Raw genomic sequence first — 144,179 nt, 5'->3', positions numbered from 1 at the left:
TCTGAAATGGCCCAGCAAGTTGTCAAGGGCAACAAATGCTAATCATGCCAGCGGAGCTCACATCACATGAAGGAATACAAGAAAATCTTCTCTCCGCTCGCTCACTGCAGATATTTCCGCTTATTCTATCATGGTTAATAGCTCCAGTAAAATTGGATCTTTGCCATCTCCTGACTCCTTTACTGCAGTTCACTGCTGACCAGACCCCAAATTTCCACCTTCCCTCACTATCAACTTCTCCAAATCCCTGCTTCCATGTCCAACCCTCACCAAGTCCATCTCACCCAACATCTTCATCCTAACTGACCTGTATTGGCTCCCAGTCCTCTAAGTACTACAATTTATAATTCTTACCATTGGGTTAAAATTCTTTCATGTCCTCACTGCTCCTCATCTCCAGCCACTCCTCCAAACCTCCATCCGTGGTCTCCCCATACCTCTGACATTGGTATCTTTTAGTGGTACTGCCCCCGTCTACAGTGTGCACAGAATCCAGGGACAAAAACAATTCCATCTTAGTCTGTTCCTGTCTTTTCCCAGTTAAACTGTGAACTTTGAGATTCTGATTCGGGACCACCTTCAGGGTTACAGTCTATAAACTACTGTGGGTGATATTAGGGGGCAAACACTGTACACGTCCATTGGGAGACAGTCATGGCGTGATAATGTCACTGGGCTCGAAATATATCGAACAATTGACGTTTATTGTGAACTAACATTTAGCTTCCTTCAACCCCTTCGTTGCAGTATGGCAAAGTGGGAAAATTTAGGAAATAGGGCACAGTATAGGAAAAAACTAAGGGAGAGGGATTCTGGGAGATTATGCCAAGTTTTAACTTGCTTATTTGCAGAAAAAGAGTGAGACATTGAGAGCAGACAGTGAAAACAGCCTGCGTAGATTTGTCTCGTAATGAGATTTTAAAAAACCTCAAAATTTAAAGCATTGCAATAACGTGGTCAACACAAAGGGAAACTAATTGCACAAATTCAAAAGGTTAGCATCCATCACAAAATTATTCTTGGTTCGTTCAGAAAGGCATTCTTTAATACAAGACTAATCACTGATTGGGAGAGGGGAGGGTTAACTGGAAAGCTGCCAGGCTAAAAGGAGTCATGTCTTTGATATTGTATGGCAGAGAATTTTTGAACAACAATGATACAAGAGAGAGAGACCGACAAATAACCTGAATGGCAAAACCTAAAAGAGAAATAGTTTTGCGCTCTGCTGTCCAATCTCTAATATGGGGACGAGGAGTAGGGGTCACTGTTTAAAAATAAGGCAGAGACATTTTTTTTTCTCAGAGGGTCGTGAGTCTTTGGAATTCTCTTCCTCAAGTCGTAATCTGGTGGACGCAGAGTCTTTGAATATTTTTAAGGCAGAGATAGATAGATTCTTGATAAGCAAGGGGATCGAAGGTGATCGGGGGCAGGCGGAAATCTGGAGTAATCACTTTAGCCATGAACTTGTTGAATAGCAGAGCAGGCTCGAAGGGCCGAATGGCCTAATCTTGCCCCTAATTCGCATGTTTGTATGTCGTATCTGTGTTAGACTGTTAATTACTGCCTGAGCTTGTGAATGTGGTTAATCTAAAAACTGAACAAACTTGTCTTTCCCTTTATCTCTCAATAAAGTCGATTTACAACATGCTTTGTGCTGTCAAGTCTGTTACCACCTTAGATGCGGGTAAAACCACCCCTATCTTATTGATTGTTAGATTATAACACCCCAGATGGGACTTGGCACATTGTGAATGCTTTCTGAGAGGAAAGAAGGATCTCGTGTTCGTGAGACAGGCCAAGTCGCATCTTGGGAGGAAAACCCTTTTGGCGAATGTAGAGAAATTAATGGACCCACCAGTGATCAAAGGAACGAAAATATGTAAAGAGAATAAATGAAGTCATGTTGTTAAAAATGTTAAAGGAGTCTTCGAGGAGAAATACAAGGAAGTTATAAACGTCATTTAAGATATGGTAGGGCAGAAGAAATCTTTCAATTGAGATTTTTTTCAACAAAGTTATATAATGTGATGCATCTGAGAATGTTTTGCTCCGCCCCCTTTGGAGTCAAGCAAATAAATTAATCCGACTGCAGCTGTATTATTCATTTAATTCACCACACCATATTTGCATCGCTGAGAGTACAATTTATATATTGGACATTAGTAGACTTTCAATTTCTAAATTGACAAATAAAATTGGACAAATTAATTCATTGGGTTTTGGGGCAGAGCTGCAAGCGCTCTTTGTGTTTTTTTAAACAGGTGACAACAGTTTCCAGGGTCACATGAGAACTGATACCACAGCAAGGGATCCAGCAGCTTTAAAAATTACAGAACCTATTTGTCGACATCAAATGTCACAGAATTGTCACAATTTAGCTTAAAGGCTTTGCCTTCTCAAAAACTTTGGCTTTTTTTTATCTTCTGTGACAAAGTGATTGAGAAGGAGAGATAGTTTCAAGCATTTCTGCCTTTAATGTAAAACTCCACGCAATAACACCCAGCCTGCGCATAAGAAATAGGAATCCGTCAGCAAAATTAAATTGATATGAGAACTTATTTCAAGCAATCAAAGGAGAATTCATTTGAAGGACAAGGAGATCCACAAAAACCTGGTAATTTATGGGCCTGTATTCTCTGGAGTAGGGTCGGAACAGTGGCTCAGTGGTTAGCACCGCAGCTTCAGAGCTCCGGCGACCCCGGTTCAGTTCTGGTTACTGCCTGTGCGGAGGTTGCAAGTACTCCCTGTGACCACATGGGTATCCGTTGGGTGGTCTGGTTTCCTCCCACTGCCAAAGACCTGTAGGCTGACAGGTAAATTGGCCATTGTAAATTACCCCTAGTGCAGGTAAGTGGTAGGAGAATGGTGGGGATGTAGTAGGGAACATGGGGTTAATGGAGGATTAGTATAAATGGGTGGTTGCTGTCTCGCACATACTCGGTGGGCCGAAGGGTCTGTTTCAGTGCTGTATCTCTAAATAAATTCATTTGAAATACAAAGAGATCCACAAAAACCTGGTGATTTGCAGATAAGCAGTGGGAGAGGAGTGCATTTAAAATGCATCAACACCTAGTGAATAAGAGAGGAGCAGCGGGAGAGGAGTGGATTTAAAATGCCCCAAAACCTGGTGAATAAGAGATGAGCAGCAGGAGAGGAGTGGATTTAAAATGCATCAACACCTAGAGAATAAGAGAGGAGCAGCGGGAGAGGAGTGGATTTAAAATGCCCCAAAACCTGGTGAATAAGAGATGAGCAGCAGGAGAGGAGTGGATTTAAAATGCATCAACACCTAGAGAATAAGAGAGGAGCAGCGGGAGAGGAGTGGATTTAAAAAGCACCGAAACCTGGTGAATCAGAGAGGAGCAGCGGGAGAGGAGTGGATTTAAAATGACCCAAAACCTGGTGAATAAGAGTTGAGCAAAGGGAGAGGAGTGGATTGAAAAAGCACAAAAACCTGGCAACTAAGAGAGGAGCAGCGGGCGAGGAGTGGATTTAAAAAGCACCAACAGCTGCCAAATAAGAGAGGGGCAGTGGGAGAGGAGTGGATTTAACAAGAACAAAAACTGGTGAGTGAGAGAGGAGTAGTGGGAGAGGAGTGGATTTAAAAAGCACAAAAGATTTTGAACAAGAGAGGAGCAGTGGGAGAGGAGTGGATTTAAAAAGGATTAAAACCTGGTGAATAAGAGAGGGGCAGTGGGAGAGGAGAGGATTTAAAAATAACTAAAACCTCGTTTATAAGAGAGGAGCAGCGGGAGAGGAGTGGATTTAGAAAGCACGAAAACCTGGTGAATAAGAGAGGAGCAGCGGGAGAGGAGAGGATTTAAAAATAACTAAAACCTCGTTTATAAGAGAGGAGCAGCGGGAGAGGAGTGGATTTAAAAAGCACCAAAACCTGGTGAATAAGAGAGGAGCAGTGGGAGAGGAGTTTTTCTTTAGTTCATTCATGGATGTGGGCATCGCTGGCCAGGCCAGCATTTATTGCCCATCCCTATTTGCCCTTGAGAAGGTGGTGGTGAGCTGCCTTCTTGAACTGCTGCAGTCCATGTCAGGTAGGAAGACCAACAGTGCTGTTAGGAAGGGAGTTCCAGGATTTTGACCCAGCGACAGTGAAGGATATGCGATATAGTTCCAAGTCAGGGTGGTTTGTGACTTGGAGTGGAACTTGCAGGTGGTGGTGTTCCCAAATATTTGCTGCCCTTGTCCTTCTAGTTGGTAGAGGTCGTGGGTTTGGAAGGTCCTGTCGAAGGAGCCTTGGTGCATTGCTACAGTGCATCTTGTAGATGGCACACACTGCTGCCACTGTGCATCTGTGGTGGAGGGAATGAAAGTTTGTAGATGCGGTGCCAATCAAACAGGCCGTTTTGTCCTGGATGGTGTTGAGCTTCTTGAGTGTTGTTGGAGCTGCACCCATCCAGGCAAATGAAGAGTATTCCATCACAATCCCGACTTGTGCCTTGTAGATTGTGGACAGGCTTTGGGGAGTCAGGAGGTGAGTTACCCACCTCACGATTCCTAGCCTCTGAACTGCTCTTGTAGCCACGGTATTTATATGGCTACTCCAGTTCAGTTTTCGGTCAATGGTAGCCCCAAGGATGTTGATAGTGGGGGATTCAGCGATGGTAATGCCGTTGAATGTCAAGGGGAGATGGTTAAATTCTCTTTTGTTGGAGATGGTCATTGCCTGGCCCTTGTGTGGCGCGAATGTTACTTGCCACTTACCAGCCCAAGCCTGGATGTTGTCCAGGTCTTGCTGCATTTCTACACGGACTGCTTCAGTATCTGAGGAGTTGCGAATGGTGCTGAACATTGTGCAATCATCAGCGAACATCCCCACTTCTGACCTTATGATTGAAGGAAGGTCATTGATGAAGCAGCTGAAGATGGTTGGGCCTAGGACACTACCCTGAGGTACACTTGCAGTGATGTCCTGGAGCTCAGATGACTGAAAAGAGATTAAAAGGAACCAAAACCTGGTGAATAAGAGAGGAGCAGTGGGAAAAGTGTGGAATTAAAAAGAACTAAATACTGGTGAATAAGAGAGCAGCAGCGGGCGTGGGGAGGATTTAAAAAGCATCAAAACCTGGTGAATAAGAGAGGAGCAGTGGGAGAGGAGTGGATTTAAAAAGCACCAGAACCTGGTGAGTAAGAGAGTAGCGGTGGGAGAGGAGTGGATTTAAAAAACACCAAAACCTGGTGAATAAGAGAGGGGCAGTGGGAGAGGAGTGGAATTAAAAAACACCAAAACCTGGTGAATAAGAGAGGAGCAGTGGGTGAGCAGTGGATTTAAAAAGCACCAAAACCTGGTGAATAAGAGAGGAGCAGTGGGAGAGGAGTGGATTTAAAAAGCACCAAAACCTGGTGAATAGGAGAGGAGCAGTGGGAGAGGACAGGATTTAAAAAGCAACAAAACCTGGTGAATAGGAGAGGAGCAGTGGGAGAGGAGTGGATTGAAAAAGCACCAGAACATGGTGAATAAGAGAGTAGCAGTGGGAGTGGAGTGGATTTAAAAAAACACCAAAACCTGGTGAATAAGAGAGGAGCGGTGGGAGAGGAGTGGATTTAAAAACACCAAAACCTGGTGAATAAGAGAGGAGCTGTGGGAGAGGAGTGGATTTAAAAAGCACCAAAACCTGGTGAATAGGAGAGGAGCAGTGGGAGAAGAGTGGATTTAAAAAGCACCAAAACCTGCTGAATGAGAGAGGAGCAGCGGGAGAGGAGTGCATTTAAAAAGCACCAAAACCTGGTGAATAAGAGAGGAACAGTGGGAGAGGAGTGGATTTAAAAAGCACCAAAGCCTGGTGAATAAGAGAGGAGCAGTGGGAGAGGAGTGAGTTTAAAAAGCACCAAAACCTGGTGAATAGGAGAGGAGCAGTGGGAGAAGAGTGGATTTAAAAAGCACCAAAACCTGCTGAATGAGAGAGGAGCAGCGGGAGAGGAGTGCATTTAAAAAGCACCAAAACCTGGTGAATAAGAGAGGAACAGTGGGAGAGGAGTGGATTTAAAAAGCACCAAAGCCTGGTGAATAAGAGAGGAGCAGTGGGAGAGGAGTGAGTTTTATGAGCACCAAAAACTTTTGATTAAGACAGGAACAGCGGGAGATAAATGGATTTAAAAAGAATTAAAACCTGGTGAATAAGAGAGGAGCAGTGGGAGAGGAGTGAATTTATAAAGCACCAACAACTTTTGTGTAAGAGAGGAGCAGTGGGAGTGGAGTGGATTTAAAAAGAACTAAAACCCTGTGAATAAGAGAGCAGCAGCGGGAGAGGAGTGGAATTAAGAAACACCAAAACCTGGTGAATAAGAGAGGAGCAGTGGGAGAGGAGTGAATTTATAATGCACCAAAACCTTTTGAATAAGAAAGTTGCAGTGGGAGAGGAGTGGATTTAAAAGGAATTAAAACCTGGTGAATAAGAGAGGATCAGTGGAAGAGGAGTGGATTTAAAAAGCACCAAAACCTTTTGAATAAGAAAGGAGCAGCGATGAAGTAAACAGGAAAGGGACTAGTAGCAGACTTCAGGAGGAGAAAGGCAGTCTGGTCAAATGGAACACACAAGAACAAATGAATTATTAGCAGGAGTAGGCCATTCGGCCCATCGAGCCTGCTCCGCCATTCGATGGCTGACCTGATTGTGAACTCAACTCCACTTTCCTGTCTGCCCCCCATAATCCTGGACTCCATTGCTGATCATAAATGTATCTAACTCAGAATAGAATATATTCAATGATCCAGCCTCCGCTGCTCTCTGGGGAAGAGAATTCCACCAACTAACCAGCCTCCGAGAGAAAAACATTTCTCCTCATCTCAGTCTTAAATGGGAGAGCCCTCATTTTAAGCTGTGTCTCCTCGTTCTAGACTCCCCAACAAGGGAAACACCCTCTCAGCATCCACCCTGTCCAGTCCCCTCAGGGCCTGAGATGTTTCAGTAAGATCAACTCTCATTCTTCTAAGTTCCAGTGGGTAGTGGCCCAACCTGTTCAACCTTTTCTCAAAAGATAAACCCTTCATCCCAGGTATCAGTCGAGTGAACCTTCTCTGAACTTCTTCCAATGCAGTTCTATCCTTGATTAAGTAAGGAGACTAAAACAGTCCACATTACTCCAGATGTTCAGAGATACAGCACTGAAACAGGCCCTTCGGCCCACCGAGTCTGTTACGACCATCAACCACCCATTTATACTAATCCTACACTAATCCCATATTCCTATCACATCCCCACTTGTTCCTATATATTTCCCTACCACCTACCTACACTCGGGGTAATTTATAATGGCCAATTAACCTATCAACCTGCAAGTCTTTGGCATGTGGGAGGAAACCGGAGCACCCAGAGGAAACCCACGCAGACACAGGGAGAACTTGCAAACTCTGCACAGGCAGTACCCAGAATCGAACCCGTGTCCCTGGAGCTGTGAGGCTGCGGTGCTAACCACTGCGCCACTGTGCCACTGCCTAACAAAGGTCCTGTACAGCTGTAGCAACACTTCCCTACTTTTATATTCTATTCCCCTTGTAATAAATAACACTGTTCCATTTACCTTCTGATCACTCGCTGAACCTGCATAGTAAAATTTAATGATTCATGTACCATGACCCCCAGATCCCTCTGTCCCGTAGAGTTCTGCAGTCTCTCTGCATTTCAATAATATACTGCTGTTTATTCTTCCTGACACAATCTACTCCATCTGCCAAATGTTTGTCCACTCACTTAACCTATGGAAATCTCTTTGCAGATTCTTTTTGTCCTCCTGCCAGTTTACTTTCCAACCTGTCATTGGATAGACACAGCGCAGGTTAACTTCAATGCTGAAAAATGTGAAGTGATGGATTTTGGAAGGAAGACTGTGGAAGAGGCAATCTAAACTAAATGGTACAATGTTAAAATGGGTGCAGGAACAGAGAGGCCTTACACATCCAGGAGCTGACAGTCTCTCTCTCTCTCTCTCTCTCTCTCCCCATTTCACTCCCTCTCTTTCTCTTTCAATACTGATCCTGACTTTTCTCGGAATCCTTCTTGGTTGAATAGTACCCTGAAATATTTCAGTCTTATTGTTACACGCACTTTGTGGGATTTACTTCTCCCTGCTGCTTTCACATGCGTTCAAGTCCTCCGAAGAAGGAAATTTCCTCCACACAAGATCAGGGGGCAGGTTGTTCAACCTTGCCCGTCTAAGTGCGAAGTCCAAAGTACGGAAAGTCCTCATCAGGGAGCTCCTCTTTGCTGACGATGCTGCTTTAACATCTCACACTGAAGAGTGCCTGCAGAGTCTCATCGACAGTTTTGCGGCTGCCTGCAATGAATTTGGCCTAACCATCAGCCTCAAGAAAACGAACATCATGGGGCAGGACGTCAGAAATGCTCCATCCATCAATATTGGCGACCACGCTCTGGAAGTGGTTCAAGAGTTCACCTACCTAGGCTCAACTATCACCAGTAACCTGTCTCTAGATGCAGAAATCAACAAGCGCATGGGAAAGGCTTCCACTGCTATGTCCAGACTGGCCAAGAGAGTGTGGGAAAATGGCACACTGACACGGAACACAAAAGTCCGAGTGTATCAGGCCTGTGTCCTCAGTACCTTGCTCCATGGCAGCGAGGCCTGGACAATGTATGTCAGCCAAGAGCGACGTCTCAATTCATTCCATCTTCGCTGCCTTCGGAGAATACTTGGCATCAGGTGGCAGGACCGTATCTCCAACACAGAAGTCCTTGAGGCGGCCAACATCCCCAGCTTATACACACTACTGAGTCAGCGGTGCTTAAGATAGTTTGGCCATTTGAGCCGCATGGAAGATGGCAGGATCCCCAAAGACCCATTGTGCAGCGAGCTCGCCACTGGTATCAGACCCACCAGCCGTCCATGTCTCCGCTTTAAAGACGTCTGCAAACGCGACATGAAATCCTGTGACATTGATCACAAGTCGTGGGAGTCAGTTGCCAGCGTTCGCCACAGCTGGCAGGCAGCCATAAATACGGGGCTAAAGTGTGGCGAATCGAAGAGACTTAGTAGTTGGCAGGAAAAAAGACAGAGGCGCAAGGGGAGACCCAACTGTGTAACAGCCCCGACAAACAAATTTCTCTGCAGCACCTGTGGAAGAGCCTGTCACTCCAGAATTGGCCTTTATAGTCACTCCAGGCGCTGCTTCACAAACCACTGACCACCTCCAGGCGCTTATCCATTGTCTCTCGAGATAAGGAGGCCAAAGAAGAAGAAGACTGTTAGTAGGAACAAGTCACATTTCTGTGATATTTTCGATATTTTATTGATTCAGTTTGGAGCTTGGATTGTGTCAGGTAAATGTGGTTTCTCATTCAGACATTCCTACTTTGTGGAACGGTCAGTTATCTGTGCAGGGACAGGATATCGGGGTGTTTGAATGGAGTTGAAATGTTTGGTTGCTTGAATAGGGTATGAATTAGATTGTGGATTGTGTCCCTGATCGTCTTTCAGCCGATGTCCTGCGAGAATGAAGTGGTTTACCATTGTCTGAATAACAGCAAAGTCTTTAGACACATGAAAGAACAAGATTGGGGACAATATATAAAAGCTGAGACAGTCAGGCAACAACAGGAGGAAGATGAATGTCTTTTACAGTTTGTAATCTGAAAACCTGAGCTAATGACTGAAAAAGCAGGAGTTCAAATCCCACATTGGGCTCTTGTGAATTTGAATTTCTCTGAAAATAAAAAATAACTCTGGAATAATAAATCCTCCGAGATGAATTGATTTCCTCTCACTGTTCTGACACTGATTTACCTTCAAGTAGTTTTTTCCAGTCCGCTTTCTCTAAATCGCCTTCCACTGGTTCAAATTCATTCCCTAAAACTATGTGTCAAACTGACCCATCTCTTGTTGACCTTGCTACGTACTGGTCTAAAAAAGTTCCCCTGAATGTATATTTAGAATTACACTAGTCTCAGTTATCAATGCACTAGTTAGGTCTGCACTGGACCCTGTCTCTGTTTATATTACACATGGCCCAGTCTCTGCTATAAAAATGGCTTAACAAGTGGAGAGAAAACCCTCCATTTTGTACACTAGATCATAAGAAATAGGAGCAGGAGTGGGCCATTCAGCCCATCGACCTTGCTCCGCCATTCAATACTATCATGACTGATCTGATAGTGACCATAACACCACTTTCCTGTCTGCCCCCCCATAACCCTTGACTACCTTGTCGATCATAAATCTGTCTAACTCAGCCTTGAATATATTCATTGACCCAACCTCCACTGCTGTCTGGGGAAGATAATTCCAAAGTCTGGCCAAGTCTAGCTTCTCATCCTGAAAAGTGTTAGCAAACGTGTTTTTCAAATCAATTCAGCAACAACCTCAACAGGAGAACTAACACCAACAAATGTAACAACAACCTCAACAGGAGAAAAAACACCAACAAATGTAACAACAACCTCAACAGGAGAAAATCACCAACAAATGCAACAACAACCTCAACAGGACAAAAACACCAACAAATGGAACAACAACCTCAACAGGAGAAAAACACCAACAAGTGCAACAATAATCTCAACAGGAGAAAAAACACCAACAAATGTAACAACAACCTCAACAGGAGAAAAACCAACAACAAATGCAACTATTTCAACAGGAAAAGAACAGCTTTCAGCGGACAAAAAAAACCAAATACAACAACAGCCTCTGTAGGAGAAAAGCCACGAACAAATTCATCATCATCAGAAGGGAAAACGCACCGATAAATAGGGCAGTGGCACAAGCTGTTGGAGAGACAGAAAATCGCTTACGAAGGGACAGAGTATCTGATCACACCCGGGATGGTGTAATTGTTACCAACAAAGCCCATTTCTGCCTGCAATCTGAAAAGGAGGGACAGAGAGGTGAGAGGGAATGAGTTGATTTTGACTGAGTTATTTAGGGGGCAATGGCGTTATGTGGCTCCCACAATGCCCCGCGACTGGGAAAGTCCCCTATCTGTGGGACAGACCGCGCTGCACTCTGGGAGGAGGCTCCGCACATGCGCACCACCACAACCGCGTTAACAACCGCTTTTTTTAATCCTCTGGCGGCTCAGCCATTCAAGTTTCCTCCTTTGAGATCGACAACTGAAGCCGCATCTTTTTTCTTTCAGCTGCTTTTTTACGGAAATAAACGGCCGGCGTGTGACGTCACGCAAACATGGCGGCTGATGACGCCTCCCTCCCGCCAGGGCGTCAGTGAGCTCTGATCGGCTGCCTCGTCCCACGTGTCTGCAGGTCAAGGGGTCAAAAGCTGCTGCCAGCTCCCGCGCAGCCGCGGTTTGGGAGACATGTGACCAACCCGGAGTGGGGGTGGGGCCTGCACCAGACTCCAAAAGAGACCCAACATGGACAGACAGAGCAAGAGAGTTAGAGAGCAAGTAATAGAGAGGGAAATAGAAAAGAGAGAGTGATGGAGAGAGAGAGATGAGATTGAAGGAATAATAGAGAGATGGAGAGACTGAAAGAAAATAGGTGAGAGGGAGAGAATGAGAGAGCAAGAGATGGTGAGAAATGGAGGGAGAATTTCCTCAATTGGACAGAGATGGAGAGAGAGAGATGGAGAGACTGAGAGAAAATAGGTGAGAGGGAGAGAGCATGAGATGGTGAGAAATGTAGGGAGAATTTCCTCAATTGGACAGAGATGGAGAGAGAGTGACAGAGAGACTGAGAGAATATAGGTGAGAGGGAGAGAGCATGAGATGGTGAGAAATGTAGGGAGAATTTCCTCAATTGGACAGAGATGGAGAGAGAGTGACAGAGAGATGGAGAGACTGAGAGAATATAGGTGAGAGGGAGAGAGTAAGAGATGGTGAGAAACGGAGGGAGAATTTCCTCAATTGGACAGAGATGGAGAGAGAGTGACAGAGAGATGAAGAGACTGAAATTAAATAGGTGAGAGGGAGAGAGTAAGAGAGCAAAAGATGGTGAGAAATGGAGGAAGAATTTCCTCAATTGGACAGAGATCTAGAGAGAGTGATAGAGAGATGGTGAGACTGAGAGAAAATAGGTGATAGGGAGAGAGTAAGAGAGCAAGAGATGGTGGGAAATGTAGGGAGAATTTCCTCAATTGGACAGAGATGGAGAGAGAGTGATAGAGAGATGGAGAGACTGAGAGAAAATAGGTGAGAGCGAGAGAGTAATAGATGGTGAGAAATGGAGGGAGAATTTCCTCAATTGGACAGAGATGGAGAGAGAGTGATAGAGAGATGTGAAGAGAGATCAAAGAGAAAGGAAGGTGTAGCGTGAGGGAGAGGTAGAGTTTGAGAGTGAGGAACAGACAAATGGAGAGATAAAGGTGAGGAGAGAGTAACAGAGCGAAACAGAGAGAGAGAGAGAGATGGAGAGAGAGTGGGAAGGAAAATGAGAAAGTGGAGTTGAATCCTAAGATCAACCACGCTGGTATTGAATGGTGGAGCAGGCTCGATGGGCCATCTGGTCTCATCCTGTTCCTATTTCTTCTCATCTTGTTTTCAACGATTCTAATCTAAGAGCCAGTTTGTTCAATGAAGACACCTCTGTGAATATTTTATTGTATTTACAGATTACCAAGTCTCCACCTGCTCATCTATATTCTTCACTTCATCTACAATGCATCAAATAAACAGAATCGAAAGCTTCTTCCAGACAAACCTCACAAACCTTCTCCTGGAATTATAAAGTACAGCGTTTGAATGTGAGATTGTTTAATTAATTAAACAACAACATCAGCGCTGCAACTGATACTCTGCAGATAAATGGAAAGCTTTCGATTCCAAGTGATAGAGTGTAAACCATAAAACATCACATCACATTCTATTTAACAATGTAGTCCAGTGACAATGAAGGCTCCACAGTGAAGCAGAGAAGGAGATGTGAAAGAGTCAGCAGCAAACTCAGTTCAGTAGCCAGACCTCTGAAGCAGTGTCAGACACACACAGAATGAAATAACATTTTATAACAGTGATAATCAACAAATGCATTGCAATCCCTGTTAAACTGAACCATGTCATTGGGGAGGGAGGACATTGTCCTGAGCCCTTGTGGCACAAAGTCCATGAGTTGTCTCATTATCAGTCACTGGAAACACATTCATAAAAACATTGCAGGATAGGTTAGATCCAGAACATGAAACTGTTAAAAGCTCCTGATAATCTGATTCCTTCTCTGAGCCGAGACACCTGATTCAAATGCATTCATTACACAGAATAATCTCGTAATAATACCAGATTTGGATAAACAAAGGTCATTACTGAAATCATGTCGCTCCTACAAGACTGAACGTGCTGAAAATTAGGAGATACCATCAGTGAACTGCTGGAACAGGCAGCTGTGTAAAACGCACAGTGAGAAATAATACCAAGTACAGCAGCACAGTTAACATGAATTTACATCATTAACAGTTAATATATAGGCTTACCAGGAACACCAATTGCAGCAAGTACAGGATAATAAATGGATAGGATCTGAAGGATTACTGGATATCCCATTTCTGTGACAAGCAGAGACTTCTGTTCGCCTGGAACCCACAGCTCCAGCAGACACTCTGAGCTGGTCCATTCCAGTGGGTGCTAATTTATACAGGGGATAAGTCTCCACTGACACAGTTATACCCCTGATCATTACTATTAGTTACACTCACCTGAACAAATACGTTACATCAGCAGCTTTGAATGTATTAGAGGCGGTTCAAAGGAGGTTAACTTGATTAATACCTGGAATGGGCAGGTTGTCTTATGAGGAAGGTTGGACAGACTGGTCTTGTTTTCAGTGGAGTATAGAAGAGAGAGGGGAGACTTGATTAAAGTATATAGAATACTGAACAGTCTTGACAAGGTGGATGTGGAAAGGATGTTTCCTCTTGTGGGGGAGTCCTGAATTCGGGGGCACAGTTTTAAAATTAGGGACATCCATTTTAGGACAGTGATGAGGAGAATTTCTTTCTCTCAGAGGATTGTACGACATTGGAATTCATTGCTTTCGAAGGTGGTGGTGGCGGGGTCATTGAATTTTTTTAAGGTGCAGGTGAATAGATTCATGTTAGGCAAGGGAATCAATGGTTGTCGGGGCAGATGGGAGTGTGGAATTCAAGACATGAACAGATCAGCCATGATCTTATTGAATGGTGGAGGAGGCTCTATGGGCCGAATGGCTTACTTCTGCTCCTAATTCATATGTCTTTATGCTCGTATTTACCTGTTTATTCGACATTGGTCAATGTCGCCAATAAAATTAGAAGGGTGCCACCTCCTGACCCCATTCCTCCAGTTCAATTCTGATCGGCATCACATCAATATCAACTGGTCCAAAACTCTGCTGCTGATGTCCAGTCCTGACCAAGTCCCACTCGTCCATCACCCTCACCTTCACTACCCTCATTGGCTCCCATTTCCCTAACCCCTTACAATTAATATTGTTTTCATTGAGTTAAATCACTCCATGTCCTCACCGCTCCCCATCTCTAGCCTTTTCCCAAACCTGCAGCAAACTTATCCGTGATCTCTCCATACCTCTGACATTGGCCTCTTTCACTGCAACTGATATCACTTGGTTCCATTAGAACCATAGAACCATCAAAAAATTATGGCACAGAAGGAAGCCAGTCAGCGTTTCATCTACGTGCTGGCCGAAAAAACTGGTTGCGCAATCTAATCCCACTTTCCAGCACCTGGTCCATAGTCATGCCGGTGACAGCAGTTCAGGTGCATGTCCAGGTACCTCTAAAGAATTGAGGGTTTCTGTCTCCACCACCATTCCTGGCAGTGAATTCCAGACACCCATCACCCTTTGGGTGAAAAAGAATTCCCTCATGTCTCCTCTAACCACCTTAAATCTGTGCCCCCGGTAATGGATTTCTCCACGAGGGGAAACAGATCCTGCCTGACGACCCGATCTTGGCGCCTCATAATTTTGTATACCTCAATTAATTCACCTCTCAGCCTGCTCTGCTGGAAGGAAAACGACTATATCCAATCTTTCCTCATAACTGCAACTTTCGTGCCCTGCAGCATTCTTGTAAATCTTTTCTGTACCCTCTCTATAACAATTATGTCCTTTCTGTAATGTGGCGACCAGATCTGAACACAATACTCCAACTGTGGCCTATCCAGTGTTTCATACAGTTCTAGCATTACAATCCTGCTCTAGATTCTATATCTCGGCCATTAAAGGAAAGCATTCCATATGCCTTCTACATATCTACCTGTCTTGCCACCTTCAGGGACCTGTGGACATGCACTCCAAGGTCTCTCACTTCTTCTACCCCTCTCAATATCCTCCCGTTTGTTGTGTATTCCCCTGCTTTGATTGCCCTCCCCAATTGCAGTGCCTCAGATTAATCCAGAATGTAATACCATTGACCATTTTACTGCCACTCAACAAAACCATTGATATAATTCTGGAGTCTACAGCTATCCTCTCACTATCAACTGCACGGCCAATTTTTGTGTCATCTGAAAATTTCCCAATCTTGCCTCCCACATTTACGTCTCAAATCATTAAGTTTTACCACAAACAGCAAGGAACCCAACACTGAGCCCTGTGGAGCGTCCACTGGAAACTGCTTTCAATAAGCAAAATCATACATCGCCCTTTGTTTCCTGTCACTGAGCCAATTGTGGAACCAACTCAATCTTTTTTGACCAGTTGCCATGTGGGAACTTGTCAAATACCTTCGTAAAATCCATGGAGACAACATCCACTGAACGAGCCTGATCAATCGTCCTTGTTACTTACTCAAAAAAAAATCAGTTAAGTTAGGAAGACACGACCTTCCCTTAAACATTGCATACTGACCATCCCTGAGTAATCCGAGCCTTTATAAACAACAGTTTATCCTATCTTTGAGAATTGACTCTGATTATTTGCCCACCACTGAGGTCTGACTGACTGGCCTGTAATTATTTGGACTATCTATTGCAGCCCTGTTAAAGAATGGGACAACCTTTGCAGACCCACGATCCTCTGGTACCTCACATGCATGTCGTGAGGATTTGCAGATGATCCTCAGAGCACCCGTTATTTCCTCACTGACTTCCTTTAATAGTCTGGGATATATTCCATCCAGCCCTGGTGATTTATCCATTTTCAAGGATGTCAGACACTCGAGCACTTCCTCCCTCCTTAAGCTTATTGTAACTACGCCAATCTATCTTCATGATTGAAGTTCCTCATCCCTGCAGCCACTCTCGTGAATCTTTTCAGGACCCTCGTCAATGCCCTCACAAAATTCATGCAATGACCTGTCAAGAACCTTCCTGTCTAATTCCCCCTGTGAACACCATCCTGTCTAATTCCCCTGTGAACACCTTCCTGTCTAATTCCCCCTGTGAACACCCTCCTGTCTAATTCCTCCTGTGGTAACCCTCCTGTCTAATTCCCGCTGTGAACAACCTCCTGACTAATTCCCCCTGTGAACACCCTCCTGTCTAATTCCCCCTGTGAACACCTTCCTGTCAAATTCCCCCTGTGAACACCCTCCTGGTAATTCCTCCTGTGAAAATCCTCTTGTCAAATTCCCCGTGTGAACGCCCTCTTTGGAATTCTCCCTGTGAAAACCCTCCTGTCTAATTCCCCCTATGAACACCTTCCTGTCTCATTCTCCCCGTGAAAACCCTCGAGTCAAATTCCCCCTACCAACACCCTCCTGTCCATTTCTCACTCTGAACTCCCTTCTATCTAATTCCCCCTGTGAACACCCTCCTGCTAATTCCTCCTGTGAAAATCCTCTTGTCAAATTGCCCGTGTGAACGCACTCCTTTGTAATTCTCCCTGTGAAAACCCTCGAGTCAAATTCCCCCTGCCAACACCCTCCTGTCCATTTCTCCCTCTGAAGTCCCTCCTGTCTAATTCCCCCTGTGAACACCCTCCTGCTAATTCCTCCTGTGAAAATCATCTTGTCAAATTGCCCGTGTGAACGCCCTCCTTTGTAATTCTCCCTGTGAAAACCCTCGAGTCAAATTCCCCCTGCCAACACCCTCTTGTTCATTTCTCCCTCTGAATTCCCTCCTGTCTAATTCCCCCTGTGAACACCCTCCTGCTAATTCCTCCTGTGAAAATACTCTTGTCAAATTGCCCTTGTGAACGCCCTCCTTTGTAATTCTCCCTGTGAAAACCCTCGAGTCAAATACCCCCTGCCAACACCCTCCTGTCCATTTATCCCTCTGAAATCTCTCCTGTTCCAATTCCCCCTGTGAACACCCTCCTGCTAATTCCTCCTGTGAAAATCCTCTTGTGAAATTGCCCGTGTGAATACCCTCCTTTGTAAATCTCCCTGTGAAAACCCTCGAGTCAAATTCACCATGCCAACACCCTCCTGTCCATTTCTCCCTCTGAACTGCCTTCTGTCTAATTCTCCCTGTGAACACCCTCCTGCTAATTCCTCCTGTGAAAATCCTCTTGTCAAATTGCCCGTGTGAACGCCCTCCTTTGTAATTCTCCCTGTGAAAACCCTCGAGTCAAATTCCACCTGCCAACACCCTCCTGTCCATTTCTCCCTCTGAACTGCCTTCTGTCTAATTCTCCCTGTGAACACCCTCCTGCTAATTCCTCCTGTGAAAATCCTCTTGTCAAATTGCCCGTGTGAACACCCTCCTTTGTAATTCTCCCTGTGAAAACCCTCGAGTCAAATTCCCCCTGCCAACACCCTCCTGTCCATTTCTCCCTCTGAACTCCCTCCTTTCTAATTCCCCCTGTGAACACCCTCCTGCTAATTCCTCCTGTGAAAATCCTCTTGTCAAATTGCCCGTGTGAACGCCCTCCTTGGTAATTCTCCCTGTGAAAACCCTCGAGTCAAATTCCCCCTGCCAACACCCTCCTGTCCATTTCTCCCTCTGAACTCCTTCCTGTCTAATTCCCACTGTGAACACCCTCCTGCTAATTCCTCCTGTGAAAATCCGCTTGTCAAATTGCCCGTGTGAACGCCATCCTTTGTAATTCTCCCTGTGAAAACCCTCCTGTCTAATTCCCCCTGTGAACACCTTCCTGTCTAATTCCCCCTGTGACCACCCTCCTGTCTAATTCCCCCTATGATCACCCTGCTGACTATTTCCCCCTGTGAAAATCCTCTTGTCAAATTCCCCGTGTGAACACCCTGCTTTGTAATTTCCGCTGTGATCACCCTCCTGTCAAATTCCCAGTGCGAACACTCTGCTTTGTAATTCTCCCTGTGAAAACCCTCGAGTCAAATTCACCCTGCCAACACCCTCCTGTCCATTTCTCCCTCTGAAATCCCTCCTGTCTAATTCCCCCTGTGAACACCCTCCTGTCTAATTCCCACTGTGTTCACCCTCGTGTCTAATTCCCCCTGTGATGACCCTCCTGTCTAATCTCCCCTGTGAGCACCCTCCTCTCTACTCCGCTGTGAACATTCTCCTGTCTAATTTCCCCTTTGAACACCCTCCTGACTAATTCCCCCTGTGAAAATCAAACTGTCAACTACCCCCTGTGAACACTCTGCTTTGTAGTTCTGCATGTGAGAACCCTCCTGTCAAATTCCACCTGCCAACACCCTCCTGTCCATTTCTCCCATTGAACACCCTCCTGTCTAATTCCCCCTGTGACCACACTCCTGTCTAATTCCCCCTATGATCACCCTGCTGTCTAATTCCCCCTGTGAACCCCCTCCTGTCTAATTCCCCCTGTGATCAGCCTCCTCTCTAATTCCCACTGTGTTCACCCTCGTGTCTAATTCCCCCTGTGATTACCCTCCTGTCTAATTCACCCTGAGAACACCCTCCTCTCTACTCCCCTGTGAACACTCTCCTGTCTAATTTCCCCTGTGAACACCCTCCTGTCTTATTCACCCTGTGAACACCATCCTGTCAAATTCCCCGTGATCATTCTCTTATCTAATTCCCGCTGTGAACACCCTCCTGTCTATTTCCCCCTGTGCACACCCTCTTGTCTAATTCCACCTGTGAACACCCTCCTGTCTAATTCCCCCTGTGAACACTCTCCTGTCTAATTTCCCCTGGGATGACCCTTCCATCTAATTCCCCCTGTGAACACCCTGCTGTCTAATTCTCCCTGTGAACATCCTCCTGTCTAATTCTCGCTGTGAACATCCTCCTGTCTAATTCTGCCTGTGAAAACCCGACTGTCAAATTCCCCCTGTGAATATCCTCCTGTCTAATTCTCCCTTTGAATATCCTCCTGTCTAATTCTCCCTGTGAACATCCCCCTGTCTAATTACCCCTGTGAACACCCTCCTGTCTTATTCCTGCTGTGATCACCCTCCTGACTACTTTCTCCTGTGAACTTCCACCTGTCTAATTTCCGCTGTGATCACCCTGCTGTCTAATTCCCCCTGTGAACACCCTCCTGTCTAATTCCCCCTGTGAACACACGCCTGTGTATTCCCCCTGTGATCACCCTCCTGTCTAATTTACTCTCGGAAAGCCCTCCAGTCGAATTCCCCCTGTGAACGCCCTCCTTTCTAATTCCCCCATTGGACACCTTCCTGTCTAATTCCCGCTGTGAACGCCCTCCTGCCTAATTCCACCTGTGAACATGCTCCTGTTTGATTCCCCCTGTGAACACACTCCTGCCGAATTCCCACTGTGAACACCTTCCTGTCTAATTCCTCCTGTGAACACCCTCCTGCCAAATTTCCACTGTGACCACCCTCCTGTCAAATTCCCCCTGTGAACACACTCCTTACTAATTTCCCCTGTGAACACCCTCCTGTCTCATTTCCCCTGTGAGCACCCTCCTGTCAAATTCCCCCTGTGAACACACTCCTGTCTAATTCCCCCTGTGATCACCCTCCTGACTAATTCCCCCTGTGAAACTCCACCTGTCAAATTCCCACTGTGACCACCCTCCTGTCAAATTCCCCCTGTGAACACCATCTTGTCTAATTCCACTTGTGATCACCCTCATGTCTAATTCACCCTTTGAACACCCTCCTGTCTAATTCCCCATGTGAACACCCTCCTGTCTAATTCCACCTGTGAGCACTCTCCTGTCAATTTCCCCTTGTGAACACGATCCTGTCAAATTCCCACTGTGAACACCCTCCTGCAAATTCCCCCTGTGATCACCATCCTGTCTAATCCCGCTTGTGAACACCCTCATGTCAAATTCACCCTGTGAACACCTTCCTGTCAAATTCCTCCTGTGAACACCCTCATGTCAAATTCCCACTGTGAACACCCTCCTGCAAATTCCCCCTGTGATCACCATCCTGTCTAATCCCGCTTGTGAACACCCTCATGTCAAATTCACCCTGTGAACACCTTCCTGTCAAATTCCTCCTGTGAACACCCTCATGTCTAATTCACCCTGTGAACGCCCTCCTGTGTAATTCCCTCTGTGATCACCCTCCTGTCTAATTTCCCATATGAACAACCTCCAGTCAAATTCTCCCTGTGATCACACTCCTGACTAATTTTCCCTGCGAAAACCCAACTGTCTAATTCCCCCTGTGAACACCCTCCTGTCTAATTCCCGCTGTGCACTCCCTCCTGTCGAATTCCACCTGTGACCACCCTCCTGGCTAATTCCCCCTGTGAAAATCTTCTTGTCTAATTCCCCTGTGAACTCCCTCCTGTCTATTTCCCCCTGTGAATAACCTACTGTCTAATTCCACCTCTGAACATCCTCCTGTCTAATTCCCCCTTTGAACTCCCCCCTGCCTAATTTCCCTGTGATCTTCCTCCTGTCGAATTCTCCCTGTGAACATCCTCCTGTCAAATTCCCCCTGTGAACACATCTTCTGTCTAATTCCCCCTATGAAAACTCTCCTGTCCAATTCTCCATGTGAACACCCTCCTGTCCAACTCCCCCTGTGCACACCCTCCTATCTAATCCCGACTGTGTGCACCCTCCTGTCTAATTCCTCCTGTGATGATCCTCCTGCCGAATTTCCCCTGTAAGCACCCTCCTCTCTAATCCCCTGTGAAAACCCTCCTGTCTAATTCAACCTGTGAACACCTCCCTGTCTAATTCCCCCTGTGAACACCCCCCAGTCTAATTCCACCTTTGAACACCATCCTATCCAATTTTCACTGTGAACACCCTCCTGTCAAATTCCGCTGTGAAAACTCTCCTGTCTAATTCCCGCTGTAAACACCTTCCTGTCTATTTCCACTGTGAACACCCTCCTGTCTGTTGCCCCCTGTGAAAACCCTCCTGACCTATTCCACCTCTGAACACCCTCCTGTCTAATTCCCCCTATGAACACTCTCCTGTCTAATTCCCCCTTGAACACCCTCCTGTCTAAATCCCCTGTAAACACCGTCCTGACTAATTCCCCCTGTAAACACCCAGTCAGTTTAATATCATTGGCAGGATCTTTCTTTTAGGTACCATATTATGGGACAAAATTAATGGTTGCCTGGATAAATGGGGGTTAATTAAGAATTAAAACTGAACATGGATTTGGTAAGGGCAAATCGTGTTTAACTAATTTTATGAGTTCACGGAGAATATTGATGCGGATAATTCAGTTGATGTGGTGGAAACGGACGTCCAAAACTGGTTTGATAAAGTGTCGCATAACAGCCTTGTCAGCAAATTTGAAGCTTCGGGAACAAAACGGATATTGGCAGCAAGGGTGTGGAGCTGGCTAAGAGTCATACAGTCACCGAGTTAAACAGCACAGAAACAGGCCCTTCGCCCCTTCGTGTCCGTGCCAACCATCAAGCACCTATTTATCCTAATCCCATTTTCCAGGACTTGGCCCGTAGCCTTGTATGCTACGGCGTTTCAAATGCTCATCTAAATATTTCCTATTGCGTGCAGTTCTGGTCACCGCATTATAGGAAGGATGTCGAAGCTTTGGAAAGGATGCAGAGGAGATTTACTAGGATGTTGCCTGGTATGGAAGGAAGGTCTTACGAGGAAAGGCTGAGGGACTTGGGGTTGTTTTCGTTAGAGAGAAGGAGGAGGAGAGGTGACTTAATAGAGACATACAAGATAATCAGAGGGTTAGATAGGGTGGATAGTGAGAGTCTTTTTCCTCGGATGAGGATGGCAAACACGAGGGGACATAGCTTTAAGTTGAGGGGTGAAAGATATAGGACAGATGTCAGAGGTAGTTTCTTTACGCAGAGAGTAGTAGGGGCGTGGAACGCCCTACCTGCAACAGTAGTAGACTCGCCAACTTTAAGGGCATTTAAGTGGTCATTGGATAGACATATGGATGTAAATGGAATAGTGTAGGTCAGATGATCGGCGCAACATCGAGGGCCGAAGGGCCTGTACTGCGCTGTAATATTCTAATTCTAATTCTAATTATAATTAAATGTTGTGAGGGCTCCTCCCTCTACCACCCCTTCAGGTCATGTATTCCAGATTCCAACTACCCTCTGGGTGACTTTTTTTCCTCAAATCCCCTCTAAACCTCCTGCCCCTAACCTTAATACTATGTCCCCTGGTTATCGATCCCGCTGCTAAAGGAAAAGGTTGCTTCCTCTCTATCCTACCAATGCCCTGCATAATTTTCTATGCCTCAATCAGGTCCATCCTCAGCCTTCTCTTCTCTAAGGAAAACAACCCCAGCCTAACCAGTCTCTCTTCATAGCTGAAATGCTCAAGCCCAGGTAATATCCTGGTGGATCTCCTCTGCACCCTCTCCAGTGCAATCACGTCCTTCCTATAATGTGGTGAACAGAACTGTACACAGTACTCCAGCTGTGGCCTAACCTGCGTTTTATACAGCTCCATCATAACATCCCTGCTCTTATATTCTATGCCTCGGCTAATAAAGGCAAGTATCCCATAAGCCTTCCTAGCAACCTTATCTACTTGTGCTGCTGCCTTCAGTGATCTATGGACCAAGGTCCCACTGACCTTCTGTACTTCCTGGGGTCCTATCATCCATTGTACGTTCCCATGCCTTGTTAGTACTCCCAAAATGCATCACCTGGCACTTCTCAGGTTTAAATTCCAATTACTACTGCTCTGCACATCATACCAGCCCATCTATATCGTCCAGTAATCTGAGGCTTTCCTCCTCACTATTAACGAGTCCACCAATGTTTTCGTCATTTGTGAACTTACTGAACATACCTCCTATATTCATGTCTAAATTATTAATTTACACTACAAACAGCAAGGGTCCCAGACCTAATCCCTGCGGTACACCAGTGGTCACAGGTTGCCACTCACAAAAACAACAATCGACCGTCACCCTCTGCCTCCTGCCACTAAGCCCATTTTGGATCCAATTTGCCAAATTGCCCTGAATCCCATGGGCTCCTACCTTCTTAACGAATGTCCCATGCGGGCCCTTATCAAAAGCCTTACTGAAATTCATGTAGACGACATCAGCTGCCTTACTCTCATTTACACATCAAGTCACCTCCTCGAAAAATTCAATCAAGCTGAATGACAGGAAATGGAAAGTAGTGGTGAAGAAGAGTTTTTTTAACTGGAAGGACTTATATAGAGGGGTTTACCAGGGGTCAATACAAGGACTGCTGATTTCCTGGTCTATATTACTGCTCTAAACTTGTGAAGCGCACAATTTTACCATTTGAAAATGATGCACCATTGTAATGAGGATAGTGATAGACTTCGATCGGACATTGACAGATTGATGGAATAGGGAGACACGTAGCAGATGAAATTTAGTGCAATCGAATGTTTAGTGATGCAGTTTAGTGGGAAGAAGGAGGAAACATAACATAAAATAAAGGATTCAATTCTAAAGGTGATGCAGGAGTCGGGTAACTTTGTGTATGTGTACTCAAATCGTTGAAGGTGACAGGGCAGATTCAGAAAGCAGTTAATAAGCTATCCAGGCTTTATGGATGGGAGGCATAGAGTAAAAAAGAGACACATAATGATGAACCTTTCTCTGTCTCACGTTCTCTTCATTTATTTCTCACTCTCTGTCTCTCTGTCCCGTTGGCTGTTTCTCTCTCTTCTCGGGTTCTCTCATTGACGCCCTTTCTCTCTCTCTCTTTTTCTGGCTTTCTTTCTTTCTTTTGCTTTCTCGCTTTCTCTGGCTCTTCCTCTTTAACTTTCTCTCTCTATATATATATATCTTGGCTCTATCTCTTTGGCTCTCACTCTGTGAATCTGTTTATCGATTACTCTCCAGCTTTCTCTTTCTTGCTGTCTCTTGTTTCCTCTTTCTCTCTCTCTGGCTCTTTCTCTTTTTCTTTTCCCTCTCTTTCTTTGGTTCTTTCTGCTTGACTCTCTCTCTCTCTGGCTTTGTCTTTTTTCTCTCTCTCTGGCTTTGCTTTCTCTCTCTCTCTCTTTCTGGCTATCACTCTTGTTCGATCTCTCTCGCTCTCTGTCTTTTTTCTCTCAGTCTGGATTTCTTTCGCCCCCACCAATAAATTGTGGCGCCCCTGGGCAAACTCTCCCCTTCAGGTTTCACTGCTGCAAATGTCCATGTACACACCCCACCCCCGCCACCAATTCTGCCCCCTCACCAAACTTTCCGACGCAAAGCTCCCCCTCCGCTAATTCTACCCATGCAAATTTCCCTCCCAACAATAGCCCCCTCCCCATCTATTACCCCTGTCTCCTGAACAACTCCCAGTAAATTCCTTTTCCCACTTTCTCTGTCTCCTTCTCCTTCTCTTTGTCCTCTCTCCCCCTTACCCTCTCTCGCTCCCCGAGCCTTTGCATAAATCCGCACTCATCCACATCCCCTCCCATTGTAAACTTGGAGAAATGACACCCCCTCATTTTAAACTTGGAGAACGCTCCTCCCATTTTAAACCTGGAGAATTCCCCCTCCCATTTTAAACCTGGAGAATTCCCCCTCGCATTTTTACCTGGAGAATCCCACCACCCATTTTAAACCTGGAGAATTCCCGTCCCATTTTAAGTCTGGAGAACGCTCCTCCCATTTTACACCAGGAGAACGCTCCTCCTATTTTAAACCTGGAGAATTCCCCCTCCCATTTTCAACTAGGAGAATTCCCCCTCCCATTTTAAACCTGGAGAATTCATCCTCCCATTTTAAATTTGAAGTACACGCCTCCCATTTTAAATCTGGTGAATTCCCCTTCCCATTTTAAACCTGGAGAATTCCCCCTTCCATTTTAAACCTGGAGAACGATCCTCCCATTTTACAACTGGAGAATTTTCTCTCCCATTTTAAACCTGGAAAATCCCAGCTCCCATTTTAAACCTGGAGAATCCCCCACCCATTTTAAACCTGGAGAATTCCCCCTCCCATTTTAAACGTGTAGAATTCCCCCTCCCATTTTAAAGCTGAAGAATTCCTCCTCCCATTTTAAAACTGGAGAATTTTCTCTCCCATTTTAAACCTGGAGAATTCCAGCTCCCATTTTAAACCTGGACAATCCTACCTCCCATTTTAAACCTGGAGAATCCTACCTCCCATTGTAAACCTGGAGAATCCTACCTCCCATTTTAAACCTGGAGAATTCCCCCTCCCATTTTAAACCTGGAGAATCCTACCTCCCATTTTAAACCTGGAGAAATCCCCCTCCCATTTTAAACCTGGAGAATCCTACCTCCCATTTTAAACCTGGAGAATTCCCGTCCCATTTTAAATCTGGAGCACGCTCCTCCCATTTTAAACCTGGAGAATTGCCCCTGCCATTTTAAACCTGGAGAATGTGCCTCCTATTTTAAACCTGGAGAATACCCCCTCCCATTTTCAACGAGGAGAATTCCCCCTCCCATTTTAAACCTGGAGAATTCATCCTCCCATTTTAAACCTGGAGAATTCACCCTCCCATTTTAAACCTGCAGAATTCCCACTCCCATTTTAACCCTGGAGAACGCTCCTCCCATTTTCAACCTGGAGCACGCTCCTCCCATTTTAAACCTGGAGAATTCCCCCTTCCATTTTAAACCTGGAGAATTCCCCCTCCCATTTTAAACCAGGAGATTTCACCCTCCAATTTTAAACTTGGAGAACGATCCTCCCATTTTAAAACTGGAGGATTTTCTCTCCCATTTTAAACCTGGAGAATCCCACCTCCCATTTTAAACCTGGAGAATCCTACCTCCCATCTTAAACCTGGAGAATCCTACCTCCCATTGTAAACCTGGAGAATCCTACCTCCCATTTTAAACCTGGAGAATTCCCCCTCCCATTTTAAACCTGGAGAATCCTACCTCCCATTTTAAACCTGGAGAAATCCCCCTCCCATTTTAAACCTGGAGAATCCTACCTCCCATTTTAAACCTGGAGAATTCCCGTCCCATTTTAAATCTGGAGCACGCTCCTCCCATTTTAAACCTGGAGAATTGCCCCTGCCATTTTAAACCTGGAGAATGTGCCTCCTATTTTAAACCTGGAGAATACCCCCTCCCATTTTCAACGAGGAGAATTCCCCCTCCCATTTTAAACCTGGAGAATTCATCCTCCCATTTTAAACCTGGAGAATTCACCCTCCCATTTTAAACCTGCAGAATTCCCACTCCCATTTTAACCCTGGAGAACGCTCCTCCCATTTTCAACCTGGAGCACGCTCCTCCCATTTTAAACCTGGAGAATTCCCGCTTCCATTTTAAACCTGGAGAATTCCCCCTCCCATTTTAAACCAGGAGATTTCACCCTCCAATTTTAAACTTGGAGAACGATCCTCCCATTTTAAAACTGGAGGATTTTCTCTCCCATTTTAAACCTGGAGAATCCCACCTCCCATTTTAAACCTGGAGAATCCTACCTCCCATCTTAAACCTGGAGAATCCCCCCTCCCATTTTAAACCTCGAGAATTCCCCCTTCCATTTTAAGCCTGGAGAATGCTCCTCCCATTTTAAACATGGATTAGACCGCCTTGCCCCCACGATTGTATGCCCCGACATAACCACCCCCTGCAATTTTCGTCCCCGACCCGGCGAATTCCCCCCAACAATTCTTCCCCTAAAATTTGCCGGCAAAATCCACCTCCCCCCCAAATCTTTGCTTCCCTGTGAACAGATCCCTCCATCTAATATCCATCATCTACAGACCCCGCTCTGATATGACCATTTGAACTGACCCACATCTAATATCCTCACTATGACCAGGCACCCCTCTAATACCCCCTATGAACTGACACCATCCAATATCCTCACTATGAACAGACACCCCTCTAATACCCCCATACATAGACCCCCATCCAATATCCTCAATATGACCAGACAGCCCTCTAATACCCCCATGAAAAGATGCCCCTCTAATATCCGCACTCTGACCAGACACCCCTTTAATACCCCCCATGAACTGACCACCATCTAATATCCTCATTCTGACCAGAAACCCCTCTAATTCCTCCCATGCATAGACCCCCATTTAATATCTTCACTATGACCAGACACACCTCTAATACCCCCATGAATAGACCCCCATCTAATATCCTCACCATGACCAGACACCCCTCTAATACCCCCCATGAAAAGATCCCCATCTAATATCCGCACTATGAGTGGACACTCCTCTAATACCCCACATGCACTGATCCTCATTTAATATTCTCACTATGACCAAACACCCTTCTAATACCACCCATGGAAAGACCCCCATCTAACATGCTAAATATGACCAGACACCCCTGTAATACCCCAAGAATAGACCGCCATCTAATATCCTCACCATGACCAGACTCCCCTCTCATACCCCCCATGCACTGATCCCCATATGATATCCTCACTACGACCAGACACTCCTCTAATACCCCCCATGAATAGACCCCCATCTAATATCCTCACTGTGACCAGACACCCCTCTAATACCCCCCATGAACTGATTCCCGTCGAAATTCATCACTATGACCACAACCCCTCATTTCCCCCCATGAATACACCCCCATCATATTAACACGCACACTGGAACAGGTTTCCATCTAATTCAACGACCCCCCACCCCGGAATAGACACCCATCTTATTATCTCCTGTTAGCAGACCTTATCCCATCTCACACCATCTGGGAACAGGCCCCAATCTAACTATTCTCCCCCCAAACACGCCCCCATCCAATTACACCCTTGTAAATAGGCCCCCGTGTAATTACCACAATCCCCCCACCCTCCCCGTGAACAGTCCCACATCTACCTCCCCATGAACAAACCGGAGAATTCCCCCACCCACCGAATATATTATACTTGGAGGATCCTCCCTCTCCCATTTTAAGTTGGACATTCCTCCCTCCTCCCATTTTGAACATAACTAATTCCCTCACTGGTTATCGCCCTCTGATTCTCCCCCTGACCCCACGTTAAACACCCCTCTTCAAAATACCCCTCTGCCCTGTAAAAGCCCACTCTGCTATTTCCCACTCCTTATCATCTCACCTGTGAACGGACCCCCTCCCTGTGTAAATCTCATCCCAGTGAACACCACACCCGCCCCACCCGCCTGTGTAATTCCAACCTTGAGCACTTTCCCGTGTGTTGCTCCATCTCCCAAGAAAGAGAGGCAGGGATTCAGAAACCAGTGAGAAAATCTAAGAGAAGAGAGCAGGAAAACCAAGAAGGGCAGAAAAAGAGAGAGAGAAAGATCGTGAAATACACAGAGCGAGCTGGAGTGGTAGAGAGAGAATGCAGCAGCGATGCAGATAGTGAGAAAGATCCCAGACAAAGAGAGATGCGAGAGACAGAAAGATGTCGAGGGGCAGAGATTCAAAGTAAGATGCACATTCAGAATAGAGTTGGGTGACTCACGGAGGGGGGTGGGAGCTGCAGAGATAATCTTGCAATAAAGGAGTTGTGGAAATGAGAGCGAGGAATGGAGAGAGAGACAGATAAAGATGCAGAGAATCGCAGAAAGAGAATGAAAAGGGAAACGTGTGAGACTCTGGAGAGAGGCAGAGATGGAAAGGATGTTCAGAGATACAGAGATAGGGAATTAAAGATGTGAAGAAACAGAGCGAGGAACAAGGAGGGAAGAGGGAGAGAACAAGTTGTAGCAAGAGATGGAGAGAGGGAAATCTACAGGATTACATTGACAGTTCTGGAGCAGCTCTTTCCAAACAATTATCTTCAGAGCACCCTCAAGCCCCGTCCCTTGTGGTAAAAAGCCCCTTCCACCCCACGCTAAACTACTATAAATGCTGGAAATATGAAATAAAAACTCTGCTGGAAATACTGACCATTTCCAGCACTTTCTTTTTCTATCAGCCCTGAAAACACATCGTCTTCTTTCCAGTGTATAGAAATGAATTTGACAATAACACATATATATTTATTATTATTTTCCTCTCTGGTTAAACCTCTTGTCTGAGAATTCCACGTGGCCAAATGATTCTCCCTCTGTTTCATCAAAGCTGCAGCTTCTGAAAAGATTCTCCTTGGGAATAAGAGAAATAAAATTGATTCAAACAAAGCAAAGCATTTTTGAACATAAAACAAGCTCTCAATGACTCCCCATCTTACAAAGGCATCCCCGATACAGAGCAAGAGAATGGGAAGTGATTGGAGACACGGTTTTGGGAGCTGAGTACCTGCCCATTGTCCTGTTAATCCAAGTAACAAATCCAGGTCTGAGCAGAGACATGACAAGGAGCTGCTTCCTGATGACCTGCAACTTTTCACTCCAAACCCCATTGTGAAGAACATTGCTGCAATTTACATACAGACATTTGCAGCAATCAGCTCCATTCTGTTCCCAGAAACTGTGAAATTTTCTCTTTAAACTGAGAAGACTGTGCCAACACATTATCACTGCCCCAGCATTTAATTTAACTCAAAATCAAGAAACCCTCGAGTGGGAGATGTGCTTTGAGGGCGGGGGGCTGGGGGGAATGTGGGGAGGAGGAGAGAGCTTCTCCACAGGGGCTGGGAGCTGGGCTGTGACTAAACACTGCAAATCCCCCGGAGCCTCTGTGTCTCATTCTGTGTTTACCCGTTTCTTTCCATCTCTCACTCTCTTTCTCTCTCCTTCCCTTTCTCTGTGTGTCTCGCTACATCTGTTTCTGCCTCATTACAAAAACACACAAACAACCCCATTCCATCTCCTGCAGAAGGATAGAGAGAGAAATACACATTACCATCCCTGAAAATCTGAGTTCAAATGGCCCCCTGGCATTTCATTTCACTGTCAAATTCAGCCCACAGCCTCAAACACCAGCATTGTTCGGGAATGATAACAAGCCTTTACAAACCTTCTCATTTCAGTTATTTAATTGCGGATTCACTGAAGCATTTGACAATCAATGATTTAATTTTTAAAGTGGTCACCACTGTAGCAATGTTGGAAATGATGCAGGCCATTTATGCACAGCATGATCCAACAGGCAGCTGTTTGATAACAGCCGGCTACCTCTCCTCTTCTGCTCTGAATCCCTCCATGTTTCGCTCACTCTTTGCGACTCTTTCCCACCTGTTCCTCGAATTCAGACAGAAAGATGGAGAGTGAGAGACAGGGAAATCCACTTTCAGAACACCACTCTCAAATTCAAATGGCTGCTGCACATTTCATTAAACCCTCAAATTCACGGCACTGCCCAAAACACCAGCATTGTTCGGGAATGATAACGGCTTCAAGCTCAGGACTTTAATTCCAGACCTTTGGGAGAGCTTTACACACAAAGAATTCACTTCTAAAATGCAATCACAGGAACAATGCAGGGAACTCTGTAGGCATGGTGCGCACAGCAAGATCCCACGGGGAGCTTTGATAGTCTGTATATAATCTATTTTTGGTGATGTTATTAAAATATAACAGTGTTGACCCCACTCACAGACTCTGCATTAAACCACGGCGGCAAGAACAGCCCCCAGTCAAGCTGATTAATAGGCAAGAACAAAATGGCACAGCAAGAGCCCAGGATTTTCCCTAAGTTACACAGACAATCTCTCAGCAACATCCAAATGCAGACAAATCACAGTTATAAACCAGAGGCTAAAAGGATTGAGACAGCAACCTCCACCTTTGTATGTGTGTGTGTGTGTGTCTGTGTGTGTGTCTGCATCTCTCTCCCCGTCTCTGACTATCTCTCTCCCTTTCTCTGAATCTCTCTCTGTTTCTATCTCATTCGGCCCCCTCTCTCGTTCTCTCAGTCCAGATCTCTGTTTTCTTCCCTCTTTCTCATATGTAACCTTGATTGAAATGAGCTATGAAATATTTACGTCTCACCATTTAAAACAACAACAATTCACATTGTTGTGCATGTTTTTAGCGACTAAAGATTTAAATCGAGAGACAGAGGGAAAGAAAGCTGGATAGAGACAGAAAGAAAAATAGAACATCAGTAAAATGAATTGAATTGAATCAGGAGCATTTGACACTATATTAATTGAGTGTTAAAGTGCTTGTCACTATTGCAAAGTTGGAAACAGTGCAGGCCATTTGTGCACAGCAGATCCCACAGGAGCAGTGTGATAGTGTACAGATAATCTGTTTATTGATATTTGCTGAGGGATCCCAGAGAGAAGAAAATTCCTACAGTTTGAAAATCTCAAACGCCCCTCTCCCTGTCTTTCTCCTGCTCCCCCCACACCATCCACATCCGTTCCTGTTTCTGTCGATCTCCAATTTAATCTGGATTGAAACGTCCTCTGAAGTGTTTCTGTCACCGTTTAAAATAACCACACGTCAAATTGTGGCACCTATTGATTAATGGTTAAAATAGAGAAAGTGCGGGGGAGAGAAAAGCAGAGGAAGATGGAGAGAAAACACAGAGAAATCCGTACTCAGACCCTCAGGAAGCTTGAATTTCAAAGTGTCCTTATTCTTGTCATGTAGGAAATGCTGCAGGGCTTTTTATGCACATCAAGATCCCACAAGTAGCAATGCGATAACGGACAAAAATCCCCTCCGTCAGAAAGGGCAAAACTCCCTCTTTAAATTCCTTCCGGGAACCTTTTATTTTTCAAAATTACGGTCCCAGGAATGATTTATGGAAATCAGACCTTTGTGGAAGGGTGTGACTGAGAAGATTGACTCCAGAGGCTGAGAGCTGGGCAGTAACTACATCCTGGAGAGCTCCAGATCCTGCATCTCTTAAACCCTAAAGGCCCCCAGACTCCACCACAATCCCCGACACCCCCCCAAACCTTCCCCTCAGCCCATCAGAGAGGAACATTACTGCAGTTTGATACCAGAATAATGCAGCAGATGGCGATGGTGAGAGGGGGACAGTAACAGCAGTGAGAAAGGGACACCAACAGCTGGAGATGGTGAGAGGGGGACAGTAACTGCAGTGAGACAGGGACACCAGAAGATGGAGATGGTGAGAGGGGGCATTAACTGAAGTGAGGCAGGGACACCATCAGATGGAGATGGTTAGAGTTGGGACAGTAGCTGCAGTGAGACAGGGACATCAGCAGATGGAGATAGTTAGAGTTGGGACAGGAGCTGCAGTGAGGCAGGGACACCAGCAGATGGAGATGGTGAGGGGTCAGTAACTGCAGTGAGACAGGGAAACCAGCAGATGGAGATGGTGAGCGGGGGACTGTAACTGCAGTGAGACAGGGACACCAGCGGCTGGAGATAGTGAGAGGGGGACAGTAACTGCAGTGAGACAGGGACACCAGCAGCCGGAGATGATGAGAGGGGGACAGTAACTGCTGTGAGAAAGGGACAAAAACAGCTGGAGATGGTGAGAGGGGGACAGTAACTGCAGAGAGACAGGGACACCAGAAGATGGACACGGTGAGAGGGGTCATCAACTGAAGTGAGACAGAGACACCAGCAGATGGAGATGGTTCGAGTTGGGACAGTAGCTGCAGTGAGACAGGGACACCAGCAGATGGAGATGGTGAGAGGGGGCTGTAAATGCAGTGAGACAGGGACACCAGTAGATGGAAATGGTGAAAACGGGCAGGAACTGAAGTGATTCAGGACACCACCTGATGGGTATTGTGAGAGGAGGGACAGTAACTGCAGTGAGACAGGGACACCAGCAGATGGATATGGTGAGAGGGGGCAGTAACTGAAGTGAGACAGGGACAGCAGCACATGGAGATGCTGAGCGGGGGACAGTAACTGCAGTGAGACAGGGACACCAGCAGATGGAGATGTTGAGGGGAACAGAAACTGCAGTGAGACAGACACACCAGCAGATGGAGATGGTGAGATTGCGGCAGTAATAGCAGTGAGACATGGACACCAGCAGAAGGAGATGGTGAGATCGGGGCAGCAACTGCAGTGGAACAGCGACACCAGCAGATAGCGATGGTGAGAGGGAGGCAGTAACTGCAGTGATGCAGAGAAACCAGCAGATGGAGATGGTGAGATCGGGGCAGTAACTGAAGTGAGACAGGAACACCTGCAGATGATAAGGGTGAGAGGGGGCAGTAACTGCCGTGATGCAGGGGCACCAGAAGTTGGAGATGCTCAGAGTGGTCAGTAATTGCACTGAGGCAGGGAACCAGCATATGGGGAGGGCGAGAGTGGGCAGTAACTGCAGCGAGGCAGCGAGATCAGCAGATGGCGATGATGAGAGGAGGCAGGATCTGCAGTGAGACACTGCACTCCTGTGGGGAGTGTAGTGAATGGAATATGAAAAGGGATTTAGTTCCAGTGTTTATCTCTTTCTATGATTACACTAATTTAACAATGAGATTGAAAGGGTGTTTCACCCCCTTCTTCAGCTCCTCTCTGAATTTACTCTGTGTCACAGTGTAAATACATGTGTTGGCGCAGGAACAGAGAATCTGCAGCATCTCTGATGTCTTATCTGTGATGTAGGCAGAGTCAGTGTAGGAGGAATAATAATGAATGTGTGCAATTCGCCTCTTAATGATACACACAATCTGGGTCACCCATAACAATATAAAACTGCCGGATATACTGAAGAGTAAAATAATTGATTTTCTCCGATTCTCCATCTCTGGGTCTTTGTGATGCTCTCCATTGGTGTGACCCCAGAATCTGCTGCGGACTTTACTGGAGAATAAAATCCGTCTGACCGTCAGAACATTGAGCAGCAAAATCAGAAAGCTGGGACACAAGGGGTTAAAATATAATAAAACAATTCAAATGTGACCCATGTGGGGGAAGTGAAGAAGCTCGGTTTATAATCAATACCCATGGGAACATTATCAATAAAGTACTTTGGTTTATATACAAAGTAAACTGGGGCATTCAGTAAACAGCCCAGCACACTCACTGTTCCGACAACCACTGCCGCTGTTTTCTCGGTGCTGTATTGTGTTTTCAGCTTCTCACAGCAAATGGCCACAAATCGATCGAAGGTGAAAGTGACTGTGAGCCAGACAGAAATAACTGTGGCTGCAGAAGACAGAACAACAATCAGAGAACAGACAGGAGTAATGTCCAGGAATGAATCTGGGAAATAAATTAAAACAATCCAAAACAATATGGGATAAGTGATAACGACCAGGAGATCAGACACTGCCATTCCCACCAGGTAGACAGTGATACATTTGGAGAGACCGCACTTTCCTCGGGACAGGATCACAATCGCCACCAAGTTAACTGGAAGAGAGAGAAAAGGAAGCAGAGAAATGACTGATCAGACCTGGAGACAAAGCAGCAGTTTGACAGGATCTGGGCTGAAATTTCCAGCTTTGTTGCTGCATCTCACAGTGAAAACTGATTCATTGACCTGGGCAGTGCTTTGTCACAGTGAAATGTTTGAAACACAATTATTAATAATGAATTAGGAAATTGATACAAAAAGTGAATAAAGTCAACACCAGATCTACCGGAAGTAATGAGTGAGGATGCAGTGCCAGTGGGGAAATGAGAAGAGGTTTTACAGAGATGGAATCCAATGGATTAAATGGGGATTTGTCTCCAGACTGTTGATCCAGAAGGTTTGGAGACAGCGGAATGTGCCGATTGTTTGTTGCTGTGGGTTCAGAGAACCGACAGAGGCTGGTACAACATGGGAAAAGACTGAGAGTTGCTGCAGTGAGTTTGAGGGTTAGGATTTATTTGGAAGAGGAAGCTGGAGGATGAGACAGTGAGCGAGATTGGGAGTGGGAGAAGGAAAAGGACATGTTGGAGCTGGAGGGGAGACAGGAGCAGATGGTTTGTGCAGGCACTTAAATTTCAATTTAAATATATGTCTGATATCAACCTCACACTTTATTGCATGCAGCAGTCACAGAGATTTTAAAGTGAAGTATTTAAATAATGATTTACCAATCGTCAACACCTGATTGTATAATGGTTGTTGAGTCAGGAAATTTCTGCAAAACATGATAATTACCAGACAGAAATAAACACAGAGGATCAATTCCAACAGTATAATGAACACATTACAAATGTGTACAAGATGGCTCCTGGGCTGGAAGCTCCCTAGGAAGCTCCCTTGCTGTTCAACTCTATCCATGGCCATCTGCTCCCATCCCTAACGTTTTCTCCCCCAATCTGCCCTCTTAAACTGTTTAAATTCCCCTGGCTCTTTAAATCAGTTCATTTTAGCCCTATCTAAAAGTTAACAGTTAGTTTAGTGTATGTTACCTGGGCCCACTGCCCTCCCCCAGCCACACCTGCTCGTTGTTTTCTCAATGAAATAGATCCGGATGTAACTGACGAGCACAGCTGCCAATACTTTAATCTCCGATCCTGCTGTCTTCACAGTCCAGAGTGTCTGCAGCCACGGCATGCGGTAATTCCATTGAGGTGAAGAAGGAGCTGCGGGACCCGAGAGAAGTCCTGTGAAAAGGTGCCCCGAACACCCAAAACATCCACGAACGGCCCCCCCGGCCGCAACGTCAAAGCGCCCGCGGGAGATGGCTCGGAGAGCATCTGCAGCGCACTGTCGGCAATGCTGCATGCCTTTATTTAAACCACTGCAAAAAAAAAAACCCTTAGCAAATGTAATCACCTCTAAGTCTGCCAAATGATGCTTCACCTCCCGAAGGACGTGGATGAGCTTTCCGGACGTCGATGGTGGGCATTAAGGAAATGGCTTATTACCTGCACCAGATTCCACCCCCCCCTCCCCCCCCTTTCACCTCCCCCACACCCGTCCCCTTCCCTGCTCCACCCTCTCAGCTCACCCCCTCACAACCCCGTCCCAGCCCGCCCCCCCTCGCACCATCTTCACCCCGCACCCCCTTCCCCTGCACCCCCCCCACCCCCTCCCTCTACCCCTCCCCCTTGCATCCCCTCCTCCCACCGGCACCATCCTACACCTGTGTAGGGGCCCCAACAACCCCACTGCCTTGTGGGCGTCTCGGGAGAGACCAAGGCTAAGGGAGTAAACCCTAACAGAAAATCTGGAGCGGAACCCCGTAGGCGGTCATGTGTCACCTTTGGCATGTTTCCGGCAGTTCCTGCAGCCATACTGGTGCCAAACGTCGTGTCCTGCACTCCTTTGGACCCCACCAGAAAGGCCGAGAGGGGGGTTTTGACGACTGGGCAACTCTCAACCTCCATAAATTTGCCCAGGCATGCGCCATGGAGAGGTCACTCCATAGTTGCCTCACAGCGACTGAAACAACACGGAAGGCAGCAGTTACGGGTTATAAGTCCAGATAAATTGGCGTAGAAACTGGGCGCCACGGGTTGCCTTTGTCGGTGGGAGAGGTCATTGCACCTCACTGGACAGCTACCGCCCGCCTCAAACCGGGCAGCCCCCGGTCAATAAGGTTCTGTCCCGCCACAGTCTGCCTGCTTCAATGGGTGCTTGGAGCTCAGGGTCATTGCCCGAAAGGTGGACTGATACACCGCACCAAACAACATGAAAAAAGGAAAGAAGGTACCAGCCCTTCGCTTTGCAAGCTGGAACGTCAGAACTATGTGTCCTGGCCTGTCGGAAGACCTTACACAAATCAACGATTCTCGGAAGACCGCCATCATTAACAACGAGATCAGTAGACTCAATGTGGACATTGCAGCACTTCAGGAGACTCGCCTCCCCGCGAGTGGCTCTCTAGCAGAGCAAGACTACACCTTCTTCTGGCAGGGCAGGGATCCTGAAGAACCAAGACAGCATGGAGTGGGCTTCGCCATCAGAAACTCCTTGCTCAGCATGATAGAGCCTCCCTCAAATGGCTCGGAACGCATACTGTCCATCCGACTGCTCACCACCTCTGGTCCAGTACACCTACTCAGCATCTATGCTCCAACACTCTGTTCCGCACCTGAAGCTAAAGACCAGTTCTATGAACAACTCCATAACATCATTAGCAGCATCCCCAACACCGAACACCTATTCCTGCTGGGGGACTTTAATGCCAGGGTTGGGGCCGACCATGACTCATGGCCCTCCTGCCTTGGGCGCTATGGCGTTGGAAGGATGAATGAGAACGGGCAGAGACTGCTTGAGTTGTGTACCTATCATAACCTCTGCATCACCAACTCGTTCTTTCACACTAAACCCTGTCACCAGGTTTCATGGAGGCACCCAAGATCACGTCGTTGGCACCAGCTAGACCTCATTGTCACAAGGCGAGCCGCCTTAAACAGTGTTCAAATCACACGCAGCTTCCACAGTGCGGACTGCGACACCGACCACTCCCTGGTGTGCAGCAAGGTTAGACTCAGACCAAAGAAGTTGCATCATTCCAAGCAGAAGGGCCACCCGCGCATCAACACGAGCAGAATTTCTCACCCACAGCTGTTGCAAAAATTTCTAAATTCACTTGTAACAGCCCTTCAAAACACTCCCACAGGGGATGCTGAGACCAAGTGGGCCCACATCAGAGACGCCATCTATGAGTCAGCTTTGACCACCTATGGCAAAAGTGCGAAGAGAAATGCAGACTGGTTTCAATCTCATAATGAAGAGCTGGAACCTGTCATAGCCGCTAAGCGCATTGCACTTTTGAACTACAAGAAAGCCCCCAGCGATTTAACATCCGCAGCACTTAAAGCAGCCAGAAGTACTGCACAAAGAACAGCAAGGCGTTGCGCAAACGACTACTGGCAACACCTATGCAGTCATATTCAGCTGGCCTCAGACACCGGAAACATCAGAGGAATGTATGATGGCATGAAGAGAGCTCTTGGGCCAACCATCAAGAAGATCACCCCCCTCAAATCTAAATCGGGGGACATAATCACTGACCAACGCAAACAGATGGACCGCTGGGTTGAGCACTACCTAGAACTGTACTCCAGGGAGAATGCTGTCACTGAGACTGCCCTCAATGCAGCCCAGCCTCTACCAGTCATGGATGAGCTGGACATACAGCCAACCAAATCGGGACTCAGTGATGCCATTGATTCCCTAGCCAGCGGAAAAGCCCCTGGGAAGGACAGCATTACCCCTGAAATAATCAAGAGTGCCAAGCCTGCTATACTCTCAGCACTACATGAACTGCTATGCCTGTGCTGGGACGAGGGAGCAGTACCCCAGGACATGCGCGATGCCAACATCATCACCCTCTATAAAAACAAAGGTGACCGCGGTGACTGCAACAACTACCGTGGAATCTCCCTGCTCAGCATAGTGGGGAAAGTCTTTGCTCGAGTCGCTCTGAACAGGCTCCAGAAGCTGGCCGAGCGCGTCTACCCTGAGGCACAGTGTGGCTTTCGTGCAGAGAGATCGACTATTGACATGCTGTTCTCCCTTCGTCAGATACAGGAGAAATGCCATGAACAACAGATGCCCCTCTACATTGCTTTCATTGATCTCACCAAAGCCTTTGACCTCGTCAGCAGACGTGGTCTCTTCAGACTACTAGAAAAGATCGGATGTCCACCAAAGCTACTAAGTATCATCACCCCATTCCATGACAATATGAAAGGCACAATTCAACATGGTGGCTCCTCATCAGAGCCCTTTCCTATCCTGAGTGGTGTGAAACAGGGCTGTGTTCTCGCACCCACACTTTTTGGGATTTTCTTCTCCCTGCTGCTTTCACATGCGTTCAAATCCTCTGAAGAAGGAATTTTCCTCCACACAAGATCAGGGGGCAGGTTGTTCAACCTTGCCCGTCTAAGAGCGAAGTCCAAAGTACGGAAAGTCCTCATCAGAGAACTCCTCTTTGCTGACGATGCTGCTTTAACATCTCACACTGAAGAATGCCTGCAGAGTCTCATCGACAGGTTTGCGTCTGCCTGCAATGAATTTGGCCTAACCATCAGCCTCAAGAAAACGAACATCATGGGGCAGGATGTCAGAAATGCTCCATCCTTCAATATTGGCGACCACGCTCTGGAAGTGGTTCAAGAGTTCACCTACCTAGGCTCAACTATCACCAGTAACCTGTCTCTAGATGCAGAAATCAACAAGCGCATGGGTAAGGCTTCCACTGCTATGTCCAGACTGGCCAAGAGAGTGTGGGAAAATGGCGCACTGACACGGAACACAAAAGTCCGAGTGTATCAGGCCTGTGTCCTCAGTACCTTGCTCTACGGCAGCGAGGCCTGGACAACGTATGCCAGCCAAGAGCGACGTCTCAATTCATTCCATCTTCGCTTCCTTCGGAGAATACTTGGCATCAGGTGGCAGGACTATATCTCCAACACAGAAGTCCTTGAAGCGGCCAACACCCCCAGCTTATACACACTACTGAGTCAGCGGCGCTTGAGATGGCTTGGCCATGTGAGCCGCATGGAAGATGGCAGGATCCCCAAAGACACATTGTACAGCGAGCTCGCCACTGGTATCAGACCCACCGGCCGTCCATGTCTCCGTTATAAAGACGTCTGCAAACGCGACATGAAATCGTGTGACATTGATCACAAGTCGTGGGAGTCAGTTGCCAGCATTCGCCAGAGCTGGCGGGCAGCCATAAAGACAGGGCTAAATTGTGGCGAGTCGAAGAGACTTAGTAGTTGGCAGGAAAAAAGACAGAGGCGCAAGGGGAGAGCCAACTGTGCAACAGCCCCAACAAACAAATTTCTCTGTAGCACCTGTGGAAGAGCCTGTCACTCCAGAATTGGCCTTTATAGCCACTCCAGGCGCTGCTTCACAAACCACTGACCACCTCCAGGCGCGTATCCATTGTCTCTCGAAATAAGGAGGCCCAAAAGAAAAGAAAAGAAAATGAACACAATCTGACAGCAAACAACTTCAACTCACAGTTTCTCTCACTAACTGTTCTGGATATTTTAGCACTTTATGATAGTGAATTATTCACACTGCTGCTTCTTTCTCTTTACTTCTAATTATCACATTCCCTCGCTTTCATTCTCCCTGCTCCGCTTCTCCTTCCCTATGTCTCCGATGTGCTCACACCCTGCAATCTGTCACTTCAAGCCGTTTTTCATATGCGATTTATTCCAAACATTCTGTGCCTGCGTTCTGTTCACCAACCCCGTGTTCATTGACTCTATTCTCAGAGTCAGTTTGTTCAATGGTGAAACTTGTGTGAATAATTTAATGTGTCTACAGAACACCCAAGTCTCCACCTGTTCACCTACATTCTTCACTTCATCCAACAATACATGGATTAAACAGGATTTAAAGCTTCTTCCACGCAAACTTCACAATCATTGAAATTCCTTCTCCTGGATTTCTCAAGGACACCGTTAGAATGTGGGATTGTTTAATTAATAAAACACAAACATCAGCGCTGCAGCTGATAATCTACAGATAAATGGAAAGGCTTTTGTGATTCCAACTGATAGAGTGTAAACCAATAAAACATCAGATCAGATCTTTTACAATGTATTCCAGTGACAGTGAAGGCTCCACAGTGAAGCAGAGAAGGAGATGTGAAAGTGGCAGCAACAAACTCAGTTCAGTAGCCAGACATATGAAGCAACTTCAGACACACACAGAATGAAATAATATTTTATGACAGTGATAACGAATAAATACATTGAAATCCCAGTTAAACTGTACCATATTAATGGGCATGGAGGATATTGTTCTGTTCCCTTGTAACGCTGAGACTGTGAGTTGTCTCATTATCAATCAGTGAAAAAACAATCATAAAAGTATTCCAGGACCAGTTAGTTGCACATCTTGAAACTATGAAAATCTCCTGATGATCTGATTCTTGATCCTAACCGAGACATCTGATTCAAATACATTCAATACACACAATAATCCAGCAACAATGCCAGGGTTACTTAAACCAATACAATTGAATACAGCTCCTGCAAGATGGAAAGAGTAAACAATGAGGAGATTCCATCAGTAAATTGCTGGAAACACACACTGTGAAATAATACTGAGTGCCGCAGCACAGTTAATATCGATTTACACCATTAACAGCTGAGCTACTGGCTTACCAGGAACTCCAATTACTGCAAGTACAGGATAATAAATGCCTTCTATCTGATAGATTACTGGATATCCCATTTCTGTGAGAAATTGAGGCTTCTGTTAGCCTGGAACCCATAGCTCCAGCAGGCACTCTGAGCTGATCCATTTCAATGAGTCCTGATTTATACAGGGGATAACTCTCCACTGACACGGTTATACGCCTGATCATTGCTATTAGTTACACTCACCTGAACAAACACATTACATCAGCAGCTTTGACTCTGTTGTAAATAATGTGACAGATAAAACACAATAATTTCAATGGTAATGATATTTTCTTAGTAAGACCTCTCTCGGGACTGAATCTGAAATCTGTACTCAAACTGGACAGATGATACAATTATGAGTGGAGTCATTTACATTTCGCATATTATTATATTGACCTTGTTCACTCCTGGCATTTCTATTTTAAATGTAACCAGCTGTCTGCAGTGTGCACTGAATCCAGGGACAAAAACAATCCCGTCTTAGTCTGTTTGTACCTTTTCCCAGTTAAACTGTGAACTTTGAGTCTCTGATTCGGGACCACTTTCAGGGTTACAGTCTAGAAACTACTGTGGGTGATATTAGGGGACAGACACTGTACACGTCCATTGGGAGGCAGTCATGGAGTGACAATATTACTGGGCAAGAAATCCAGAGGTCCAACCCAAGGGCCTGGGGACAGGGGCTCAAATCGTACCATGGCAGCTGCTGTAATTTAAAATCAATCAATTAACAAAAGTCTGTAATTGAAAGCTGGTTTCTGTAATGGTGCCATGACACTATCGCAGATTGCTGCAAAACCTCATTTGACTCCCTAATTCCTTTCAGGTATGGAAATCTGCCATCCTTACCTGGTCTGGCCTACATGTGACTGCTGACCCAGAGCAATGTGGCTGACTCTTAACGGCTCTCTGAAACGGCCCAGCAAGTTGTCAAGGACAACAATGGCTGACCTTGTCAGCGGAGCTCACATCACATGAAAGAATAAAAGAGAATCTTCTCTCCACTATTTCACTGCAGATATTTCCCTGTTTATTCTATAGTGGTTAATGCTTGCAGTAAAATTACAACTGCACCAACTCCTGACTCCTTTCCTCCAGTTCACTGCTAACTGGACCCCCAAATTCCACCTTCCTCACTATCAACTGCTCCAATTGCCTGCGTCAATATCCAACCCTCACCAAGTCCATCTCACCCAACAGCTTCAGCCAAACTGACCTGCATTGGCTCCCAGTCCTCTAAATATTTAAATTTATAATTCTAAACATTGGGTTAAAATTCTTCCACGTCCTCACCACTCCTCATCTCCAGCCACTCCTCTGAGCCTGGGGCCATCCCATCTGTGATCTCCACATACCTCTGACATTGGTGTTTTTCAGTGGGACTGTCCCTGCCTGGTTCCAATATTACTGATCTGATTGTAACCAGAGCATCTCCAGCAATGGCCTCTCTTCTCACACCAGTACTGTTACCTCTGGAGTCCTGGAACTTTCTATTCTTGTTCCATCCTCTTCCTCATCTACACACTGCCCGCTGGCCACATCATTTACAGATATGGGGTCAGCTTCCAAATGTGTGCTGACAAGACCCATCTCCAGCTCTCTCAACCCTCCACTGCCTCTGTGTTATCAGACTGTAAAAGTCTGTTTCCCATGAGCTGCAATTTCCTCCAATAAAACGCAGAGCAAAGCGTCCACCTTTGGTTCCACCACAAACTCCACTCCCTTGTCATTGATTCCATCACCATTCCTGGCTGTTGTATCAGACTAAACATGATGTTGTGTAAAATATGCTCCCTACTCATCCCTGACCTGAGCTTCTGACCTGATGTTGTCTCCATCAGAAATGACATCTCCTTCCACCTCTGTAACATCCTCGGCCTCTGTCCCTGCCTCAGCGTATCAGGCACTGAAGAGGCTCAATCGCACGTCTGTGTAAGATTATTAGGTTACGAAATACTACTAACTAGATTACTAATTGTTAAAAATTGCGAATCTACCTATTATATCTCACAATTGACGTTTATTGAAAACTAAAATTTAGCTTCATTCGAAGCCTTTAATGCAGTATGGTAAAGTGGGGAAACTGATGAAATAGTGCGCAGTTTAGGAAAGATGTCAAGGGAGAGGGATTCTGGGAGATTATGTCAAGTTTTAAATTGCTTATTTGCAGCAAAAGGGTGACACATTGAGAGCAGACAGTGAAAACAGCCTGTGTAGATTTGTCTCGTATTGGGATAAAAAAAACAACTCAAAATGTAAAAGCATTGCAATAAAGTAGTCAACACAAAGGGATACTAATTGCACAAATTCAAAAGGTTAGCAACCATCACAAAATTATTCTTGGTTCGTTCAGAAAGGCATCCTTTAATACAAGACTAATCACTGATTGGGAGAGGGGAGGGTTAACTGGAAAGCTGCCATGATAAAAGGAGTCATGTCTTTGATATTGTATGGCAGAGAATTTTCGAACAACAATGAGACAAGAGAGAGAGACCGACCAATAATCTGAATGACAAAAACTGAAAGGGAAAGAATTCTGCGCTCTGCTGTCCAATCTCTAATATGGGGACTAGGAGTAGGGGTCACTGTTTAAAAATAAGCCAGAGATATTTTTTTCTCAGAGGGTCGTGAGTCTTTGGAATTGTCTTCCTCAATTCGTAATCTGGTGGAAGCAGAGTCTATGAATATTTTTAAGGCAGAGATAGATAGATTCTTGACAAGCAAGGGGATCGAAGGTTATTGGGGGCAGGTGGAAACCTGGAGTAATCTGTTTAGCCATGAATTTATTGAATGGCAGAGCAGGCTCGAATGGCTGAATGGCCTAATACTGCCCCTAATTCGCATGTTTGTATATAGTATCTGTGTTCGAATGTTAATTACTGCCTGAGTTTGTCACTGTGGTTAATCTGAAAACTGAACAAACTTGTCTTTCCTTTCATCTCTCAATAAAGTCGATTTACAACATGCTTTGTGCTGTCAAGTCTGTTGCCAACTTGCAAGAGGGTATAAACCACCCCTATCTTATTGATTTTTACATTATGACACCCCAGATGGGACTTGGCACATTGTGAATGCTTTTTGAGAGGAAAGAAGGATCTGGCGTTTGTGAGACTGCTCAAGTCGCATCTTGGGAGGAAAAACCATTTTGGCGAATGTGGAGAAATTAACGGTCACAACAGTGATCAAAGGCATTTTTTTGAAAATATATAAAGAGAATAAATGAATTCATGCTGTTAAAGGTGGTAAAGGAGCCTTCGAGGACAAATGCAAGGTAGTTATAAACTTCATTCAAGATATGGTAGGGCAGAAGAAATCTTTCAATTGAGATTTTTTTCAACGACGTTATATAAAGTGATGCATCTGAGAATGTTTTGCTCCACCCCCTGTGGGGCAAGCAAATAAATTGCAACTGTATTATTCATTTAATTCACCACACAATATCTGCATTGCTGAGAGTAAAATTTATATATTGAATATTATTAAACTTTCAAATTCTAAACTGACAAATAAAATTTGGCAAATTAATTCATTCGGCTTTGGGGCTGAGCTAGAAGGGCTCTTTGTGTTTTTTTTAAACAGGTGACAACAGTTTCCAGGGTCACATGAGAACTGATAGCACAGCAAGTGATCCAGCTGCTTTAAAAATTACAGAAGTTATCTGCTTACATCAAAAGTCGCATAATTGTCACAATTTTGTTTAAAGGCTTTGCTTTCTCAAAAGCTTTGGCTATTTTTTATCTTCTGTGACAAAGTGATTGAGAAGGAGAGATAGTTTCAAGCATTTCTGTCATTAATTAAAAACTCCATGCAATAATAACACCGAGCCTGGGCATAAGAAATAGGAATTCATCAGCAAAATTAAATTGATATGAGTACTTCTTTCAAGCAATCAAAGGAGAATTCATTTGAAGGACAAGGAGATCCATGAAAACCTGGTGATTTATGGGCCTGTATTACCTGGAGTAGGGGCGGTGGAGTGGCGCCGTGTTTAGCACCGCAGCTTCAGAGCTCCTGCGACACCGGTTCAGTTCTGGTTACTACCTATGTGGAGTTTGCAAGTTTTCCCTGTGACCGTGTGGGTTTCCGCTACGTGGTCTGGTTTCCTCCCACTGCCAAAGAATTGTAGGTTGACAGGTAAATTGGCCATTGTAAATTATCCCTAGTGTAGGGAAGTGGTAGGAGAATGGTGGGTATGTGGTAGGTAACATGGGGTTAATGTAGGATGAGTATAAATGGGTGGTTGCTGGCTGGCACAGACTCGGTGGGCCGAAGGGCCTGTTTCAGTGCTGTATCTCTAAATATATTCATTTGAAGCACAAGGAGCTCCACAAAAACCAGGTGATTTACAGAGAAGGAGAGGGAGAGGAGTGGATTTAAAAAGCACCAAAACCTGGTGAATAAGAGGAGGAGCAGCGGGAGAGGAGTGGATTTAAAATGCCCCAAAACCTGATGAATAAGAGATGAGCAGCGGGAGAGGAGTGGTTCTAAAATGTATTAACACCTATTGAATAAGTGAGGAGCAGCGGGAGAGGAGTGGATTTAAAAAGCACCGAAACCTGGTGAATAAGATGAGCAGAAGGAGGGGAGTGGATTTAAAAAGCACCAAAACCTGGCGAATAAGAGAGCAGCAGCGGGAGAGGAGTCGATTTGAAATGCCCCAAAACCTGATGAATAAGAGATGAGCAGAGGGAGAGGAGTGGATTGAAAAAGCAGCAAAAACCCGGTGAATAAGAGAGGAGCAGTGGGAGAGGAGTGGATGTAAACATCACCAAAACCTGGCAAATAAGAGAGGATCAGTGGGAGAGGAGTGGAATTAAACATCAACAAAACCTGGCGAATACGGGAGGAGCAGTGGAGGAGCAGTGGATTTAAAGCACCAACACCTGGGGAATAAGAGAGAAGAGGGAGAGGAGTGGATATAAAAAGCACGAACACCTGGTGAATAAGAGGAGCAGCGGAAGAGGAGTGGATTTAAAATGCACCAACACCTGGAGAATACAACAGGAGCAGCTGGAGAGGAGTGGAAATAAAAAGCACTAAAACCCGGTGAATTAGAGAGAAATAGGACCTCTAGGGTTGTAACCTCTGGATTACTCCCTGTGTCACGAGCCAGTGAGGCTAGAAATAGGAAGATAGTGCAGCTAAACACGTGGCTGAGCAGCTGGTGTAGAAGGGAGGGTTTCAGATATCTGGACCATTGGGTTCTCTTCAGGGAAAGATGGGACCTGTACAAGGAGGACGGGTGGCATCCAAACTGGAGGGGCACTAATATCCTGGCTTCAAGGTTTGCTAGCGTCACGAGGGAGGGGTTAAACTAGTGTGGCAGGTGGTTGGGAACCAGAGCAGTAGGACAGCTAGTGAAATAAATGAGGAGGACTTGGTAAATAAGGCCAGTAGGACAAAGAGGAAGAGCAGGCAGGGCGATGTTGCTGAGCATAGCGGGACTCGTTTTCGGAAGTGCATTTGTTTCAATGCGAGAAGAATAACAGGGAAGGCAGATGAACTTCGAGCTTGGATTCGTACTTGAAAGTATGATGTTGTTGCTATTACAGAGACTTGGTTGAGGGAAGGGCAGGATTGGCAGATAAACGTTCCAGGCTTTAGAAGCTTCAGGCGGGATAGAGGGGGATGTAAAAGGGGTGGGGGAGTTGCATTACCGGTTAAGGAGAATATCACAGCTGTACTGCGGGAGGACACGTCAGAGGGGTCATGCAGCGAGGCAATATGGGTGGAACTCAGGAATAGGAAGGGTGCAGTCACGATGTTGGGGGTTCACTGCAGGCCTCCCATCATCCAGCGGGAGGTAGAGGAGCAGATATGTAGACAGATTTTGGAAAGATGTAAAGGTAACAGGGTTGTGGTGGTGGGTGATTTTAACTTCCCCTATATTGACTGGGACTCACTTAGTGCTAGGGGCTTGGATGGGGCAGAATTTGTGAGGAGCATCCAGTTGGGCTTCTTGAAACAGTATGTAGATAGTCCAACGAGGGATGGGGCCATTCTGGATCTGGTAATGGGGAATGAGCCCGGCCAGGTGGTCGAAGCTTCAGTGGGGGAGCATTTTGGGAGCAGAGACCATAATTCCATAAGTTTTAAGGTACTTGTGGATAAGGATCAGAGTAGTCCTCCGGTGAAGGTGCTAAATTGGAGGAAGGCTAATTATAACAATATTAGGCAGGAACTGAAGAATTTAGATTGGGGGCAGCTGTTTGAGGGTAAATCAACATCTGACATGTGGGAGTCTTTCAAATGTCAGCTGATTGGAAGCCAGGACCAGCATGTTCCTGTGAGGAAGAAAGACATGTTTGGCAAGTTTCGGGAATCTTGGATAACACGGGATATTGTGAGCCTACTCAAAAAGTTAAAGGAAGCATTCAGAAGCGCTGGAAGGCTAGGAACAGATGAAGCACTTGAGGAATATCAAGACAGTAGGAAGGAACTTAAGCAAGGAGTTAGGAGGGCGAAAAGGGGTCATGAAAAGTCATTGGCAAACAGGATTAAGGAGAATCCCAAGGCTTTTTATACATGTTCTTTGGGCCTCCTTATCTCGAGAGACAATGGATAAGCGCCTGGAGGTGGTCAGTGGTTTGTGCAGCAGGGCCTGGAGTGGCTATAAAGGCCAATTCCAGAGTGACAGGCTCTTCCACAGGTGCTGCAGAGAAATTTGTTTGTCTGGGCTGTTACACAGTTAGCTCTCCCCTTGCCCTTCTGTCTTTTTTCCTGCCAACTACTAAGTCTCTTCGTCTCGCCACATTTTAGCCCCGTCTTTATGGCTGCCCGCCAGCTCTGGCGAACGCTGGCAACTGACTCCCACGACTTGTGATTAATGTCACAGGATTTCATGTCGCATTTGCAGACGTCTTGAAAGCGAATACATTGACGGCCGGTGGGTCTGATACCAGTGGCGAGCTCGCTGCACAATGTGTCTTTGGGGATCCTGCCATCTTCCATGCGGCTCACATGGCCAAGCCATCTCAAGCGCCGCTGACTCAGTAGTGTGTACAAGCTGGGGATGTTGGCCGCCTCGAGGACTTCTGTGTTGGAGATACGGTCCTGCCACCTGATGCCAAGTATTCTCCGGAGGCAGCGAAGATGGAATGAATTGAGACATCGCTCTTGGCTGACATAACTTGTCCAGGCCTCGCTGCCACAGAGCAAGGTACTGAGGACACAGGCCTGATACACTAGGACTTTTGTGTTCCGTGTCAGTGCGCCATTTTCCCACACTCTCTTGGCCAGTCTGGACATAGCAGTGGAAGCCTTTCCCATGCGCTTGTTGATTTCTGCATCGAGAGACTGGTGATAGTTGAGCCTGGGTAGGTGAACTCTTGAACCGCTTCCAGAGCGTGGTCGCCAATATTGATGGATGGAGCATTTCTGACATCCTGACCCATGATGTTTGTTTTCTTGAGGCTGATGGTTAGGCCAAATTCATTTCAGGCAGCCGAAAACCTGTCGATGAGACTCTGCAGGCACTCTTCAGTGTGAGATGTTAAAGCAGCATCGTCAGTAAAGAGGGGTTCCCTGATGAGGACTTTCCGTACTTTGGACTTCGCTCTTAGACGAGCAAGGTTGAACAACCTGCCACCTGATCTTGTATGGAGGAAATTTCCTTCTTCAGAGGACTTGAATGCATGTGAAAGCAGCAGGGAGAAGGAAATCCCACAAAGTGAGTGTAACAGTGAGACTGAAACATTTCAGTGTACTATTCAACCATGAAGGATTCCGAGAAAAGTCAGGATCAGTATTGAAAGAGAAAGAGAGAGAGTGAAATGGGGAGAGAGAGAGAGAGAGAGAGAGAGAGAGATTGTCAGCTCCTGGATGTGTAAGGCCTCTCTGTTCCTGCACCCATTTTAACATTGTACCATTTAGTTTAGATTGCCTCTCCCACAGTCTTCCTTCCAAAATCCATCACTTCACATTTCTCAGCATTGAAGTTAACCTGCCCTGTGTCTGTCCAATGACAGGTTGGAAAGTAAACTGTCAGGAGGAAAAAAGAATCTGCAAAGACATTTCCATAGGTTAAGTGAGTGGACAAACATTTGGCAGATGGAGTAGAATGTGTCAGGAAGAATAAATAGCAGTATATTATTGAAATGCAGAGAGACGTCAGAACTCTACGGGACAGAGGGATCTGGGGGTCCTGCAGCATCGTCAGCAAAGAGGAGTTCCCTGATGAGGACTTTCCGTACTTTGGACTTCCCTCTTAGACGGGCAAGGTTGAACAACCTGCCCCCTGATCTTGTGTGGAGGAAAATTCCTTCTTCAGAGGACTTGAATGCATGTGAAAGCAGCAGGGAGAAGAAAATCCCAAAAAGTGTGGGTGCGAGAACAAAGCCCCCAATGCTTTTTATACATATATCAAGAGCAAGAGGGGAACCAGGGAATGTGTTGGCCCACTCAAGGACAGAGATGGGAATCTATGTGTGGAGCCAGAGGAAATGGGCGAGGTGCTAAATGAGTACTTTGCATCAGTATTCACCAAGGAGAAGGAATTGGTGGATGATGAGCCGAGGGAAGGGAGTGCAGATAATTTCAGTCATCTCATTATCTAAATGGAGGAGGTGTTGGGTGTCTGGCAAAGCATTAAGGTAGATAAGTCCCCAGCGCCTGATGGGATCTACCCCAGAATACTGAGGGAGGGAAGGGAAGAAATTGCTGGGGCCTTGACAGAAATCTTTGCATCCTCATTGGCTACAGATGAGGTCCCAGAGGACTGGAAAATAGCCAATGTTGTCCCTTTGTTTAAGAAGGGTGGAAGGATAATCCAGGAAATTATAGGCCGGTGAGTCTTACGTCAGTGGTCGGGAAATTATTAGAGAGGATTCTGCGCGACAGGATTTACTCCCATTTGGAAACAAACAAATAATTAGCGAGAGACAGCATGGTTTTGTAAAGGGGATGTCGTGTCTTATTAATTTGAGTTTTTTGAGGAAGTGACGAAGATGATTGATGAGGGAAGGGCGGTGGATGTTGTCTATATGGACTTTAGTAAAGCCTTTGACCATGTCCGGCATGACAAACTGGTGGAAAAGGTGAAGGTACATAGGATCAGAGGTGAGCTGGCAAGATGGATGCAGGACTCGCTCATGCAAGACACAGGGTAACAGTGGATGGGTGTTTTTCAGAATGGAGGGATATGACTAGTGGTGTTCTGCAGGGATCAGTGCTGGGACCTTTGCTGTTTGTAGTATACATAAATGATTTGTAGGAAAATATAGCTGCTCTGATTAGTAAGTTTGCAGACGACACAAAGGTTGGTGGACTTGTGGATAATGATGAGGATTGTCAGAGGATACAGCAGGATATAGATCGGTTGGAGACTTGGGCAGAGAAATGGCAGATGGAATTTCATCTGGACAAATGTGAGGTAATGACCTTTGGAAGGTCTAATGCAGGTGGGAGGTATACAGCAAATTGCAGTACCCTTAGGAGTATTGACAGGCAGAGAGATCTGGGCGTACAGGTCCACAGGTCACTGAAAGTGGCAACGCAGGTGGATAAGGTAGTCAAGAAGGCATACGGCATGCTTGCCTTCATCGGTCGGGGCATTGAGTAAAAAAATTGGCAAGTCATGTTGCAGCTGTACAGAACCTTAGTTAGGCCACACTAAGAATATTGCGTGCAATTCTGGTCGCCACACTACCAGAAGGACGTGGAGGCTTTGGAGAGGGTACAGTGGCGCAGTGGTTAGCACCGCAGCCTCACAGCTCCAGGGACCCGGTTTCGATTCCGGGTACTGCCTGTGTGGAGTTTGCAAGTTCTCCCTGTGTCTGCGTGGGTTTTCTCCGGGTGCTCCGGTTTCCTCCCACAAGCCAAAAGACTTGCAGGTTGATAGGTAAATTGGCCATTATAAATTGTCACTAGTATAGGTAGGTGGTAGGGAAATATAGGGACTGGTGGGGATGTTTGGTAGGAATATGGGATTAGTGTAGGATTAGTATAAATGGGTGGTTGATGGTCGGCACAGACTCGGTGGGCCGAAGGGCCTGTTTCAGTGCTGTATCTCTAATCATAATCATAATCAGAAGAGGTTTACCAGGATGATGCCTGGTCTGGAGGGCATTAGCTATGAGGAGAGGTTGGAAAAACTCGGATTGTTTTCACTGGAACAACGGAGGTGGAGGGGCGACATGATAGAGGTTTACAAAGTTATGAGTGACATGGACAGAGTGGATAGTCAGAAGCTTTTTTCCAGGGTGGAAGAGTCAGTTACTAGGGGACATAGGTTTAAGGTGCGAGGGGCAAAATTTAAAGGGGATGTGCGAGGCATGTTTCTTACACAGAGGGTGGTGAGTGCCTGGAACTTGCTGCCAGGGGCGGTGGTGGAAGCAGATATGATAGCGACGTTTCAGAGTCATCTTGATAAATATATGAATAGGAAGGGAATAGAGAGATATGGGCCCCAGAAGTGCAGAGGGTGTTAGTTTCAGCAGGCATCAAGATCAGCGCAGGCTTGGAGGGCCGAATCGCTTGTTCCTGTGATGTACTGTTCTTTGCTCTTTGTTCTTTGTTCTTTGAATCGGAAACCATTTCTCCCACACCAATCTTTGAGCCACGTATGTACCTCTCTAATCTTATCTACCCTATACCAATTTGCACGTGGCTCAGGTAGCAATCCGGAGATTATTAGCTTTGTTGTTCTGCGTTTTTATTTTCGACTCGAGCTGCTCATAGTCCCACAGCAGAACCTATTTCCCAGTGCTACCTACTTCATTGGTACCTACGTGGACCACGACAACTGGATCATTTCCCACCCACTCCAAGTTCCTCTCTAATCCTGAAGGGATGTCCTTAACCGTGGCACCAGGTAGGCAACACAGCCTTCTGGACTCTCTATCTTTGCAACAGATAGCAGTATCTATTCCAGTAGTTATGCTCTCCCCTATTACAACTACATTTCCTCAGTTCTACCCCAATTTCAATGATGCTCTGAACCATGGTACTGTGGTGAGTTCGCTCATCCTCCCTGCAGTCTGTGCCCTTGTCCACGCTGGGAGCAAGAACCTCGTACCTGTTGGATAAGGGCACTGACTAAGGCTCTTCCGAAGCAAAATTCTGGATCCCATACCTGCGTCACTCGCAGCCACACCCTCCAGTCCCTGACCACAGTCCAAATTTGATGTAAGTAATCTAACAACTGTGACTGCCTCCTGAAACACAGTGTCCAGGTAACTCTCCCCCTACCTGATGTGTCGCAGTGTCCGGAGCTCAGACTCCAGCTCATCAACTCTGAGCCGAAGGTCCTTGAGTAGCCAACACTTGCTGTAGAATGGTCACCGTAGATCACACAGACGTCCACCAACTCCCATATACTACAGATACAACACATCACCTACACAGCCATCTCTATTCTATTTAATTAATTAATTTGGATCTCAGTATTTTAAAATAAAGAATTATTTATGTGTACTCTTAACCAGTAATGACGACTCCAGATTTACTCACTTGGCTAAAACAAAAAAAAACACAAAAAGAGACACGGAAGAAAGAAATGTCCACCAATCACTTACCAGCTCTCCTGTGATATCACACTTTAATTTCTGCTGGTCAAGTAGGTCCACTGGACAGAACAGAGCGATTTCACCACCGTCACTGCTTCTGGTATCGGGCCTCGGCTCATTTATCTCCTGGCTCCTCTCACCTGTTCCCACTTTCACCACCTCAGCGGCTGGTTCTTAAAATGTGTCCCCTTGTTCTCGTCAGGTATGTTGGCCTTCGGTACAAGGGGTTTTGAGTACAGGAGCAAAGAAGTCTTGCTGCAATTGTATAGAGCCTTGATGAGAGAGGGAGAGGGAGAGACACGCTGTGAGAGAGAGAAAGCGAGATAGAGAGAGAATTTGTGAAATGGCTCTTCACAAATAGCTACACCAGATCCAACATAAACTCATAGAACATAGAACATCGAACAATACAGCACAGTGCGGGTCCTTTGGCCCACGATGTTGTGCCGAACCTTTAACCTACTCTAAGATCAAACTAACTACCTACCCTTCATTCTACTATCATCCATGTACCAATCCAAGAGTCGCTTAAATGTCCCTAATGTATCTGCATCTACTCCCACCCCTGGAAGTGCATTCCAGGCACCCACCACTCTCTGTGTAAAGAACCTACCTCTGACATCTCTCCGAAACCTTTCTCCAATCACCTTAAAATTATGCCCCCTGATGATAGCCCTTTCCCACCTGGGAAAAAGTCTCTGGCAATCCACATTATCTATGCCTCTCATCATCTTGTACCCCTCTATCAAGTCACCTCTCATCCTTCTTCGCTCCAATGAGAAAAGCACTAGCTCCCTCAACCTTTCTTTGTATGACATGCCCTCCAGTCCAGGCAGCATCCTAGTAAATCTCCTCTGCACCGATTATCTCAAATCTGTGTCCCTCTGGTTACTGACTCTCCTGCCACTGCTAACAGTTTCTCCTTATTTACTCCATCGAAAACCATCGTCAATGTGAACATCTTGATTAAATCTTCCTCTTAACCGTCTTTGCTAGAAGGAGAACTATCCCAGCTTCTCCAGTCTCTCCTCTTTAACTGAAGTCCCACGTCCCTGGGACAATTCTCGTCAATCTCCTCTGAACTCTTCAAAAGTCTTCATGTCCTTTGCAAAGTGCGGTGCCCCCACAACTGGACACAATACTCCAGTTGAGGCCGAACCAGTGTTTGACAAAAGTTTTTGTATTCTATGCCCCTACTTATAAATCCCTGCATCCCGTATGCTCTATTAACCAGTTTCTCAACCTGTTCTGCCACCTTCAATGGTTGGTGTACATATACCCCCAGGTCCCTCTGCTTCTGCTCCCGTTTGGTATTGTAACCTTTATTGTACATTGTCTCTCCTCATTGTTCCAACCAAAACGCATCACTTCACATTTCTCTGCATTAAACTTCATTCGTCATCTGCCTGCCCATTTCACAGGTTAGCTGTATAAAATGTGCATAGCAAGATTCCACTAAGTTACTCTATCTGGTGAGATATTTGGAAAATTCTACGAGAGCATTTCTTGAAATTTTGCTGGTGTGGAATAAATTACAAGAATACATTGGTAAATATTAAGATAGATTTATACCAACATGTCTCATTAAACACCCAAAGCATTGTCAATCTTTCACTCATCAATTTAATTCACAGTTTGCAGAGATAGACATGAACAAGAGGAGGCCATTCTGCCCCTCCTCGAGCCTGTTACAGAGGAACAGGAGTAGGCCATTCATCTCCCGAGCCTGCTCCACCAGACAGTAAGATCATGGCTGATATGATTGTGGCCTTAACTCTACATTCTTGTCTGACCGCCAGAACCCTCGACTCCCTTGTTGATTAAAAATCCCATTCACCTCAGCCTGGAAGATGTTCGATGACACAGCCTCCACTGCTCTCTGGGGAATAGAATTCCACATACGAACTTCCCTCTGAGGGAAAACATTTCCCCTCATCTCCATTTTAAAAGTGAGACCACTTATTCTTAAACTGTGTCCCCTTGTTCGAGTCAGGTATGTTGGCCTTCGTCGCAAGGGGTTTTGAGTACAAGAGTAAAGAAGTCTTGCTGCAATTGTATAGAGCCTTGGTGGAGAGAAAGTAAGGCAGAGGGAGAGAGAGAGAAAAAGAGGGGGACAGAGAGAGAAAGAATGTGTGAAATGCCTCACCACAATACAGAAACACCAGTTGCAACATAAACTCAGTTGTGACATTCCACTAAATTCACTTTTTAAAATATCCTATTAAATCTGCTCTGCTGCCCTTTCAGGAAGCGCATTCCAGATCACAACAACTCAATATTTCTGCTCATTCTTCCTGTCTGGTTCTTTAACCGATTATCTTAAATCTGTGTCCCTCTGGTTACTGACTCTCCTGACACTGGAAACAGTTTCTCCTTATTTACTCCGACAAAACTCATCGTCATTGTGAACATCGTGATTAAATCTCCCTCGTAACCTTCTCTGCTCGAAGGAGAACAATCCCAGTTTCTCCAGTCTCTCCACATTAACTGAGGTCCCTCATCACTGGGACCATTCTAGTCAATCTCCTCTGAACTCTTCGAAAGTCTTCATCTCCTTTGCAAAGTGCGGTGCCATCACAACTGGACATGGCACTCCAGTTGAGGCTGAATCAGTGTTTTATCAAGGTTGAACATAACTTCCTTGTTTTTCTACACTTTGCCCCCACAGTGGGCACAATTACCTAAACATGGAGTGTGAGAGTGTGAGTGACACAGTGTGAACAATTACTGGAACATGGAGCGTGAGAGTGAGGGACACAGTGTGTATAGTTACTAGAACATGGAGAGCAAAAGTGTGAGGGACACAGTGTGTACAATTACTGTAACATGGAGAGTGAGAGCATGTGGGACACAATGTGTACAATTACAACAACATGGAGAGTGAAAGTGTGAGGGACATAATGTGTACAATTACTCGAACATGGAGAGTGAAAATGTGAGGGACACAGGGTGTACAATTACTAGAACATGGAGAGTGAAAGTGTGAGGGACACAGGGCGTACAATTACTCGAACATGGAGACTGAGTGTGTGAGGGACACAGTGTGTACAATTACTTGAACTTGGAGAGTGAAAGTGTGTGAGGGACACAGCATGTACAGTTACTCGAACATGCAGAGTGAGCATGTAAGGGCCACAGTGTGTACAATTACTGAAACATGCAGAGTAACAATGTGAGGGACACAGTGTGTACAATTACTGGAACATGGAGTGTGAGTGTGTGAGGGACACAGTGTGTACAATTACTGGAACATGGAGTGTGAGAGTGAGGGACACTGCGTGTACAATTACTGGAACATGGCGTGTGAGAGTGTGAGGGACACTGTGTACAATTGCTGGAACATGGAGAGTGAGTGTGTGAGGGACACAGTGTGTACAATTACTGGAACATGGAGTGTGAGTGTGAAGGACACAGTGTGTACAGTTACTGGAACATGGAGAGTGAGTGTGTGAGGGACACAGTGTGTACAATTACTAGAACATGAGAAGCCGAATCTTTGTGACACCTTGTGTAGAATTGCCGAATTGCTGTTTCCACGAAGTTGTGAAATTTTTGTCAGTGTCTTTCCTGCTGTGTTGCATTTCAGCATTCGGTGTTTGCACAATTCTCGGCACAGATAGCTGCCACTTGCCCCGTGGCTGTCCAGCATCTATTATAATTTGCTGAGTTATCAGGAAGGATTTTTCAATGTGTATGTAAACTCACTTCGGGAGCTAGGAAACCATGGAGTGATTTCACTGCTGCTGTTCACATTGAAATCTCAGAACATCTACAACATCGCACTCAGGATGAACAAGATTATCTTGTTTGATTAGACAGAATTCTCTGGTCAAGGGAATGAGTTTATTGTCAGTGTGCCTGACCTTGATTCTGCCTCCTTCTCCTCCCTGAAAGTGGAGAGGAAACACTGGGTCGCTTATGCCGGCACAAACTACCCCAGAGAGTTCACTTTTTATGGTGCAGGAGTTCATGCAAATCTTGGTGAAATGGATGAAAAGATTCAATCATTGCGCCTGATGAAGGTAAATTTACTGGACCCAGAAATCGATTTATACAAAGACATCAATTTTCAAGGTGACAGCTGAAACCATTAGCGACCTGAGTGTTATTGGGTTTAATAATCGGACCACATCCCATGTGGTGAAGGCAGATCTGTGGGTTCTGTACCAGGAGGTGAATTTTAATGGGGCGCACAAGCTCCTCTTTCTGGGTGAATACTGGCCTGATTACAGCACTTTTGGAGGAGCATAACAAGCTGTCTTGTGTCAGAGACTTACAGAACAGTGATCACAAAGTGTGAAAATTCAGTTGGAGAAGAGTTTGAGCAGGTCGCTGCCCAGGATGATCCGCTCTGAATGCTTCGAGCCCTCTGCTGATAGACTGTCCTCCCCTTTACTAAACTTACTGTCTGCAAGATACATAGTCTGCACCGAACATCTTTCACAAAATACTGAAGCAGCTCCGCGCAAACTGATTCCAAAATCTGTGTCAGTCTTTAAAGCTCCACATTTTCTGTTCCTTGGTGCAGGTTGGAATTGTAACTTTTCTTTTGCTCAGTCAGTTCATAGCCAATCAAATAAAATTCAAATGCTGCAAAGTCATCACCAATATTTCCGTATGGGTTTCTCTGTCATTATTTGAAATATTTGTCATTTAAAACAACAGGAAATGTTTGCAAGTATACCTTTAGATTTTTGCAGTGACACAGCGCATTTTCAATAACCAGGTACAGGTGAGAGTCGAAGATGGAGAATTAAATCCCTGGAAATTCAGGGAAGGTGACTCTCTGAGCTGTTTCGACACATTCCTGAGACATTGTCTCACAAGACTGGTCTCACAAAACTGATTCTGCTTCTAAATTTGAAAACGTTTCAGAGCTGCAGTCTCTACAATTATATTCAAACTACCTCCGACAGAACCGAGCAGAAGGCTGAAATGGAGACTGTTTCCACAGGAGCACAGGAAGCTGAGAGATGATTTAATAAAGCTTTTTAAAACAGCAAGGACTTTTCTCAGTGAATAGAGAAAGATTGGGTTCGTGAGTTCGTGATAAGGGGTCATCAATATTAAATTTTCTTCATGAATGAAGAGGGATATTGGGAGCATTATCCACACCACCTTCACTAATTTATAATTTTTATTCATGGGATGTGAGCATCACTGGCAAGGCCAGCTTTTGTTACCCAACCCGAATTACCCTTGATAACTGAGTGGAGATTTCAAATGGCATTTAACAATCAACCACATTACTGTTTGTCTGGAGTCACATGTAGGCCAGACAAGGTAAGGACGGCTGATTTCCTTCCCTAAAGGACATTAGTGAACCAGACGGGGTATTTACAACAACCAATGATAGTTTTGTAACACCATCACTGAGACTAGCTTTCAATTCCTTATTTTTATTAATTAATTAAATTGAAATTCCACTCGCTGTCGTGGTAGGAATTGAACCGGTGTCCCCAGGGTATCCCTTCCCTTCTTCGACTTCTCTGCCTTCATCTCTGGGGATAGGTTGTCTACTAATATCCATTATAAACCCAAGGACTCCCACAGCTACCACGACTACATTTCTTCACACCCTACCTCCTGTAAGGACTCCATTCCCTTCTCCCAGTTTCTCCATCTCCGATGCATCTGCTTTGATGATGGTACCTTCCATGACGGTGCTTCTGGTATGACCTCCTTTTTCCTCAACCGAGGATTCCCCCCACTGTTGTTGACAGGGCCCTCAACCGTGTCCGGCCCATTTCCCGTACCTCTGCCCTCAACCCTTCCCCTCCCTCCCAGAACCGTGACAGGGTTCCCCTTATCCTCACTTTCCACCCCATCAGCCTCCATGTCCAAAGGATCATCCTCCGCCATTTCTGCCACCTCCAGCGTGATGCCACTACCAAACGCAACTTCCGCATTCTTCCCCTGACAGAATTCCGAAGGGATCATTCCCTCCGCTAAACCCTGGTCCACTCCTCCATTACCCCCACCACCTCGGCCCCTTCTCACGACACATTCTCCTGCAATCGCAGGAGATGTAATACGAGCCCATTTACCTCCTCTCTCGTCACTATCCCAGGCCCCAAACACTTATTTCAGGTGACGCAGCGATTTACTTGTACTTCTTTCAAAGTAGTATACTGTATTCGCTGCTCACAATGTGGTCTCCTCTACATTGGGGAGACCAAGCGCAGACTGGGTGATCGTTTTGCGGAACACCTCCTCTCGGTCCGCAAGCAGGACCCTGAGCTTCCGGTTGCTTGCCATTTCAACACTCACCCACCTGCTCTCATGCTCACATCTCTGTCCTGGGATTGCTGCAGTGTTCCAGTGAACATCAACACAAGCTCGAGGAACAGCATCTCATCTACCGATTAGGCACACTACAGCCTGCCGGACTGAACATTGAGATCAATAATTTCAGAGCATGACACCCCCCATTTTACTTTTATTTTTAGTTATTTTATCTTCCTTTTTGTTACATTCTTTTTTACATTTTTTACAACCTTTTGTTTGCATTTATTTCATTTCATCTTAGTTTGTTCAGTTTGCTTACCCACTGTTTTTTTCATGTTTGCACTTGCTGCTGTTCAATATTCAGTCCAGTAACACCTATTCTGTACCAATGCTTTGTCTTTCAACACACCATTAACGTATTGTTTGCCTTTGCTCCATGACCTTTTGGTCAGCTATGTGGCCTTGTCCAATCTACCCCCTCTCCTTTGCTATCTCTTGCCCCACCCCACCTCACTTGCTTATAACCTGTGACATTTTAAATATTTGTCAGTTCCGAAGAAGGGTCACTGACCCGAAACATTAACTCTGCTTCTTTTTCCACAGATGCTGCCAGACCTGCTGAGTGGTTCCAGCATTTCTTGTTTTTATTTCAGATTTCCAGCATCCGCAGTATTTTGCTTTTATTTCTCCCCAGGGTATCAGCTTGGAAATCTGGATTACTAGTTCAGTGACATTACCACTCTGCCACCGTCTCACCTCCAACAGTAAGTGTGAGGAGCTCATGAACTTCCTCACTAAGGTTCAGACCATGTGATCAGCTTCCCCTGCTGCTTCCCTCCCTTCCCCTCGCCCACCGAGATAAACTCCCCTAAGACACCCCACCCTCCTCCCCGTCCTGGACCTGAACTTGTATCCTTCTCTAGCTTCTCTCCTATCTGCCCTTGTGCTCTTTCTCAGCTCATCTTGTACAGTAGGCCCACCTCCTGCTCTCTCACCCCCAATCCCCACTAAACTGCTCACCACCCAACTTCTCCAACTGGTCCCCATGTGAGCAGGGGTCGGCAAAGTGTCCGTACACGGACTCCAGTGTCAGTGGTAAAAGTGTTGAGGTCTGGGACTGTTAATTTCAGAGATGAGAAATTTCCCATTGGCTTCTGCTTTCCCACCAGAGCGGCTTCAAAAAAGAATGCACCTGTCAGTTTCACAGCTGAATTGGAATTTCTAAGTTCAGATTATTATCTAATTCTCATTAACACTCCTTCCCAAATTCACAGCTAAGAGCAGGAACAGCAGCTTCCAAACTCTGGACGGATTCGGGGCTTTGTGGCAGGTTCTGAATTTTTTGAAAGCTCTCTGGAAAAACATGAATCAGTCCGAAGTTTAGAAACTGCTGCTCCTCCTCTCAGCATCAGTCAGAGAGAGGAGGGTGCAAATAGAGAGAGGGGGACAGTGAAGAGAGAGGGGGGGCAGAGAGGGAGGAGAGAATGAGGGGGAGAGAGTGAGGGAGAGACAGAGAGAGAGGGGGTGCAACGAGAAAAGAGGGGACAGTGAGAGAGTGAGAGAGGCGAACAGAAAGATAGGGACAGAGAGAGGGGGGAAGGCGAGAGAGGGGAAGCAGTGAAAAAGAGGGACAGAGAGATAGAGTGGCTGAGACAGAGGATGGCAGAGGGAGAGTTGTCAGATTGGGAGGAGGAAAGAGACAAACACAGAGAAAGAGAGGGGGACACAGCCAGAGAGGGACAGAGAGAGGGGAGGGAAACAGGAGAAGGGGTAAAGATAAAGAGGGAGCAGGGTGATAGGGAGGCGCAGAGTGACAGAGGGGCAGAGAGAGGGGGACAGAGACGGAGGTGACAGAAAAGGGAATGATACGGGGCATGACACAAAGTGAGGGGACAACACAAAGAGGGGGTGCAACAGAGAAGGGGGAACAGAGAGAGGGTTAACAGATTGGGAGAGGGAGAGAGACAGACATAGAGAAAGAGAGGGGGCACCAGAAAATGGGGATGGTGAGAGGAGGGAACTAACTGCAGTGAGACAGTGATATCTGCAGAGGGAGATACTGAGCTATTGCTGATAGGAGATTCTGTGTTGCTCAGAGTTTGAAAGTTTCCACAAGTTTGAGCAATTTCCTTTACATAAACTTGAGATGTTTAATCAAATAATTTCAATACAATTTGTGTTAAAAGGCTATTTTCTGCAATGTAAACACTTGTAGCATTAAACTGTTCCCTGTTTGGTCAATAATTCTGAGTGACGAAAGATAATGCATAAATAAAACAACTTTCTCAAATAAAACTCACAACAATCATTTACAAATAAAAACTCTCTGAATAAGTTGTGTTGAGTTCTTCATCACAAAAGTTATGACATATCTCTCTCTCTCTCTCACTTCTCTTTCTGTGCTGATATCCAATTGTCTTTTGAAAGTTAATATTGAATCTGCTTTCAGAAACCTGTCAGACAGTGAATTCCAGAACATAACAACTCCCTGCCTATTCGTTTTTCTCCTCTGCGAGTGTAAACTGTCTCACCTCATGACTCCAAACTGAGGGGAAGTTTTTGAATGCAATTTATTTCTCCAGGACAGCAGCTGCAGAGAAACTGGAACCTCCTGAATGTGGACAAGCGATGATCAAAAATCCCTCTGAATCCCTGGAGAGAAGAGGAAAGATACAGTCAAGAAGTAAAGGAAAACAAGTGACATTTTATTGCTGCAGCAAAAACTCTTTGTCAGAATGTGGAAGTCTTTATCGTTAAGCTTTATATAAACTGAAGGTGAAAAGTGGAAGATCTTGAATACAATCTGTGTTAAATCGCCTTTATAAACCCTTGTAACATTAAAGTAGTAAATGTTAAGAAACTATTTTTGCCAATGATTACACTGACCAACACAAGCAAATGGACCACTGGGTGGAGCACGACCTGGAACTGGACTCCAGGGAAAACGTAGTCACTGAGACCACACTCAATGCAGCCCAGTCTCTGCCAGTCATGGATGAGATAGACAAACAGCCAACAAAATCGGAACACAGTGATGCCATTGATTCTCTAGCCAGTAGAAAAGCCCTTGGGAAGGACGGCATTACACCTGAAATAATCAAGAGTGCCAGGCTTGAATAAAGAACAAAGAAAATTACAGCACAGGAACAGGCCCTTCAGCCATCCAAGCCTGCGCCAATCCAGATCCTCTATCGAAACATGTCGCCTATTTTCTAAGGGTCTGTATCTCTTTGCTGCCTGCCCATTCATGTATCTGTCTAGATACATCTTAAAAGATTTTATCGTGCCCGCGTCTACCACCTCCACCGGCAACATGTTCCAGGCACCCACCACCCTCTGCGTAAAAGACATTCCACGCATATCCTCCCTAAACATTTCCCCTCTCACTTTGAACTCGTGACCCCTAGTAATTGAATCCCCCACTCTGGGAAAAAGTTTCTTGCTATCCACCCTGTCTATACCTCTCATGATTTTGTACACTTCAATCAGATCCCCCCTCAACCTCCGTCTTTCTAATGAAAATAATCTTAATCTACTCAACCTCTCTTCATAGCTAGCGCCCTCCATACCAGGCAACATCCTGGTGAACCTCCTCTGCACCCTCTCCATATATACTTTCAGCTCTCGACGAACTGCATTGCCTGTGCTGGGATGAGGGAGCAGTACCACAGGACATACACGATGCCAGTATCATCACAAGGGTGACCGCAGTGACTGCAATAACTACTGTGGAATCTCTGTGCTCAGCATAATGGGGAAAGTCTTTGCTCGAGTTGTTTTAACAGACTCCAGAAGCTGGCTGAGCTACTCTACCCTGAGGCCCAAGGCGGCTTTTGAGCAGAGAGATCTACCATTGACATGCTGTTCTCCCTTTGCCAGCTGCAGGACAAATACCGTGAGCAACATATGCCCCTCTATGTTGCTTTCATAGATCTCACCAAAGCATTTGGCCTCGTCAGCAGACGTGGTTTCTTCAGACTACTAGCAAAGTTTGGTTGTCCACAGAAACTGATAAGTATAATCACCTCATTCCGTGACAATATGAAAGGCACAATTCAGCATAGCGTTGCCTCATCAGACCTCTTTCTTATCCTGAGTGGCGTGAAACAGGACTGTGTTCTCCCACCTACATTGTTTGGATCTTCTTCTCATTGCTGCTCTCACATGCATTTAAGTCTTCAGAAGAAGGGATTTTCCTCCACACAAGATCAGATGGCAGCTTGTGCAATCTTGCTCATCTCAGAGCGAAGACCAAAGTACAGAAGGGCTTCATCAGGGAACTCCGCATTGCTGACGATGCTGCATTAACATCCCACAGAGAAGAGTGTCTGCAGCAACTCATCGACAGGATTGCGGCTGCCTGCAACAAATTTGGCCTGTCCATCAGCCTCAAGAAAGCGAACATCATGGGACAGGAAGTCAGAAATGCCGCATCCATCAATATTGGCGACCACGCTCTGGAAGTGCTTCAAGAGTTCACCTACCTAGGCTCAACTATCATCAGTAACATGTCTCTCGATGCAGAAATCAACAAGCGCATGAGAAAGGCGTCTGCTGCTATATCCAGACTGGCCAAGAGAATGTGGGAAAATGGCCCACTGACAAAGAACACAAAAGTCCGAGTGCTTCAAGCCTGTGTCCTCAGTCCCTTGCTCTCCTGCATTGAGGCCTGGATAACATATGTCAGCCAAGAGTGAAGTCTCAACTCATTCCATCTTAACTGCCTCCGGAAAATCTTTGGCATCAGGTTGCAGGACCGTATCTCCAATGCAGAAGTCCTCGAGGCTCCCAGCATCCCCAGCATATGCACCCTCATGAGCCAATGGCGATTGAGATAGCTTGGCCATGTGAACCGCATGGAAGATGGCAGGATCCCCATGGATGCATTGCTCAGAGAGCTCGTCACTGGTATCAGACCCACCGGCCGTCTATGTCTCCCCTTTAAAGTCGTCTGCAACCGCGACATGAAGTCCTGTGATATTGATCACAAGTCATGGGAGTCATTTGTTCGCACTCACCAGATCTGATGGACAGACATAAAGGCGGGGCTAAAGAGTGGCGAGTGGAAGAGACTTAGCAGTTGGCAGGGAAAAAGTCAGAAACGCAAGGAGAGAGCCAACGGTGTAACAGCCCCGACAACCAATTTTATCTGCAGCACCTCTGGAAGAGTCTGTCCCTCCAGAATTGTCCTTTTTATCCACTCCAGGCGCTGCTTCACAAACCACTGACCACCTCCAGGCGTATACCCATTGTCTCTCGAGACATTGAGGCCAAAGAACAAAGAACAAAGAAAACTACTGCACAGGAACAGGCCCTTCGGCCCTCCAAGCCTACGCCGATCCAGATCCTCCATCTAAACCTGTCGCCTGTTTTCTAAGGGTCTGTATCTCTTTACTTCCTACCCATTCATGGATCTGTCTAGATACATCTTAAAAGACGCTATCGTGCCCGCATCTACCACCTCCGTGAAGAAGAAGATGATTCATTGACAAATATAACAGCAAATATGGGGCGGAATTGTTGTCTGAAAGGTCAGCAATTGTTAGCCTTCTCCTGGCTGCATCATTAACCTGGCTCTAGTTTCAGGCTATGTCACACAAGTGGAAGTGAAAATCCAAATGAAAACTGTTTGTTCCTCAACCTGCAGTCAAACAGGCCTCTCAAAAAAAAAAACTCTTTGCCAGAATTTCAGGGTCGTGCTTTTCAGAACTGCCGAGAAACTGGAGGTTGAATAGTGAAAGACATTTAATGCAATTTGTGTTAAATGGCTTTTATCCAAACCGGCTGCTCCAGGTTTTAAATTGCAGTGTTTTTTCTGCTCTGTTAATAAGGTTTTTGCGGAGGGAGAGAGACACAAACACACAGACAGATTTCTGGAATGATCCATTTGAACATTGGCTAGAATGTACCTGCCTCTCCCATTCCCTGTTAACACAGAGACTCACCTTGGACAGGCCCAGACCTGGGAGGGAGTGGCCAGCTTTCGACTGAATTATGTTTTATTGATCTGTCACATTAGATAGAGAGTAAAGCGCGCTCTGCACTGTCCCCTTAAACCTGAGGGTGCAATGTGCTGAGCAGATGATGTACAGATCACGATACCAATTAAGACTGCTTCATTAAACATTCCCAGGGCAGGTACAGACTGTCTTAACACTATCTTCCCAGCATTTCCAGGGCGGCCCTCGCATGCTTTTGGGGCAGAATATTTGCTTTTCAATTTTCTTGTACTGTGACGCCTCTAACGTTTCACAATCAGTGAATATAATGCGACAAGTGACTGGGATTGAATATGTTTAATTGAGCTGAGTGCGAGTTTGGAGAATCTATTAAATTATATTCTGTGACCTAAGAAATGTTCCTGGGGATTTGCATAAAATTGTTGTTCTTAACTTACTGTAACTAATAAAAAGCAGAGATGTATTTTCCAACTGAGTAATATTAATTCCAGTCATTGAGCAGCAGCATTAACCCTTTACAATCTAGCTATTTTTAAACGATTGTATATTTTAAACCAGGTATTGGACAGATGTAAATTAATACCCACACAAACAATTGAATATAATCATTTGAATGACTATTAGAAATAACAGCTGAAACCAATCTTTCAATCTGACAAGAGCAATGTGAAGTGGGAACTGATTTCTTTACAGATTTTGAATTATGTCCATGATCTGATGTAATCTTTTCATTCTGGGGGATAGATTTTAAATCCACTTCTCAGGATGAAGCTCAGGACTTACACATGGCCACTGATCCAATTAACAGGTTAGATCTGAAAACGTATTTGACATGGGAAATCAGACATTTCTATTGCTTTAACATCATGGTATCTTCCCAGGATCCTTGGAATAAGCTGAAACATGTTCGATACTCAGTATTTAATTAAAACCATAGTCAGTGCAGATAAATTTACTGAACTTGCTAACTCTCCCTCTATTGTACCACACTCCCTCTCATGGTCGTGGGAACATCAACATCTGCATGTGCCCCCCCAAACCACACACCATCCTGACCTGGAACGAAATCGCTGTTCCTTCCCTGTCACTGGGTCAAGTTCCTGGAAATCCCTTCCTTAACAGCACTGTGAGTGTACCTACCCATCATGGACTGCAGTTCTCACCATCAACTTCTCAAGGGAAATTAGATATGGGCAATAATTGCAGGTCCAGCCAGCGGCGCTCACATCCAGTGAAAGAATAAAAATAATTCAGGTACACTGAAAGAGAGTTTTTTTTTTCTGAGGCAGCGACGACATGCAACATGCACTAGTGTTGCACCAGGATGGTTAATGACAATACAAACGAGGGGGTTGATATACCTGGCTGGGTAGTAACTGTAAATTTAAGTCAGTGATATAACTGGAAGGGTAGTGGCAACACGTTTGATGAGTGTACTGCATCTGGATGATTAATAACAGTATAATAGCGATGCATCATACATCTGGCCAACCAGCAACAGAAAAAGTGAGATCAGTGATATTGCTCGTTTGGTATTTACTGTAAAATCGAGATCACAGGAAAACCTGGTTGTATAGTTACAGCACAAGTGAGATCCGTCATATATCTTATGGGTATGTGCAGTTGAAGTGAGGTCAGTGATAATATCACTGGATGGGAGGTAACAGTTCAAATGTGGCCAGTGATATGTATGGATGGGTATTTACAATAAAACTGAGGCCAATGATACGTATGAATGGGTATTTGTATTATAAGTCAGGTTTGTGATCTATCAGGACTGGTACTGACAGAAAAGGTGAGGTTGGTGATACGTCCAGATTGGTATTTAGGTAAAAGTGAGGTTAGTGAAATATCAACATTTTATTTATAATACATTTGTAGCCAGTGATATATCTGGATGGTATTTATAATACATGTGAGGTCAATGATATATCTGGATGGCATTTACAAAGAAGAAAGAAAATTACAGCACAGGAACAGGCCCTTCGGCCATCCAAGCCGACGCCAATCCAAATCATCTATCTAAACATGTCGCCTATTTTCTAAGGGTCTGTATCTCTTAACTTCCTGCCCATTCATGTATCTCTCTAGATATATCTTAAAAGACGCTATCGTGCCCGCGTCTACCACCTCCGCTGGTAATGTGTTCCATGCACCCACCACCCTCTGCGTAAAGAACTTTCCACGCATATCCCCCCTAAACTTTTCCCCTTTCACTTTGAACTCGTGTCCCCTTGCAATTGAATCCCCCACTTTGGGAAAAAGCTTCTTGCTATCCACCCTGTCTATACCTCTCATGATTTTGTACACCTCAATCAGGTCCCCCCTCAACCTTCGTCTTTCTAATGAAAATAATCCTAATCTACTCAACCTCTCTTACAATACAAGCCAGGTCAAAGATATATCTGGATGGTATTTACAGTCAATGTGAGGTCAATGATAAATCTGGATGGCATTTACAGTAACCTGTCTCGAGATGCAGAAATCAACAAGTGTATGGGAAAGGCTTCCACTGCGATGTCCAGACTGCCAAGAGAGTGTGGGAAAATGGCGCACTGACACGGAACACAAAAGTCCGAGTGCATCAAGCCTGTGTCCTCAGTGCCTTCCTCGATTGCAGCGAGGCCTGGACAACGTATGTCAGCCAAGAGCGGCGTCTCAATTCATTCGACCTTCTCTGCCTCCGGAGAATACTTGGCATCAAGTGGCAGGACCGTATCTCCAACACAGAAGTCCTCGAGGCGGCCAACACCCCCAGCTCATACACTTTACTGAGTCAGCGACCCTTGAGATGGCTTGGACATGTGAGCCGCATGGAAGATGGCAGGATCCCCAAAGACACATTGGACAGCGAGCTCGCCATTGGTATCAGATCCACCGGCCGTCCATGTCTCCGCTTCAAAGACGTCTGCAAACGCGCCATGAAGTCCTGTGACATTGATTACAAGTCGTGGGAGTCAGTTGCCAGCATTCGCCAGAGCAGGCGTGCAGTCATAAAGGCGGGGCTAAAGTGTGGCGAGTCGAACAGACTTAATAGTTGGCAGGAAACAAGACAAAAGCGCAAGGGGAGAGCCAACTGTGTAACAGCCACGACAAACAAATTTTTCTGCAGAACCTGTGGAAGAGCCTGTCACTCGAAAATTGGCCTTTCTCGCCACTCCAGGCGCTGCTCCACACACCAGAGACCCTCTCCAGGCGCTTACCCATTGTCTCACGAGATAAGGAGGGCAACGAAAAGGAAAAAGATTTGCAGGAAATGTCAGGTCAATGATATATCTGGATGGTATTTTCAATACACGTGAGGTCAATGACATATCTGCATGGTATTTACAGTAAATATGAGGCCAATTATATATCTGGATGGTATCGTGCTGATATTTACAATACAAGTGAGGTCAAAGATATATCGGTATGGTATTTGCAGTAAATGTGATGTCAATGATATATCTGGATGGTATTGACAATACAAGTGAGATCAATGATATATCTGGATGGAATTTCCAGTAAATGTGATGTCAATGATATATCTGGATGGTATTTACAATACAAGTGAGGTCAATGATATATCTGGATGGTATTTACAATACAAGTGAGATCAATGATATATCTGTATGGTATTTGCAGTAAATGTGATGTCAATGATATATCTGGATGGTATTGACAATACAAGTGAGATCAATGATATATCTGGATGGAATTTCCAGTAAATGTGATGTCAATGATATATCTGGATGGTATTTACAATACAAGTGAGGTCCAATGATATATCCGGATGGTATTTACAATACAAGTGAGGTCAATGACATATCTGCATGGTATTTACAGTAAATGTGATGTCAATGATATATCTGGATGGTATTTACAATACAAATGAGGTCAATGATATATCCGGATGGTATTTACAATACAAGTGAGGTCCAATGATATATCCGGATGGTATTTACAATACAAGTGAGGTCAATGACATATCTGCATGGTATTTACAGTAAATATGAGGCCAATGATATATCTGGATGTTATTTCCAGTAAATGTGATGTCAATGAAAGATCCGGATGGTATTTACAAGACAAGTGAGGTCAATGATATATCCGGATGGTATTTACGATACAGGTGAGGTCAATGATATAGCTGGATGATATTTACAGTAAATGTGAGGTCAATTATATATCTGGATGGTATTTACAGTAAATGTGATATCAATGATATTTCTGGATGGTATTTACAATACAAGTGAGGTCAATGATATATCTGGATGGTATTTACAGTAAATGTGATATCAATGATATATCTGGATGGTATTTACAATACAAGTGAGGTCAATGATATATCTGGATGGTATTTACAATAAATGTGATGTCAATGATATATCCGGATGGTATTTACAATACAATTGAGGTCAATGATATATCCGGATGGTATTTACGATACAAATGAGGTCAATGATATATCTGGATGTTATTTACAGTAAATGTGAGGTCAATTATATATCTGGATGGTATTTACAGTAAATAAGATGTCAATGATATATCTGGATGGTATTTACAATACCAGTGAGGTCAATGATATGTCTGGATGGTATTTACAATACAATTGAGGTCAATGATATATCCGGATGGTATTTACAATACAATTGAGGTCAATGATATATCCGGAAGGTATTTACGATACAAATGAGGTCAATGATATATCTGGATGTTATTTACAGTAAATGTGAGGTCAATTATATATCTGGATGGCATTTACAGTAAATAAGATGTCAATGATATATCTGGATGGTATTTACAATACCAGTGAGGTCAATGATATATCTGGATGGTAGTTACAGTAAATGTGTGGTTAATGTTATATATGGATGGTATTTACAATACAAGTGATGTCAATGGTATATCCGGATGGTATTTCCTAGACAAGTGAGGTCAATGATACAGCTGGATGATATTTACGTTAAATGTGAGGTCAATGATATATCCGGATGGTATTTACAATACAAGTGAGGTCAATTATATATCTGGATGGTATTTACAACACAAGTGAGGTCAATGAGAAATCTGGATGCTATTTACAGTAAATGTGAGGTCAATGACATATCTGGATTGTATTTACAATACAATTGAGGTCAATGATATATCTGGATGCTATTTACAATACAAGTGACGTCAAAGAAAGATCTGGATGGTACTTCCAATACAAGTGAGGTCAAAGATATATCTGGATTGTATTTGCGGTAAATGTGATATCAATGATATATCTGGATGGTATCTGCAATACAAGTGAGGTCAATGATATGTCTGGATGGTATTTACAATACAGGTGAGGTTAATGATAGATCTGGATGGTATTTACAGTAAATGTGATGTCAATGACATATCCGGATGGTATTTGCAATACAATTGAGGTCAATGATATATCCGGATAGTATTTACGATACATGTGAGGTCAATGATATATCTGGATGATATTTTCAGTAAATGTGAGGTCAATGATATATCTGGATGGTATTTACAGTAAATAAGATGTCAATGATATATCTGGATGGTATTTACAATAACAGTGAGGTCAAAGATATATCTGGATGTTAGTTACAGTAAATGTTTGGTTAATGATATATCTGGATGGTATTTACAATAGAAGTGAGGTCAATGATATATCCGGATGGTATTTACTATACAAGTGAAGTATCATCACCTCATTCCATGACAATATGAAAGGCACAATTCAACATGGTGGCTCCTCATCAGAGCCCATTCCTATCCTGAGTGGTGTGAAACAGGGCTGTGTTCTCGCACCCACACTTTTTGGGATTTTCTTCTCCCTGCTGCTTTCACATGCGTTCAAATCCTCTGAAGAAGGAATTTTCCTCCACACAAGATCAGGGGGCAGGTTGTTCAACCTTGCCCGTCTAAGAGCGAAGTCCAAAGTACGGAAAGTCCTCATCAGAGAACTCCTCTTTGCTGACGATGCTGCTTTAACATCTCACACTGAAGAATGCCTGCAGAGTCTCATCGACAGGTTTGCGTCTGCCTGCAATGAATTTGGCCTAACCATCAGCCTCAAGAAAACGAACATCATGGGGCAGGATGTCAGAAATGCTCCATCCTTCAATATTGGCGACCACGCTCTGGAAGTGGTTCAAGAGTTCACCTACCTAGGCTCAACTATCACCAGTAACCTGTCTCTAGATGCAGAAATCAACAAGCGCATGGGTAAGGCTTCCACTGCTATGTCCAGACTGGCCAAGAGAGTGTGGGAAAATGGCGCACTGACACGGAACACAAAAGTCCGAGTGTATCAGGCCTGTGTCCTCAGTACCTTGCTCTACGGCAGCGAGGCCTGGACAACGTATGCCAGCCAAGAGCGACGTCTCAATTCATTCCATCTTCGCTGCCTTCGGAGAATACTTGGCATCAGGTGGCAGGACTATATCTCCAACACAGAAGTCCTTGAAGCGGCCAACACCCCCAGCTTATACACACTACTGAGTCAGCGGCGCTTGAGATGGCTTGGCCATGTGAGCCGCATGGAAGATGGCAGGATCCCCAAAGACACATTGTACAGCGAGCTCGCCACTGGTATCAGACCCACCGGCCGTCCATGTCTCCGTTATAAAGACGTCTGCAAACGCGACATGAAATCGTGTGACATTGATCACAAGTCGTGGGAGTCAGTTGCCAGCATTCGCCAGAGCTGGCGGGCAGCCATAAAGACAGGGCTAAATTGTGGCGAGTCAAAGAGACTTAGTAGTTGGCAGGAAAAAAGACAGAGGCGCAAGGGGAGAGCCAACTGTGCAACAGCCCCAACAAACAAATTTCTCTGCAGCACCTGTGGAAGAGCCTGTCACTCCAGAATTGGCCTTTATAGCCACTCCAGGCGCTGCTTCACAAACCACTGACCACCTCCAGGCGCGTATCCATTGTCTCTCGAGATAAGGAGGCCCAAAAGAAAAGAAAGAAAAGAAGTCAATGATACAGCTGGATGATATTTACAGTAAATGTGAGGTCAATGATATATCCGGATGGTATTTACAATACAAGTGAGGTCTATTCTATATCTGGATGGTATTTACAACACAAGTGAGGTCAATGAGAAATCTGGATGCTATTTACAGTAAATGAGAGGTCAATGGCATATCTGGATTCTATGTACAATACAATTGATGTCAATGATATGTCTGGATGCTATTTACAATACAAGTGACGTCAAAGAAAGATCTGGATGGGACTTACAATACAAGTGAGGTCAAAGATATATCTGGATTGTATTTTCGGTAAATGTGAGGTCAATAATACATCTGGATGGTATTTACAATACAAGTGAGGTCAATGATATATCTGGAGGGTATTTATAGTAAAAGTGAGGTCAATGATATATCTGGATGGCATTTACAATACAATTGAGGTCAATGATATATCTGGAGGGTATTAACAGTAAATGAGGGGTCAATGATACAGCTGGATGGTATGTAAAGTAAATGTGAGGTCAATGATGTATCTGGTAGTTATTTACAAGATAAGTGAGGCCAAAGATTTATCGGGGTGGCATTTACAGTAAATGTGAGGTCAAAGATATAAATGGATGGTATTAACAATACAAGTGTGGTCAATGATATATCTGGATGGTATTTATAATACAATTGAGATCAATTATATATCTGGATGGTGTTTACAATACAAGTGAGGTCAATGATATATCTGGTTGGTAATTACAATACAAGTGAGGTCAGAGATATATCTGGATGTTATTTAATGTAAATGTGTGGTCAATGATATATGTGGATGGTATTTACAATGCAAGTGAGGTCAATGATATCTATGGAAGGTATTTACAGTAAATGTGAGGTCAATGATATATCTGGATGGCATTTCAATTAAATGTGAGGTCAATGATATAGCTGGATGACATTTGCAGTAAATGTGAGGTCAATGAAATATCTGGATGGTATTTACAATACAAGTGAGATCAATAAAATATCTGGATGGTATTTCCAATAAAAGTGAGGTCAATGATATATATGGATGGTATTTACAGTAAATGTGAGGTCAATTATATATCCGGATGCTATTTACAATACAAGTGAGGTCAATGATATAGCTGGATGGTATTTACAGTTCATGTGAGGTCAATGATATATCTGGATGGTATTTATAATAAAACTGAGGTCAATGATATTTCTGGATGGTATTTATTATACAAGTGAAGTCAGTGATATATCTTCATGGCATTTACAGTAGATGTGAGGTCAATGATATTTCTGGATGGTATTTACAATACAAGTGAGGTCAATGATATATCTTAATGGTATTTACAATAATTGTGAGGTAAATGATATATCTGGATGATATTTACACTAAATGTGAGGTAAAAGATATAGCTGGATGGTACTTACAATACAAGTGAGGTCAATGATATATCTGAATATTATTTACAGTAAATGTGAGGTTAATGATATATCTGGATGGTATTTCCAATACAATTGAGGTCGATGATATATCTGGATGTTATTTACAGTAAATGTGATGTCAATGATATATCCAGATGGTATTTACAATACAAGTGAGGGCAATTACATATCTGGATGGTATTTACAACACAAGTGAGGTCAATGATATATCTGAATATTATTTACAGTAAATGTGAGGTCAATGATATACCTGGATGGTATTTCCAATACAAGTGAGGTCAATTATATATCTGGATGGTATTTGCAATACAAGTGAGGTCAATGATATATCTGTATGGCATTACCAGTAAATGTTAGGTCAATGATATATCCGGATGGTTTGGACAACACAAGTGTAGTCAATACTAGATCTGGATGGTACTTACAGTACAAGTGAGGTCAATGATATATGCGGATGATATTTACAATGCAAGTGAGGTCAATGATATACGTGGATGGTATTTAGAATGCCAGTGAGGTCAAAGATATAACTGGGTTATATTTACAGTAAATGTAAGGTCAATGATATATCCGGATGTTATTCTCAATAAAACTGAGATCAATGCTATATCTGGATGGTATTTACTGTACAAGTGATGTCAATGATATATCTGGATGGTATTTACAGTAAATGTTAGGTCAAAAATATATCTGGATGGCATTTACAATAAAACTGAGATCTATGATATATCTGGATGGTATTTACAATAGAAGTGATGTCAATGTTATATCTGGATGGTATCTACAGTAAATGTGACCTAAATGATATATCTGGGAGGTATTAACAATACAATTGAGGTCAATGATACATCTGGATGGCATTTACAATACAAGTGAGGTCAATGATATATCTGGATGGTATTTACATTAAAAGTGATGTCAATGATATATCTGCATGGTACTTACAGTAAATGTGAGGTCAATGATATATCTCGATGGTATTTACAATGCAAGTGAGGTCAATGAAATATATGGATGGTATTTACAATGCAAGTGAGGTCAGTGATATATCTGCATGGTACTTGCAGTAAATGTGAGGTCAATGATATATCTGGATGGTATTTACAATACAAGTGAGTTGAATGGTATATCTGGATGATACTTACAGTAAATGTGAGGTCAATGATATATCTGGATGGTATTGACAGTAAATGTAAGGTCAGTAATATATCGGAATGGTATTTACAATACAAGTGAGGTCAAAGATATATCTGGGTGGTATTTACAGTAAATATGATGTCAATGATATATCTGGATGGTATTTACAATCCTATTGAGGTCAATGACATATCTGGGTGGTATTTACAGTAAATGTGAGGTTAATGAAATATCTGAATGGTATTTACAATACAAGTGAGGTCAAAGATATATCTGGATGATCTTTACATTAACTGTGAGGTCAATGATATATCTGTTTGGTATTTACAATAAAAGTATGGTCAATGATATATCTGGATGGTATTTACATTACAAGTGAGGTCAATGACATATCTGCATGTTACGTACAGTAAATGTGAGGTCAATGATATATCTGGATGGTATTTACAATACAAGTGAGGTCAATGATATATCTGGATGGTATTTACAATACAAGTGAGACCACTGAAATATCTGGATGGTATTTACATTAGAAGTGAAGTCAATGATATATCTGCATGGTACTTACAGTAAATGTGAGGTCAATGATATATCTGGATCGTATTTACAGCAAATGTGAAGTCAATGATATATCTGGATGGTGTTTACACTAGATGGGAGGCTGATTATATATCTGAATGATATTTACAATACAAGTGAGCTCAATGATATATCTTGCTGGTATTTACAATGCAAGTGACGTCAATTATATATCTGGATGGTATTTACAATAAATGTGAGGTCAATGATATATCCGGATGGTATTGACAATAAAAGTGAGGTCAATGATATATCTGGATGGTATTTACATTAAATGTGAGGTCAATGATATATCTGGATGGTATTTACGGTAAATGTGAGGTCAATGATCTTTCCGGATGTTATTTACAATAAAACTGTGATCAATGATATATCTGGATGGTATTTACTATAAAAGTCAGGTCAATTATATAGCTGGATGGTATTGACAGTAAAAGTGAGGTCAATGATATATCTGGATGGCATTTACAATAGAACTGAGGTCAATGATATATCTGGGTGGTATTTACAATACAAGTGAGGTCAATGATATATCTGGATGGTATTTACAATAAAACTGAGATCAATGATATATCTGGATGGTATTTACAATACTAGTGAGGTCAATGACATAACTGGATGGTATTTACAGTAAATGCGATGTAAATGATATGTCTGGGAGGTATTTACATTACAAGTGAGGTCAATGATATATCTGGATGGTATTTACAGTAAATGAGAGGTTAATGATATATCTCGGTGGCATTTACGATACAAGTGAGGTCAATGATATATCTGGGTGGTATTTACAGTAAATGTGAGGTTAATGATATATCTCGGTGGCATTTACGATACAAGTGAGGTCAATGATATATCTGGATGGTATTTACAAGAAATGTGAGGTTAATGAAATATCTGAATGGTATTTACAATACAAGTGAGGTCAATGATATATCTGGGTGGTATTTACAGTAAATATGAGGTAAATGATATATCTGGATGGTATTTACAGTACAAGTGAGTTCAATGGGATATCTGGATGATACTTACAGTAAATGTGAGGTCAATGACATATCTGGGTGGTATTTCCAGTTAATGTGAGGTTCCTGATATGTTCCGGTGGCATTTACAATACAAGTGAGGTCAATGATATATCTGGATGGTATTTACAGGAAATGTGAGGTTACTAAAGTATCTGAATGGTATTTACAATACACGTGAGGTCAAATATATATCTGGCTGATCTTTACATTAACTGTGAGGTCAATGATATATCTGTTTGGTATTTACAATAAAAGTATGGTTAATGATATATCTGGATGGTATTTACAGGAAATGTGAGGTCAATGATATATCTGGATGGTATTTACATTAAATGTGAGGTCCAAGATATATCTGGATGATCTTTACATTAACTGTGAGGTCAATGATATATCTCGGTGGCATTTACAATACAAGTGAGGTCAATGATATATCTGGATGGTATTTACAGGAAATGTGAGGTCAATGATATATCTGGATGGTATTTACATTAAATGTGAGGTCCATGATATATCTGGATGGTATTTACGGTAAATGTGAGGTCAATGATATATCCGGATGATATTAGAATTAGAATTAGAATTAGAATATTACAGCGCAGTACAGGCCCTTCGGCCCTCGATGTTGCGCCGATCATCTGACCTACACTATTCCATTTACATCCATATGTCTATCCAATGACCACTTAAATGCCCTTAAAGTTGGCGAGTCTACTACTGTTGCAGGCAGGGCGTTCCACGCCCCTACTACTCTCTGCGTAAAGAAACTACCTCTGACATCTGTCCTATATCTTTCACCCCTCAACTTAAAGCTATGTCCCCTCGTGTTTGCCATCCTCATCCGAGGAAAAAGACTCTCACTATCCACCCTATCTAACCCTCTGATTATCTTGTATGTCTCTATTAAGTCACCTCTCCTCCTCCTTCTCTCTAACGAAAACAACCCCAAGTCCCTCAGCCTTTCCTCGTAAGACCTTCCTTCCATACCAGGCAACATCCTAGTAAATCTCCTCTGCACCCTTTCCAAAGCTTCGACATCCTTCCTATAATGCGGTGACCAGAACTGCACGCAATACTCCAGGTGCGGCCTCACCAGAGTTTTGTACAGCTGCATCATGACCCCGTGGCTCTGAAACTCGATCCCCCTACTAATAAAGGCTAACACACCATATGCCTTCTTAACAGCCCTATTAACCTGGGTAGCAACTTTCAGGGATTTATGTACCTGGATACCAAGATCTCTCTGCTCATCTACACTACCAAGAATCTTCCCATTAGCCCAGTACTCTGCATTGCTGTTACTCCTTCCAAAGTGAATCACCTCACACTTCTCCGCATTAAACTCCATTTGCCATCTCTCAGCCCAGCTCTGCAGCCTATCTATGTCCCTCTGTACCCTACAACACCCTTCGACACTATCCACAACTCCACCGACCTTCGTGTCATCCGCAGATTTACTAACCCACCCTTCTACACCCTCATCCAGGTCGTTTATAAAAATGACAAACAGCAGTGGCCCCAAAACAGAACCTTGCGGTACACCACTAGTAACTAAACTCCAGGATGAACATTTGCCATCAACCACCACCCTCTGTCTTCTTTCAGCTAGCCAATTTCTGATCCAAAGCTCTAAATCACCTTCAACCCCATACTTGCGTATTTTCTGCAATAGCCTACCGTGGGGAACCTTATCAAACGCCTTACTGAAATCCATATACACCACATCCACGGCTTTACCCTCATCCACCTGTTTGGTCACCTTCTCGAAAAACTCAATAAGGTTTGTGAGGCACGACCTACCTTTCACAAAACCGTGCTGACTATCGCAAATGAACTTATTCTTTTCAAGATGATTATAAATCCTGTCTCTTATAACCTTTTCCAACATTTTACCCACAACCGAAGTAAGGCTCACAGGTCTATAATTACCAGGGCTGTCTCTACTCCCCTTCTTGAACAAGGGGACAACATTTGCTATCCTCCAGTCCTCCGGCACTACTCCTGTCGACAATGACGACTTAAAGATCAACAACAACGGCTCTGCAATCTCCTCCCTGGCTTCCCAGAGAATCCTAGGATAAATCCCATCTGGCCCAGGGGACTTATCTATTTTCACTCTTTCCAAAATTGCTAACACCTCCTCCTTGTGAATCTCAATCCCATCTAGCCTAGTAGGCTGTATCTCAGTAATCTCCTCGGCAACATTTTCTTTCTCTACTGTAAATACTGACGAAAAATATTCATTTAACGCTTCCCCTATCTCCTCTGATTCCGCACACAACTTCCCACTACTATCCTTGATTGGCCCTGTTCTAACTCTTATCATTCGTTTATTCCTGATATACCTATAGAAAGCCTTAGGGTTTTCTTTGATCCTATCCGCCAATGACTTCTCGTGTCCTCTCCTTGCTCTTCTTAGCCCTCCCTTTAGATCCTTCCTGGCTAGCTTGTAACTCTCAAGCGCCCTAACTGAGCCTTCACGTCTCATCCTAACATAAGCCGCCCTCTTCCTCTTGACAAGCGCTTCAACTTCTTGAGTAAACCACGGCTCCCTTGCTCGACAACTTCTTCCCTGCCTGACCGGTACATACTTATCAAGGACACGCATTAGCTGCTCCTTGAATAAGCTCCACATTTCGTTTGTGCCCATCCCCTGCAGTTTCCTTCCCCATCCTACACATCCTAAATCTTGCCTAATCGCATCATAATTTCCTTTCCCCCAGCTATAATTCTTGCCCTGCGGTATATACCTGTCCCTGCCCATCGCTAAGGTAAACCTAACCGAATTGTGATCACTATCGCCAAAGTGCTCACCTACATCTAAATCAAACACCTGGCCGGGTTCATTACCCAGTACCAAATCCAATGTGGCATCGCCCCTGGTTGGCCTGTCCACATACTGTGTCAGAAAACCCTCCTGCACACACTGGACAAAAACAGACCCATCTAAAGTACTCGAACTATAGTATTTCCAGTCAATATTTGGAAAGTTAAAGTCCCCCATAACCACTACCCTGTTACTCTCGCTCCTGTCGAGAATCATCTTCGCTATCCTTTCCTCTCCATCTCTGGAACTATTCGGAGGTCTATAGAAAACTCCCAACAGGGTGACCTCTCCTCTCCTGTTTCTAACCTCGGCCCATACTACCTCAGTAGACGAGTCCTCAAACGTCCTTTCTGCCGCTGTAATACTTTCCTTGATTAACAATGCCACACCTCCCCCTCTTTTACCATCTTCTCTGTTCTTTCTGAAACATCTAAATCCCGGAACCTGCAACATCCATTCCTGCCCCTGCTCTACCCATGTCTCCGAAATGGCCACAACATCAGGATCCCAGGTACCAACCCATGCTGCAAGCTCACCCACCTTATTCCGGATGCTCCTGGCGTTGAAGTAGACACACTTTAAACCAAGTTCTTGCTTGCCAGTGCCCTCTTGCGTCCCTGTAACCTTATCCCCTACCTCACTACTCTCAACAGCCTGTACACTGGCACTGCAATTTAGGTTCCCATTCCCCTGCTGATTTAGTTTAAACCCCCCCGAAGAGCACTAACAAATCTCCCCCCCCAGGATATTGGTACCCCTCTGGTTCAGGTGAAGACCATCCTGTTTGTAGAGGTCCCACCTACCCCAGAAAGAGCCCCAATTATCCAGGAAACCAAAACCCTCCCTCCTACACCATCCCTGCAGCCACGTGTTCAACTCCTCTCTCTCCCTATTCCTCTCTTCGCTAGCACGTGGCACAGGCAACAACCCAGAGATAACAACTCTGGTTGTTCTCGCTCTAAGCTTCCACCCTAGCTCCCTGAATTTCTGCCTTAAATCCCCATCTCTCTTCCTACCTATGTCGTTGGTGCCTATGTGGACCACGACTTGGGGGTGCTCCCCCTCCCCCTTAAGGATCCCAAAAACACGATCGGAGACATCACGTACCCTGGCACCTGGGAGGCAACACACCAACCGTGAGTCTCTCTCGTTCCCACAGAACCTCCTATCTGTTCCCCTAACGATGGAGTCCCCAATGACTAATGCTCTGCTCCTCTTCCCTTTTCCCTTCTGAGCAACAGGGACAGACTCTGTGCCAGAGACCTGCACCCCATTGCTTACCCCTGGTAAGTCGTCCCCCCCAACAGTATCCAAAACGGTATACCTGTTGTTGAGGGAAACGGCCACAGGGGATCCCTGCACTGCCTGCTGGTTCCCTTTCCTTCCCCTGACGGTAACCCATCTACCTACTTCTTTTACCTGAGGTGTGACTGCCTCCCTATAACTCCTGTCAATAATCCCCTCCGCCTCCCGAATGATATTTACAATAAAACTGAGATCAGTGATAGATCTGGATGGTATTTACTATACAAGTGAGGTCAAAGATAGATCTGGATGATATTTACATTAAATTTCAGGTCAATGATCTATCTGTTTGGTATTTACAATAAAAGTATGGTCAATGATATATCTGCATGGTATTTACATTACAAGTTAGGTCAATGATATATCTGCATGTTGCTTACAGTAAATGTGAGGTTAATGATCTATCTCGGTGGCATTTACGATACAAGTGAGGTCAGTGATATATCTGGATGTTATTTACAATCCAAGTGAGTTCAATGGTTTTTCTGGATGATACTTACAGTCAATGTGAGGTGAATGATATGTCTGGATGGTATTTACAATACAGGTGAGGTTAATGATAGATCTGGATGGTATTTACAGTAAATGTGATGTCAATGACATATCCGGATGGTATTTGCAATACAATTGAGGTCAATGATATATCCGGATAGTATTTACGATACATGTGAGGTCAATGATATATCTGGATGATATTTTCAGTAAATGTGAGGTCAATGATATATCTGGATGGTATTTACAGTAAATAAGATGTCAATGATATATCTGGATGGTATTTACAATAACAGTGAGGTCAAAGATATATCTGGATGTTAGTTACAGTAAATGTTTGGTTAATGATATATCTGGATGGTATTTACAATAGAAGTGAGGTCAATGATATATCCGGATGGTATTTACTATACAAGTGAAGTATCATCACCTCATTCCATGACAATATGAAAGGCACAATTCAACATGGTGGCTCCTCATCAGAGCCCTTTCCTATCCTGAGTGGTGTGAAACAGGGCTGTGTTCTCGCACCCACACTTTTTGGGATTTTCTTCTCCCTGCTGCTTTCACATGCGTTCAAATCCTCTGAAGAAGGAATTTTCCTCCACACAAGATCAGGGGGCAGGTTGTTCAACCTTGCCCGTCTAAGAGCGAAGTCCAAAGTACGGAAAGTCCTCATCAGAGAACTCCTCTTTGCTGACGATGCTGCTTTAACATCTCACACTGAAGAATGCCTGCAGAGTCTCATCGACAGGTTTGCGTCTGCCTGCAATGAATTTGGCCGAACCATCAGCCTCAAGAAAACGAACATCATGGGGCAGGATGTCAGAAATGCTCCATCCATCAATATTGGCGACCACGCTCTGGAAGTGATTCAAGAGTTCACCTACCTAGGCTCAACTATCACTAGTAACCTGTCTCTAGATGCAGAAATCAACAAGCGCATGGGTAAGGCTTCCACTGCTATGTCCAGACTGGCCAAGAGAGTGTGGGAAAATGGCGCACTGACACGGAACACAAAAGTCCGAGTGTATCAGGCCTGTGTCCTCAGTACCTTGCTCTACGGCAGCGAGGCCTGGACAACGTATGCCAGCCAAGAGCGACGTCTCAATTCATTCCATCTTCGCTGCCTTCGGAGAATACTTGGCATCAGGTGGCAGGACGATATCTCCAACACAGAAGTCCTTGAAGTGGCCAACACCCCCAGCTTATACACACTACTGAGTCAGCGGCGCTTGAGATGGCTTGGCCATGTGAGCCGCATGGAAGATGGCAGGATCCCCAAAGACACATTGTACAGCGAGCTCGCCACTGGTATCAGATCCACCGGCCGTCCATGTCTCCGTTATAAAGACGTCTGCAAACGCGACATGAAATCGTGTGACATTGATCACAAGTCGTGGGAGTCAGTTGCCAGCATTCGCCAGAGCAGGCGGGCAGCCATAAAGACAGGGCTAAATTGTGGCGAGTCGAAGAGACTTAGTAGTTGGCAGGAAAAAAGACAGAGGCGCAAGGGGAGAGCCAACTGTGCAACAGCCCCAACAAACAAATTTCTCTGCAGCACCTGTGGAAGAGCCTGTCACTCCAGAATTGGCCTTTATAGCCAATCCAGGCGCTGCTTCACAAACCACTGACCACCTCCAGGCGCGTATCCATTGTCTCTCGAGATAAGGAGGCCCAAAAGAAAAGAAAGAAAAGAAGTCAATGATACAGCTGGATGATATTTACAGTAAATGTGAGGTCAATGATATATCCGGATGGTATTTACAATACAAGTGCGGTCTATTCTATATCTGGATGGTATTTACAACACAAGTGAGGTCAATGAGAAATCTGGATGCTATTTACAGTAAATGAGAGGTCAATGGCATATCTGGATTCTATGTACAATACAATTGATGTCAATGATATGTCTGGATGCTATTTACAATACAAGTGACGTCAAAGAAAGATCTGGATGGGACTTACAATACAAGTGAGGTCAAAGATATATCTGGATTGTATTTTCGGTAAATGTGAGGTCAATAATACATCTGGATGGTATTTACAATACAAGTGAGGTCAATGATATATCTGGAGGGTATTTATAGTAAAAGTGAGGTCAATGATATATCTGGATGGCATTTACAATACAATTGAGGTCAATGATATATCTGGAGGGTATTAACAGTAAATGAGGGGTCAATGATATAGCTGGATGGTATGTAAAGTAAATGTGAGGTCAATGATGTATCTGGTAGTTATTTACAAGACAAGTGAGGCCAAAGATTTATCGGGGTGGCATTTACAGTAAATGTGAGGTCAAAGATATAAATGGATGGTATTAACAATACAAGTGTGGTCAATGATATATCTGGATGGTATTTATAATACAATTGAGATCAACAAACAAATTTCTCTGCAGCACCTGTGGAAGAGCCTGTCACTCCAGAATTGGCCTTTATAGCCACTCCAGGCGCTGCTTCACAAACCACTGACCACCTCCAGGCGCGTATCCATTGTCTCTCGAGATAAGGAGGCCCAAAAGAAAGAGATCAATTATATATCTGGATGGTGTTTACAATACAAGTGAGGTCAATGATATATCTGGTTGGTAATTACAATACAAGTGAGGTCAGAGATATATCTGGATGTTATTTAATATAAATGTGTGGTCAATGATATATGTGGATGGTATTTACAATGCAAGTGAGGTCAATGATATCTATGGAAGGTATTTACAGTAAATGTGAGGTCAATGATATATCTGGATGGCATTTCAATTAAATGTGAGGTCAATGATATAGCTGGATGACATTTGCAGTAAATGTGAGGTCAATGAAATATCTGGATGGTATTTACAATACAAGTGAGATCAATAAAATATCTGGATGGTATTTCCAATAAAAGTGAGGTCAATGATATATATGGATGGTATTTACAGTAAATGTGAGGTCAATTATATATCCGGATGCTATTTACAATACAAGTGAGGTCAATGATATAGCTGGATGGTATTTACAGTTCATGTGAGGTCAATGATATATCTGGATGGTATTTATAATAAAACTGAGGTCAATGATATTTCTGGATGGTATTTATTATACAAGTGAAGTCAGTGATATATCTTCATGGCATTTACAGTAGATGTGAGGTCAATGATATTTCTGGATGGTATTTACAATACAAGTGAGGTCAATGATATATCTTAATGGTATTTACAATAATTGTGAGGTAAATGATATATCTGGATGATATTTACACTAAATGTGAGGTAAAAGATATAGCTGGATGGTACTTACAATACAAGTGAGGTCAATGATATATCTGAATATTATTTACAGTAAATGTGAGGTTAATGATATATCTGGATGGTATTTCCAATACAATTGAGGTCGATGATATATCTGGATGTTATTTACAGTAAATGTGATGTCAATGATATATCCAGATGGTATTTACAATACAAGTGAGGGCAATTACATATCTGGATGGTATTTACAACACAAGTGAGGTCAATGATATATCTTAATGGTATTTACAATAATTGTGAGGTAAATGGGGCGGCACAGTGGCGCAGTGGTTAGCACCGCAGCCTCATAGCTCCAGGGACCCGGGTTCGATTCCGGGTACTGCCTGTGTGGAGTTTGCAAGTTCTCCCTGTGTCTGCGTGGGTTTTCTCCGGGTGCTCCGGTTTCCTCCCACAAGCCAAAAGACTTGCAGGTTGATAGGTAAATTGGCCATTATAAATTGTCACTAGTATAGGTAGGTGGTAGGGAAATATAGGGACAGGTGGGGATGTTTGTTGGGAATATGGGATTAGTGTAGGATTAGTATAAAATGGGTGGTTGATGGTCGGCACAGACTCGGTGGGCCGAAGGGCCTGTTTCAGTGCTGTATCTCTAATCTAAAAAAAAACAAGTGAGGTCAATGATATATCTGAATATTATTTACAGTAAATGTGAGGTCAATGATATACCTGGATGGTATTTCCAATACAAGTGAGGTCAATTATATATCTGGATGGTATTTGCAATACAAGTGAGGTCAATGATATATCTGTATGGTATTAACAGTAAATGTTAGGTCAATGATATATCCGGATGGTTTGTCCAACACAAGTGTAGTCAATACTAGATCTGGATGGTACTTACAGTACAAGTGAGGTCAATGATATATGCGGATGATATTTACAATGCAAGTGAGGTCAATGATATACGTGGATGCTATTTAGAATGCCAGTGAGGTCAAAGATATAACTGGGTTATATTTACAGTAAATGTAAGGTCAATGATATATCCGGATGTTATTCTCAATAAAACTGAGATCAATGATATATCTGGATGGTATTTACTGTACAAGTGATGTCAATGATATATCTGGATGGTATTTACAGTAAATGTTAGGTCAAAAATATATCTGGATGGCATTTACAATAAAACTGAGATCTATGATATATCTGGATGGTATTTACAATAGAAGTGATGTCAATGTTATATCTGGATGGTATCTACAGTAAATGTGACCTAAATGATATATCTGGGAGGTATTAACAATACAATTGAGGTCAATGATACATCTGGATGGCATTTACAATACAAGTGAGGTCAATGATATATCTGGATGGTATTTACATTACAAGTGATGTCAATGATATATCTGCATGGTACTTACAGTAAATGTGAGGTCAATGATATATCTCGATGGTATTTACAATGCAAGTGAGGTCAATGAAATATATGGATGGTATTTACAATACAAGTGAGGTCAATGATATATCTGCATGGTACTTGCAGTAAATGTGAGGTCAATGATATATCTGGATGGTATTTACAATGCAAGTGAGTTCAATGGTATATCTGGATGATACTTACAGTAAATGTGAGGTCAATGATATATCTGGATGGTATTGACAGTAAATGTAAGGTCAATGATATATCGGAATGGTATTTACAATACAAGTGAGGTCAAAGATATATCTGGGTGGTATTTACAGTAAATATGATGTCAATGATATATCTGTATGGTATTTACAATCCTATTGAGGTCAATGACATATCTGGGTGGTATTTACAGTAAATGTGAGGTTCATGATATATCTCGGTGGCATTTACAATACAAGTGAGGTCAATGATATATCTGGATGGTATTTACAGGAAATGTGAGGTTAATGAAATATCTGAATGGTATTTACAATACAAGTGAGGTCAAAGATATATCTGGATGATCTTTACGTTAACTGTGAGGTCAATGATATATCTGTTTGGTATTTACAATAAAAGTATGGTCAATGATATATCTGGATGGTATTTACATTACAAGTGAGGTCAATGACATATCTGCATGTTACGTACAGTAAATGTGAGGTCAATGATATATCTGGATGGTATTTACAATACAAGTGAGGTCAATGATATATCTGGATGGTATTTACAATACAAGTGAGACCACTGAAATATCTGGATGGTATTTACATTAGAAGTGAAGTCAATGATATATCTGCATGGTACTTACAGTAAATGTGAGGTCAATGATATATCTGGATCGTATTTACAGCAAATGTGAAGACAATGATATATCTGGATGGTGTTTACACTAGATGGGAGGCTGATTATATATCTGAATGATATTTACAATACAAGTGAGCTCAATGATATATCTTGCTGGTATTTACAATGCAAGTGACGTCAATTATATATCTGGATGGTATTTACAATAAATGTGAGGTCAATGATATATCCGGATGGTATTGACAATAAAAGTGAGGTCAATGGTATATCTGGATGGTATTTACATTAAATGTGAGGTCAATGATATATCTGGATGGTATTTACGGTAAATGTGAGGTCAATGATCTTTCCGGATGTTATTTACAATAAAACTGTGATCAATGATATATCTGGACGGTATTTACTATAAAAGTCAGGTCAATTATATAGCTGGATGGTATTGACAGTAAAAGTGAGGTCAATGATATATCTGGATGGCATTTACAATAGAACTGAGGTCAATGATATATCTGGGTGGTATTTACAATACAGGTGAGGTCAATGATATATCTGGATGGTATTTACAATAAAACTGAGATCAATGATATATCTGGATGGTATTTACAATACTAGTGAGGTCAATGACATAACTGGATGGTATTTACAGTAAATGCGATGTAAATGATATGTCTGGGAGGTATTTACAATACAAGTGAGGTCAATGATATATCTGGGTGGTATTTACAGTAAATGTGAGGTTAATGATATATCTCGGTGGCATTTACGATACAAGTGAGGTCAATGATATATCTGGATGGTATTTACAAGAAATGTGAGGTTAATGAAATATCTGAATGGTATTTACAATACAAGTGAGGTCAAAGATATATCTGGGTGGTATTTACAGTAAATATGAGGTAAATGATATATCTGGATGGTATTTACAGTACAAGTGAGTTCAATGGGATATCTGGATGATACTTACAGTAAATGTGAGGTCAATGATATATCTGGATGGTATTTACAATACTATTGAGGTCAATGACATATCTGGGTGGTATTTCCAGTTAATGTGAGGTTCCTGATATGTTCCGGTGGCATTTACAATACAAGTGAGGTCAATGATATATCTGGATGGTATTTACAGGAAATGTGAGGTTACTGAAGTATCTGAATGGTATTTACAATACACGTGAGGTCAAAGATATATCTGGATGATCTTTACATTAACTGTGAGGTCAATGATATATCTGTTTGGTATTGACAATAAAAGTATGGTCAATGATATATCTGGATGGTATTTACAGGAAATGTGAGGTCAATGATATATCTGGATGGTATTTACATTAAATGTGAGGTCCAAGATATATCTGGATGATCTTTACATTAACTGTGAGGTCAATGATATATCTCGGTGGCATTTACAATACAAGTGAGGTCAATGATATATCTGGATGGTATTTACAGGAAATGTGAGGTCAATGATATATCTGGATGGTATTTACATTAAATGTGAGGTCCATGATATATCTGGAAGGTATTTACGGTAAATGTGAGGTCAATGATATATCCGGATGATATTTACAATAAAACTGAGATCAGTGATAGATCTGGATGGTATTTACTATACAAGTGAGGTCAATGATAGATCTGGATGATATTTACATTAAATTTCAGGTCAATGATATATCTGTTTGGTATTTACAATAAAAGTATGGTCAATGATATATCTGCATGGTATTTACATTACAAGTTAGGTCAATGATATATCTGCATGTTGCTTACAGTAAATGTGAGGTTAATGATCTATCTCGGTGGCATTTACGATACAAGTGAGGTCAATGATATATCTGGATGTTATTTACAATCCAAGTGAGTTCAATGGTTTTTCTGGATGATACTTACAGTCAATGTGAGGTGAATGATATATCTGGATGGTATTGACAGTAAATGTGAGGTCAATGATATATCCGAATGGTATTTACAATACAAGTGAGGTCAAATATATATCTGGGTGGTATTTACAGTAAATATGAGGTCAATGATATATCTGGATGGTATTTACAATACAAGTGAGGTCAATGACATATCTGGGTGGTATTTACAGTAAATGTGAGGTTCATGATATATCTCGGTGGCATTTACAATACTAGTGAGGTCAATGATATATCTGGATGGTATTTGCAGGAAATGTGAGGTTACTGAAATATCTGAATGGTATTTACAATACAAGTGAGGTCAAAGATATATCTGGATGATCTTTACATTAACTGTGAGGTCAATGATATATCTGTTTGGTATTTACAATAAAAGAATGGTCAATGATATATCTGGATGGTATTTCCAGGAAATGTGAGGTCAATGATATATCTGGATGGTATTTACATTAAATGTGAGGTCCAAGATATATCTGGATGATCTTTACATTAACTGTGAGGTCAATGATATATCTCGGTGGCATTTACAATTCAAGTGAGGTCAATGATATATCTGGATGGTATTTGCAGGAAATGTGAGGTCAATGATATATCCGGATGATATTTAAAATAAAACTGAGATCAGTGATATATCTGGATGGTATTTACTATACAAGTCAGGTCAATGATATAGCTGGATGGTATTGACAGTAAATGTGAGGTCAATAATATATCTGGATGGCATTTACAATAAAACTGAGATCAATGATATATCTGGATGGTATTTCCAATCCTATTGATGTCAATGACATATCTGGGTGGTATTTCCAGTAAATGTGAGGTTCATGATATATCTCGGTGGCATTTACAATACAAGTGAGGTCAATGATATATCTGGATGGTATTTACAGGAAATGTGAGGTTACTGAAATATCTGAATGGTATTTACAATACAAGTGAGGTCAAAGATATATCTGGATGATCTTTCCATTAACTGTGAGGTCAATGATATATCTGTTTGCTATTTACAATAAAAGTATGGTCAATGATATATCTGGATGGTATTTACAGGAAATGTGAGGTCAATGATATATCTGGATGGTATTTACATTAAATGTGAGGTCCAAGATATATCTGGATGATCTTTACATTAACTGTGAGGTCAATGATATATCTCGGTGGCATTTACAATACAAGTGAGGTCAATGATATATCTGGATGGTATTTGCGGGAAATGTGAGGTCAATGATATATCCGGATGATATTTACAATAAAACTGAGATCAGTGATATATCTGGATGGTATTTACTATGCAAGTCAGGTCAATGATATTGCTGGATGGTATTTACAGTAAATGTGAGGTCAGTGATATATCTGGATGGCATTTACAATAAAACTGAGATCAATGAAATATCTGGATGGTATTTACAATACTAGTGAGGTCAATGACATATCTGGATGGTATTTACAGGAAATGTGAGGTTAATGAAATATCTGAATGGTATTTACAATACAAGTGAGGTCAAAGATATATCTGCATGATCTTTACATTAACTGTGAGGTCAATGATATATCTGTTTGGTATTTACAATGAAAGTATGGTCAATGATATATCTGGATGGTATTTACAGGAAATGTGAGGTCAATGATATATCTGGATGGTATTTACATTAAATGTGAGGTCCAAGATATATCTGGATGATCTTTACATTAACTGTGAGGTCAATGATATGTCTCGGTGGCATTTACAATACAAGTGAGGTCAATGATATATCTGGATGGTATTTGCAGGAAATGTGAGGTCAATGATATATCCGGATGATATTTACAATAAAATTGAGATCAGTGATATATCTGGATGGTATTTACTATACAAGTCAGGTCAATGATATAGCTGGATGGTATTGACAGTAAATGTGAGGTCAATGATATATCTGGATGGCATTTACAATAAAACTGAGATCAATGATATATCTGGATGGTATTTACAATACTAGTGAGGTCAATGACATATCTGGGTGGTATTTACAGTAAATGTGAGGTCCATGATATATCTCGGTGGCATTTACAATACTAGTGAGGTCAATGATATATCTGGATGGTATTCACAGGAAATGTGAGGTTAATGAAATATCTGAATGGTATTTACAATACAAGGATGGTCAATGATATATCTGGATGGTATTTACATTACAAGTGAGGTCAATGATATATCTGCATGTTACTTACAGTAAATGTGAGGTTAACGATCTATCTCGTTGGCATTTACGATACAAGTGAGGTCAATGATATATCCGAATGGTATTTACAATACAAGTGAGGTCAAAGATATATCTGGGTGGTATTTACAGTAAATATGAGGGAAATGATATATCTGGATGGTATTTACATTACAAGTGAGGTCAATGATATATCTGCATGTTACTTACAGTAAATGTGAGGTTAATGATCTATCTCGGTGGCATTTACGATACAAGTGAGGTCAATGATATATCTGGATGTTGTTTGCAATACAAGTGAGTTCAATGGGATATCTGGATGATACTTACAGTAAATGTGAGGTCAATGATATATCTGGATGGTATTGACAGTAAATGTGAGGTCAATGATATATCTGGATGGTATTTACAATACAAGTGAGGTCAATGATATATCTGGATGGTATTGACAGTAAATGTGAGGTCAATGATATATCTGGATGGTATTGACAGTAAATGTGAGGTCAATGATATATCCGAATGGTATTTACAATACAAGTGAGGTCAAAGATATATCTGGATGGTATTTACAGTAAATATGAGGTCAATGATATATCTGGATGGTATTTACAATACTATTGAGGTCAATGACATATCTGGGTGGTATTTCCAGTAAATGTGAGGTTCATGATATATCTCGGTGGCATTTAGAATACAAGTAAGGACAATGATATATCTGGATGGTATTTACAGGAAATGTGAGGTTACTGAAATATCTGAATGGTATTTACAATACAAGTGAGGTCAAAGATATATCTGGATGATCTTTACATTAACTGTGAGGTCAATGATATATCTGTTTGGTATTTACAATAAAAGTATGGTCAATGATATATCTGGATGGTATTTACAGGAAATGTGAGGTCAATGATATATCTGGATGGTATTTACATTAAATGTGAGGTCCAAGATATATCTGGATGATCTTTACATTAACTGTGAGGTCAATGATATATCTCGGTGGCATTTACAATGCAAGTGTGGTCAATGATATATCTGGATGGTATTTACAGGAAATGTGAGGTCAATGATATATCTGGATGGTATTTACATTAAATGTGAGGTCCATGATACATCTGGATGGTATTTACGGTAAATGTGAGGTCAGTGATATATCCGGATGATATTTGCAATAAAACTGAGATCAGTGATAGATCTGGATGGTATTTACTGTACAAGTGAGGTCAAAGATATATCTGGACGATATTTACATTAAATGTGAGGTCAATGATCTATCTGTTTGGTATTTACAATAAAAGTATGGTCAATGATATATCTGGATGGTATTTGCATTACAAGTGAGGTCAATGATATATCTGCATGTTACTTACAGTAAATGTGAGGTTAATGAACGATCTCGGTGGCATTTACGATACAAGTGAGGTCAATGATATATCTGGATGTTATTTACAATACAAGTGAGTTCAATGGTATATCTGGATGATACTTGCAGTAAATGTGAGGTCAATGATATATCTGGATGGTATTGACAGTAAATGTGAGGTCAATGATATATCCGAATGGTATTTACAATACAAGTGAGGTCAAAGATATATCTGGGTGGTATATACAGTAAATATGAGGTCAATGATATATCTGGATGGTATTTCCAATCCTATTGATGTCAATGACATATCTGGGTGGTATTTCCAGTAAATGTGAGGTTCATGATATATCTCGGTGGCATTTACAATACAAGTGAGGTCAATGATATATCTGGATGGTATTTACAGGAAATGTGAGGTTACTGAAATATCTGAATGGTATTTACAATACAAGTGAGGTCAAAGATATATCTGGATGATCTTTCCATTAACTGTGAGGTCAATGATATATCTGTTTGCTATTTACAATAAAAGTATGGTCAATGATATATCTGGATGGTATTTACAGGAAATGTGAGGTCAATGATATATCTGGATGGTATTTACATTAAATGTGAGGTCCAAGATATATCTGGATGATCTTTACATTAACTGTGAGGTCAATGATATATCTCGGTGGCATTTACAATACAAGTGAGGTCAATGATATATCTGGATGGTATTTACAGGAAATGTGAGGTCAATGATATATCCGGATGATATTTACAATAAAACTGAGATCAGTGATATATCTGGATGGTATTTACTATACAAGTCAGGTCAATGATATAGCTGGATGGTATTGACAGTAAGTGTGAGGTCAATGATACATCTGGATGGCATTTACAATAAAACTGAGATCAATGATTTATCTGGATGGTATTTACAATACTAGTGAGGTCAATGACATATCTGGGTGGTATTTACAGTAAATGTGAGATTCTTGATATATCTCGGTGGCATTTACAATACAAGTGAGGTCAATGATATATCTGGATGTTATTTACAATACAAGTGAGTTCAATGGTATATCTGGATTATACTTACAGTAAATGTGAGGTAAATGATATATCTGGATGGTATTGACAGTAAATGTGAGGTCAATGATATATCTGGATGGTATTTACAATACAAGTGAGGTCAAAGATATATCTGGATGATCTTTACATTAACTGTGAGGTCAATGATATATCTGTTTGTTATTTACAATAGAAGTATGGTCAATGATGTATCTGGATTGTATTTACAGGAAATGTGAGGTCCAAGATATATCTGGATGGTATTTACATTAAATGTGAGGTCCAAGATATATCTGGATGATCTTTACATTAACTGTGAGGTCAATGATATATCTCGGTGGCATTTGCAATACAAGTATGGTCAATGATATATCTGGATGGTATTTGCAGGAAATGTGAGGTCAATGATATATCTGGATGATATTTACAATAAAACTGAGATCAGTGATATATCTGGATGGTATTTACTATACAAGTCAGGTCAATGATATAGCTGGATGGTATCGACAGTAAATGTGAGGTCAATGATATATCTGGATGGCATTTACAATAAAACTGAGATCAATGATATATCTGGATGGCATTTACAATACTGGTGAGGTCAATGACATATCTGGGTGGTATTTACAGTAAATGTGAGGTTCATGATATATCTCGGTGGCATTTACAATACAAGTGAGGTCAATGATATATCTGGATGGCATTTACAGGAAATGTGAGGTTAATGAAATATCTGAATGGTATTTACAATACAAGTGAGGTCAAAGATATATCTGGATGATATTTACATTAAATGTGAGGTCAATGATCTATCTGTTTGGTCTTTACAATAAAATTATGGTCAATGATATATCTGGATGGTATTTACATTACAAGTGAGGTCAATGATATATCTGCATGTTACTGACAGTAAATGTGAGGTTAATGATCTATCTCGTTGGCATTTACGATACAAGTGAGGTCAATGATATATCCGGATGTTATTTGCAATACAAGTGAGTTCAATGGTATATCTGGATGATACTTACAGTAAATGTGAGGTCAATGATATATCTGGATGGTATTGACAGTAAATGTGAGGTCAATGACATTTCCGAATGGCATTTAAAATGCAAGTGAGGTCAAAGATATATCTGGGTGGTATTTACAGTAAATATGAGGTCAATGATATATCTGGATGGTATTTACAATACTATTGAGGTCAATGACATATCCGGGTGGTATTTCCAGTAAATGTGAGGTTCATGATATATCTCGGTGGCTTTTACAGTACAAGTGAGGTCAATGATATATCTGGATGGTATTTACAGGAAATGTGAGGTTACTGAAATATCTGAATGGTATTCACAATACAAGTGAGGTCAAAGATATATCTGGATGATCTTTACATTAACTGTGAGGTCAATGATATATCTGTTTGGTATTTACAATAAAAGTATGGTCAATTATATATCTGGATGGTATTTACAGGAAATGTGAGGTCAATGATATATCTGGATGGTATTTGCATTACAAGTGAGGTCAATGATATATCTGCACGGTACGTACAGTAAATGTGAGGTCAATGATATATCTGTATCGTTTTTACAGCAAATGTGAAGTCAATGATACATCTGGATGGTGTTTAGACTAGATGGGAGGCTATTTATATATCTGAATGGTATTTACAATGCAAGTGAGCTCAATGAGATACCTTGCTGGTATTTACAATGCAAGTGACGTCAATGATATATCTGGATGCTATTTACAGTAAATGTGAGGTCAATGATATATCCGGATGGTATTTACATTAAGTGTGAGGTCAATGATATATCTGGATGGTACTTTCTGTAAATGTGATGTCAATGATATATCCGGATGTTATTTACAATAAAACTGAGATCAATGATGTATCTGGATGCTATTTACAATACAAGTGAGGTCAATGATATATCTGGATGGTATTTACAGGAAATGTGAGGTCAATGATATATCTGGATGGTATTTACATTAAATGTGAGGTCCATGATACATCTGGATGGTATTTACGGTAAATGTGAGGTCAGTGATATATCCGGATGATATTTGCAATAAAACTGAGATCAGTGATAGATCTGGATGGTATTTACTGTACAAGTGAGGTCAAAGATATATCTGGACGATATTTACATTAAATATGAGGTCAATGATCTATCTGTTTGGTATTTACAATAAAAGTATGGTCAATGATATATCTGGATGGTATTTGCATTACAAGTGAGGTCAATGATATATCTGCATGTTACTTACAGTAAATGTGAAGTTAATGAACTATCTCGGTGGCATTTACGATACAAGTGAGGTCAATGATATATCTGGATGTTATTTACAAAACAAGTGAGTTCAATGGTATATCTGGATGATACTTGCAGTAAATGTGAGGTCAATGATATATCTGGATGGTATTGACAGTAAATGTGAGGTCAATGATATATCCGAATGGTATTTACAATACAAGTGAGGTCAAAGATATATCTGGGTGGTATATACAGTAAATATGAGGTCAATGATATATCTGGATGGTATTTCCAATCCTATTGATGTCAATGACATATCTGGGTGGTATTTCCAGTAAATGTGAGGTTCATGATATATCTCGGTGGCATTTACAATACAAGTGAGGTCAATGATATATCTGGATGGTATTTACAGGAAATGTGAGGTTACTGAAATATCTGAATGGTATTTACAATACAAGTGAGGTCAAAGATATATCTGGATGATCTTTCCATTAACTGTGAGGTCAATGATATATCTGTTTGCTATTTACAATAAAAGTATGGTCAATGATATATCTGGATGGTATTTACAGGAAATGTGAGGTCAATGATATATCTGGATGGTATTTACATTAAATGTGAGGTCCAAGATATATCTGGATGATCTTTACATTAACTGTGAGGTCAATGATATATCTCGGTGGCATTTACAATACAAGTGAGGTCAATGATATATCTGGATGGTATTTACAGGAAATGTGAGGTCAATGATATATCCGGATGATATTTACAATAAAACTGAGATCAGTGATATATCTGGATGGTATTTACTATACAAGTCAGGTCAATGATATAGCTGGATGGTATTGACAGTAAGTGTGAGGTCAATGATATATCTGGATGGCATTTACAATAAAACTGAGATCAATGATTTATCTGGATGGTATTTACAATACTAGTGAGGTCAATGACATATCTGGGTGGTATTTACAGTAAATGTGAGATTCTTGATATATCTCGGTGGCATTTACAATACAAGTGAGGTCAATGATATATCTGGATGTTATTTACAATACAAGTGAGTTCAATGGTATATCTGGATTATACTTACAGTAAATGTGAGGTAAATGATATATCTGGATGGTATTGACAGTAAATGTGAGGTCAATGATATATCTGGATGGTATTTACAATACAAGTGAGGTCAAAGATATATCTGGATGATCTTTACATTAACTGTGAGGTCAATGATATATCTGTTTGTTATTTACAATAGAAGTATGGTCAATGATGTATCTGGATTGTATTTACAGGAAATGTGAGGTCCAAGATATATCTGGATGGTATTTACATTAAATGTGAGGTCCACGATATATCTGGATGATCTTTACATTAACTGTGAGGTCAATGATATATCTCGGTGGCATTTGCAATACAAGTAAGGTCAATGATATATCTGGATGGTATTTGCAGGAAATGTGAGGTCAATGATATATCTGGATGATATTTACAATAAAACTGAGATCAGTGATATATCTGGATGGTATTTACTATACAAGTCAGGTCAATGATATAGCTGGATGGTATCGACAGTAAATGTGAGGTCAATGATATATCTGGATGGCATTTACAATAAAACTGAGATCAATGATATATCTGGATGGCATTTACAATACTAGTGAGGTCAATGACATATCTGGGTGGTATTTACAGTAAGTGTGAGGTTCATGATATATCTCGGTGGCATTTACAATACAAGTGAGGTCAATGATATATCTGGATGGCATTTACAGGAAATGTGAGGTTAATGAAATATCTGAATGGTATTTACAATACAAGTGAGGTCAAAGATATATCTGGATGATATTTACATTAAATGTGAGGTCAATGATCTATCTGTTTGGTCTTTACAATAAAATTATGGTCAATGATATATCTGGATGGTATTTACATTACAAGTGAGGTCAATGATATATCTGCATGTTACTGACAGTAAATGTGAGGTTAATGATCTATCTCGTTGGCATTTACGATACAAGTGAGGTCAATGATATATCCGGATGTTATTTGCAATACAAGTGAGTTCAATGGTATATCTGGATGATACTTACAGTAAATGTGAGGTCAATGATATATCTGGATGGTATTGACAGTAAATGTGAGGTCAATGACATTAACGAATGGCATTTAAAATGCAAGTGAGGTCAAAGATATATCTGGGTGGTATTTACAGTAAATATGAGGTCAATGATATATCTGGATGGTATTTACAATACTATTGAGGTCAATGACATATCTGGGTGGTATTTCCAGTAAATGTGAGGTTCATGATATATCTCGGTGGCTTTTACAGTACAAGTGAGGTCAATGATATATCTGGATGGTATTTACAGGAAATGTGAGGTTACTGAAATATCTGAATGGTATTCACAATACAAGTGAGGTCAAAGATATATCTGGATGATCTTTACATTAACTGTGATGTCAATGATATATCTGTTTGGTATTTACAATAAAAGTATGGTCAATTATATATCTGGATGGTATTTACAGGAAATGTGAGGTCAATGATATATCTGGATGGTATTTGCATTACAAGTGAGGTCAATGATATATCTGCACGGTACGTACAGTAAATGTGAGGTCAATGATATATCTGTATCGTTTTTACAGCAAATGTGAAGTCAATGATACATCTGGATGGTGTTTAGACTGGATGGGAGGCTATTTATATATCTGAATGGTATTTACAATGCAAGTGAGCTCAATGAGATACCTTGCTGGTATTTACAATGCAAGTGACGTCAATGATATATCTGGATGCTATTTACAGTAAATGTGAGGTCAATGATATATCCGGATGGTATTTACATTAAGTGTGAGGTCAATGATATATCTGGATGGTACTTTCTGTAAATGTGATGTCAATGATATATCCGGATGTTATTTACAATAAAACTGAGATCAATGATGTATCTGGATGCTATTTACAATACAAGTGAGGTCAATGATATATCTGGAAGGTATTTTCAGTAAATGTGAGGTCATTGATCTATCCGGATGGTATTAACAACACAAGTGAGGTCAATGATATTTCCTTGTGGTATTTACAATACAAGCGAGGTCAATGATATATCTTGATGGTATTGACAGTACAGGTGAGGTCATTGATACATCTGAATGGTATTTACAATACAGGTGAGGTCCATGATAAATCAGCATGGTACTTAGAATACAAGTGACGTCAATGATATATCTGGATGGTATTTACAGTGCAAGAGAGGTCAAGATTTGTATCTGGACGGTATTTAAAATACAAGTTAGGTCAATGATGTATCTGCATCGTATTTACATTGCAAGTGAGGTCAATGATATATCTGCATGGTACTTGCAGTAAATGTGAGGTCAATGATATATTTGGATGGTATTTACAATACAGTTGAGGTCAATGATATATCTGGATGGTATTTACAATACATTGAGGTCAATGATATATCTGGATGGTATTTACAGTCAATGTGAGGTCAATGTTATATCCGGATGGTATTTGCAATATAAGTGAGTTCAATGATATATCTGGATGGTATTGACAATGCAGGTGTGATCAATGATATATCTGCGTGGTACCATCAGTAAATGTGAGGTCAGTTATCGATCTGGATGGTATTTGCAGGAAATGTGAGGTCAATGATATATCTGAATGGTATTTACAGTAAATGTGAGGTCAATGATATATCTGAATGGTATTTACAATACAAGTGAGGTCAATGATATATCTGGATGGTATTTACAGTAAATGTGAGGTCAATGATATATCTGAATGGTATTTACAATACAAGTGAGGTCAATGATATATCTGGATGGTACTTACAGTAAATGTGAGGTCAATGATATATCTGAATGGTATTTACAATACAAGTGAGGTCAATGATATATCTGGATGGTACTTACAGTAAATGTGAGGTCAATGATATATCCGTATGTCATTTACAATAAAACTGAGATCAATGATATATCTGGATGCTATTTACAATACAAGTGAGGTCAATGATATAGCTGGATGGTATTGAGAGTAAATGTGAGGTCAATGATATATCTTGATGTTGTTTACAATACAAGTGAGGTCAATGATATATCTGGAAGGTATTTTCAGTAAATGTGAGGTCATTGATATATCCGGATGGTATTAACAACACAAGTGAGGTCAGTGATATTTCCTTGTGGTATTTACAATACAAGCGAGGTCAATGATATATCTGGATGGTATTGACAGTACAGGTGAGGTCATTGATACATCTGGATGGTATTTACAATACAGGTGAGGTCCATGATAAATCAGCATGGTACTTAGAATACAAGTGACGTCAATGATATATCTGGATGGTATTTACAGTAAATGTGAGGTCAATGATATATCTGAATGGTATTTACAATACAAGTGAGGTCAATGATATATCTGGATGGTATTTGCAGTAAATGTGAGGTCAATGATATATCTGAATGGTATTTACAATACAAGTGAGGTCAATGATATATCTGGATGCTATTTACTGTACATGTGAGGTCAATTAAAGATCTTGATGTTGTTTGCAATACAAGTGAGGTCAATGATATATCTGGAAGGTATTTTCAGTAAATGTGAGGTCATTGGTATATCCGAATGGTATTAACAATACAAGTGAGGTCAATCATATTTCCTTGTGGTATTTACAATACAAGCGAGGTCAATGATATATTTGGATGGTATTGACAATACAGGTGAGGTCATTGAAACATCTGGATGGTATTTACAATACAGGTGAGGTCCATGATAAATCAGCATGGTACTTAGAATACAAGTGACGTCAATGATATATCTGGATGGTATTTACAGTGCAAGAGAGGTCATGATTTGTATCTGGACGGTATTTAAGATACAAGTTAGGTCCATGATGTATCTGCATCGTATTTACATTGCAAGTGAGGTCAATGATATATCTGCATGGTACTTACAGTAAATGTGAGGTCATTGATATATTTGGATGGTATTTACAATACAATTGAGGTCAATGATATATCTGGATGGTATTTACAATACATTGAGGTCAATGATATATCTGGATGGTATTTACAGTCAATGTGAGGTCAATGATATATCCGGATGGTGTTTACAATATAAGTGAGTTCAGTGATATATCTGGATGGATTTGACAATGCAGGTGTGATCAATGATATATCTGCGTGGTATCTGCAGTAAATGTGAGGTCAGGTATATATCTGGATGGTATTTGCAGCAAATGTGAGGTCAATGATATATCTGAATGGTATTTACAATACAAGTGAGGTCAATGATATATCTGGATGGTACTTACAGTAAATGTGAGGTCAATGATATATCTGGATGGTATTTACAGTAAATGTGAGGTCAATGATATATCCGGATGGTATTTACATTAAGTGTGAGGTCAATGATATATCTGGATGGTACTTTCTGTAAATGTGATGTCAATGATATATCCGGATGTTATTTACAATAAAACTGAGATCAATGATGTATCTGGATGCTATTTACAATACAAGTGAGGTCAATGATATATCTGGAAGGTATTTTCAGTAAATGTGAGGTCATTGATCTATCCGGATGGTATTAACAACACAAGTGAGGTCAATGATATTTCCTTGTGGTATTTACAATACAAGCGAGGTCAATGATATATCTTGATGGTATTGACAGTACAGGTGAGGTCATTGATACATCTGAATGGTATTTACAATACAGGTGAGGTCCATGATAAATCAGCATGGTACTTAGAATACAAGTGACGTCAATGATATATCTGGATGGTATTTACAGTGCAAGAGAGGTCAAGATTTGTATCTGGACGGTATTTAAAATACAAGTTAGGTCAATGATGTATCTGCATCGTATTTACATTGCAAGTGAGGTCAATGATATATCTGCATGGTACTTGCAGTAAATGTGAGGTCAATGATATATTTGGATGGTATTTACAATACAGTTGAGGTCAATGATATATCTGGATGGTATTTACAATACATTGAGGTCAATGATATATCTGGATGGTATTTACAGTCAATGTGAGGTCAATGTTATATCCGGATGGTATTTGCAATATAAGTGAGTTCAATGATATATCTGGATGGTATTGACAATGCAGGTGTGATCAATGATATATCTGCGTGGTACCATCAGTAAATGTGAGGTCAGTTATCGATCTGGATGGTATTTGCAGGAAATGTGAGGTCAATGATATATCTGAATGGTATTTACAGTAAATGTGAGGTCAATGATATATCTGAATGGTATTTACAATACAAGTGAGGTCAATGATATATCTGGATGGTATTTACAGTAAATGTGAGGTCAATGATATATCTGAATGGTATTTACAATACAAGTGAGGTCAATGATATATCTGGATGGTACTTACAGTAAATGTGAGGTCAATGATATATCTGAATGGTATTTACAATACAAGTGAGGTCAATGATATATCTGGATGGTACTTACAGTAAATGTGAGGTCAATGATATATCCGTATGTCATTTACAATAAAACTGAGATCAATGATATATCTGGATGCTATTTACAATACAAGTGAGGTCAATGATATAGCTGGATGGTATTGAGAGTAAATGTGAGGTCAATGATATATCTTGATGTTGTTTACAATACAAGTGAGGTCAATGATATATCTGGAAGGTATTTTCAGTAAATGTGAGGTCATTGATATATCCGGATGGTATTAACAACACAAGTGAGGTCAGTGATATTTCCTTGTGGTATTTACAATACAAGCGAGGTCAATGATATATCTGGATGGTATTGACAGTACAGGTGAGGTCATTGATACATCTGGATGGTATTTACAATACAGGTGAGGTCCATGATAAATCAGCATGGTACTTAGAATACAAGTGACGTCAATGATATATCTGGATGGTATTTACAGTAAATGTGAGGTCAATGATATATCTGAATGGTATTTACAATACAAGTGAGGTCAATGATATATCTGGATGGTATTTGCAGTAAATGTGAGGTCAATGATATATCTGAATGGTATTTACAATACAAGTGAGGTCAATGATATATCTGGATGCTATTTACTGTACATGTGAGGTCAATGAAAGATCTTGATGTTGTTTGCAATACAAGTGAGGTCAATGATATATCTGGAAGGTATTTTCAGTAAATGTGAGGTCATTGGTATATCCGAATGGTATTAACAATACAAGTGAGGTCAATGATATTTCCTTGTGGTATTTACAATACAAGCGAGGTCAATGATATATCTGGATGGTATTGACAATACAGGTGAGGTCATTGAAACATCTGGATGGTATTTACAATACAGGTGAGGTCCATGATAAATCAGCATGGTACTTAGAATACAAGTGACGTCAATGATATATCTGGATGGTATTTACAGTGCAAGAGAGGTCATGATTTGTATCTGGACGGTATTTAAGATACAAGTTAGGTCCATGATGTATCTGCATCGTATTTACATTGCAAGTGAGGTCAATGATATATCTGCATGGTACTTACAGTAAATGTGAGGTCATTGATATATTTGGATGGTATTTACAATACAATTGAGGTCAATGATATATCTGGATGGTATTTACAATACATTGAGGTCAATGATATATCTGGATGGTATTTACAGTCAATGTGAGGTCAATGATATATCCGGATGGTGTTTACAATATAAGTGAGTTCAGTGATATACCTGGATGGATTTGACAATGCAGGTGTGATCAATGATATATCTGCGTGGTATCTGCAGTAAATGTGAGGTCAGGTATATATCTGGATGGTATTTGCAGCAAATGTGAGGTCAATGATATATCTGAATGGTATTTACAATACAAGTGAGGTCAATGATATATCTGGATGGTACTTACAGTAAATGTGAGGTCAATGATATATCCGGATGTCATTTACAATAAAACTGAGATCAATGATATATCTGGACGCTATTTACAATACAAGTGAGGTCAATGATATAGCTGGATGGTATTGAGAGTAAATGTGAGGTCAATGATATATCTTGATGTTTTTTACAATACAAGTGAGGTCAATGATATATCTGGAAGGTATTTTCAGTAAATGTGAGGTCATTGATATATCCGGATGGTATTAACAACACAAGTGAGGTCAGTGATATTTCCTTGTGGTATTTACAATCCAAGCGAGGTCAATGATATATCTTGATGGTATTGACAGTACAGGTGAGGTCATTGATACATCTGAATGGTATTTATAATACAGGTGAGGTCCATGATAAATCAGCATGGTACTTAGAATACAAGTGACGTCAATGATATATCTGGATAGTATTTACAGTGCAAGAGAGGTCAAGATTTGGATCTGGATGGTATTTAAAATACAAGTTCGGTCAATGATGTATCTGCATCGTATTTACATTGCAAGTGAGGTCAATGATATATCTGCATGGTACTTACAGTAAATGTGAGGTCAATGATATATTTGGATGGTATTTACAATACAATTGAGGTCAATGATATATCTGGATGGTATTTACAATACATTGAGGTCAATGATATATCTGGATGGTATTTACAGTCAATGTGAGGTCAATGTTATATCCGGATGGTATTTGCAATATAAGTGAGTTCAATGATATATCTGGATGGATTTGACAATGCAGGTGTGATCAATGATATATCTGCGTGGTACCTGCAGTAAATGTGAGGTCAGTTATATATCTGGATGGTATTTGCAGTCAATGTGAGGTCAATGATATATCTGAATGGTATTTACAATACAAGTGAGGTCAATGATATATCTGGATGCTATTTACTGTACATGTGAGGTCAATGAAAGATCTTGATGTTATTTGCAATACAAGTGAGGTCAATGATATATCTGGATGCTATTTACAATACAAGTGAGATCAATGATATATCTGAATGGTATTTACAATACAAGTGAGGTCAATGATATATCTGGATGGTATTTACAGTAAATGTGAGGTCAATGATATATCTGAATGGTATTTACAATACAAGTGAGGTCAATGATATATCTGGATGCTATTTACTGTACATGTGAGGTCAATGAAAGATCTTGATGTTGTTTGCAATACAAGTGAGGTGAATGATATATCTGGAAGGTATTTTCAGTAAATGTGAGGTCATTGGTATATCCGAATGGTATTTGCAATATAAGTGAGTTCAATGATATATCTGGATGGTATTGACAATGCAGGTGTGATCAATGATATATCTGCGTGGTACCATCAGTAAATGTGAGGTCAGTTATAGATCTGGATGGTATTTGCAGTAAATGTGAGGTCAATGTTATATCCGGATGGTATTTACAGTAAATGTGAGGTCAATTATATATCTGAATGGTATTTACAATACAAGTGAGGTCAATGATATATCTGGATGCTATTTACAATACAAGTGAGGTCAATGATATATCTGGATGGTATTTACAGTAAATGTGAGTTCAATGATATATCTGAATGGTATTGACAATACAAGTGAGGTTAATGATATATCTGGATGGTGTTTACAATATAAGTGAGGTCAATGATATATCTGGATGGTATTTACAGTAAATGTGAGGTCAATCATATGTCTGGATGTGATTTCCAATATAAGCGAGATCAATGAGAGATCTGGATGCTATTTACAATACAAGTGAGGTCAATGATATATCTGAATGGTATTTACAAAACAACTGAGGTCAATGATATATCTGGAAGGTATTTTCAGTAAATGTGAAGTCATTGATATATCCGAATGGTATTAACAATACAAGTGAGGTCAATGATATATCTGGATGGTATTGACAATACAGGTGAGGTCATTGATACATCTGGATGGTATTTACAATACAGGTGAGGTCCATGATAAATCAGCATGGTACTTAGAATCCAAGTGACGTCAATGATATATCTGGATGGTATTTACAGTGCAAGAGGGGTCAAGATTTGTATCTGGATGGTTTTTAAAATACAAGTTAGGTCAATGATGTATCTGCATCGTATTTACATTGCAAGTGAGGTCAATGATATATCTGCATGGTTCTTACAGTAAATGTGAGGTCAATGATATATTTGGATGGTATTTACAATACAATTGAGGTCAATGAGATATCTGGATGGTATTTACAATACATTGAGGTCAATGATATATCTGCATGGTACTTACAGTAAATGTGAGGTCAATGAAGTATCTGGATCGTATTTACAGCAAATGTGAAGTCAATGATATATCTGGATGGTGTTTACACTAGATGGGAGGCTGATTATATATCTGAATGGTATTTACAATACAAGTGAGTTCAATGATATATCTGGATGGTATTTACAATAAATGTGAGGTCAATGATACATCCGGATGGTATTTACAATAAAAGTGAGGTCAATGATATATCTGGATGGTATTTACAGGAAATGTGAGGTTAATGAAATATCTGAATGGTATTTACAATACAAGTGAGGTCAAAGATATATCTGGGTGGCATTTACAGTAAATATGAGGTACATGATATATCTGGATGGTATTTACAATACAAGTGAGGTCAATGACACATCTGGGTGGTATTTACAGTAAATGTGAGGTTCATGATATATCTCGGTGGCATTTACAATACAAGTGAGGTCAATGATATATCTGGATGGCATTTACAGGAAATGTGAGGTTAATGAAATATCTGAATGGTATTTACAATACAAGTGAGGTCAAAGATATATCTGGATGATATTTACATTAAATGTGAGGTCAATGATCTATCTGTTTGGTATTGACAATAAAAGTATGGTCAATGATATATCTGGATGGTATTTACATTACAAGTGAGGTCAATGATATATCTGCATGTTACTTACAGTAAATGTGAGGTTAATGATCTATCTCGGTGGCATTTACGATACAAGTGAGGTCAATGATATATCTGGATGTTATTTACAATACAAGTGAGTTCAATGGTATATCTGGATGATACTTACAGTAAATGTGAGGTCAATGATATATCTGGATGGTATTGACAGTAAATGTGAGGTCAATGATATATCCGAATGGTATTTACAATACAAGTGAGGTCAAAGATATATCTGGGTGGTATTTACAGTAAAGATGAGGTCAATGATATATCTGGATGGTATTTACAATACTATTGAGGTCAATGACATATCTGGGTGGTATTTCCAGTAAATGTGAGGTTCATGATATATCTCGGTGGCATTTACAATACAAGTGAGGTCAATGATATATCTGGATGATATTTAAAGGAAATGTGAGGTTACTGAAATATCTGAATGGTATTTACAATACAAGTGAGGTCAAAGATATATCTGGATGATCTTTACATTAAATGTGAGGTCAATGATATATCTGTTTGGTATTTACAATAAAAGTATGGTCAATGATATATCTGGATGGTATTTGCAGGAAATGTGAGGTCAATGATATATCTGGATGGTATTTACATTAAATGTGAGGTCCAAGATATATCTGGATGATCTTTACATTAACTGTGAGTTCAATGGTATATCTGGATGATACTTACAGTAAATGTGAGGTCAATGATATATCTGGATGGTATTGACAGTAAATGTGAGGTCAATGATATATCCAAATGGTATTTACAATACAAGTGAGGTCAGAGATATATCTGGGTGGTATTTACAGTAAATATGAGGTCAATGATATATCTGGATGGTATTTACAATACAAGTGAGGTCAATGATATATCTGCATGGTACTTACAGTAAATGTGAGGTCAATGATATATCTGGATCGTATTTACAGCAAATGTGAAGTCAATGATATATCTGAATGGTGTTTACACTAGATGGGAGGCTGATTATATATCTGAATGGTATTTACAATACAAGTGAGCTCAATGATATATCTTGCTGGTATTTACAATGCAAGTGACGTCAATTATATATCTGGATGGTATTTACAATAAATGTGATTACAATGATATATCCGGATGGTATTTACAATAAAAGTGAGGTCAATGATATATCTGGATGGTATTTACATTAAGTGCGAGGTCAATGATATATCTGGATGGTATTTACGGAAAATGTGAGGTCAATGATCTTTCCGGATGTTATTTACAATAAAACTGAGATCAATGATATATCTGGATGGTATTTACTATCCAAGTCAGGTCATTTATATAGCTGGATGGTATTGACAGTAAAAGTGAGGTCAATGATCTATCTGGATGGCATTTACAATAAAACTGAGGTCAATGATATATCTGGATGGTATTTACAATACAAGTGAGGTCAATGATATATCTGGATGGTATTTACAGTAAATGTGACGTAAATGATATGTCTGGGAGGTATTTATAATACAAGTGAGGTCAATGATATAGCTGGGTGGAATTTACAGTAAATGTGAGGTTAATGATATATCTCGGTGGCATTTACGATACAAGTGAGGTCAATGATATATCTGGATGGTATTTACAGGAAATGTGAGGTTAATGAAATATCTGAATGGTATTTACAATACAAGTGAGATCAAAGATATATCTGGGTGGTATTTACAGTAAATATGAGGTACATGATATATCTGGATGGTATTTACAATACTAGTGACGTCAATGACATATCTGGGTGGTATTTACAGTAAATGTGAGGTTCATGATATATCTCGGTGGCATTTACAATGCAAGTGAGGTCAATGAAATATCTGGATGTTATTTACAGGAAATGTGAGGTTAATGAAATATCTGAATGATATTTTCAATAAATGTGAGGTCAATGATATATCCGGATGGTATTTACAATGCAAGTGACGTCAATGATATATCTGGATGGTATTTACAATAAATGTGAGGTCAATGATATATCTGGATGGTATTTACATTAAGTGCGAGGACAATGATCTATCTGTTTGGTATTTACAATAAAAGTATGGACAATGATATATCTGGATGGTATTTACATTACAAGTTAGGTCAATGATATATCTGCATGTTCTTTTGGGCCTCCTTATCTCGAGAGACAATGGATACGCGCCTGGAGGTGGTCAGTGGTTTGTGAAGCAGCGCCTGGAGTGGCTATAAAGGCCAATTCTGGAGTGACAGGCTCTTCCACAGGTGCTGCAGAGAAACTTGTTTGTTGGGGCTGTTGCACAGTTGGCTCTCCCCTTGCGCCTCTGTCTTTTTTCCTGCCAACTACTAAGTCTCTTCGACTCGCCACAATTTAGCCCTGTCTTTATGGCTGCCCGCCAGCTCTGGCGAATGCTGGCAACTGACTCCCACGACTTGTGATCAATGTCACACGATTTCATGTCGCGTTTGCAGACGTCTTTATTACGGAGACATGGACGGCCGGTGGGTCTGATACCAGTGGCGAGCTCGCTGTACAATGTGTCTTTGGGGATCCTGCCATCTTCCATGCGGCTCACATGGCCAAACCATCTCAAGCGCCGCTGACTCAGTAGTGTGTATAAGCTGGGGGTGTTGGCCGCTTCAAGGACTTCTGTGTTGGAGATATAGTCCTGCCACCTGATGCCAAGTATTCTCCGAAGGCAGCGAAGATGGAATGAATTGAGACGTCGCTCTTGGCTGGCATACGTTGTCCAGGCCTCGCTGCCGTAGAGCAAGGTACTGAAGACACAGGCCTGATACACTCGGACTTTTGTGTTCCGTGTCAGTGCGCCATTTTCCCACACTCTCTTGGCCAGTCTGAACATAGCAGTGGAAGCCTTACCCATGCGCTTGTTGATTTCTGCATCTAGAGACAGGTTACTGGTGATAGTTGAGCCTAGGTAGGTGAACTCTTGAACCACTTCCAGAGCGTGGTCGCCAATATTGATGGATGGAGCATTTCTGACATCCTGCCCCATGATGTTCGTTTTCTTGAGGCTGATGGTTAGGCCAAATTCATTGCAGGCAGACGCAAACCTGTCGATGAGACTCTGCAGGCATTCTTCAGTGTGAGATGTTAAAGCAGCATCGTCAGCAAAGAGGAGTTCTCTGATGAGGACTTTCCGTACTTTGGACTTCGCTCTTAGACGGGCAAGGTTGAACAACCTGCCCCCTGATCTTGTGTGGAGGAAAATTCCTTCTTCAGAGGATTTGAACGCATGTGAAAGCAGCAGGGAGAAGAAAATCCCAAAAAGTGTCGGTGCGAGAACACAGCCCTGTTTCACACCACTCAGGATAGGAAAGGGCTCTGATGAGGAGCCACCATGTTGAATTGTGCCTTTCATATTGTCATGGAATGAGGTGATGATACTTAGTAGCTTTGGTGGACATCCGATCTTTTCTAGTAGTCTGAAGAGACCACGTCTGCTGACGAGGTCAAAGGCTTTGGTGAGATCAATGAAAGCAATGTAGAGGGGCATCTGTTGTTCACGGCATTTCTCCTGTATCTGATGAAGGGAGAACAGCATGTCAATAGTCGATCTCTCTGCACGAAAGCCACACTGTGCCTCAGGGTAGACGCGCTCGGCCAGCTTCTGGAGCCTGTTCAGAGCGACTCGAGCAAAGACTTTCCCCACTATGCTGAGCAGGGAGATTCCACGGTAGTTGTTGCAGTCACCGCGGTCACCTTTGTTTTTATAGAGGGTGATGATGTTGGCATCGCGCATGTCCTGGGGTACTGCTCCCTCGTCCCAGCACAGGCATAGCAGTTCATGTAGTGCTGAGAGTATAGCAGGCTTGGCACTCTTGATTATTTCAGGGGTAATGCTGTCCTTCCCAGGGGCTTTTCCGCTGGCTAGGGAATCAATGGCATCACTGAGTTCCGATTTGGTTGGCTGTATGTCCAGCTCATCCATGACTGGTAGAGGCTGGGCTGCATTGAGGGCAGTCTCAGTGACAGCATTCTCCCTGGAGTACAGTTCTAGGTAGTGCTCAACCCAGCGGTCCATCTGTTTGCGTTGGTCAGTGATTATGTCCCCCGATTTAGATTTGAGGGGGGTGATCTTCTTGATGGTTGGCCCAAGAGCTCTCTTCACGCCATCATACATTCCTCTGATGTTTCCGGTGTCTGAGGCCAGCTGAATATGACTGCATAGGTGTTGCCAGTAGTCGTTTGCGCAACGCCGAGCTGTTCTTTGTGCAGTACTTCTGGCTGCTTTAAGTGCTGCGGATGTTAAATCGCTGGGGGCTTTCTTGTAGTTCAAAAGTGCAATGCGCTTAGCGGCTATGACAGGTTCCAGCTCTTCATTATGAGATTGAAACCAGTCTGCATTTCTCTTCGCACTTTTGACGTAGGTGGTCAAAGGTGACTCATAGATGGCGTCTCTGATTACAGTAAATGTGAGGTTAATGATCTATCTCGGTGGCATTTACAATACAAGTGAGGTCTATGATATATCTGGATGTTATTTACAATACAAGTGAGTTCAATGGTATATCTGGATGATACTTACAGTAAATGTGAGGTCAATGATATATCCGAATGGTATTGACAATGCAAGTGAGGTCAAAGATATATCTGAGTGGTATTTACAGTAAATATGAGGTCAATGATATATCTGGATGGTATTTACAATACTATTGAGGTCAATGACATATCTGGACGGTATTTGCAGGAAATGTGAGGTCAATGATATATCCGGATGATATTTACAATAAAGCTGAGATCAGTGATATATCTGGATGGTATTTACTATACAAGTCAGGTCAATGATATAGCTGGATGGTATTGACAGTAAATGTGAGGTCAATGATATATCTGGATGGCATTTACAAAAAAACAGAAATCTCTGATATATCTGGATGGTATTTACAATACAAGTGAGGTCAATGATATATCTGGATGGTATTTACTGTAACTGTGAAGTAAATGATATGTCTGGGAGGTATTTACAATACAAGTGAGGTCAATGATATATCTGGGTGGCATTAACTGTAAATGTGAAGTAAATGATATGTCTGGGAGGTATTTACAATACAAGTGAGTTCAATGGTATATCTGGATGCTACTTACAGTAAATGTGAGGTCAATGATATATCTGGATGGTTTTGACAGTAAATGTGAGGTCAATGATATATCCGAATGGTATTTACAATACTATTGAGGTCAATGACATATCTGGGTGGTATTTCCAGTAAATGTGAGGTTCATGATATATCTCGGTGGCATTTACAATACAAGTGAGGTCAATGATATATCTGGATGGTATTTACATGAAATGTGAGGTCCATGATATATCTGGATGGTATTTACGGTAAATGTGAGGTCAATGATATATCCGGATGATACTTACAACAAAACTGAGATCAGTAATAGATCTGGATGGTATTTACTATACAAGTGAGGTCAAAGATATATCTGGATGATATTTACATTAAATGTGAGGTCAATGATCTATCTGTTTGGTATTTACAATAAAAGTATGGTCAATGATATATCTGGATGGTATTTACATTACAAGTGAGGTTAATGATATATGTGCATGTTACTTACAGTAAATGTGAGGTTAATGATCTATCTCGGTGGCATTTACGATACAAGTGAGGTCAATGATATATCTGGATGTTATTTACAATACAAGTGAGTTCAATGGTATATCTGGATGATACTTACAGTAAATGTGAGGTCAATGATATATCCGAATGGTATTTACAATACAAGTGAGGTCAAAGATATATCTGGGTGGTATTTACAATACTATTGAGGTCAATGACATATCAGGACGGTATTTGCAGGAAATGTGAGGTCAATGATATATCCGGATGATATTTACAATAAAACTGAGATCAATGATATATCTGGATGGTATTTACTATACAAGTGAGGTCAATGATATATCTGGATGGTATTTACTGTAGATGTGAAGTAAATGATATGTCTGGGAGGTATTTACAATACAAGTGAGGTCAATGATATATCTGGGTGGTATTTACAGTAAATGTGAGGTTAATTATATATTTCGGTGGCATTTACGGTACAAGTGAGGTCAATGATATATCTGGGTGGTATTTATAGGAAATGTGATGTTAATGAAATATCTGAATGGTATTTCGAATACAAGTGAGGTCAAAGATATATCTAAGTGGTATTTACAGTAAATATGAGGTCAATGATATATCTGGATGGTATTTACAATACTAGTGACATCAATGACATATCTGGGTGATATTTACAGTTAATGTGAGGTTCATGATATATCTCAGTGGCATTTACAATACAAGTGAGGTCAATGATATATCTGGATGGTGTTTACAGGAAATGTGAGGTTAATGAAATATCTGAATGGTATTTGCAATACAAGTGAGGTCAATGATACATCTGGATGATATTTACATTAAATGTGAGCTCAATGATATATCTGTTTGGTATTTACAATAAAAGTATGGTCAATGATATATCTGGATGTTATTTACATTACAAGTGAGGTCAATGATATATCTGCATGTTACTTACAGTAAATGTGAGGTTAATGATCTATCTCGGTGGCATTTACGATACAAGTGAGGTCAATGATATATCTGGATGTTATTTACAATACAAGTGAGTTCAATGGTATATCTGGATGATACTTACAGTAAATGTGAGGTCAATGATATATCTGGATGGTATTGACAGTAAATGTGAGGTCAATGATATGTCCGAATGGTATTTACAATACAAGTGAGGTCAAAGATATATCTGGGTGGTATTTACAGTAAAGATGAGGTCAATGATATATCTGGATGGTATTTACAATCCTATTGAGGTCAATGACATATCTGGGTGGTATTTCCAGTAAATGTGAGGTTCATGATATATCTCGGTGGCATTTACAATACAAGTGAGGTCAATGATATATCTGGATGGTATTTACATGAAATGTGAGGTCCATGATACATCTGGATGGTATTTACGGTAAATGTGAGGTCAATGATATATCCGGATGATACTTACAACAAAACTGAGATCAGTAATAGATCTGGATGGTATTTACTATACAAGTGAGATCAAAGATATATCTGGATGATATTTACATTAAATGTGAGGTCAATGATCTATCTGTTTGGTATTTACAATAAAAGTATGGTCAATGATATATCTGGATGGTATTTACATTACAAGTGAGGTCAATGATATATGTGCATGTTACTTACAGTAAATGTGAGGTTAATGATCTATCTCGGTGGCATTTACGATACAAGTGAGGTCAATGATATATCTGGATGTTATTTACAATACAAGTGAGTTCAATGGTATATCTGGATGATACTTACAGTAAATGTGAGGTCAATGATATATCCGAATGGTATTTACAATACAAGTGAGGTCAAAGATATATCTGGGTGGTATTTACAATACTATTGAGGTCAATGACATATCAGGACGGTATTTGCAGGAAATGTGAGGTCAATGATATATCCGGATGATATTTACAATAAAACTGAGATCAATGATATATCTGGATGGTATTTACTATACAAGTGAGGTCAATGATATATCTGGATGGTATTTACTGTAGATGTGAAGTAAATGATATGTCTGGGAGGTATTTACAATACAAGTGAGGTCAATGATATATCTGGGTGGTATTTACAGTAAATGTGAGGTTAATTATATATTTCGGTGGCATTTACGGTACAAGTGAGGTCAATGATATATCTGGGTGGTATTTATAGGAAATGTGATGTTAATGAAATATCTGAATGGTATTTCGAATACAAGTGAGGTCAAAGATATATCTAAGTGGTATTTACAGTAAATATGAGGTCAATGATATATCTGGATGGTATTTACAATACTAGTGACATCAATGACATATCTGGGTGATATTTACAGTTAATGTGAGGTTCATGATATATCTCAGTGGCATTTACAATACAAGTGAGGTCAATGATATATCTGGATGGTGTTTACAGGAAATGTGAGGTTAATGAAATATCTGAATGGTATTTGCAATACAAGTGAGGTCAATGATACATCTGGATGATATTTACATTAAATGTGAGCTCAATGATATATCTGTTTGGTATTTACAATAAAAGTATGGTCAATGATATATCTGGATGTTATTTACATTACAAGTGAGGTCAATGATATATCTGCATGTTACTTACAGTAAATGTGAGGTTAATGATCTATCTCGGTGGCATTTACGATACAAGTGAGGTCAATGATATATCTGGATGTTATTTACAATACAAGTGAGTTCAATGGTATATCTGGATGATACTTACAGTAAATGTGAGGTCAATGATATATCTGGATGGTATTGACAGTAAATGTGAGGTCAATGATATGTCCGAATGGTATTTACAATACAAGTGAGGTCAAAGATATATCTGGGTGGTATTTACAGTAAAGATGAGGTCAATGATATATCTGGATGGTATTTACAATCCTATTGAGGTCAATGACATATCTGGGTGGTATTTCCAGTAAATGTGAGGTTCATGATATATCTCGGTGGCATTTACAATACAAGTGAGGTCAATGATATATCTGGATGGTATTTACAGGAAATGTGAGGTTACTGAAATATCTGAATGGTATTTACAATACAAGTGAGGTCAAAGATATATCTGGATGATATTTACATTAACTGTGAGGTCAATGATATATCTGTTTGGTATTTACAATAAAAGTATGGTCAATGATATATCTGGATGGTATTTACAGGAAATGTGAGGTCAATGATATATCTGCGTGGTACCTGCAGTAAATGTGTGGTCAGTTATATATCTGGATGGTATTTGCAGTAAATGTGAGGTCAATGATATATCTGAATGGTATTTACAATACAAGTGAGGTCAATGATATATCTGGATGGTATTTACAGTAAATGTGAGGTCAATCATATGTCTGGATGTGATTTCCAATATTAGTGAGATCAATGATATATCTGGATGCTATTTGCAATACAAGTGAGGTCAATGATATATCTGGATGGTATTTACCTTAAATGTGAGGTCAATGATACATCTGAATGGTATTTACAATACAAGTGAGGTCAATGATATATCTGGATGGTATTTACAGTAAATGTGAGGTCAATGATATATCTGAATGGTATTTACAATACAAGTGAGGTCAATGATATATCTGGATGCTATTTACTGTACATGTGAGGTCAATGATATATTTGGATGGTATTTACAATACAATTGAGGTCAATGATATATCTCGATGGTATTTACAGTAAATGTGAGGTAATTGATATATCCGGATGGTATTTACAATACAAGTGAGTTTAATGACATAGCTAGATTGCATTTACAAAACAAGTGAGGTCAATGATATATCTGGATGGTATTTACAGTCAATGTGAGGTCAATGATATATCCGGATGGTATTTACAATATAAGTGAGTTCAATGATATATCTGGATGGTATTGACAATGCAGGTGTGATCAATGATATATCTGCGTTGTACCTGCAGTAAATGTGAGGTCAGTTATATATCTGGATGGTTTTTGCAGTAAATGTGAGGTCAATGATATATCTGAATGGTATTTACAATACAAGTGAGGTCAATGATGTATCTGGATGGTATTTACAATACAAGTGAGGTCAATGATATATCTGGATGGTATTTACAGTAAATGTGAGGTCCATCATTTATCTGGATGTGATTTCCAATACAAGTGAGATCAATGATATATCTGGATGCTATTTACAATACAAGTGAGGTCAATGATATATCTGGATGGTATTTACAGTAAATGTGAGGTCAATGATATATCTGAATGGTATTTACAATACAAGTGAGGTCAATGATATATCTGGATGGTATTTACAGTAAATGTGAGATCAATGCTATATCTGGATGCTATTTACAATACAAGTGAGGTCAATGATATATCTCGATGCTCTTTACTGTACATGTGAGGTCAATGATATATCTTGATGTTGTTTACAATACAAGTGAGGTCAATGATATATCTGGAAGGTATTTTCAGTAAATGTGAGTTTCAATGATATATCCGGATGGTATTTACAATACAAGTGAGGTCAATGATATTTCCTTGTAGTATTAACAATACAAGCGAGGTCAATGATATATCTGGATGGTATTGACAATACAAGTGAGGTCATTGATATATCTGGATGGTATTGACAATACAGGTGAGGTCCATGATAAATCAGCATGGTACTTAGAATACAAGTGACGTTAATGATATATCTGGATGGTATTTACAATACAAGTGTGGTCAATGAAAGATCCGGATGGTATTAACAATACAAGTGAGGTCATTGATATATCTGGGTGGTATTTACAATCCAGGTGATCTCCATGATAAATCAGCATGGTACTTCTAATACAAGTGACGTCAATGATATATCTGGATAGTATTTACAGTGCAAGAGAGGTCAAGATTTGTATCTGGATGGTATTTAAAATACAAGTTAGGTCAATGATGTATCTGCATCGTATTTACATTGCAAGTGAGGTCAATGATATATGCATGGTAGTTACAGTGAATGTGAGGTCAATGATATATTTGGATGGTATTTCCAATACAATTGAGGTCAATGATATATCTGGATGGTATTTGCAAAAAGGCGAGTCAATGAGATATCTGGATGGTATTTCTAGTAAATGTGAGGTCAGTGATGTATCTGGATGGTATTTACAATACTAGTGAGGTCAATGATATAGCAGGATGCTATTTACAATACAATTGAGGTCAATGATATATCTGGATGGGACTTCAATAAAAGTGAGATCAATGATATATCTGCATGGAACTTTCAATACAAGTGCGGTAAATTATGTATCCAGATGATATTTACAATACACGTGAGGTCAACGATTTCGTTGGATGGTATTTACAGTAAATGTGAGGTCAATGATATATCTGGATGGTATTCACAAAACAACTGAGGTCAATGATGTATGTGGATGGTATTTGCAATACTATTGATATCAGTGATGTATCCGGATGGTATTTACAACACAATTGAGGTCAATGATATACCTGGATGGTATTTGCAATACTAATGATATCAGTGATATATCCGGATGGTATTTACAACATAAGTGAGGTCAATGATATATCTGGATGGTAGTATCAGTAAATCTAAGGTCCTTGATGTATCTGGATGGTATTTCCAATACAAGAGAAGTCAATGGTCTATCTGGATGGTAATTAAAATAGAAGTGAGGTCAATGATATTTCCGGATGGTATTTACAATAAAAGTGAGGTCAATGAGATATCTGGATGGTATTCACAGTAAATGTGAGGTCAATGATATATCTGGATGGTATTTACAATACAAGTGAGTTCAATGATATAGCTGGATGGTATTTCAATACAAGTGATGTCAATGATATATCCGAATGCTATTTACAATACAAGTGAGGTCAGTGATATATCTGGATGGTATTTACAATAAAAGTGAGGTCAATGAGATATCTGGATGGTATTTACAGTAAATGTGAGGTCAGTGATGTATCTGGATGGTATCGACATTACAAGTGAGGTCAATGATATATCTGGATGGTATTTACAGTAAATGTGAGGTCAATGATGTATCTGAATGGTATTTACAATAAAGTGAGGTCAACGATATAGCTGGATGGTTTTTACAGTAAATGTGAGGTCAGTGATATATCCGGATGGTATTTACAATGCAAGTGAGTTCAATGATATAGCTGATTGTATTTCAATACAAGTGATGTCAATGATATATCCGGATTGTATTTACAAAACAAGTGAGGTCAATGATATATCTGCATGGTATTTACAGTAAATGTGAGGTCAATGATAAATCTGGATGGTATTTACAGTAAATGTGAGGTCAATGATATATCCGGATGGATTTTACAATACATGTGAGGTCAATGATACATCTGGATGGTACTGACAGTAAATGTGATGTAAATGATATATCCAGATGGTATTTACATTACACGTGAGGTCAATGATATAGCTGGATGGTATTTACAACACATGTGCGGTCAATGAAATATATGGATGGTATTTACAATACATGTTTTGTCAATGATATATTCGGATGGTATTTACAGTAAATGTGATGTCAATGATATATCTGGATGGTATTTACAGTCCAAGTGAGGTCAATGATATATCTGGATGGTACTTTCGATACAAGTGAGATCAATGATATATCTGGATGGTATTTTCAATACAAGTGATGTCAGTGATATATCGGAATGGTATTTACAATACACGTGAGGTCAGTGATATATCTGGATGGTGTTTACAGTAAATGTGAGGTCAATGATATGTCTGGATTGTGTTTGCAGTAAATGTGAGGTCAATGATGTATCTGGATGGTATTTACAGTAAATATGAGGTCAATGATATATCTGGATGGTATTTACAATACAAGTGAGGCCAATGATATATCTGGATGGTAATTACAGTAAATGTGAGGTCAATGACAGATCTGAATGATATTTCCAATACAAGTGAGGTCAAAGATATTGCTGGATGGTATTTACAATACAAGTGATGTCAATGATATATTCGGATCGTATTTGCGGTAAATGTGATGAAAATGATATATCCGGATGATATTTACTGTACACGTGAGGTCAATGATATAACTGGGTGGTATTTACAGTAGAAGTGTGGTCAATGATATATTTGGGTGGCATTTACAATAGAAGTGAGGTCAATGCTATATCTGGATGGTATTTACAGTAAATGTGAGGTCAGTGATTTATCTGGATGTTATTTATATAAAATGTGAGGTCAATATTATATCCAGATGGTATTTGCAATACAAGTGAAGTCAATGATATATTTGGGTGGTCTTTACAATACAATTGAGGTCAATGATATATCTGGATGGTACTTTCATTACAAGTGAGATCAATGATATATTTGGGTGGTATTTACAATGCAATTGAGGTCAATGATATATCTGCATGGTACTTTCAATACAAGTGCGGTAAATTCTGTATCCGGATGATATTTACAACACACGTGAGGTCAACCATTTCACTGGATGGTATTTACAGTAAAACTGAGGTCAATGATATATCTGGATGGTCTTTACAAAACAAGTGAGGACAATGATATATGTGGATGGTATTTGCAATACTAATGATATCAGTGATATTTCCGGATGGTATTTACAACACAATTGAGGTCAATGATATATCTGGATGGTATTTGCAATACTAATGATATCTGTGATATATCCGGATGGTATTTACAACACAAGTGAGGTCAATGATATATCTGGATGGTATTTACAGTAAATGTGAGGTCAATGATGTATCTGGATGGTATTTCCAATACAAGAGAAGTCAGTGATCTATCTGGATGGTAATTAAAATAGAAGTGATGTCAATGATATATCCGGATGGTATTTACAATAAAAGTGAGGTCAATGAGATATCTGGATGGTATTTACAGTAAATGTGAGGTCAGTGATGTATCTGGATGGTATTGACAATACAATTGAGGTCAATGATATATCCGGGTGGTATTTACAATAAAGTGAGGTCAACGATATAGCTGGATGGTATTTACAGTAAATGTGAGATCAATGATATATCCGGATGGTATTTACAATGCAAGTGACTTCAATGATATAGCTGGATGGTATTTCAATACAAGTGATGTCAATGATATATCCGGATGGTATTTACAAAACTATTGAGGTCAATGATATATCTGCATGGTATTTACAGTAAATGTGAGGTCAATGATATATCTGGATGGTATTTACAGTAAATGTGAGGTCAATGATATATCCGGATGGATTTTGCAATACATGTGAGGTCAATGATACATCTGGATGGTACTGACAGTAAATGTGATGTAAATGATATATCCGGATGGTATTTACATTACACGTGAGGTCAATGATATAGCTGGATGGTATTTACAACACATGTGCGGTCAATGAAATATATGGATGGTATTTACAATACATGTTTTGTCAATGATATATTCGGATGGTATTTACAGTAAATGTGATGTCAATGATATATCTGGATGGTATTTACAGTCCAAGTGAGGTCAATGATATATCTGGATGGTACTTTCGATACAAGTGAGATCAATGATATATCTGGATGGTATTTTCAATACAAGTGATGTCAGTGATATATCGGAATGGTATTTACAATACACGTGAGGTCAGTGATATATCTGGATGGTGTTTACAGTAAATGTGAGGTCAATGATATGTCTGGATTGTGTTTGCAGTAAATGTGAGGTCAATGATGTATCTGGATGGTATTTACAGTAAATATGAGGTCAATGATATATCTGGATGGTATTTACAATACAAGTGAGGCCAATGATATATCTGGATGGTGTTTACTTTAAATGTGAGGTCAATGATATGTCTGGATTGTGTTTGCAGTAAATGTGAGGTCAATGATGTATCTGGATGGTATTTACAGTAAATATGAGGTCAATGATATATCTGGATGGTATTTACAATACAAGTGAGGCCAATGATATATCTGGATGGTAATTACAGTAAATGTGAGGTCAATGACAGATCTGAATGATATTTCCAATACAAGTGAGGTCAAAGATATTGCTGGATGGTATTTACAATACAAGTGATGTCAATGATATATTCGGATCGTATTTGCGGTAAATGTGATGAAAATGATATATCCGGATGATATTTACTGTACACGTGAGGTCAATGATATAACTGGGTGGTATTTACAGTAGAAGTGTCGTCAATGATATATTTGGGTGGCATTTACAATAGAAGTGAGGTCAATGCTATATCTGGATGGTATTTACAGTAAATGTGAGGTCAGTGATTTATCTGGATGTTATTTATATAAAATGTGAGGTCAATATTATATCCAGATGGTATTTGCAATACAAGTGAAGTCAATGATATATTTGGGTGGTCTTTACAATACAATTGAGGTCAATGATATATCTGGATGGTACTTTCATTACAAGTGAGATCAATGATATATTTGGGTGGTATTTACAATGCAATTGAGGTCAATGATATATCTGCATGGTACTTTCAATACAAGTGCGGTAAATTCTGTATCCGGATGATATTTACAACACACGTGAGGTCAACCATTTCACTGGATGGTATTTACAGTAAAACTGAGGTCAATGATATATCTGGATGGTCTTTACAAAACAAGTGAGGACAATGATATATGTGGATGGTATTTGCAATACTAATGATATCAGTGATATTTCCGGATGGTATTTACAACACAATTGAGGTCAATGATATATCTGGATGGTATTTGCAATACTAATGATATCTGTGATATATCCGGATGGTATTTACAACACAAGTGAGGTCAATGATATATCTGGATGGTATTTACAGTAAATGTGAGGTCAATGATGTATCTGGATGGTATTTCCAATACAAGAGAAGTCAGTGATCTATCTGGATGGTAATTAAAATAGAAGTGATGTCAATGATATAGCCGGATGGTATTTACAATAAAAGTGAGGTCAATGAGATATCTGGATGGTATTTACAGTAAATGTGAGGTCAGTGATGTATCTGGATGGTATTGACAATACAATTGAGGTCAATGATATATCCGGGTGGTATTTACAATAAAGTGAGGTCAACGATATAGCTGGATGGTATTTACAGTAAATGTGAGATCAATGATATATCCGGATGGTATTTACAATGCAAGTGACTTCAATGATATAGCTGGATGGTATTTCAATACAAGTGATGTCAATGATATATCCGGATGGTATTTACAAAACTATTGAGGTCAATGATATATCTGCATGGTATTTACAGTAAATGTGAGGTCAATGATATATCTGGATGGTATTTACAGTAAATGTGAGGTCAATGATATATCCGGATGGATTTTGCAATACATGTGAGGTCAATGATACATCTGGATGGTACTGACAGTAAATGTGATGTAAATGATATATCCGGATGGTATTTACATTACACGTGAGGTCAATGATATAGCTGGATGGTATTTACAACACATGTGCGGTCAATGAAATATATGGATGGTATTTACAATACATGTTTTGTCAATGATATATTCGGATGGTATTTACAGTAAATGTGATGTCAATGATATATCTGGATGGTATTTACAGTCCAAGTGAGGTCAATGATATATCTGGATGGTACTTTCGATACAAGTGAGATCAATGATATATCTGGATGGTATTTTCAATACAAGTGATGTCAGTGATATATCGGAATGGTATTTACAATACACGTGAGGTCAGTGATATATCTGGATGGTGTTTACAGTAAATGTGAGGTCAATGATATGTCTGGATTGTGTTTGCAGTAAATGTGAGGTCAATGATGTATCTGGATGGTATTTACAGTAAATATGAGGTCAATGATATATCTGGATGGTATTTACAATACAAGTGAGGCCAATGATATATCTGGATGGTAATTACAGTAAATGTGAGGTCAATGACAGATCTGAATGATATTTCCAATACAAGTGAGGTCAAAGATATTGCTGGATGGTATTTACAATACAAGTGATGTCAATGATATATTCGGATCGTATTTGCGGTAAATGTGATGAAAATGATATATCCGGATGATATTTACTGTACACGTGAGGTCAATGATATAACTGGGTGGTATTTACAGTAGAAGTGTGGTCAATGATATATTTGGGTGGCATTTACAATAGAAGTGAGGTCAATGCTATATCTGGATGGTATTTACAGTAAATGTGAGGTTAGTGATTTATCTGGATGTTATTTATATAAAATGTGAGGTCAATATTATATCCAGATGGTATTTGCAATACAAGTGAAGTCAATGATATATTTGGGTGGTCTTTACAATACAATTGAGGTCAATGATATATCTGGATGGTACTTTCATTACAAGTGAGATCAATGATATATTTGGGTGGTATTTACAATGCAATTGAGGTCAATGATATATCTGCATGGTACTTTCAATACAAGTGCGGTAAATTCTGTATCCGGATGATATTTACAACACACGTGAGGTCAACCATTTCACTGGATGGTATTTACAGTAAAAGTGAGGTCAATGATATATCTGGATGGTATTTACAAAACAAGTGAGGACAATGATATATGTGGATGGTATTTGCAATACTAATGATATCAGTGATATTTCCGGATGGTATTTACAACACAATTGAGGTCAATGATATATCTGGATGGTATTTGCAATACTAATGATATCTGTGATATATCCGGATGGTATTTACAACACAAGTGAGGTCAATGATATATCTGGATGGTATTTACAGTAAATGTGAGGTCAATGATGTATCTGGATGGTATTTCCAATACAAGAGAAGTCAGTGATCTATCTGGATGGTAATTAAAATAGAAGTGATGTCAATGATATATCCGGATGGTATTTACAATAAAAGTGAGGTCAATGAGATATCTGGATGGTATTTACAGTAAATGTGAGGTCAGTGATGTATCTGGATGGTATTGACAATACAATTGAGGTCAATGATATATCCGGGTGGTATTTACAATAAAGTGAGGTCAACGATATAGCTGGATGGTATTTACAGTAAATGTGAGATCAATGATATATCCGGATGGTATTTACAATGCAAGTGACTTCAATGATATAGCTGGATGGTATTTCAATACAAGTGATGTCAATGATATATCCGGATGGTATTTACAAAACTGTTGAGGTCAATGATATATCTGCATGGTATTTACAGTAAATGTGAGGTCAATGATATATCTGGATGGTATTTACAGTAAATGTGAGGTCAATGATATATCCGGATGGATTTTGCAATACATGTGAGGTCAATGATATATCTGGATGGTATTTACAATACATGTGCGGTCAATGATATATATGGATGGTATTTACAATACAAGTGATGTCAATGATATATTCGGATGGTATTTACAGTAAATGTGATGAAAATTATATATCCGGATGGTATTTACAGTCCAAGTGAGGTCAATGATATAACTGGGTGGTATTTACAATAGAAGTGAGGTCAATGATATATCTGGATGGTATTTACAGTAATTGTGAGGTCAACGATTTATCTGGATGTTATTTACAGTAAATGTGAGGTCAATATTATATCCAGATGTTATTTGGAATACAAGTGAAGTCAATGATATATCTGGATTGTATTTACAATACAAGTTAGGTGAATGATGTATCTGTATGGTATTTACAATACAAGTGAGGTTAATGGTATATGGATGTTGGATGTTCCGGGTTTTAGATGTTTCAAAAGGTATTGTGAGGGAGGTAAAAGAGGTGGGGGAGTGGCATTGCCAATCACGGATAATATCACAGCTGCAGAAAGGGAGGTCGTCGTGGAGGGTTTGTCTACTGAGCCATTATAGGTTCAAGTCAGAAACAGGAAAGGAGTAGTCACTTTACTGGGAGTTTACTATAGACACCCCAACAGCAACAGAGACACGGAGGAACAGATTGGGAGGCAGATTTTGGAAAGGTGCAGAAGTAACAGGGTTGTTGTCATGGGTGACTTCAACTTCCCGAATATTGATTGGAACCTCCTTCGTGCAAATAGTTTGGATGGAGCTGTTTTTGTCAGGTTTGACCAGGAAGGTTTCCTGACTCAATATGTAGATAGGCCGACTAGAGGGGAGACTATGTTGGACTTGGTGCTTGGCAACGAACCAGGCCAGGTGGCAGATCTATTGGTGGGAGAACATTTCGCTGAGAGTGATCACAACTCCCTGACCTTTACTATAGTCATGGAGAGGGACAGGAGCAGATGGGATGGGAACATATTTAATAGGAGGAGGGGAAATTACAATGCAGACACTGGGGAGCATAAATTGGGAACAGATGTTCTCAGGGAAATGCACGACAGAAATGTGGAGGTTGTTCAGGGAGCACTTACTGCGACTGCTGGGTAGGTTTGTCCCGATGAGGCAGGGAAGGGATGGTAGGGTGAAGGAACCTTTGATGACAAGAGATGTGGAACAGCTAGTCAAGAGGAAGAAGGAAGCTTACTTAACGTCGAGGAAGCAAGGATCAGACAGGGCTCTAGAGGGTTACAAGGTAGCCATTAAAGAGCTGAAGAATGGACTTAGGAGAGCTAGAAGGTGACATTAAAAAGTCTTGGTGGGTAGGATTCAGGAAAATCCCAAGGCGTTCGACACTTATGTGAGAAACAAGAGGATGGCCAGAGTGAGCGTAGGGTCGATCAAGGATACAAAGAACAAAGAAAATTACAGCACAGGAACAGGCCCTTCTGCCCTCCAAGCCTGCGCCGATCCAGATCCTCTATCTAAACATGTCGCCTATTTTCTGAGGGTCTGTATCTCTTTTCTTCCTGCCCATTCATGTATCTGTCTAGATACATCTTAAAAGACGCCATCGTGCCCGCATCTACCACCTCCGCTGGCAACGCGTTCCATGCACCCACCACCCTCTGCGTAAAGAACTTTCCATGCATATCCCCCCTAAAAATTTCCCCTTTCACTTTGAACTCGTGTCCTCTCATAATTGAATCCCCCACTCTGGGAAAAAGCCTCTTGCTATCCACCCTGTCTATACCTCTCATGATTTTGTACACCTCAATCAGGTCCCCCCTCAACCTCCGTCTTTCTAATGAAAATAATCCTAATCTACTCAACCTATCTTCATAGCTAGCGCCCTCCATACCAGGCAACATCCTGGTGAACCTCCTCTGCACCCTCTCCAAAGCATCCACATGCTTTTGGTAATGTGGCGACCAGAACTGCACGCAGTATTCCAAACGTGGCCGAACCAAAGATAGTGGAGGGAACTTGTGCCTGGAGTCGGAGGAGGTAGGGGCGGTCCTAAATGAATACTTTGCTTCAGAATTCACCAGTGAAAGGGACCTGGTCGTTTGTGAGGACAGCGTGGAACAGGCTGATATGCTCGAACAGGTTGAGGTTAAGAGGGAGGATGTGCTGGAAATTTTGAATGATATGAGGACAGATAAGTCGCCGGGGCCAGATGGGATATACCCAAGGATATTATGGGAAGCGAGGGAAGAGATTCCTGCGCCTTTGGCGATGATCTTTGCATCTTCACTGTCCACTGGAGTAGTACCGGACGTTTGGAGGGTGGCAAATGTTATTCCCTTGATCAAGAAAGGGAATAGGGATAATCCTGGGAATTATAAACCAGTCAGTCGTACGTCAGTCGTGGACAAATTATTGGAGAGGATTCTGAGAGACAGGATTTACGATTATTTGGAAAAGCATGGTTTGATTAGAGACAGTCAGCATGGCTTTATAAGGGGCAGGTCATGCCTCACAAGACTTATTGAATTCTTTGAAGTTGTGACAAAACACATTGATGAAGGAAGAGCAGTGGATGTGGTGTATATGGATTTTAGCAAGGCGTTTGATAAGGTTCCCCATGGTTGGCTCATTCGGAACGTAAGGAGGCATGGGATTCAGGGAAAGTTGGCTGTCTGCATACAAAACTAGCTGGCCCATAGAAGTCAGAGGGTGGTAGTAGATGGAAAGTATTCAGCCTGGAGCTCGGTGACCAGTGGTATTACACAAGGATCTGTTCTGGGATCTCTGCTCTTTGTGATTTTTATAAATGACTTGGATGAGGAAGTGGAAGGCTGGGTTAGCAAGTTTGCCGATGACACGAAGGTTGCTGGAGTTGTGGATAGTGTGGAAGGCTGTTGTCGGTTGCAACGGGACATAGACAGGATGCAGAGCTGGGCTGAGAAGTTGCAGATGGAGTTCAACCTGGAAAAGTGTGAAGTGATTCATTTTGGAAGGTCGAATTTGAATGCGGAATACAGGCTTAAAGACTGGATTCTTGGTAGTTGGAAGGAACAGAGGGATCTTGGGGTCCATGTCCATAGATCGCTCAAAGTTGCCACCCAAGTTGATAAGGTTGTTAAGAAGGCGGATGGTGTTTTGGCTTTCATTAACAGGGGATTGAGTTTAAGAGCTGCGAGGTTATGCTGCAGCTCTACAAGGCCCTGGTTCGACCACACGTGGAATATTGTGTTCAGTTCTGGTCGCCTCATTATAGGAAGGATGTGGAAGGTTTAGAGAGGGTACACAGGAGATTTACCAGGATGCTGCCTGGACTGGAGGGCCTGTCCTACGAAGAAAGATTGAGGGAGCGAGGGCTTTTCTCATTGGAGCGAAGAAGGATGAGAGGTGTCTTGATAGAGGTGTACAAGATGATGAGAGGCATAGATAGAGTGGATAGCCAGAGACATTTTCCCAGGGTGGAAAGGGCTATCACCAGGGGACATAATTTTAAGGTGATTGGAGGAAGGTTTTGGGGAGATGTCAGAGGTAGGCTCTTTACACAGAGAGTGGTAGGTGCGTGGAATGCGCTGCCAGCGGTGGTAGTAGAAGCAGATACATTAGAGGCATTTAAGCGACGCTTGGATAGGTACATGGATGATAGTAGAATGAAGGATAGGTAGTTAGTTTGATCTTCGAGTAGGTTAAAGGTTCGGCACAACATCGTGGGCCGAAGGGCCTGGACTGTGCTGTACTGTTCTATGTTCTATGTTCTATATCTGGATGGCATTTACAAGTGAGGTCAATGGTATATCTGGATTGTATTTACAATGCAAGTGAAGTCAATGATATATCTGCATGGTAATTGCAATACAAGTGAGGTTAATGATATATCTGGTTGACATTTACAAGTGAGGTCAATGATATATCTGGATGGTAATTACAATAAAAGTAAGGTCAGTGATGTTTTTGGATTGGTCTAGAGAACAGAAGCTGGGATGTCATGCTTGTCCTGTACAGCGTGCTGGTTAGTACAAAGCTGGAGTATTACAAGCAGTTCTGGTCACCACATTACAGAAGGAAATTAATTGCGCTGGAGAGAGAACAGAGGAGACTTAGAAAAATGTTGCCAGGCCTTTAAAGTTGCAGCTGTGAGAAAACATTCGACCGGCGAGGATTGTTTTCCCTGGAACTGAGGAAGCTGAGGGGCGAATTGTTTGAGGTGTACAAAATTATCAAGGGCCTAGATAGAGTGCACAGGAAGGACATGTTTCCCTTGACAGGGAGCTCTGTTACCAGGCAACACAGATTTAAGGTGATTGGCAGAAGGATTAGAGAGGCCAAGTGGTGAAGCCTTTTCACCCAGATGGTGGTGGGTGTCTGAAATTCACTGCCAGGAACGGTGGTGGAGGCAAATACCCTCAACTCGTTTAAAAGGTATCTGGACATGTACCTGAAGTGATGTAGCCTGCAGGGCTATGGACCATGTGCTGGAACGTGAGATTAGTTTGTGTGGCTAGTTTATTCAGTCCATGCGGATACGATGGACTGAATGGCCTCCTGTGCTGCACTTTTTCTATGGTTCTATGTCTCCATGTTTATTACAGAGTGAATCTATTTCAATGAAAACATTAAGGAGCAGCATTCAGCTCAATTCAATTTGCACAGAGATCAGTTCTTGAACAATCCACTTCTTCCAATACTACTTAATCATTGGATCATACTGTTCCAGAAAGTTTAATTGAGTCCAAACCTGCTTCCTGGTCCAGGGACCCTGTCTTCAGTGTAAATTCATCTGTGAGAATTCTATAGACAGTCACTGACATGACAATTTACAGCTGAAATGATCTGAAATCTGTAACTGAAAAGTTGTTCCCAATTCCTTGCAGTGCTATCAAACTGCGGGCCGCATATTATCTGTCCTTCCGAAGAGTTAAAGAAATAATTGTCAGCTATCTGGCAAACATACTTTAAAGAATCGAAATATCTATCAAATGTTAGATTTAAAAAAAATATACATATGCACTTTCTATTCTGCATGTATAGTTCCTGAGTAAAAGGAGTCAATTTCAGTTGTTAAATGACTGTAATTAACACCAGTCTCCTTGGGAACTAATTGTCTGTTTCTTGTTAATTCCAGTCATTTGAACACAGAAAATTCACACAGTATTATTTTGAGTAAAATTATAATGGAATATATTCTAAGTATTTTACAGGTCTGGATTTGCTCCCATCACTTCATAGCATGTTATGATTAAATGCTCAGTTCAAAACAAAAAGATGTTCATCTCACTCAGTGAAGTTTAACTTGAGGCATCAGCTTCACCGTGTTGGATTGAAAATACAGTTTTTTGGGTGGAAAGTGCTAGTTTATTATCAGGGCTGAAAAAATACGCCAGCATAGTCTCACAATTGTAAGCAGCATTTTTCACGTATTCTCAATTCCTCTCTTTAACTGTTACTTTATACAGAATCATTGTGTAAATGCCCAGCCGTCTGAATAGGGAACAAACCACACAATAAGGATGGTCCCACATTGGGGTGGAGAGGGTAGGTGAGGCAGGGGAGAGTTCGCTGACAATCTGGGACACATTTTCTTTTTGCTCCCAATGCATTGATACTGAGCTGACACTGTCCAACACAACATCCCTTCGAAATGTCCTCCAGAAGAGTGAAGCTACAGGACAGGTTATATTCTCAGCCATGGTTAAATCTCTCACATTATAAAATTATTAAAATATAAGGATTGAATTGGTCGGTATTAAATTGCTGAATTGAGCCTTGTATCAGTTTAGAAAATATGGTAAAATATATTCTGTGACATAAGAAATGTTAATGGCAGAATTGTGCAAATATGTTGTCAGTATCTTGCTGTAAGCAATAAGAAGCAGGGAGATTTGGTCTCTCACTGAGTAAAGTTAGTACCAGTCACTGAACAGCAGCATTAACACTTTACAATCTAAATCTTGTCAGACAACAATATACTTAAAACCAGATATGGGAGAGATCATGAAACCATTGCCGATTGCTGTAAAAACCCATCTGGTTCACTAATGTCCGACAGGGAAGGAAATTTGCAGTCCTTATCCAGTCTGGCCTGCATGTGACTCCAGACCCACAGCAATGTAGTTGACTCTAAAATGCCCTCCGAAATGGCCGAGCAATACACTCAGCTGTAGCACACCGTTACGAGGACTGCAGTGGTTCAAGGTGGCAGCTCACCACTACCTTCTCAAGGGCAATTACGGATTGGCAATAAATGCTGGCCTTTTCAGCGAAGCCCACATCCCCGAAAGAAGAATAAAAATGTGAATATGATCATTTTCATAACTTTGGGGAACAGCTGGCGCGAATCTCTTTATCTAACAAGAATGAAATGAAGTAGGAGCTGATTCGTTTACTGATTTCAAATTACTTTTGTGATCCTGTGCTAGTCTTTAATTGCACAGAATTTCGATCCACTTTTCAGGGCAGGAGTCAGTCCTCACACTTGGAAACTGATCCAATTAACTGGACAGATTCTACAAAACATCAAAAGTTCCTTCTGCAAGATGCACTGCAACAACTCGCCAAGTCTCCTTCGACAGCACCTTTCAAACCTGTGACCTCCACCGCCAAGGACAAAGACAGCACATGCATGGGAACACCACCAGCTGTAAATTCCCCTTCAAGGCGCACACCATCCTGACTTGGGATGAGAGCGCTGTTCCTTCATGTCAGGTTCAAAACATGAAAATCTCTTCCTAACTGCACTTTTGCTTTACCTGCACCACATGGACAGCAGCAGTTCAAGCAGGCAGCTCACCAACACCCCACCAACCCCTCCACCCAACCCCGCCGCCCACCACCCCCAACTACCCGCCCCCACAAGCCCCCAACTCCACAGGGCGATTTGAAAGGGCAGAAAGTTCTGGCCTTGCCAGTGACGCCCGCATTCCATGAGAGATCGAAACAAAAACTAAATGACATGCATTGTAATTACAGGCCAGTCAGTTTAATATCAGTGGCAGGATCTTTCATTAAGGTACCATATTGTGGAACAAAATTAACAGTTGTATGAATAAATGTGGGTTAATTTAGAATTCAAACGGAACATGGATTTGGTCAGGGCAAATCGTGTTTAACTAATTTTATGAGTTCACGGAGAGCATTGATGAGGATAATTCAGTTGATGTGGTGGACACGACGTCCAAAAGAGGTTTGATAAAGTGACGCATAACAGCCTTGTCATCATATTTGAACCTTAGGGAATAAAACGGACACTGGCAGCATGGGTGTGGAGCTGGCTAAGTCATACAGGTCATCGAGTTAAACAGCACAGAAACAGGCTCTTCGGCCCATCGTATCTGTGCCTGCCATCAATCACCTATTTATCCGAATCCCATTTTCCAGCACTTGGCCCGCAGCTTTGTATGTTACAGCGTTTCAAATGCTCATCTAAATACTTCTTAAATGTTGTGAGTGCTCCTACCTCTACCACCCCTTTAGTTAGTGTATTCCAGATTCCAACTACCCTCTGGGTGATTTTTTTCCTCAAATCCCCTCTAAACCTCCGGCCCCTTACCTTAAATCTATTCCCCCTGTTTATCGATCCCGCTGCTAAAGGAAAAGGTTGCTTCCTCTCTATCCTACCAATGCCCCACATAATTTTGTACACCTCAATCAGGTCCACCCTCAGCCTCTCTTCTCTAAGGAAAACAATCCTCGCCTATCCACTCTCCCTTCATAGCTGAAATGCTCAAGCCCAGGCAATATCCTGGTGGATATCTTCTGCAGCCTCTCCAGAGCAATCACATCCTTCCTATAATGTGGTGACCAGAACTGTACACAGTACTCCAGCTGTGGCCTAACTAGCGTTTTATACAGCTCCATCATAACCTCCCTGCTCTTCTCTTCTATGCCTCGGCTAATAAAGGCAAGTATCCCCTATGCCGTCCAAACAACCTTATCTACCTGTGCTGCTGCCTTCGTTCAGTGATCTATTGACAGATACACCAAGGTCCCACAGGCCCTCTGTACTTCCTGGGGTCCTACCATCCATTGTACGTTCCCATGCCTTGTTAGTACTCCCAAAATACATCACCTCGCACTTCTCAGGTTTAAATTCCAGTTGCTACTGCGGTGCCCATCTTACCAGCCCGTCTATATCGTCCAGTAATCAGAGGCTTTCCTCCTCACTATTTACAACTGCACCAATTTTTGCGACATTTGTGAACTTACTGATCATACCTCCTATATTGACGTCTAAATTATTAATTTACACTACAAATATCAAGGGTCCCAGCACTGATCCCTGCGATACACCACTGGTCACAGGTTGCCACTCACAAAAACAACCCTTGACCATCACCTCCTGCCACTAAGCCAATTTTGGATCCAATTTGCCAAATTGCCCTGAATCCCATAGGCTCCTACCTTCTTAACCAATCTCCCATGTGGGACCTTATCAAAAGCCTTACGGAAGTCCATGCAGACTACATCAACTACTTTACTCTCATCTACACATCCAGTCACCACCACGAAAAATTCAATCAAGTTAAGTCTCAGGAAATGGAAAGTAGTGGTGAAGAATATTTTTTTTTAACTGGAAGGAATTATATAGTGGGGCTTACCAGGGGTCAGTACAATAACTACTGATTTCCTGGTCTATATTACTGACCTGGACTTGTGAAGTGCGCAATTATACCGTTTCAAAATGACTCAACATTGTAATGAGGATAGTGACAGACTTCTATAGGATCTAGACAGATTGACGGAATAGGGAGACACGCAGCAAATGAAATTTAATACAATGAAATGTTTAGTGATACAGTTTAGTGGGAAAACGAGGAAACGTAATATGAAATAAAGGATTCAATTCTAAAGGTGATGCAAGAGCCGGGCACCTTTGTGTATATGTGCATAAATCGTTGAAGGTGACAGGGCTGATTGAGAAAGCAGTTAATAAGTTATAGAGGCTTTTTGGATGGGAGGCATAGAGTAAAAAAGCGACACATAATGATGAACATTTCTCTCTTTCACGTTCTCTATATTTCTTTCTCACTCTCTGTCTCTCTCTCTCTCTCTCTCTCTCTGCCGCGTTGGCTGTTTCTCTCTCTTCTCTGATTTTCTCTTTGACGCTTTTTCTCTCTCTCCCTTTCTCTGGCTTTGTCCCTTTCTCTCTTTCTCTGGCTCTTCCTCTTTAACTTTCTCTCTTTCTCTCTCTTTCTCTGGCTCTTCCTCTTTAACTTTCTCTCTTTCTCTCTCTTTCTCTGGCTCTTCCTCTTTAACTTATTCACTTGATCTCTCTTTCTCTTCCTCTTTAACTTTCTCTCTCTCTCTCTCTCTCTCTCTCTCTTGGCTCTATGTCTTTGACTTTCGCACTCTGGCGTTGTCTATCGATTACTCTCCAGCTTTGTATCTCGCTCTCTGGTTTTCTCTTTCCCTCTCTCTGGCTCTTTCTCTTTTCCATTGCCTCTCCTTCTTTGGTTCTTTCTGCTTAACTCTCTCTGTCTCTGGTTTTCTCTTTCTCTCTCTCTGGCTCTTTCTCTTTTCCATTCCCTCTCCTTCTTTGGTTCTTTCTGCTTGACTCTCTCTCTCTCTGGCTTTGCTTTCTCTCTCTCTATGGCTTTCTCTTCAGCTGTTTCTCTCACATCCCTTTCTTTGGCTGTTTCACTCTCTCTCTCTCTGGCTTTGCTTTTTCAATCTCTCTCTCTGGCTATCTCTCTTTCGATCTCTCTCTCTCTCTCTCTGTCTTTTTCTGTCTTTCTGGATTTCTTTCACCCCCCACCAATAAATTTTGGCGCCCCCTGAGCAAGCTCTTCCCTTCAGAATTCTCTGCTGTAAATGTCCCCGTTCCCACCACCGCCCCACCCCCACCCACCGCCACCACCAATTTGACCCCCTCGCCAATATTTCGGTCGCAAATTCCCCCCTCTGCAAATGCACCTCCTGAAAACTTCCCTCCCGACAATAGCCCCCCTCCCCATCTGTTACCCCTGTCCCCTGAACCACTCCCAGTAAATTCATTTTCCCTCTTTCTCTGTCTCCTTCTCCCTCTCTTTCTCCTCTCTCCCTCTTGCCCTCTCCCGCTCTCTGATCCTTTGCATAAATCCGCACTCATCCACCTCCCCTCCATTCAAAACCTGGAGAAATGACACCCCCTTCCATTTTAAACATTAGTGACTTCCGTCTGTGAATATCCACAGGATGACCTCACCTCCCCCCCCTCCCACACACACACACACCCGCCACCCGTGAATGGACCCCATCGAATTACCTCCCCCCGTGAAAATACCCCATAAAATTAGCCCCCAGAGAACGGGCCCCATCTAATACGCTTCCCTCCACCCCCAGCGCCCCCTCCCCAAACCTCTATATAATATCCCCCATGAGAGCACTTCAAATTATGCCTCCCCCCTTGAACAGACCCCTATCTAATGACCCTCCCACCCCAACACCCATCCCCATCAAAAGGCCCCATGAATCAACTGGAGCATCCCCCCTCCCATTTCAAACCTGGAGAATCCCCCCTCCCATTTTAAACCTGGAGAATACCCCTCCCATTTTAAACATTGAGTAGACCGCCTTGCCCCCTCGAATTTATGACGCCACAGAACCACCCCCTGCAACTGGTTGCAGCAGCTTGGACAGAAGAAGAGGTATGGAGCGAACTTACAGCTGGGAGGTCAATTTCAGTGTAAGTTAAAAGTTAATTCCCTTTTGATTTCGGAGAACCAGGGGACTCCTGGATAAGTAAAATCTATATATTTGGATGGTGTAAAATCAACTTCTTTTACTTTTGGTTGCAGCAGCTTGCACAGAAGAAGAGGTATGGAGCGAACCTACAGCTGGGAGGTCAATTTCAGTGTAAGTTAAAAGTTAATTCCCTTTTGTTTTCGGAGGACCAGGGGACTGCTGGGTAAGTGAAAACTATATATTTGGGCGGTTTAAAATCAATTTCTTTTAGTTTTGGTTGCAGCAGCTTGGACAGAAGCAGAGGTACGGAGCGAACTTACAGCTGGGAGGTCAATTTCAGTGCAAGTTAAACGTTAAGTCCCTTTTGTTTTCGGAGGACCAGGGGACTGCTGGGTAAGTGAAAACTATATATTTGGGCGTTGTAAAATCAATTTCTTTTAGCTTTGGTTGCAGCAGCTAGGACAGAAGCAGAGGTACGGAGCGAACTTACAGCTGGGAGGTCAATTTCAGTGTAAGTTAAAAGTTAATTCCCTTTTGTTTTCAGAGGACCAGGGGACAGCTGGGTAAGTGAAAACTATATATTTGGGCGGTTTAAAATGAATTTCTTTTACTTTTGGTTGCAGCAGCTTGGACAGAAGCAGCGGTACAGAGCGAAATTACAGCTGGCAGGTCAATTTCAGTGTAAGTTAAAAGTTAATTCCCTTTTGTTTTCAGAGGACCAGGGGACAGCTGGGTAAGTGAAAACTATATATTTGGGCGGTTTAAAATGAATTTCTTTCACTTTTGGTTGCAGCAGCTTGGACAGAAGCAGCGGTACAGAGCGAAATTACAGCTGGCAGGTCAATTTCAGTGTAAGTTAAAAGTTAATTCCCTTTTGTTTTCAGAGCACCAGGGGACTGCTGGGTAAAAAAAACAATATATTTGGGCGTTGTAAAATCAATTTATTTTACTTTTGGTTGCAGCAGCTTGCACAAAGAAGAGGTATGGAGCGAACTTACAGCTCGAAGGTCAATTTCAGTGTAAGTTAAAAGTTAATTCCCTTTTGTTTTCGGAGGACCAGAGGACTGCTGCGTAAGTGAAAACTATATATTTGGGCAGTTTAAAATCAATTTCTTTTACTTTCGGTTGCAGCAGCTTGCACAGAAGAAGAGGTACGGAGCGAACTTACAGCTCGGAGGTCAATTTCAGTGTAAGTTAAAAGTTAATTCCCTTTTGTTTTCGGAGGACCAGAGGACTGCTGCGTAAGTGAAAACTATATATTTGGGCGGTTTAAAATCAATTTCTTTTAGTTTTGGCTGCCGCAGCTTGGACAGAAGCAGAGGTACAGAGCAAACTTACAGCTGGGAGGTCAATTTCAGTGTAAGTTAAAAGTTAATTCCCTTTTGTTTTCGGAGGAGCAGGGGACTGCTGGGAAGTGAAAACTATATATTTGGGCGGTTTAAAATCAATTTATTTTAGTTTTGGTTGCAGCAGCTTGGACAGAAGCAGAGGTACGGAGCACACTTACAGCTGGGAGGTCAATTTCAGTGGAAGTTAAAAGTGAATTCCCTTTTGTTTTTGGAGGACCAGGGGACTGCTGGGTAAGTGAAAACTATATATTTGTGCAGTGGCTGTACCCGAGACACTACACGTGTCGTGTCTCCCACCCACCCTCATCCTCAAACCAAAAAAAAGGACTCTGGTGTGTTGATAAGGTAAGCTTTTTATTTAAAAAGTTCTGTCCGTCGGATTGCTAAGCTAACATGTTTTGATTTTTTGGTGGGGGTTTTTCAGTAGATTTGTTGGGAATTTAGAATGGAGGTGAAGGCAGTTGTATGTTGCTCCTGCAGAATGTGGGTGGAAAGGGTCGCCAAGAGTGTCCCTGTCTACTGCATCTGCGGGAAGTGCACCCAACTCCAGCTCCTCGAGAACCGTGTTAGTGAACTGGAGCTGGAGCTGGATGAACTTCGGATCATTCGGGAGGTGGAGGGGGTTATTGAGAGGAGTTATGGGGAGGTAGTCACACCGCAGGTAAATGACGTAGGTAGATGGGTTACCGTCAGGGGAAGGAGAGAGAACCAGCAGGCAGTGCAGGGATCCCCTGTGGCCGTTTCCCTCAACAACAGGTATACCGTTTTGGATACTGTTGCGGGGTCGACTTACCAGGGGTAAGCAATGTGGTACAGGTCTCTGACACAGAGTCTGTCCCTGTTGCTCAGAAGGGAAGGGGGAAGAGGAGCAGTGCGTTAGTCATTGGGGACTCCATAGTTAGGGGAACAGATAGGAGGTTCTGTGGAAAACAGAGAGACTCACGGTTGGTGTGTTGCCTCCCAGGGTTCATGATGTCTCGGATCATGTTTTTGGGATCCTTAAGGGGGAGGGGGAGCAGCCCCAAGTCGTGGTCCACATAGACACCAACGACATAGGTAGAAAGAGAGATGGGGATTTAAGGCAGAAATTCAGGGAGCTAGGGTGGAAGCTTAGAGCGAGAACAAACAGAGTTGTTATCTCTGGGTTGTTGCCCGTGCCTCGTCCTCGCAAAGCGAGGAATAGGGAGAGAGAGGAGTTGAACACGTGGCTGCAGGGATGGTGTAGGAGGGAGGGATTTGGTTTCCTGGATAATTGGGGCTCTTTCTGGGGTAGGTGGGACCTCTACAAATAAGATGGTCTTTACCTGAACCAGAGGGGTACCAATATCCTGGGGGGGAGATTTGCTAGTGCTCTTCGGGGGGGTTTAAACTAAGTCAGCAGGGGAATGGGAACCTAAAATGTAGCGCCAGTGTACAGGATGTTGAGAGTAGTGAGGTCAGGGATAAGGTTACAAGGGCGCAAGAGGGCACTGGCAAGCAAGAACTTGGTTTAAAGTGTGTCTACTTGAACGCCAGGAGCATCCAGAATAAGGTGGGTGAGCTTGCAGAATGGGTTGGTACCTGGGATCTCGATGTAGTGGCCATTTCGGAGACATGGGTAGAGCAGAGGCAGGAATGGATGTTGCAGGTTCTGGGATTTAGATGTTTCCGTAAGAACAGAGAAGATGGTAAAAGAGGAGGGTGTGTGGCATTGTTATTCAAGGAGAGTATTACAGCAGCAGAAAGGACGTTTTATGACTCGTCTACTGAGGTAGTATGGGCCGAGGTTAGAAACAGGAGAGGAGAGGTCACCCTGTTGGGAGTCTTCTATGGACCTCCAAATAGTTCCAGAGATGTAGAGGAAAGGATAGCGAAGATGATTCGCGACAGGGGCGAGAGTAACAGGGTCGTTGTTATGGGGGACTTTACCTTCCCAAATATTGACTGGAAATACTATAGTTCGAGTACTTGAGATGGGTCAGTTTTTGTCCAGTGTGAGCAGGAGGGTTTTCTGACACAGTATGTAGAAAGGCAAACAGGGGCGATGCCACATTGGATTTGGTACTGGGTAATGAACCCGACCAGGTGTTAGATTTAGATGTAGGTGAGCACTTTGGTGATAGTGATCACAATTCGGTTAGGTTTACCTGAGCGATGGGAAGGGACAGGTATATACCGCAGGGCAAGAATTATAGCTGGGGGAAAGGAAATTATGATGCGATTAGGCAAGATTTAGGATGCGTAGGATGGGGAAGGAAACTGCAGGGGATGGGCACAATCGAAATGTGGAGCTTATTCAAGGAGCAGCTACTGCTTGTCCTTGATAAGTATGTACTGTGAGGCAGGGAGGAAGTTGAAGCGCTTGTCAAAAGGAAGAAGAAGGCTTATGTTAGGATGAGACGTGAAGGCTCAGTTAGGGCGCCTGAGAGTTACAAGCGAGCCAGGAAAGATCTAAAGGGAGAGCGAAGAAGAGAAAGGAGAGGACACGAGAAGTCATTGGCGGATAGGATCAAATAAAACCCTAAGGCTTTCTATAGGTATATCAGGAATAAAAGAATGACTAGAGTTAGATTAGGGCCAATCAAGGATAGTAGTGGGAAGTTGTGTGTGGAATCCGAGGAGATAGGGGAAGCGTTAAATGAATATTATTCGTTCGTATTTACAGTAGAGAAAGAAAATGTTGTCGAGGAGAATAATGAGATTCAGGCGACTAGGCGAAATGGGATTGAGGTTCACAAGGAGGAGGTGTTATCAATTTTGGAAAGTGTGAAACTAGATAAGTCCCCTGGGCCAGTTGGGATTTATCCTAGGATTCTCTGGGAAGCTAGGGAGGAGATTGCAGAGCCTTTGTCCTTGATCTTTATGTCGTCATTGTCGACAGGAATAATGCCGGAAGATTGGAGGATAGCAAATGTTGTTTCCTTGTTCAAGAAGGGGAGTAGAGACAGCCCTGGTAATTATGGACCTGTGAGCCTTACTTCGGTTGTGGGTAAAATGTTGGAAAAGGTTATAAGAGACAGGATTTATAATCATCTTGAAAAGAATAAGTTCATTAGCGATAGTCAGCACGGTTTTGTGAAGGGGAGGTCGTGCCTCATAAACCTTATTGAGTTTTTCGAGAGGGTGACCAAACAGGTGGATGAGGGTAAAGAAGTGGATGTGGTGTATATGGATTTCAGTAAGGCGTTTGATAAGGTTCCCCATGGTAGGCTATTGCAGAAAATACGGAAGTATGGGGTTGAAGGTGATTTAGAGCTTTGGATCAGAAATTGGCTAGCTGAAAGAAGACAGAGGGTGGTGGTTGATGGCAAATGTTCATCCTGCAGTTTAGTTAGCAATGGTGCACCGCAATGATCTGTTTTGGGGCCACTTCCGTTTGTCATTTTTATAATTGACCTGGAAGAGGGTGTAGAAGAGTGGGTTAGTAAATTTGCGGATGACACGAAGGTCGGTGGAGTTGTGGATAGTGCTGAAGGATGTTGTAGGGTACAGAGGGACATAGATAGGCTGAAGAGCTGGGCTGAGAGATGGCAAATGGAGTTTAATGCGGAAAAGTGTGAGGTGATTCACTTTGGAAGGAGTAACAGGAATGCAGAGTACTGGGCTAATGGGAAGATTCTTGGTAGTGTAGATGAGCAGAGAGATCTTGGTGTCCAGGTACATAAATCTCTGAAAGTTGCTACCCAGGTTAATAGGGCTGTTAAGAAGGCATATGGTGTGTTAGATTTTATTAGTCGGGGGATCGAGTTTCGGAGCCACGAGGTCATGCTGCAGCTGTACAAAACTCTGGTGAGACCGCACCTGGAGTATTGCTTGCAGTTCTGGTCACCGCATTATAGGAAGGATGTGGAAGCTTTGGAAAGGGTGCAGAGGAGATTTACTAGGATGTTGCCTGGTATGGAGGGAAGGTCTTCCGAGGAAAGGCTGAGGGACCTGAGGTTGTTTTCGTTGGAGAGTAGGAGGAGGAGAGGTGACTTAATAGAGACATATAAGATAATCAGAGGGTTAGATAGGGTGGATAGTGAGAGTCTTTTTCCTCGGATGGTGATGTCAAACACGAGGGGACATAGCTTTAAGTTGAGGGGTGATAGATATAGGACAGATGTTGGAGGTAGTTTCTTTACTCAGAGTAGTAGGGGCGTGAAACGCCCTGCCTGCAACAGTAGTAGACTCGCCAACTTTAAGGGCATTTAAATGGTCATTGGATAGACATATGGATGAAAATGGAATAGTGTCGGTCAGATGGTTTCACAGGTTGGCGCAACATCGAGGGCCGAAGGGCCTGTACTGCGCTGTAATGTTCTAATCTAAAAACAAACCCCGCCCCCACGAATTCCGCCCACAAATCTCCTTCTAAAATTTGCCGGCAAAATCACCCCCCCCCCCAAAATCATCCCCAGCAGCAGACACCATCAGATGGAGATGGTGAGAGGGGCCGAGGCGGAGTAACTGCATTGAGACAGAGACACCAGCAGATGGAGATGGTGAGAGGGGGGCAGAGCAAGTCCCAACTCAATAGCTCAGATTCTTTATAAAAATTATCTGAGAATCAGATATAAAATCATTTCAGGGCTCAGTGCTGTAAATATAAAAAGTACTTTCTGTCCTGTGGGGAGTGCAGTGAATGGAATATGAAATGGGATTTAGTTCCAGTGTTTATCTCTTTCTATGATTTCACTAATTTAACAATGATATTGAGAGGGCATTTCAGCGCCTTCTTCAGCTCCTCTCTGAATTTAGTCTGGGTCACAGTGTAAATACATGTGTTGGTGCAGGAACTGAGAAGCTGCAGCATCTTTGATGTGTGATCTGTGATATAGACAGGGTTAGTGTTGGAGGAATAATAATCCTGAATATCTGCAAATCGCCTATAAATGATAAACACAACCTGAGTAACCCATAACAATATAAAACTGCTGGATATACTGAAGAGTAAAATAATTGATTTTCTCCGATTCTCCATCTCTGGGTCCTTTTGATTCTCTCCATTGCTGTGGCGCCGAAATTCCCTGCGGACTTCACTGGAGAATAAAATCCGTCTGACAGTCAGAACATTGAGCAGCAAAATCAGAAAAAAACGGGAGACAAGGGGTTAAAATGTAGTGAGACAATTCCAGTGCCCCCCATGTGGGGGAAGTAAAGAAACTCGGTTTATAAACACATCCCAAGGGAACATTATCAATAAAGTAATCTTCTTTATGGACAAAGTAAACTGGGACATTCAGTAAACAGCCCAGCACAATCACTGTTCCTACAACCACATCCGCCGTTTTCATGGTGCAATATTTTGTTTTCAGCTTCTCACAACAAATAGCCACAAATCGATCAAAGGTGAAAGTGACTGTGAGCCAGACAGAAACAACTGTGGATGCAGAAAGCAGAACGATAAAAATAGAACAGACAGGAGTAATGTTCAGGAATGAATCTGGGAAATAAATTAAAACAATTCTGATCAATATGGGATCAATGACAATGACCAGGAGATCAGACACTGCCATTCCCACCATGTAGACACTGATACATTTGGAGAGACCGCACTTCCCTCGGGACAGGATCACAATCGCCACCAAGTTAACTGTAAGAGAGAGAAAAGGAAGCAGAGAAATTACTAATCAAACCTGGAGACAAAGCAGCAGTTTGACAAGATCTGGGCTGAAATTTCCAGCTTTGGTGCTGCATCGAACAGTGAAAACTGATTCATTGACCTGGGCAGTGCTTTGTCACAGTGAAATGTTTGAAAACACAATTATTAATAATGAATTGGGAAATTGATACAGAAAGTGAATAAAGCCAGCACCAGATCTACTGAAAGTACTGAGTGAGGATGCAGTACTGGTGGGGAAATGAGAAGTAGTTTTACAGAGATGGAATCCAATGGGTTAAATGGGGATTTGTCTCCAGACTGTTGGTCAGGAAGGTTTGGAAACAATGAAAGTTGCAGCGGGTTTGTTGCTGTGGGTTCAGAGAGCCGACAGAGGCTGGTACAAAATGGGAAAAGGCTGAGAGCTGCTGCGGTGAGTTTGAGGGTTGGGATTTATTTGGAAGAGGCAGCTGAAGGTGGAACCAGTGAGTGAGATTGGGAGGCAGAGAAGGAAAAGGACATGTTGGAGCTGGAGGGGAGTCATGAGCCAATGGTTTGTACAGGCAATTAAATATAAATTTAAATATATTTCTGATATCAACCTCGCTCTTTATTGCATTCAGCAGTCACAGAGATTTTATAGTGCAGTATTTAAATAATGATTTACCATCAGTGAACAAATGATTCGATGATGATTATTCAGTCACTAAGTAAGGAACAGGAAATTTCTACAAAACATGATCGGAACCAGACAGAAACAAACACAGAGGATCAATTCCAACAGTAAAATGAACACAATCTGACAGCAAACAACTTCAACTCACAGTTTCTCTCACGATCTGTTCTGGATATTTCAGCACTTTATGATAGTGAATTATTCACACTGCTGCTTCTTTCTCTTTACTTCTAATTATCTCTTTCTCTCGCTTTCATTCTCCCTGCTCCTTTTCTCCTTCCCGATCTCTCCGGTGTGCTCACGCCCTGCAAACTGTTACTTAAAGCTGTTTTCCACATCCGATTTATTCCTAACATTCTGTGCTGTGTTCTGTTCACCAGCCCTGTGTTCATTGATTCTATTCTCAGAGTCAGTTTGTTAAATGGTGAAACTTGTGTGAATAATTTCATGTATCTACAGAGCACCCAAGTCTCCACCTGTTCACCTGCACTCTCCACTTCATCTACAATACATGGATAAAACAAGATTTAAAGCTTCTTCTGCACAAACTTCACAATCATTGAAATTCCTTCTCCTGGATTTATGAAGTACACCATTAGAATGTGGGATTGTTTAATTAATAAAACACAAACATCAGCGCTGTTGATGATAATCTACAGATAAATGGAAAGGCTTTTGATTCAACTGTGTAAACCAATAAAACATCACATCAATACATTCTCTTTTACAATGTCTTCCAGTGAGAATGAAGACTCCACAGTGACGTAGAGAAGGAGATGTGAAAGAGGCAGCAGCAAGATCCGTTCAGTAGCCAGACCTCTGAAGTAACGTCAGACACACACAGAATGAAATAATATTTTATGACAGTGATAACGAATACATACATTGAAATCCAAGTTGAACTGTACCATATTAATGGGCATGGAGGACATTGTTCTGTCCGCTTGTAACACTGAGACTGTGAGTTGACTCATTATCAATCAGTGAAAAATCAATCATAAAAATATTCCAAGACCAGTCAGTTGCACATTGTGAAACTATGACAATCTCCTGATGATCTGATTCTTGATCCTAACCGAGTCATCTGATTCAAATATATTCAAAACACACAATAATCCAGCAACAATGCCAGGGTTACCTAAACCAATACAATTGAATACAGCTCCTGCAAGATGGAAAGAGTAAATAATGAGGAGATTCCATCAGTAATTTGCTGGGAACACACACTGTGAAATAATACTGAGTGCAGCAGCACAGTTAATATCGATTTACGCCATTAACAGCTGAGATACTGGCTTACCAGGAACTCCAATTGCTGCAAGTACAGGATAATAAATGCCTTCTATCTGATAGATTACTGGATATCCCATTTCTGTGAGAAATTGAGGCTTCTGTTATTCTGGAACCCACAGCTCCAACAGACACTCTGAGCTGATCCATCCCAATGGGTGTTGATTTATACAGGGGATAAGTCTCCACTGACACGGTTATACCCCAGATCATTGTTATTATAACAGTCACCTGAACAAACACATTACATCAGCAGCTTTGACTCTAATGTAAATATTGTGGTGGATAAAACACAATAATTTCAATGGCAATGATATTTGCTTAGTGAGACCTATCTCAGGACCAAACCTGAAATCTGTACTTCTCCTGGACGGATGCTACAATTATGAGTGGAGTCATTTACATTTTCCATATTATTGTATTGACCTTGTTCACTCCTGGCATTTCTATTGTAAATGTAACTAACTGTCTGCAGTGTGCACTGAATCCAGGGACAAAAACAATCCCGCCTTTGTCTGTTCCTGCCTTTTCCCAGTTAAACTGTGAACTTTGAGTCTCTGATTCGGGACCACGTTCAGGGTTACACTCTAGAAACTACTGTGGGTGATATTAGGGGACAGACACTGTACACGTCCATTGGGAGGCAGTCATGGAGTGACAATATTACTGGGCTAGTAGTCCAGAGGTCCAACCCAAGGGCCTGGTGACAGGGGTTCAAATCGTAATTTAAATCCAATCAATTAACAAAAGTCTGCAATTGAAAGCTAGTTTCTGTAATGATGCCATGATACTATCATAGATTGCTGTAAAAACTCATTTGGTTTCCGAATTCCTTTCAGGTATGGAAATCTGCCATCCTTACCTGGTCTGGCCTACATGTGGTTACAGACCCAGAGCAATGTGGCTGACTCTTAACTGCTCTCTGAAATGGCCCAGCAAGTTGTCAAGGGCAACAAATGCTGACCTTGTCAGTGCAGCTCACATCACATGGAAGAATAAAAGAGAATCTTGTCTCCGCTATTTCACTGCAGATATTTCCCTGTTTATTCCATAGTGGTTAATGCCGACAGTAAAATTACAACTGCACCAACTCCTGACTCCGTTCCTCCACCTTACTGCTAACCGGACCCCCAAATTCCACCTTCCCTCACTATCAACTGCTCCAAATCCCTGCGTCAATGTCCAACCCTCTCCAAGTCCATCTCATCCAACAGCTTCAGCTGAACTGACCTGCATTGGCTCCCAGTCCTCGAAGTATTTAAATTTATAATTCTAAAGATTGGGTTAAACTTCTTCCATGTCCTCACCACTCCTCATCTCCGGCCACTCCTCCAAGCCTGCCGCCATCCCA

This window comes from Heterodontus francisci, unplaced genomic scaffold (genome assembly GCF_036365525.1).
Source record: "Heterodontus francisci isolate sHetFra1 unplaced genomic scaffold, sHetFra1.hap1 HAP1_SCAFFOLD_255, whole genome shotgun sequence".
Taxonomy (NCBI): Eukaryota; Metazoa; Chordata; class Chondrichthyes; order Heterodontiformes; family Heterodontidae; genus Heterodontus; species Heterodontus francisci.
This window is presented reverse-complemented; position numbering follows the sequence as displayed.